Below are 144,179 nucleotides of genomic sequence, written 5' to 3'. Positions count from 1 at the left end.
TAAGTGCAGCTGGGCCAACTGGAATAGTGCCGAAACAGGCTGGTCAGACTTTTTGTGTATCTCGGGAATCGAAAGATGAATAGGGAAGGGGCATTTGTTGTGTTCCTTCGGAGTTGTCAGTGAGGTAGTATCTTCTTAACTGCCAGCAACGGCAATGAACGATGCCTCCATTTACCCACGCGGGAGAGCGCTCGCTAATCAGTCGGTTAATAAGTGCTTGTCCATCTGACGCTCGGTGGAGACGCTGTGCGTTATATAACGCTCCCTTGTCTGCTTGCAGCTTCAGGGGCAGCCTCCGGGGCAGCTGGTGTGTTTCAGTGAGTAATGGAACAGAGCGCGCCTCACGAGATAACCCAAGAATGACTCGGAGGGCAACACGATGGTTCCGTTCCATTTGAGACATCAAAGTAGGCGGCGCGTTCAACACTGGCAAGGCATACATCCTGCCAGAAAGTACAGATGATTGATATACATGTAGTGCTGTCATCTGGTCACAGCGGCCGCCCCTAACAGTCAAGACGGCCACATATTTGAGTAGCGATTGCGATTTGCACCATTATAGGCGATCGTCGATTATTGGGCCCAGGTAGCTGTGTTGCTCTACCCAATCTATCGATGTATCTCCGAGGTACAGCTGGCTCATGGTTCATCGAGCGCGTCGTTTAGCATGATACGCAATTGCAGCTGACTTAGCGGCTGACTTAGCGGGTGAAATCTGCAGACCAACTTCATCAAGGTACTCTGATGTGACATTTAGAGCTCTTTGCAAGATTCCACGAAGACGTGGACCGTGGTGTGAAGGACCGCTGATCTATAGTGCGGGGTCATAAACATAGATTGTTATACCTGTTGGAAAGTCACATTCTTGAGACAATCGGCTTGCAAGTCCAGCAAGTACGCTGTTGAAGAAAAGCCGCGATAATACGCTGCCTGGCTGGACACCACACTATACAGGGCGAGATTCACTCGTTGCTCCTCCAACGCGCACTATCATTTTACGCTCCGATAGAGAATGGCACACAAAACATATTGAAAGGCAGGAGCAGATACCGCAGCAGAAAGCACAAGGTGCTATTCCGCCTTGTGGAACAGCGTGACCAACGTCGTCTTTAGTTGGCTTTGCTTGCGGCGTGCTCTCGAGTGTGTCGCCGAGGCGCTCCGACATACAGTGCGGTTTGGCTCCCTGGTCTTCTGGTGGACGCTCGCATGGTGTTAAGATAATTGCGAGGGTGTATATACCACGTGTAGTGCTTCAATGCACCTTTCTCTAAAACTAAGGAAGCTTCACTTGCAGACATAACGGATGTATTGTGCCTGAATTTTTGTTGTATTTCTGGCTGAAACGAAGTTTTTCATATACCTAGAAAATGGAAGTGTAGTGCCTGTGTGCATTAAAAAAAAATTTTTTTCTTTATTGGGAACTTACTTTTGATATTTGTGACCAAGTTTTTTAAACCGTAAGTACTAATTCAGGAATGAATAATTGATAGAATGACACAACGCATTCATTTCGAAGCTCCGTATTCTTCAGTGTGGTGAAAACAACGATTGATAACGTGATTGATAGACAGCCAGCCTTTACTAATTTATTTAGTTACCTGACATTACGGAGAGGAGTTGAAGTAATAGGTGAGCGCTCCTTTTAATTCAATGGCGTCTGAGGTGGCAGCGCTGGCATTGAACAGGTAGCTCTAGTCCTTAGCAGTCCCTGGAGTCGAAGATTTCAAACAGATATTGGCATGGCTTAACGGGATACGAACTTTGTATTAGTGATCGGTGTGGGATGACGCATAGGATGGACAATGAAATATTTGGTGTCTAAGGAGGGGGTTAGTGTAATATGCTTCGTCGAAAAGTCACAGTTTTAGGTTGAGACGAGAAGCCAATTCTTATAGGCCAGAGCTTCTTTCATTCTTCATGCACTAGAGTGGTGAGAGCAATTAGAAAACAAACTGAAGCGGGTTGTTCCGTTCTGCATATACTGAACGGTATCTGCAACAGTTGCCAGGCTTCCGTCCTAAATTGAGCACGGATCAATCGAAAGCTGTGACCCATGCAATAAGGAAATGAATAAAACGCCCACGAGGTTGCCGTTTCTCTAGGTCCTTTGGTTTAGTGTGCTATGAGCCCTTTTGTCTAATGTCCCGAAACTGTACAGTAAATTATAATGGACACCGTTCGCCAAAGGCATCAATCGCCGCCTATAAAATAGTACACGAATGTATTTGCATTCCGGCTCCAGATAAATGTGGCAGCCAAAGCTGGGAAGCCAGCCAGCAACCTCGTGTTGAGTTATTTGGAGCTCGTTACGTCTAAATGCGGGGCTCACATTTTCGCTTGCACATTGCTCCGCAACTATCTTTTTCATCAAGAAGCATCAGAGCCCTGGGCGGAGGTGTGCGCCAGCCAAATATATGACCACACACGTGGCCGTCCACTTGTTCACCTGCATGCGCAGTATGTCGCATTTTCGGGTCGTATTTCGCATTTGATCGCTCCTTTCCCCCTTCATTTCCTTTTTTCGCGCAGCCGTTCATTGAAAAGCAAAGGACATCGAACGGAAATTTTCACTCGTCCACAGAACCTGCTTGGCGACAGACACGCATTGGGCGCCGGACTAGTGACCGACCGCAAGGTAAGCTGGCCCCTCGCATCACCTGAGCAGGGGCGTCTCCGCTAGGCTAGGACAAACGACCTAAGTGCCACTCAATGCAATGCATTTCCAGCTAGAATAAGTATGTGCTTGTGACGTATGAAGTAGAGCGTGGCTCAGTATGACCCTCAGTGATCAAGAGGGACATCGGTCAGGGCTCATCTGTTATGCTTCTACGCGTGATGCTAAAGTGTAGACGAAATTAGTTCATGCATTGTGGTTACGGAAATTGGCTTCATTTCAGTTACTGTAGGTGACTACTGTCGCGTCCTATGCCTGGTACTACGATAGCGGGAGCGGGTAACGCTGGCTGAACCAAGTGGCTGCGTTTTCAGCACGCGTTAGTAATCGTAAATAATTCTGTGAATGTAAAATTCTACCTTGGGCTTTCAGGACTGGGTTGCTTGCAATGCCCCTGGTCTATAATTATTGGCGGTTATCAGTGCCATCTTCGCACCCAGCGTCCTACGGTACTAAGGCGTCCGGAAGCTGGGTGGCCACGCGACAGTCGCGTTTTGATTCAAGCGACACATCGATAACCATGAATTGCGGTGATTTTAATTAAATAGGATGTGCGGTGCATTGAGGTCATGGTGGCCGCCATGTACCGGTGCTAGCGGTCCTACGCTTACGATCTCTACTTTACCAGACCGGCAATTTTCTGTTTCCCATGATCTTCCTCGCTTCCTGAACGATCTTTCCGTTCATGCATCGCTTGTTTCTTGTGTTCTGCCACTTACTTTTCTTTTGAGCTGCATGCTCAGTACTTGACGCTCCTCTTACGCTTTTTTGCAGAACTGCCATGGCGGACCAGCCCTCAAGCAGCCGACGGCTCAGCGCATCCCCCTCCACCATAGTTAAGTTCCGCAAATTGCGGACCTCGAGTTCCCAGTCCTCCGAGCATTCGCGGTGCATGTCTGTCAATGCTTCCGCGGAAGGGGACGACGAAGTAGTTCTGCTCAGCGCCCAGGGGACCGCCGAACGCGAACCTGGAACCGAAGGTGCCTCCGGCAGTACGACTGAACAACCCCGACGAGGCGGCCCGTCTCCCGATCGTCCCCAGCACTCGTCTGGCGCCAGCCCGCGCAAAGTGGTCGAGGCGGCGGCTCTGAGCCGCTCGCGCCAGAAGGTTCACAGTGGGCCCGAGACCCAAGGCGCCGGGCACAGTGAGTGCGAGCCCGACGATGATACTGAGCTAGGACCCGGAACTGGCGTAACGCCAGGTGACCAGCCTCTTAAACGCACTCCCTCCCAGTCATCCGATAGCTCGGACTTGTTCCGTAACTATGTGCCCAGGTATCGCAGGTGGTTGGAAAGACCTGAATTTCGCATTTGTTTGGTGGCGATCATATGCCTTGTCTTCGTGACTGCCATCATTGCCATTGTTATCACTGTCATCCACAGCCTGAAGCCTACGCCGGCCACCCCAGTACCGCTACCTCCGTGGCTTCCGTGGCGCAATCGCACGGATGACAACGGGCTCCCGCGCCTACTGCTGTGGGAGCCACGTGTGTCGCGAAATAATTCACTCTCTCTGAGCGTAGATAGCGACGCTGGGCCCTGGAGCGAGACTATTCAGTGCGAGCTCGATGGACGCGATGTCGAAGTATGCGAGATGACGAACGACCGGAGCCGCCTGATGCGGAGTGATGCAGTCGTCTTTTATGCTGAGTACTTGGACCAGTACGACATCCCTGCCCAACGTGCGGCTCCTCAGATGTGGGTATTCTGGGCGCGGGCCGATCCGCCGCCCATGGGAACGGGAGGACGCTTAGTAAATTCATCCCTGCCTCTTCCACTGGTGGCGAACTTGTTCAACTGGACTATGGGCCGCCGTGACGACGCAGACGTTGTGATCCCGTACAAGACGTGGCGTTGCGACGCGTCCGCCGACGAGACAGTCTCGGCTTACCAGTCTCGCCTTACCGAGCAGCCGCGAAGAGACACCGCGTGGTTAGTGGATGACTGTGAGGAAAACCGGTTCGAAAGCGAAGTGCCCCACAGCACCGTCTATGGTGAGGGCACCGTCTACATCCGCCTCTTTCCAGCTTGCGGAGCGTCCGAGTGCGGCTCCCCGTCGGAGTGCATCGGCTACATCGCCCAGCGGTATCACTTCCTAGTGATCTCCCTGGAGCCCGTGTGCTTCCAGAGCGCGTACGAGCTCATCTATGAGGCGTTCAAGTACGACGTCGTTCCCGTCATCCTGACGCCTCCCGGTGCAACACTGGAAGTGCCCGAGCATTCAGTTGTGAGCTCGGCAGAGCTGCATGGTAAGGGGCAACTGGCCAAGTACCTGCGAACCTTGCTTGACGACCCTGAAAAATACAACAGCTACTTCGCATGGAAGCGCAACTGCTTTGTTGTAACTACGGTCAACTTGCTTTGTCCCCTGTGTCACGCACTTTGGGAGACGCCCATGCGACAGCCGCCGCATCCGAACGTCCTGGAATGGTGGACGCGCCGCAACAAGTGCCGGGACGAGCCGCTCTTCGGCCTGGACTCCGAGTTCATACAGGAGCTGTGAAACCGGGAATTCGCATTGTGCTCGAGACTAACCTGTGCCTTTTCTCGCTCTTGTTTTTGTTCTCCTGGACAGTTTTTATTGTGCTGTGGTAATTTATATGCGCTAGCCGTTGTACTTTTCCTGCAGTCGGGGCTATTTACGGCCCTCTGTTCATTCGCAATACTTTTACACTTATTTCTGTGCAGAATAAACTTTTTAGCCCGCAACCCCTCTCCGACTTTTCTTGGCGTGCTGTTACAAACGCAACGCCGGTCATAGTTTGCCCGCAGCGCTATCATCATATAAGCATGCGAAACCAACAGTGACGTAATACAACTGATAGCGAATGTAGGACAACGACGCGCTGTGATCGACACAGTTTACCATGCTGCTTGAATGCGAACATCGCCTTCGGTTGACTGGTAGTGGCTGCAGCATTGTGCTCAACAGAGGCAGTTCGCGTGTGTGTTCTCTCGCCTATTCGTCGCTGTTCGCAGCCGGTGTTGACCAACCAGGCCGTCGCTGCACCAACGATATAGCATAGAGAAAGAAAATGTGTAAGAAGGGACACTGGACGAAAACTGGCAACATATATTCACGCGACAAGCGTGACTATTTCAGTGTGAAATAGGGTTAACAGATGTTGCTTCAATTTTTTTATTCTTTCCAGGCAAAAACAAAAATATCCGCGTATAAATTAAATTTTGCGGCCCACTTCAGTTGCCTAGCGACAGGCGAATCGGGCGATTGATGGGCCATGCGTCATTCGCAAGACGCACCGCCGAAGCAACCGAGATCGGCTGCGCATCTGAGCGTTGGCCTTTTCGCCGAACCGTCTGCCTGTTGTTCTATTTTTTTATTTAGCGTGGTTTGGTGGGCTCCCGCCGCTTTCTTGCGTTCCTTCCGAACTTCGACACGGCACCACTGCACTATTGGACTACAGCAAGGTGAGAAGTTTCGTTCGACAGTCTGCGACGCACTTCAAATAATTAGGCTTACGGAACGGCACCTATAGCTAGACTTGTGACGCAGTTAACTAAAAACAGCGTGGCCGTCGTGACGCAGTTAATTTAAATTAATGACTCGTACTAGGAGATGTTTGCGATGCTTTCTGTGAGCCCCAATATTATTTTATTTCGCCAGTTTTTGGGCACGCTATTCGCTCAGGACGCTGTGACGCAGTTTCGCGTGTACTGGACCTTACTGCGACAAGTATTGGCGCTTTCTCTGGGCCCCAACATTATTGGAACTAATTTCGTTACTTCTCAGGGTACTTTTCAAGCCTAGCGCTGTGGTGCGGTTAGCGAAAAACAGCTCGGCCGTGGTGCGCAGTTAGGTTTCGCGCTTTAATGCACTGACAAGTTCATGGCGCTTTCTCTGATGCCGAACGTTGTTGAAAATTACTTTCGGTACGTTTTCTGTTTCTTATGAGGCACGCTCGCCGCGCCTGTCGTGACGCAGCGAGAAGCAGCTCGGCCGTGGTGACACTTAGTTTGACGCGTACTGAATCTTACCTGAATCTTACTGAATCTTACTGAATCTTACCGCGACATGTTTGTGAAAATTTTTATGGCCCCGCAGCAATTTGTATTCTTTCTGTACTCGCGCTTGTGGAAAATGCGACGAGCAATTGCCAAGAGTGATAGGACGGGAGTGTGCTGCATGCGCCAGCAGAGCGCGCAAAAGATAACGCCAAGGAGCTCAAACGCCAGGAACTTGTAACTCGAAAATTCTGTCTTCTCAACGACTGAAGACAGGCTTAACTTTGCACCCGCGCATTTGTCTTGAGTGCGAGTAGAAGGAATTCTGCGAGCGTTCAGCATGGTCTGTGTAGATATTTTGTAGCGATGCCTTTTCCGATTCTATGCTTTTTCAGGCTTTTCGCGCTTGGGCAGTGGTCAGAGCGACGGTCTGCCCACATTACCAACGGGATCAGGCGGCTGTGTGTGGTGGATGATAAGAACAGCATAAGAAGGCCCGGGAAGAGGGGAGTGCTTGTAAATAGGATGTTTTCGAGGTGTGTACGGTATTGTTTGAGATTATTCGGGTATCTTGTACGCCGTGTGCGTAAAAGCAAACTGCTTTTGTTTGTACTGCCGTCCATTCACCACTTTCGCACGCGTCGCCTGTACACGCATTATTCTTGCATGTTAATACCAAAATGACACTTGCTTGTAATTTAATTTTGTTGAGCTCAAGTCGTCTGGTGGAGCTTCCTACGGGAACTACTGCTGCTTACCTGGTGCGACAACGTTGGATGAATGCACAAAAAGCCCGCAACGAGCATTTAAAAAGAATAAAATAAACATTTCCTCATCTCACAAGGCGTCTTGCGTCTTTATGAAATCGCAAGTGGCACATAATCGATGGAGGCTTGTGAAGATCGTCTGCAATCAATTTTAATAAACGGTTTCACACGAAGACCGCGAGTGATTGAGCTGTTGAAACAAACAAGCAAACGAAAGCGCAGCCGACGTGACCCGTACCAGCTAGCGTTAAAAATGCGTGCGCCCAAAACCGAAACCGGAAGCGTGGTTCAGGTATTAACGCCGACGGCTTGGTGCGCTGCAGTCAATTCGACCGCTGGGCTCTATGGCAGTGTCCGCTCTTGTATAATTTCTTTACCTATGGATTTAGGCTGGCGACCATTGTAACAATGCAGTTTTTCATTCTGGTTCTTAGCCGTGACGGAGAGCGCGAACCAGATGACAATGTTCGCTGGCGTGTTGCCTTAAGAGCGCAAATAAAAGGAGCTAGGTTAGAAATGTCAAGCAGTAATTACAAAAATGTACAAGAAAAACTAATCAACGGTCGTGCGCCACCAAAGCATTAACTGTTACCCCGCAGCGCCGTGAGATAAAGGCAAAGAAGCGTGCAACAGCTCATGCGCGTGCAAAGCGCGTTCCGTTCTTTCTCCTATTTGGCTTAATATTCTAACGAGTTCAAGTCTAGTGTGTGATGACGTACAAGTGTATCTTTACGCAGAAGACGTTGAATTTTTTGTGTTTGGGAATGGCGTTCCCTCATTGCATACAATGCTGCAATCATATTTTTACTTGAAGATTAGCCTGAGGATCTTCGTATGTCACTAAATGTTACTAAGAGTGCCTCACTTGTATTTTCCTTAAGTATACCTGTTAATGAATCTCTCCGATGCCGTCAAGAAATAATCCCTCAAAATAACTTTATTAAATATCTAGGTGTTATATATGACCTGAAACGTAGCTCGCGCAAACACATTGAACATGTTACGCCTAAAGCAGCTCGCGCTGTCGACATGGTTCGCAAACTCGCTCACTGCCACTGTGGGCTACGCAGGGACATTCTTGCTATAGTTGATCGTATCTTATACGACGCTTATTGGAATGTGGGTGCATTTTATTCTCTGGTGGGCCAGCATACAACAGTAACCCCCTCGCTCTTCTAGAGCGAGACGCTCGGTGGATTTGCTTTGGTTTGCCAAAATGTTCCACTAATGTATTTATCAAGAAACGCAATAGCCCAGACTTGTTCGCACATTTCACAGTCTGAAAGTTAAAAAAAATATCACCGACGATTATGATACTCCATAATGCAAAATCTGAGGCAGCTCTTTACGTGAAAGAAATATACCCAGGGATTAGGGCCATTTCGTTCAGTTTTCTTTTTTCGCCACCACGAGGCGTATCGACCATTAAAATTTCGAAAATCGCGCCATTACGTATGCCATGACGCACGGCTAATGATCACACAATAAACAGAAGCACGCCCTGAGACTGTCGTTTTTCTTCGGTACAGGGAAACGAGTGTGCTTATGTACCAGCGTTATCTCGAAGACGGCCAGCTACTTGCTCTACCAGGAATGAATCGACACCTGGGGCGGAATCTTATAACGGTTCGGAAAACGAACCGTTCACTCCGCCGCTTGCGTCACTAAATGGGCCACTCCCAAGCCGGATGTGGAGGAAGGGGAGGATACGACCAATAGACGAGAAGGTACCGCCTCTGAAGTGTGCGTCATCCTATATGACGAGTTAATCAAGGAACTGCAGAATTTTTCTGCTTGCTAATTAAATATAAAATACAAATTAAATATTTTACGGCAAGTTCTAAAGTATAAACATGCGGTGCCGAACATTTACGTAATGCTTGAAGTAAGTTATCAATGTCATTTTTTTTTCATTCTCAGCCGGCTGGCGGTATCGCAAGTGTAAATGAGTTGGCAGAGAGCAGCGCTATGTCGTCTGCCACCAGGAGCTCGCACGATGCACGCAACAGGAATGCACTTCAGCATTTCCTATGTAGCGAGTGCGACAAAACCGTGAACTGGTTCTTAGGGCCACCTTTATTAGCCGACTACATCAATTTTCCTTCTTTTTTCGCCCTTCGTCATCGGCTCGGACATGACTCGCTCGCCGCCGCGCTGCCGCTATCGCTGAGATCTGCCTCACGGCGCGTCGCGTGATAGAAGCAATGGAACTTGAAATCGTAACATTACGATATACGGGCCCTGCATGGCCTGCGCGATGTAAAATCGAAGAGGGTGGTGCCAACGGAGCATGCTGTGCCGTTAAATTGAAGACAAAAGTGCGGCACTCTCGAACTAGAGAAAAAAGAGCACCGAATAAGAGATTACCACAATAACTTTCCGTCCTGACTGCATAGTTTTATCAGCTGAATCAAGAAAGCGCCGAACCAGCCTAGGTTGAACCCATTTGACTGCTGAATTGCGATCGGCGAGGCATTCACGCTGCTGATAGCACTGGCAATTCGGTCTCGCCATGCTAAGATCTCGATCCTTGGCATTAATACTTGAAGAAGAGAGTGCTATACGAAGACGGGCGGACTAAAAGAGGAACATGTACGACGGACAAGGTGCTACTTCCAACTAAATGTTTTTTGAAGAAACAGGATTTAAAATAGATACGACCTAGAATGGCCCATCGTGACATCACGACCTCCCTATCTCATTAGAAAAGCTATCTCTTTTTCGGTAAGCGTCACGTGCGTTAGCTGCCCTTGAGTGACGCTTACCAAAAAAGTGATAGCTTTTCTAATGAGATAGGGAGGTCGTGATGTCATGATGGGCCATTCTAGGTTGTATTTAAAGTCCTGTTTCTTCAAAAAAAAACATTTAGTTGGAAGTAGCGCCTTGTCCGTCGTACATGTTCCTCTTTTAGTCCGCGTCTTCATAGCGCTCTTTTCTTCAGTTATGCAAAACCAACTCGCCCACATCAAGCTTCTGCTGCTTGGCATTAACGTTTTAGTTGGGGTCACGGGAAAGCTGACTCAGCCCTTCTACCGGCCAACACATTAATTGCTCAGAGATCTGGGCCATTCCGATGAATGCTTCGCTTCCGACCGACCTCTGGGAGCTTGTAGGCCGGTGGAGGTGAACCGCAGTGCGCAATTCCTTCCTCTGCGTGGAAGGACCACTGCTACGCTTGCATCCGCGTCTGCTCCAGTTCGTAGCGTAGCCTGCAAAAGGTCTACTTCGAAAGCCGACAGGGTCGGGGCAAATAATCGTCCGTCATCTCTTCGAACGCGTATCGCACTTCCAGCCGTGGTCGACACCGAAAGAGCAACTCCGAAGCAGACGACGAGGGCACGTGATAGACCCCTGCGGCTTCGTGCGCTCGTGTAGCAGGGTCGGACTCACGCCACCAACGTTTCTCTTCAGTTTTACGTTGCATACCCCCTGCAGGTGATTGAAACCGATGTTGTTCTGTGTATTGTAAGGGAGATTTCAATGAATGTACGCATTGTTCGTTTCACTATGCGGAGCGCTTGTAGCCACAGCCTTAGGGGGAGGTTGCGATGAACCATTGCATTTTGTTCTGGCTTACGGGGACATGAGCCACTGAGAAAGTCATGTGGTTTTTTTTTTTTGTACCACTTGGCTAGACGTCGCGTTTCTGTACGTTATACGCATCATTTTAACAACTGCATGCACTTTACGCTTCCCTTTGATGAGTGATTGTAGCCTCAGCATTACGATAGGGTTGAACTGTTGCATTTTTTTTTTGCTTGCTCGATCAGGGGGGTATTATCCATTGCTGATAATGATAGTTTTTGTACCATTGTAATGAATGACGCGTTTGTCTCTCACGGTCGCCTGACGTGCAGCAGTCAATGATGTGCCGGCCTGTACTGCCTGTGCATGATCGCTTTAATGGAAAAACAAAAATAAAATGAATTTTCAACAAATTCTTAGAGCACCTAAGTAAATCGGCAGCAAATAAATTATGTTAGGTTAATTTACAACTTTTTTTGCGCCTTAGGCATAGAGCAACTCACTACTGGTTTCTATTATTTTTCTTGATTATGTTTCAAGCGAGTTGAATACTATGTCGCAGTTTATCACTCAATTAGTCCAAATAATTCAATTTAGACTTTAAAGTATCCCTTGTTTTTGGATAAGTACTTTATGCCTACCCGCATGCTGCAAAATTTCTGAACATTCGTAAGAGGACGTGAAAAAGAAAACAGAACACAGAAAATTTATTGTCTCAGTGATTCTTTTTTTTAATGCTATTTTCACACGTTAAGGGGCTCAGCCCTCTAGTTTGTAGCCTTTATATGTTTTTTCTAGCACTGGGTCAGTTCCCTGCGAATTTGCATGAACGAACAAGCAGATCATATTCCAATCTGACGGGAAGAAAAACGACGACCATGGCCTACATTGTGCAGGAAGTGGGCTGAAACAAATGTAGGCAGAGTTCACATTTGCAACTATTTCGAAAGAATGATGCCTAAATTGTCGACTGAAACACTGACACCTTTATTATGAAGCGGAATAAAGCAATAAAAACGGCATGTTCCCCGTAAAAATGTGATTGCACATGAGCGTTAGCCTTCCGGATCAACAATTTCTGTTTAACGAAGAAAGCTTCTAGTGGCCGTGTATTATGGCATTCCTAAAAGCCAATAGACCAGCGTATTTAAATTTACATTCGCGCCAACTTTATTGCCTGGAATTCAATCACAGTATATCCCAATAATTATGTCAAAAAAAACAGGTGGCATGGCTGGCGGTGTGTGCAGTAGAGTTCACCTATGCTTTCGCTATAGCGTATTGCCACAAAACTATTAAATATACGGCAGTTTTTGTCACACTTTAAGGCACAAGCATGGTGATCAACAGATGTGCGTTTCTATATCTTTCTCCCTGCATGTAAGCAGGTGTTGTGTCACTCCAGATTGCTGTTGCCAGCCTGATCCCTCCCTACTTTCTTAGCTGTCCGTTGTGTATGTGGGTTTTCATACCAAATATTTGCATAATAATCTGTCCCTGTTCACCTACTAATGAAACGAAATGAAATGTTTTTTTCCACGCTGTGGGGTTCTCCTCCCGTGCTCTTGGGACAAAGGAACGACAACACAGTAGTGCAAACAGTCACAAGGGCATTTATTGCACCTTTCATAGATCAATGCCTGCTAGCCGAGTTGCTATCCACAAAACATGCCGATGGGCGCGCGACAAATCTAGAAGTCCGACTCACCGCGACCGGAAGCGAGCGAATATGTTCGCCCCATGCTGGATCCCAACGCCTGGTCGTTCGCGTATATAGTCACGCGAATCGTGGTGCGTTCGAAGGCGGCCACGCGAGACGGTCTCGCCGAAGCATCGGTCGGCGCGCGGCACGGCACGTCCGTCCCGCTTGCTTCTTGAACCCAAAGAGAGCAAGCGCCTTCCTTTCGGCGCCCAGGTAACCTCGCCTGTCGGCGGCGTTAGCAGCGCAACACTCGCGCCATCTCTCGCACTGCGCTTCAACCACATCGACCGCGCGGGCATCACGCAGGCCACGCGGCGAAGCGGGAGTACAGGAGACGCGCTATGCGGGAAAACATCAGGGGAGGCGCGAGGGTCGCGCATCCCCACAACGCATGGCTAAAATATCCAGCAAGAGGGGATGCAGGGCAAAAAGCTGCTTTGATGCAGCTTGAAGATCGCCCGCCACCCCTTGATCACATGACAGTATCTTCACAGGAACCGAGAACTCGACCTTCCTTCGTATAGGCCCATACATACTCGTGGGTGATTTTAATGGCCACAACACGATGTGGGGTGACTCGCGAAGTGACGCGAGGGGTCGATTCATTGAAAATATTTTTCTCACGTATAGTGCCTGCCTGTTTAGTAAGGAGCCGACCTATTAGAGCATCCAATAAAACAGTCATTCATCGACAGATCCATCAATTGGCTCTTCTTCTCTTATGCCTCACATGGAATGGAACGGCATCAATAAACTTCACGGAAGTGACCACATTGCTCTAACTTGAAATCTGATAACTCTGCACGGAAACCCTCCTCATATTCATCGATGTAAATTAGCATCGGCGGACTGGGCGCATTTTAAAGAATCAGCTTATCTATCACGAGATTTTATTAACGACTTCAGTATAAACGATGGTGTTCCATATTTTACCGTTTTTATTATTAATACAGCTGAAAAGTTTGTCCCACAAAGGAATTGTGGTTCACTTACAAGACGTGTTCCCTGGTGGAGCGAGGACTGTAGAGGGGCGCGAAAGATGCAGAATAGGGCATGGGGCGTATTGCACAGATCGCGAAATGCAGAAAATCGAATTCAATTAAATAAATTAAATCACAGGCAAGGCGCACACGGTTTGAGGAAAAGAGAGAAACCTGGGTGAGGCTCCTCTCGAGTATTAATTCATACGCGCCGGTGGTGAAAGTGTGGAATGGCTTAAGAAAGCTAAAAGGCCAACAAATCCATCCGTTGCCTCTGGTGAACGACCAAGGGAAGCACTTTGAGTGTGTGTCAAGCTCAACGAATTATTCGTAATCCTTTCTCAAATATAAATAAATATAAGAATATGAGCCAGTCACACGTAAATGCAGACAGAACGAACAGTATACGCGGCCTTTCAGTAATACCGAGTTCATAGCTGCCTTGATCGCATGCAAGAGCTCTGCACCGATACCTGACAGAGTCATGTATGACATGATCAAAAACTTACCAACTGGCACACAAGCTACACTGCTTGCACTTTTCGACACTATTTGGGTTGCCGGATACCTTCCAACCACATGGCCATTGTGGTCCCTGTTTTGAAACAGGGCAAAGACCCTTCCTTTGTGGCAACTTACCGCCCGACAGCTCTCACAAGTTGCATTTGCAAGCTATTTAAAAAAATGATTTATCAGCGACTCTTCCATTTCCTTGAACTCAACGATATGCTTGATCCCTATCAGTGTCGCTTCAGAGAATGGTGGTCCGCAACCGATCATCTAGTACGTATTGGAGAAAATATCCGTAACGCATATGTACACAACCAGTTTTTCTTATCCATATTCCTCGATATGGAGAAGGCGTACGACACAACGTGGCACTACGAAATCTTGAGAGACTTGTGCGAAATGAGCATCCAGGCAATATGCTAAACATACTAGAACGCTATTTATCCAATCGTACTTTCCTCAAAAAACATCGGCAATGTATTGTGCCATCCATTTATACAGGAAACTGGTGTAGCCCAGGGAGGCGTGCTCAGCTGCACAATCTTTATCCTTAAGATGACCAGACTCCGTGCTTCATTACCACCGGTTAATTTTTTATTCCATCTACGTAGACGACATTCAAATAGGTTCAAATCCTGTAACCTCGCAGTGTGCGAAAGACAGGTACAGCATGGCTTGAACAAGATATCCAAGTGGGCAGACAAAAACGAATTTAAAATCAACCCTCACAAAAGCACTTGTATTCTTTTTACAAGAAAGAGCGGCCTGGTTCCAGATCCTTGTGTAGAATTGTGTGGATAACAAATAGCTGTCAACAAATAGCATAAATTCCTAGGCAATATACTTGACTCCAGGCTTCCTTTCGTTCGCACATCAAATATCTTAAAGCAAAATGTCTAATACCAATGCACTTACTGAAAATTATGTCTCACACAACATGGAGTAATGACAGGAATGTTTTGATGAATCTATATAAGGGCCTAGTTCGGTCACGATTGGACTATGGTGTCGTCGTTTATAACTCTGCGCTCCGAGCGCGCTAAAGATGCTAGATCCCGTCCACCATCTAGGTATCCGCTTATTCACTGGCCCTTTTAGAACACGCCCTCTTGAAAGCTTATGCGTCGAATCAAATGAGTGGTCACTCCATTTGCAGAGTACATCAGCCTCACATATTTTTTTTTCAAAATACACTCTAATCATGTATATCCATGTTTTAATACCGTTCACGATATGACGTGTGCTACTTTTTCGTAATCGTCTATCTGTAAGACATACTTTGTCGCTGCGTATGAGGGAGCTTAGCGATGAAATGCATATCCCTCAAACATCAGTTAATGCATCCAAACAAGCTGTTACCTCCTCGGGAGTGGCAGGTGCTGGAATGTGACATAACGTTTCTAGAAGTTACAAAGCACGCTTCAGAGCTCTAAGTCTGAATGTACTTCCGAGAACTCCAGTGCCGGCACTTCTGCACAGAGTTCTACACAGAGGCTTCGAAGTCACATGCCGGGGCGTCCTATGCAGGCGTCGGTCCATCCTTCTTGGAATCCGATGTACTTATCTTTAGGCTGAGGCCTATGCACTATTGTTGGCTGTGAAGCATATAAGAAATTCAAAACTCCAAAAAGCAGTTATATATACAGACTCCCCAAGCGTTGTGAAGGCCCTGATGTCACTTTGTAAGCACAAAAATCCAGTACTTATTGCGCTCTATTCCGACCTATGTAAAGCGTATCTATCTAACCAGCACGTCGTTATATGCTGGGTGCCTGGCCATAGGGGCATCGAGCGTAACGTTCTGGAGGACGAGATGGCCATGTAAATTGCATCGCATGCTGTTAATCCTACCACTGCCGTCCCTCTCCCAAATATGAAGCCTTACTTAGGAAAGAAAATGCGAATCCACTGGCAACGCATGAGGGATGCAGAAACAAATAATAAGCTGCACGTGATCGAGCCACAGTTCGGTTTTTGGCCCTTCGCAACAGAATCACGCCAAGCAGATGTTCTATTCTCTCGTCTCAGAATAGGACACACATTTGGCACCCATAATTTTCTACTTACTGGAAATGACCCTCCAACCTGTGCTAACGGTGGTAAGCTGACCGTCTTCCACGCTCTCCTGGAGTGTCGGGAAGCAGAAGCTCAGAGAAAGAAACATTTTATTCCTGCATACCACTATTGTGTCTATTTCAGCCGGCTATGTTTCTTGGTAAAGAACCGCTTTTAACACCTAAGCAGTACTCTGTTTCTTGAATGATGCTGTCCTGCACGTTATAAGTCCATTAAATTCGTAGCGCATCCTCTTCCTAGACGATGCCGCTGTGAAAGTTGTGTATAGCACATGCCTCCACGCCCTTATGTTTCAAGGGCTCTAATGGGGCAGTAGTGCTCTAACCAACTTTAGCATCTGTCATATTTTGTACATTGTATCATTATTTCGCAATGCATTTTAATGCTCGTAGTACACGTCATTAGTCATTGCCATTATCTCATTCAACGGACATTTTACGCACTTTACAGATACTATTTTCAGGCCCTGTAGCGAAGAGTAATACCCGGCGCTGCAGCCACATCACCACTCGTCCGGGAGGCGCGAGCTCGAGATTGCCTGAGCTGCTCTGGTTGAGACACGCTGCTTGCTGCTCTCTTGTACTGTATTCATATTAGATTCTGGTGGAGGTGTTGCGCTTCTCCCCCAACCTGGAATCACACACCCGAACTCTGCCTTCCGTCATGGCTGACGACCCCAGCCCGACTTCCCCACCGGTTACTCCAGCCATCGCATGTGCCAGTGCCCAGCGTCAGCGGGATCGTGATATCTTCAGCGGCACCTATGAGAAAGACGTTGAAGTTTGGCTGGAATCGTATGAACGCGCCAGGAACACCAAGAAATGGGAAGATCCCCTCAAGCTCGGCAACGCGATATTCTATTTATCGGGCGTCACCAAGCTGTGGTTCAAAAATCACGAAGCTGATCTCCACACGTGGGCTAGCTTCAAAACCAGCATCGCAGAAGTTTTTGGCCGCCCTGGCGGCCGCACACTTCGCACTGAACAACGCATATGAAGCCGATCCCAGCAAACTGGTGAAACGTTCACCAGCTACATTGAGGAGATCGTCGACCTCTGCCTGCGTGTCAACCCGACGATGGCGCAGGCGGACAAGGTACGTCACATCATGAAGGGCATTTCCGACGATGTCTTCCAAGAGCTGCGTCATCTACTGACTTCGCCGCCTATACTGCGTCACTTCGACCCGACAGCTCCTACCGAAGTACATACCGACGCCAGCGGTGTTGGACTTGGCGCTGTGCTCATGCAGCGCAAATCTGGATTCGACGAGTACGTCGTTGCATACGCAAGCCGCACCCTCACCAAAGCCGACAAGAAATATTCCGTTACGGAGAAGGAATGTTTGGCCATAATCTGGGTCTTGGTAAATATCGACCCTACCTCTAAGGCCACCGCTTCGACGTAATTACAGACCACCATGCACTTTGTTGGCTGTCCACGTTGAAGGACCCCTCAGGTCGATTAGCTCACTGGGCTTTGCAGTAGCAAGATTTCAACGTGTTGTCTACAGGTCTGGCCGCCACCACGCCAATACAAACGCGCTTTTCCGTTCGCCCGTGTCAACCGAAAGAGATGCCTGCCTTTCTGCCGTTGACCAAGTAATTTGGTTCCCAGCAGGCTGCGACATGGCTTCGGAGCAACGCAAGGATGCCTGGATTAGTGCTCTTATCCGCTTCTTTTCAAACCCGTCGACTTATCCTTCATCTTCTAGAGCTTTGCGCCATGAAGCATCTCACTTCGAAATTCGGTATGGACTTCTCTATCGCCGGAATTGCGTCTCTGACGTCCGCAAGTGGTTGCTTGTCATACCTCGACATCTTCGTGGTGAAATATGTTCTGTCTTCCATACTGACCCGCAGTGTGCACATGCGGGTATCTTCAAGACGTACACCCGGCTTTGCACCAATTTATATTGGCGTGGCATGTACACCTTTGTGTGCAAGTATTCGGTCATGCCCTCAGTACCAACGCCGCAAGGTTCCTGCTCAGCATGCCTCTGGTCCACTCCAGCCAATCCCGTGTCCTGCCAGGCCCTTCGATCGCATTGGCATTGACCTGTATGGACCCCTTCCGAGCACGGCTTCCGCAAACCACTGCATAGTCGTCGCCATCAACCATTTGACGTCATACACAGAAACAGCCGCTCTGCTGCTGCCACCGCTCAGGATATAGCATCCTTCCTGCTGAAAAGCTTTATTCTCCGTCCCGGTGCACCTCGCGAACTTTTGAGTGATAGAGGACGTGTCTTCCTCTCCGAAGTCGTAAACGTGCTCCTTGCTGAATGTCGCATCGTTCATCGCACCACCACCGCCTAGCATCCTCGAACTAATGGACTGACGGAAAGATTTAACCGCACCCTTGGCGACATGCTCTCCAAATATGTCACGTCTGATCACACTGATTGGGACCTCATTTTGCCATTCATCACATTCGCCTACAACACTGCACCACAGGCGACCACCAAATTCTCCCCATTCTTCCTCTTGTATGGCCGCGAACCTTCAACTACCCTCGACACCATTCTTCCGTACAGACCCGACTCATCCGAGTGTACGCCCATCTCTGAAGCTGCCCGCCGCACAGAGGAATGCCGTCAGCTCACCCGTTCTTTTACAGCCGTCGACCAATGTCAACAAAAATCTCGACTTGACGATGATCACCCGCATTGTAACTTTCGTATGGACTCCCTTGTGTGGCTTTGGGTTCCTGCCGTTCCTGCTGAACTCTCATCCAAGCTTGTCTCCAAATATCAAGGACCCTACCGTGTTGAAGCGCAGACATCACCTGTGAACTATATTGTCGAGCCATTCACGCCACCTACGGACCAACACTGTCGTGGTCGTGAAACCATCCACGTACAATGTCTGAAGCCGTATTACGGCCCCACGATTCTATGTTCACCATGAGTCGCCAGGATGGCTCCTTTTCCTATGGGGGGCGATTGTAGTGAAGAGGAATGCCCGGCGCTGCAGCCACATCGCCAGACGTACGGGAAGCGCGAGCTCTAGATTGCCTGAGCTGCTCTGGTTGAGACACGCTGCCTGCTGCTCTCTTTTACTGCATTCATATTAGAGCCCTTTTACAGCCACGTCACATCACTTTCATAGAACTCATGACTCCACTGCCAACTCATTAACACTGGCATGGTGCTCTTTGGCCATACCTGGCCCTTGCGCCACTAAAGAAGCACACATTCCTTAGGCTCAATGGCTAGTGGCGAATTGAACCGGGCCGGGCCGGGTCGAGCCGGGCCGCAATCTTTCGGGCCCGGGTCTAGTGCGGGCCAAGTTTAAAGACAGCGGGCCAGGCCCAGGCGGGCCAACGCATAGTACTTTATGTCTCGGACCGGGTCCGGGGCTGAAAAACCGGCTCGTGCAGTGCTCTACTTTGGATAGACTGATCACCAGATTCTCATATAATTATGAAAGATTGAGTAAAACAGCCTTAAGGCATAACCGGCATTTTTGTTCAAACAAAAGAATCCAGTCAAGTTCTTTTTACAGCGAAGCTGTATATGGCTAGCCGATTCGTCCATCCGTCCGTCCGTCCGTCCGTCCGTCCATTTGTCGCCTGTACGCCGAAAACTCCTCCGGCGCCACCCCATGCGCATGCGCAAAAAAAAAATATTTTGCCGTGGTCGCTCTGAATGTTATCAATTTCCGTCTATGTATAACGTGCATTACCATATTCGCGTGATGTTGTCAGTAGCAGCGGTCGCTCTGAATGTTATCTTATCGACCATGTTATGACGCATGACAGTCATGGCCATGTAAAACACGTGAGATGGGGGCGCTCCTTCGCTCCCACTGCAACATAGAAAAGCATAATGAAACGCATTAGTGTACTCACCAATCGTAGACTTCGACGTCGACCTAGCACACCCCATGGCAATTGCACTGTATCCTTCCTGTTGGAACGGTTTAGCATTGAGTGCTAAACCGACGTTAATGTGCCGACCACGCGTTACCGGTCATGCATAGATTTAACCTTTGGCACGAACTTGTCTAGCCCAACGGTACAACTGCTCGCGGTGTACCACAGCGACCACAAAGCTGTGGTCACTGTGGTAACGAATGAGACAAAAGAAAGACGATAAAAACCACTAAGTTGCGTGCATGCGTCTTTTTTCAACCGATATAGCAATCCTATAGCAATCAATATAAATCAATATAGTTGTCAATATAGTCATCCCATTACAGCTTCGCTGGTTATCCTTGTGGAAGGGCAATAATTTTTTCCATGCTCTTAAACTTAGAAAGTGATTGTACGTCCCCAGGACGAACCTCGACTCAGCGGAGTGGATTTTTTTAGTGCAATATTACGCACATCAGAAAATCGATCCCACACAGGGTAAGTCTACTCCAATATTGCTAAAACTTGTTTATACGGTACTTGTTTTACGATAACGCTTACGTGTTTTAAACGTTGTTGCAAGAAGCCAAGGTCATGCCCTGCCCTTCTACCTATGGTATTAACATAGTGTGACACGGTATTAACATATTGTGACCAAGGACCACCTCTGACAGCATAACACCTTATGTGGACTGATGAATTTTATTTATTTTTTATTTTTCGACTACTTAACAAACACTTATATCTGATTTTGGTATATTTTTGTAGTAAAGCTAACGTGCACACATTTATTAATGTTCAGGGACATGCTATTAGCTGCACACCATTTTTATGCGCGCTTCAGATCGGGCGCTAATGAACAACAATGTCTCAGTGGGTGCCCTTTCACGCAGGGCACAATCTTCCGCAAAAATTGTGTCTCTGCTTCGATAGCATCACAAATATTATTAATAAAAACAAGAAAGAGAATCCGCCTCAACACGAGGCCCTGCGGCACACCAGACGCAGCGGCAACGTCATCTGAGCAACTTTCATTCAAAACAGCTCTTCGACGTACTTACTTAGTCATACTTCATTAAAGCCTGTATATTCGTAAAAGTATGTACGCGTTCATATTACCGCTAGCCTTACTTTGTCAACATATATCGACATTGGTAACAGTGCAAAAAATAAATACAAAAAGGAATCGAACTTTGGGTTATTTGTACCGGTACGTTTATAATACCACCATCCTATCTCAAGTTAGTACTACAGAAAACACCAATACTAACAAAATTAGGGCATGCACCTGCCTTATGGTATTCCATTAACTTTATTAGCCCATTAGAACTTCTCAAAATTGCTCAACTCGTTTTCTTATTCAAGTTATGATTGAATAGCTACTCTGACCACAAATTAAACTAACCTTGAATTTCCAACTCTTAACTGGTATCTCCATCACAACTTATATCGAATCCTATTGATTAGCTGTATGAAGCAGATATCAAATCTAGTCGCATTATCTTTCTTAAGCTCTTTTCGGTGTTTAATGGATTCGCCTCCACCAAAGAAATCCTGAAGAGTACTAATAGACGCAAGTTTCGTGCAACATGAACTAGTGTACCTTGTGTAATTTCAATTTGTTAATTACTAATATTGTTACCTCATAATTCTTTGCATTGTCAGGTAATATAGCATAACTGTAAAGCTGCCTTCCTGGTGCACACCAATACATTTTTTTGTCATTTACCATCAGCTCAAATTGTACGTTACAAAGTAAGAAAGTGTTATTCTAGAATGTAAGGTTTTGATCATTGAAACATTCCTTTATCCTTCTCTACCCACTCCTTTCTGTAATGCCTTCGAGCGCTGATGGCGTAAATGAATGAATTATGAAACTGTAAAAAATATTTTCTTTTATTATGAAGGGGCAGTCACCTTCTATGTTCTAGTATAATCATCGTCATCAGTAGCAGCAGCAGCAGCAGCAGCAGCAGCAGCAGAAGCCAAGTAATCAGTTGTCGCCCCTAGACTCTTATTTTGTCTGTGCATGAGAGTTTTAGTCTTCATTACTGAAATAACCGCCTAAGCAACGAGTTCTTCAAGCTTGTATCACATTTGTGCATTATGTCCGAGAACAAGCCGCTTATGTACTACTGGACTCACGCGCTAAAATAAGAAAATGTGCCATCTTTCATAAATGCAGTGGATGAAATTTGCTGAGAACGTGCAATACATTTGAGATTTTCATTTCATGCGTGCCTATAGCCAGGCAGTTTATGCGAGCGAACGATTATGCATTCTGACATTTTCAAGCGCCTACAGTATTTTCCCTACATGGGGGGAAGCCAGCTTAACTTTGAATTGATTCACAATTCGAATTAGTGATGTTTCCGCCACATATATGATGGAGAAATGTGTGCATGACCAATGGGAACACATGGCGAAGAACAAATTTCTTATGGATTTTCGCAAAGTTTAACTGAGTTTAACATCCGAACAGCCCATTTTTACCCTCGAACAGATAAGAAATTCAAATGAATCGCATGCATCTAAATTTGCCTTGCGAGTATTTTGAAGCACGCTTTCACTGTTATTTTTACTAATTTGTGATATATGACACTTTATGTGGCTCTGATTTCAATTTCCTGTTTTACGTATAGGGTACTGACACAGTACAAACTGCATTTTTGTAATAATACACTGAGGCGTAATTTGTCTGTATGTTTCTCGCCATGGGTAATATAGGAGTCCCATTCTCGTAAATGTGCTTCTTAGATCAGAACGTGTGTGTTAAAAGCGGATCTGCGCTTTCTGTGAAGCCTCCGAAGCGATTGCGGTCATCCGGTACCTCAAAGGTCTTAAGCATCATGGAAAAGTTGGAATTGACCTTCTACGGGTTAGTCAAGTCCTTGAGAAAAGAAACCGGGGAGTGACAAGTCACTTTTGAACGACCTGCTGCCACTCTTATCGTTATCGCAGATGACAACTCACGTCAACGTACCGGGCTTTGTCGTGAAGCTGTGATGGTTCATTATTTACCAAACCTATTTATTATTGTTCCCCGACATGACTTGCGTCATCGAGGCAGATTTAAAAATATAAAGACCATAAGTGAGGCGGTGGTACCCAGGCGAAATGAAGCATACCTGAGAAAAGTGGACTTATATACAGTCATAGTGAAAAGATTTAGCGCCAAAAAACAACACACACAAGAAAGACGACGACACCACGAGCGCTTGGTCAGTCACGTTCTTTTGAACGCGATGACAACGTTGCAATTTAACACACAACAGAACTTAGTACACTGTGCTTTTTTGAAATAGCCTAACAGAAGGCTTATAAGTACTCATATTATTAAACTTATACATTTTTATCGGAACCACTCTCAGATGACTTTATTACATATAATAAGAGGCTCTGTAATTTCAACCATGACTTAACGCAGGTACCTTGACATACTTCATGTTATAATCCGAGTCAGCCTACTCACACATGCAGCACTACTAATCACATCTACCATAGCCTCGGCTACATGCCTAGAAGCAGCCGCCTACGTCGGTGGGCATAAGACAGGTAGGTGTAAGGCAGGCCGAAATTTGAACAGGAATGCCCAGTACCGATTAGTATGGAATCTTCAGCGACAAAATCTATGCAGTACATGCGAGTATGTACAGTATCGGACGGTAAGATACATTTACTCTGACTCTTCATTCATCGGTGCCACTAAACAAAAAGCAAGCTGAGCTTTTATGGCTAGATTTGCGTCGTGAAGTCGCCTGACCATTTTCCATAAGTTCTACCATTTTACCCTCCAATATTCAATCACCAGGAGCTGGGCGCTTGTCATCACGCGTAAGACAAAAAGAAGCTCGCCTTCCGAACGTGTAGTCAGCGTCAAGAGAGAGAGAGACAAAAGGGGAGGAAAGACAAGGAGGTTAGCCGCGTGTAAGTACCGGCTGGCTACCCTGTGCTGGGGAAAGGAGTAAAGATAATAAAAGGAGAAAGAAAAAGACAAAAAGAGAAAAATTCACACAATAACGCTATGCTAGGCCAAGAAAAGTGCTCGTGACCGCGCTTGAGAAACTGGACAATCGCCCCTTCATAGAAAAAAAAGTTCTAGGACACTGGTCCAGATGGGGTTCGGCACTCAAGGCCTTAAGGACTTTGCTGAAGTTTGTAAGGACATGCGAGTTGTGCGACCATCTTTAAATGTCAGCGTCAAAAGCTTACGGAGCGCGCAATGTGAAAAAAAAACGGTCTATATTTATGCTTTCTAGGCACCCAGCCTGGTATTCAGGTTTTCAGCATGCACTGGTTTAGAGTAACCAACGGTTCTGCACAATTTTGCTCGCTGCGGGCCTAGCTGCGTCGAAAACGAACTTATTCGCAGGACCTCGCCGCGTAAGCTTTTCACGGCGATTTTCTTTACTCTTTATACATTTTTTTAATGAATGGCCTTCCAGGCAACGTCATGCAATGCTTCTACCTAACTTTCAGGAAAGTGATCGCAAACAGGATGTATTGAGCAAAACAACTCAACTCGCATGTATTACATCAATATGAGCACAAATGAGGTATAATAAATAAGTAAACATTTAAAGAATAATGAAATTTCCTATGAAATTTTGCTCAAATGATAGGACTAAAAAACTTCGCCAGCTCGTCTCGTGTTTCTCTAAGCTTTCCGGGAAACTGAAAGGGCGCAATTCGAGGACGAAATCGACATGTCTTGTGGCACCATGGCAGAAGAGGGAATGTGTGGCTCAGTGAGACCCTATGAAAGGCTCAACTGTCATTGTGCTACTAACGCACAACTACTGGCAATCTTGTATTTTATTTACAGGTAGTGGAGAAAATTACAAATGGTACTCAGTGGGCGCTGGCGTGATCATAGCAAAAGCACCCTGCCGATGTATGTCGCAAATGATTCTAATAAGAGAACATTTATAACAAACCCTCAATGCCCTTTCTCACGTTTCTTAAATTCTTCATACACGTCAAATTTAGTGTAGAAGAATATTCTCACAAAATGACGGAAGAATTACACCAGTAATTATATCGCTGAGCGTTGACCTGACTCAGCAATAGAGTGGTTAAGAACTGAACAGCAGAATGCTATAGTATCAGTGGTGATTGTAGCCGAGGACAAGGTCTTCTTTGCGGGCGTAACTCAAAAAGGGTCTGCAGTTGGAATAGTTATCTCTTTTTACACGACAGGCTACACTAACACGTCCCTGTGTGTTCTCGCAAAAAAATTCTAATGCTTCTCTCCGTGCGTCGTAGCAAAAGATATGAAGACCTTTAGTATTTCTGAAATTTTGTGAAGCTATATAGGAATGGTTCAAGTGATTATACACGTGTGCTACATATCGAGGATATAATTTTCTAGGTTTCGAGGTACCAGTTTTTACTAGGCAAACAAACATGTGCAGTAATTTGGACAGCCTTCAGTTGCACCCAAGACTAGGTACGCAAAATACCTGCCGTGATACGCGTCTAATACGAATGTACTACGTCAAATATATTCAACTATATTCGTTTGTAGGAATAATGCGTCTGCAGCTCCTGGCGATTTTGATAACTTTGTGTCTTATTTCCGCACACTGGACGCTAATTCTTTTTTTGCTGGTACATTTCAAGCAGCACAAGACTCGCACAAACATGCCTTTCCCATGACACAGCTGTAGAGGCAAAACTATGTCTTAGTAATACCTTCATAAATATTCGCCTTAAGAAAAAAAATGAACTTTCAAAATACGTTAACGGGATTTATTGTCAAAAATACGGTGCATCTAAATTGCAAAGGAAGTTGAGAAGCCAGTTCGCATGTTCGCGAAAGCAGCCAGCTATTTTTTGTACAAAAATGTTGGTGGGGATAGGAAGAAACAAAAGAACTGTAAGTAAATGACCAGCATTTTGTAATTTGCCATCCGGCAGAAAACTCCCAGACTAGCAGTCACAAAGCAATAACAAAGAAAGGGAGGAGCAGTTGGCTTCAAAGGGTAAAGCTTAGCCGACGATGCCTACAGCTTTTGAGAGATATTTGCCTAGAAAAACGCGTTTGCGTTGAATGGGAATGGATGACGAGCGAGGAGAAAGTTGATATCGAAAATGAACTGACGCAGGGGTGCCTTTATCCCCACTGCTGGTAATGATGTACATGGTAAGTATGGAGAGGGCGCTAGAAGAAAGTAACATCGGGTTTAATCTCTCATACAAACAGGCAGGTACAGTAATAGAGCAGCAGCTTCCAGGTTTATATTATGGGGGCGACATTGTGTTGCCAGCTAACAGGCAAAGTGATTTTCAACTTCTGGCTTATATCTGTGGACAGGAAGGCAACGATTTAGGTTTGCAATTTAGTGTTAGAAAATCAGGTGTTATGGTATTCAATGAAAACAGTGAATAGACAGTGACAATACGGTGTCATGAAATACCTCGGGTAAAAGAATATAAATACCTTGGTATATGGATAAACGAAGGCAATAGATATATTCAAACACATGGAAAAACAATAACAGTAAAGGGGAAGAGAAATGCAGGCATAATGAAGCACAGAGCGCTATAGGGATACAATAGGTACAAGGTGCTCCGTGGTATGCGGAAATGTGTAATGATGCTAGGACTTACTTTTGGAAATGTCGTTGTTTGCTTGAAATCAGGGGTACAATCAGGACTCGTTGCCAACCAAAGGTCAGTGCGACGCCTCGCACTGGGCGTTCACAGCAAGACTACAAATGAAGCTGTGCAGGGTAATATGCGCTGGACTTGTTTGGAAGCGAGGGAAGGTCACAGTAAGATTGATTATGAAGAACCACTGAGGATTATGGAAGAAAGTAAATGGGCTGGGAGAATGTTGAGGTATTTTTACAGGCAAAACATTGATTCAGAGTGGGGGAAAAGAACTCGAAAGCTTATCAGCAAGTATGTGGCCTGTAGGGTGAACAACATAGCAACAAAGAACGTCAAGCGGGAAGTCAGAGAGGCTGAAATAATCTCATGGGTGGCGGTAATGGAAAAGAAACTTTCCATGAGTAACTACTTAAGAGGGGGAAAACGAAAACAAGAAAAAACTATGATAACTCAAAGGGAAGCTCATACTTTTCGAAGCGAGATCAGGATGCCTTAGAACCAGGGGCGTAGCCAGGGGGGGGGGCTTATGGGGCTTCAGCCCCCCCCGAAATTTTTTCGTGCTGTCCATGCACCGCCGACCAAAGCGACCACCGGCGCTGGAAATCACTCTGGATTTTGTCTAGAATGTCTTTTTGACGCTCGAAAAGACATTTAACCGCGAAGATTGCAAACTCGGGCTGGATTTCGTGGCAACGCCCATACACCGGGAGTCACATAACGCCAAGCAGGCCCATCCGAGCACAAAGTTTCAAGGGCGCTTTGATGGTGAGCGGGCTCGCCGCGGCATCTCACTGAGGCCACGGAATCTATGAAGCGCATGGATATCAATTGCGAAAATTTATGGGTGTATATCTCATAAGCTCTTGATGTGAAAGGTGCATTGACATTTCCAAAGTTGTGCTTTAGATTTTCAATTGCGGAACTTTGTGGGTTTATTGTTGTTATAAACATTTGACGCCAAAGGTCTATTGACTTTTCCAAAGTCTTACATCGGAACATACAACGAGACAAGCCAAATCAACACACTAGCAGACGAGTTGACAAAGCAGGCAGCGAGGTCCAATGAGACAAAGCGTTGGGGTGGTTCATTTGTGCCGTCATGTCACATAAAAAAATATCAACATTTTTTTTAACCTACGCCAAAACATCCATGTCAAGACACTAAAGCCAGCCAAAGTAAATACGTTCTTATGTATTTTTTCTACTTTGACTTTTATTCGCGAGGACACATTGAGCCTCTTCAATTTTTTTTTTTGTTCTCGCTACCCTACCCGCGGGCTGCCAGAGCCAACCAGAGCGCATACGTTTTTCTCGTATGGCCCCGACCACCGTGCGGTACACTTCGGTGCGCGTTCGGTTTGCTCTGGCCGAGTGTATTTTCACCGGACAGAGTTTTGGACGCTTTCTGGCTAGCAGACGAGAAAAAAAAAAACAATGGTCGCTCGCCGCCATCACTGTGGGGACTCGAAGGATTGCACCGCATTCCTTGAGCGGAACCTTTCCGGAAAGTCTTCTTTCGCCGCTGTAGGGTACTGAGCAGTATGCGTATGGTTCTCAGTGGACCAAGCGTCTCATGTTTTCTTCGGTATTCCTTCCGTAGCCCCATTAGGTGCCCGAAGTAGGCATTAGATTCTGGCCAAGATACTTTCCTATGCGTTTTTTTTTTTTCATTTCGGTGCCTCCACCTCACAGAAAAAAAATACATTGTTGCGGCGCAGCGAATTGTCGCATGGTGAAAGTTCGATTTTGATACTTCTTTTGCGGAAAGTGACGGGCGACGGGACGCTTCAGTTGCCGGATACGTTTATTATATTATTGCGAAAGCAATTATATGGACACTCCAGGCGCATTCCTGCCATCGCCCTCATGTTTCGTATAAAGTCCAAGGGTGATAACATCGTGACCACGCGCTGCATGCTGTATGTCCGAGTGAAAGCGTAGGAGGGGAGGTGGAATGGGTGAGCCGACGATGGTGGCTCAGTCTTGTGTGCGCAAAGGAGAAAAGCGGGGAGCAAGCGCGCCGCCTTCCGTCCCGCGCAATACATCGGGGGGAGTGGATGGAATGGGGGCGGAATCTAGGATTCTGTGAATCTATGATTGTGCAACATGTTTATTTGCCTTGTTTGACGCATTATATACAGTTACTTCTTTATTTTACAGTATTATATACGCATTATACAGTTATACAGTTATACATTGCATATATACAAGAATGTAAGCACGGGTCTTGAATGACAATGTTTCATTAAGATATTTGTGCTCAACTTGTTCAGTTCATTGCCTTTTAATTTTTCATATTAGCGGCATGCACTGCTTTCCTGGTTTCGAACTGATTTAGTTCTAAAGTTCGTGTGATATTTTCTTTACTTAATAAATAGACAAAAAACATGGAAGCATTGACGTCAGTTATGTTGGGCACAATTTTTGGCACATACGAGTATAATATTTTATGAAAAAAATACATATTTTACTTGCGTTTACAGAGCGTAGCTTTCAAGAATTCGTTTGCAGCATCTATGGCAATGACAATGCAGTTATTATTCATGTATTTGATCTCTCGATAAATTGTTTAAGAGGAAGCTTTAGCTCGGGCCCAATCCGACGCGGCCTATTCAAATACTTGTAAAACGCAGAAACGCTTTTCTGAGATAATCCTGCTGATCACTTTTATTGAAATTGGTTGCATTTGAAAGATAAAGTTAAGTCCTAGTGTCTGTTGGAAACAGAACTTCGATTTAGGGCCTGAATTTTGATTAATATATTTTGAAAAATTCGAAAGTTTGAAAAAATAGAAGCACGGCGTTTACAAACTAATAGCTATGCATGAAGAACAGATATTGTGGTTCTGTAAACGGCATTTATTATAACAGTCAAAGCGGAGAAGCTTGCTGTGTCAATTTGTATCTTACGTGAATTGGTTACGTTGTGTACAAGGGTTCTGCAAAAGCCATATTTCTACAATACTAAATTTTTTTGAGATTCATGTGTAACATATCTATTTTGTCCGCTGTAGATGTATTATTATATGCAATTCACAGAATTGTGATATCATTTTTCATTGTTGAGTCACAGAGTTTTAAACTTGATAGTTTCGTTTCCTGCAAATTTTCAATTTCGGCCAATTTTTAATAAATAATTGACCTCCTAAATGAAAAATTTGAAGCCAGTAGTCACTAGAATTAAACTTTTTCTTTTAAATGCCACAAACCTCCTCAAATTTGGTGAAGTGGCTCCAGGGAAAAACGAATTCCCCTTCTACATGTACTTAAATAGGAGCACCCGAGCTAAAGCTTCCTCTTAAGGAGGAGGCTGAGCTGCAACGTGCAGCTACGCATATATATATATATATATATATATATATATATATATATATATATATATATATATATATATATATATATATATATATATATATATATTGGGCCAGTGGTGTAGCCCCCCCCGAACAAAATTTCTGGCTACGCCACTGCTTAGAACACACAACTACAAATCGAGATTAAGAAGGAAGAAGAAGGACATGCTTGGCTGCGACAAAGCTAGGGAAACGATGGAGCATGTATTATTAGAATGTGAAGATATCTAGCCAGCGGTCCATCTAGGCACCACTGGCCTCCTTAAAAACCTTGGGTGCAGCCAGAGCAGAGGGAAAGTAAACATGTCAGCAATAGAGATTAGTAAGAGGCGATTGGAAGATTGGTGGAACAAAAGTAGGGAAACGACAAAAACGGAGTCGTACAAAAACAAAGTTTATAGTAAGGGGTCAGAAAATTGTATTATGGAAATTCATCGTATATAATTCTTTTTCATTTTATTTTTTTTATTTTTTAACCTAGATGCGACATTACGCAGTATAACAGGAAGAGCTTGGTGGCACAAGCCACCGCCCCGTTTCAAAGGGTACGCTCATAACTTCCATCAATCCGTCCATCCGTCCTAATTCCTGCTCATGTATAAGCTTTGTGCTTCAGCATTGCTTTTTGCGCTATAAAGCAGTAATATCCAAACGAAATTGTATCTTCGGTCAGTAGCACAGATGACAAGTTAGCGCTTGATACGCCGGTGTTTATCCAGCCGCTGGCGAACACATACGAAAAAACAAGAGAAAGGCAGCTAGTTTATATAGCTGCAAATATGCCTGTCATATGACGTAATCAACATGTTTTGATAGCAACGAGAACATTCCTTCCTCTATACAGTTTTTCGTTTGTTGTTACTATGGCCAGTAGTGGCCTGGGACCACCGTTATACGAATGCTGCGGTAGAGCAGCGGTTGAGGACAACGTTGCGGTGGAGGATGAGAGCCCGGCTGGGCAAGGCCGGGGAAAGGCGTCTGGTTTGGTGCTGAAGTGTTGCATTCGTTTGTTGCGCCCGTGTCGTCCGAGCTGCGAAGTCCAGTGTGCTCGGGTGGAGTCATATGAAGCTAGCTGCTCGGATCATACACGTCATGTATGGTAAGGGTGCTCAGGTGTCGCCGTCTCCTGAAATGTAAGAACCATACGAACAAAGTACGTACCGGCGCTCGTCCACCTGAATGTCAATACTATCCATTTTTCATCGAAAGTCCGAAGGCCCATTACCAGCTAAGACGCCGGAACCTCCGAATCCTCTCCAGAATCCACGGGTTCGGTTTGCCGACGGCTTTGTACGATCCTGTTTGCTTCTCATTCTTTGCTTCAAGTCAGGGTGGAGCAGGCCAAGTCGCGTCCGAGGTGTCCACGACAGGAGCCGCTGCGCTGGTGTTTCCTCTGTGGTCCCCGTTGGAGTGTTCCTGTACCTAAACAAGAACTGGTCAATGCGGCGCTGCATGAGCATTGTCTTCCCTTTCCGGTGCTTTCGTCCAGGATCTGCTTGAACAGGTATTTTTACCGTCTGTACGCAGCGCTACGCACTGCCATTCGAAGCAGGATGGTAAGGAGGGAATTTCTTGTGCCGAACACCGCGCCTGCTCCACAACGTCTCAAAATGTACAGAAGCGAACTGCGGGCCATTGTCAGTAACTACCTCTTCTGGTAATAAGTACGTGGCAAACACACCATGCAGTTTGTTCCCAGTCTTTTCACTAGTCGTCGAGTTCATCACAAATACTTCCACCAACTTAGAATGCGCGTCCACAAGCAACCATTGTTGATAACGGTACGCAAAACCAAGATGCACTCGCTCCCACCTACGCGTGGGCCAGCCCCAGGATAATAAGGAAACACTCGATGCCGCGTTCTGCGACAACTGGCACGTGGCATACTCTTTCACCGCTTGTTCTATGTCCTGAGTTAATCTCGGCTACCACACTTGGCTTCTCGATAACATATTCATTCGGGTCACTGCCAGATGGCCTCCGTGTAACATCGACAAAACTTGAACGTATGGACACTGGCACTGCTGCGCGGTTTCCCCAGGTTACAAAACCATGGTCGACAGAAAGTTCGTGACGTCTTACAAAATACGGTGCAAGCAGATCATCCGTGATGGTCGAAGTGCAACCAGTTTGTGTATATAAAAGCATCTTTGATAGCACCTTGTCCCTGCGCCTTTCCAATTTTATTTCTTTAGAGAAGTACTACAATCATGGAAAAATATTGGTACCCTTCCACTCTGACAAAAAAAAGTTATAGGATTTTACGGGCCAACACAACGATCCGATTATGAGACACGCCGTAGTGGGGGACTCCGGAAATTTGTACCATATGGGCTTCTTTAACGCGCACCTAAGTATAAGCAGAGGGTTTTCTCGCATTTAGGCCCCATCGAAATGCGGCTGCCGTGTCGGGATTCGATCCTTCGACCTCGTGCTTAGCAGTCCAACTCCATAGCCACTAAGCAACTGTGGCGGGTCCCTTCCATTCTGAAGAAGGGTGACCAGCGAAGCTGTGCATTTGGGCGCCTTGATGGGGAACTGCACCTCCGCCGCTGGTCGGCCCCGTATTGCACTATTTTCGAGATCGGCCCACCTATGGGGAGTGCTTAACACCTGCTTCCCCTCCACCGCGCACTATCTTGCATTGCACTATCTTCGGGATGGGCCCACTTAAGGGGCGTGGTTCACACCTGCTTCCCGACCGCCGCGGATCAGCCCGACATTGCCCTATTTTCGGGATCGGCCCACGTATGGGGTGTGCTTAACGCCTCCTTAGCGCGTCGGCGTTTTGGTGCTTGCTTTCGGGGCGCTACACGAGGTGGTAGCCATAGGCCTACATCTTAAAGCGCCATCAGTTCATACGGGGTGACAGCGTCTGCGGAATCTGCTTCTCCGGCCCCTGGATGCCCAAAAGCGGCCTGTGATCAGCTAAAATGGTCACACGTCTGTCCGCGATATACTGATGAAAATGGCTGGCACCATAGACGATGGTCACTCCTTCACAATCGAACTGAGAATAATTGCACTCTGCAGATGATAGCATGCGGGAAGCGAAGGCGATCGTCGCTTCTCCGCCATGATCGTCTCTTTGTGAGAGAACTGCACTCACGCCATAGGGCGACGCGTCACACGCCAAGAGTAAGGGCAACGTCTCGTCGTAGTGCCTGAGTACTACACTGTCATGGAGCAGCTCATTCAAGGCTTTAAATGCCTTCTCATGGCGTGGCGACCAATTCCAGGGAACGTCGCATTTTAGCAGGTTGTAAACGTCATTGGCCACCATTGCTCGGTGTTCCAGGTACCAGTCATTGAACGTTAGGAGCCCAAGAAAGGATTGAAACTCCTGCTTGTTGGTTGGAGTGCGTGCCTCCGTTATGGCCCGCGCCTTGTCGCTGGGTGGGTGAATGCCTTTGGCATCGATCGGATGACCTAGAAATTTCACTTTTGGCACAGCGAAGCAACATGTATTCATGCTCAAGCGGAGGTTCGCGCAAGCCTTTCCAGAACAATGTCCAGGCGAGCAGCATGTTCCTCACTGGTTGTGCCACTATGATTACACCGTCGAAGTAGACGCACACGCCAGGGATTCCTTGAAGCTGGGATTCCATGTACTTTTGGAACACTGCTGGAGCTGCCGCTACTGCAAATGGTAGTCGCTTAACCCTGTACGGTGCTCTAGTGGTGTTAAGAGTGAGAACTGAAGTTTTCTAGCTCACCTTCAGCTGCTGATACGCTTGGGTTAGGCCCAGGGTGATCCACGTAGTGTACTGAAGACTTTCTGCGGTGTTGGCAGCGGGTACGAGGACGATTATGTCGCCAAGTTTACAGTTAACCGACAGTCCTAACATAGACGTAGGCTGCTTACATTTTTATTCCTCACTGGGACCAGTGGTGTGGCCCAGGCTGAATGCTGCGTAGGCTCAATGATGATACCCTGTTGTTCCAGTTTGTCGAGCTCCCTCTCGTAGGCAGGTTGCAGGGCAAACGGTATAGGTCTGGCTTTCTGAAACTTCCGACTAGCGTCCGAGTGAAGCTCGAGGTCCACGGGGGACCCGTTATGTCCAGGAATTTCCCCAGAAAAGGCCGCCTCGTACTTCTTCTGCATCTGCTCGACCAGCTTTTCCTGCTCGATCGAACTTTCCTCTGCTGCCTGGTTCATGCCGCAGATTGCGATCTTGAGAGCTTCGAACCAGTTTCTGCCCAAGAGACTGTATCCAGTGCTCTTCACAATCACGAAAGGCAGTTTTGCAGTAGTGCCGTTCTACGCAACTTCTAAGTTGACACTACCAAGAAGTGGATGGTTTTGTCCTGACCATGTTCTCAGGTGTGTGTTGTCATCCAAACCTGTTGGTGCGTTCCATGGCCATGCGCTGCGGTACGTATTCTCGCTGATGAGCATGCACGCTGCTCCCGAATCAACTTCAAATTGTATGGGTTGGTGATGGACAGTAAGGCTGACCATTATCTTCGGTCGCGCGCCGATGTTGACGACGTTATGTAAGTCGAACAGCGCTGATGATGCTAGTGGACTGTGCTGCGTTTCAAATTGCGTTATCGTATTTGTGGCATTTACGTTCTTATGTCGCTGTGGTGGCCCCTTCGCCTGTTTTTTTCTTCGATAAGCAGGCCTTCTAAATGTGGCCGCGCTTGTGACAGAAATTGCGCGTAGCAGCTTGGTACGACTCTGCATGGCTGGGGTCTGTGTTGCCCGTCACAACGCCCGCAGTGTTGTGGTTTAGAAGATCGGTCTGCACTTGCCTAATCGCGACAAACTTGGTGAGTCACCTGGTGAACCGGCTCGATGTTTTTTCGGGTGCCTCGTTGCTGGTGGCCAGCGCTTTCTGCTCGAACGGCAATGTCATAGGCCTTTGTGAATGTCAGCTATAGGTCACCCTCAGCAAACAGTCTCTGTTGCAGGACATCATCCCGTAGTCCGCACACGAATCGGTCACGCAACATAATGACCAGGGGAAGCATTGTTGAGTTGGCAGGTGATTTTGTTGACGCCGTTTGCTCTCCAATAGCTGCTGGTGAACTAACCATTGTGCGTAAAGTCCCGAAGTTCCAGTCAGCGGCAAGGGTCTTCAGCGCCGCGGTGTAGGCGCTTACCGTCTCTCCCTCCAACTGGTCACGTCGTTGGAGGCGAGCTCAGCTGAAGACCTCGGATGGTCTCGGGTAGTAGTGTTACAAAGAAGGTGCAACAATGTTGTCGCAGGCCACTTCAGCTGGGCTGCTTGGCTGCACCAAGGCGCAGACGGTGTCGTACGTCTGCTCATCGCACAGCGTCAGCAGGTGTGCCCTCTTCTTGTTGGCGCCCGTGATGTTGTTAGCCTCGAAGTAAAACTGGAGGTGTCCAAGCCACGATGTCCACCATGCGCCATTAAACTCCGGTAGTCGACGCGGTGCGCGCGTTGCCATTGCGTAGCACGACTACAGGTCAACGTGAGCTTGAAATCCATTGCCTCGTCGCCACTGTTATGTGCGCGGTAGTCGTAATAAAAGGCGTTCGGAACATGGAACGGAGTTCATTAACGGGACAGCGTTAAGGAGCTCGTGTCGCAGAAAACCCGGTGTCATCGGCGTCCGCGGCGTTGGCCGTGAGCGATAAGTCCCAGAAGGCACTTCATAAATAAAAAACATCTTGCAAGATGGGCTGGTGGGAATCGAACCAGGGTCTCCGGAGTGTGAGACGGAGACGCTACCACTCAGCCACGAATTCGTTCCTTCAAAATGGGACAAAATCGCCTCTAGTGAATGCGATGTTGCCTTAGAAACGTGCAGTAGAAAGTTATACTGTGGTGTATATCGGTAATTCATCATCATCATCATCAGCCTGGTTACGCCCACTGCAGGGCAAAGGCCTCTCCCATATTTCTCCAACAACCCCGGTCATGTACTAATTGTGGCCATGCTGTCCCTGCAAACTTCTTAATCTCATCCGCCCACCTAACTTTCTGCCGCCCCCTGCTACGCTTCCCTTCCCTTGGGATCCAGTCCGTAACCCTTAATGACCATCGGTTATCTTCCCTCCTCATTACATGTCCTGCCCATGCCCATTTCTTTTTCTTGATTTCAACTAAGATGTCATTAACTCGCGTTTGTTCCCTCACCCAATCTGCTCTTTTCTTATCCCTTAACGTTACACCTATCATTCTTCTTTCCATAGCTCGTTGCGTTGTCCTCAATTTGAGTAGAACTCTTTTCGTAAGCCTCCAGGTTTCTGCCCCGTAGGTGAGTACTGGTAAGACACAGCTATTGTATACTTTTCTCTTGAGCAATAATGGCAACCTGCTGTTCATGATCTGAGAATGCCTGCCTAACGCACCCCAGCCCATTCTTCTGATTATTTCTGTCTCATGATCCGGATCCGCCGTCAGTACCTGCCCCAAGTAGGTGTATTCCCTTACGACTTCCAGTGCCTCGCTACCTATTGTAAATTGCTGTTCTCTTCCGAGACTGTTAAACATTACTTTAGTTTTCTGCAGATTAATTTTTAGACCCGCACTTCTGGTTTGCCTCTCCAGGTCAGTGAGCATGCATTGCAATTGGTCCCCTGAGTTACTAAGCAAGGCAATATCATCAGCGAATCGCAAGTTACTAAGGTATTCTCCATTAACTTTTATCCCCAATTCTTCCCAATCCAGGTCTCTGAATACCTCCTGTAAACATGCTGTGAATAGCATTGGAGAGATTGTATCTCCCTGCCTGACGCCTTTCTTTATTGGGATTTTGTTGCTTGCTTTATGAAGGACTACGGTGGCTGTGGAGCCGCTGTAGATATCTTTCAGTATTTTTACATACAGCTCGTCTACACCCTGATTCCGTAATGCATCCATGACTGCTGAGGTTTCGACAGAATCAAACGCTTTTTCGTAATCAATGAAAGCTATATATAAGGGTTGGTTATATTCCGCACATTTCTCTATCACCTGATTGATAGTGTGAATATGATCTATTGTTGAGTAGCCTTTACGAAATCCTGCCTGGTCCTTTGCTTGACAGAAGTCTAAGGTGTTCCTGATTCTATTTCCGATTACCTTAGTAAATAGTTTGTAGGCAACGGACAGTAAGCTGATTGGTCTATAATTTTTCAAGTCTTTGGCGTCTCCTTTCTTATGAATTAGGATTATGTTAGCGTTCTTCCAAGATTCCGGTACGCTCGAGGTCATGAGGCATTGCGTATACAGAGTGGCCCGTTTCTCTAGAACAATCTGTCCACCATCCTTCAACAAATCTGCTGTTACCTGATCCTCCCCAGCTGCCTTCCCCCTTTGCATATCTCCCAAGGCTTTCTTTACTTCTTCCGGCATTACCTTTGGGATTTCGAATTCCTCTAGGCTATTTTCCCTTCCATTATCGTCGTGGGTGTCACTGGTACTGTATAAATCTCTATAGAACTCCTCAGCCACTTGAACTATCTCATCCATGTTAGTAATGATATTACCGGCTTTGTCTCTTAATGCATACATCTGATTCTTGCCGATTCCTAGTTTCTTCTTAACTGTTTTTAGGCTTCCTCCGTTCCTGAGAGCATGTTCAATTCCATCCATATTATACTTCCTTATGTCAGCTGTCTTACGCTTGTTGATTAACTTCGAAAGTTCTGCCAGTTCTATTCCAGCTGTAGGGTTAGAGGCTTTCATACATTGGCGTTTCTTGATCAGATCTTTCGTCTCCTGCGATAGCTTGCTGGTATCCTGCCTAATGGAGTTACCACCGACTTCCATTGCACACTCCTTAATGATGCCCACAGGATTGTCGTTGATTGTTTCAACACTAAGGTCCTCTTCCTGACTTAAAGCCGAATACCTGTTCTGTAGCTTGATCTGGAATTCTATTTTCCCTCTTACCGCTAACTCATTAATCGGCTTCTTATGTACCAGTTTCTTCCGTTCCCTTCTCAGGTATAGGCTAATTCAAGTTCTTACCATCCTGTGGTCACTGCAGCGCACTTTGCCGAGCACGTCCACATCTTGAATGATGCCAGGGTTAGCGCAGAGTATGAAGTCTATTTCATTTCTAGTCTCGCCGTTCGGGGTCCTCCACGTCCACTTTCGGCTATCCCGCTTGCGGAAGAAGGTATTCATTATCCTCATATTATTCTGTTCCGCAAACTCTACTAATAATTCTCCCCTGCTATTCCTAGCGCCTATGCCATATTCCCCCACTGCCTTGTCTCCAGCCTGCTTCTTGCCTACCTTGGCATTAAAGTCGCCCATTAGTATAGTGTATTTGGTTTTCCGTCTACCCATCGCCGATTCCACGTCTTCATAGAAGCTTTCGACTTCCTGGTCATCATGACTTGATGTAGGGGCGTAGACTTGTACAATCTTCATTTTGTACCTCTTATTAAGTTTTACAACAAGACCTGCCACCCTCTCGTTAACGCTATAGAATTCCTGTATGTTACCAGCTATATTCTTATTAATCAGGAATCCGACGCCTAGTTCTCTTCTCTCCGCTAAGCCCCTGTAGCACAGGACATGCCCGCTTTTTAGCACTGTATATGCTTCTTTTGGCCTCCTAACTTCACTGAGCCCTATTATATCCCATTTACTGCCCTCTAATTCCTCCAATAGCACTGCTAGACTCGCCTCACTAGATAACGTTCTAGCGTTAAACGTTGCCAGGTTCATATTCCATTGGCGGCCTGTCCGGAGCCAGTGATTCTTAGCACCCTCTGCTGCGATGCAGGTCTGACCGCCGCCGTGGTCAGTTGCTTCGCAGCTGCTGGGGACTGAGGGGCCGGGGTTTGATTGCTGTGTTCATATAGAAGGTTGTGGCCAAGTACTGCACCAGGGTGGTCAATCCTGCTCTGGTGAGGGAGTGCGTTACCGGTTCTGGTCACCGGGATCAGGCCATACTCCAGGCCTGTTTGTGCAATTTTATCAACACGCGGATTTTTTTTTAATTCCGGTGGAAAATTGCCGGCCCCGGGATTCGAACCACAGACCTCTTGCACGCGAGGCGGTTGTTCTACCTCTACGCCACCGCTGCACCTATCGGTAATTATGACCAGGTAACTTACAGAAGTCGCAGTTTCACGAGTAGCGAAGTACGTTTCCGCTAAATTTCTTCTGCGCTCTGCGCACACGCAGAGCCATCTTGCGGCAAAAACAGAAGACCCCCTCCTCGCAATGTACGGCGCTGCCCCGACTCGTGGCGCGTCGGGGCCCGGCTATCTGTGCCGATCGTGACGTTTGGCTGGCGTAGCGCGTTTGAGTAGGCGGTGCGAATGGGGCGTGATAACGCTATCGCGTTCCACTCTTGAAGGCGAAGCTTAAGCGTCCTCCAATTTTTTCATAGGGGCTTGCGCGCAGCGCGGTCCAAAGTCATCTGCGGTTGCTTTCTGTCTGACTCTTGCTCTTTGTGTCTCTCCGGTAGCAGCCGACGGGGAGAGAGTGCGTCAGTGGTGGATGGTGGGAGCAGAAGAAGGGGATCTCGTAGACATAGCAGAATGCCAATTGAATTAAGAAAACACGCCGAGGTCCTTGGAACACTTAATTATTCGAGATGTTTTAGAAGCCGTTCCACTTGACTTGATCAATAAGAGTGAGGTAATAATCCTTAGAATGGATTTCACGCAAAGCCTCTCAGAACTGAAATGTATCTGTTCGATACGCCAAAGAGCACAGAAAGCTCACCGAAACAAAAGGACATATTAATGTACAAGATAACCATTCCGCTGTCTCCTCCTCATGTGACCATACCTAGAATTCATATCTCCGGCCTGCTGTTGAAGCGACCTTGCATTAAAGCAGATTCCAATGCTGCACCTTGTTCTTTTATTCGTTTCTTTTCTTCTGCAAAACTGCTTTCCTCCGCAGATGCATCCATTGATTTCCATGTTATCTTTCACCATCCATAGTGGCTTGACCAGGAAAGAAGAGGCAATACAGTGCAGCTTCATACGGGCGTCAAATTATTGTCTCACATCCCAGACACGTGAGCATACCAAAGCGACCATGATGGAACAAACCAACAGACGAGATATTGTCCCTTTTGCCATCTGGATGATGAGCCGGTGGACACAGTAATGTTTCAGACTTGCCTAGTAGTTCCCATTACTCGGTGTCGTCACGCCACCCAAGTGGGAATCGGCACTCCGGATGAAAGCGGCCTTCAAAAATGCCTGATTGGCCTATCAGTGCCTGAATCAGTGTCTGTGCTTTCTGCTGCTGCCCTCAGACCGGGTCTTTGTGGGAATAAAGGGAAGCTGAATAGTCTGTCGAATTCAATAAGACGCTCATATACGGATGCGGGAACCTTATAAACCATGAAGGTAAAATTTTGGGGGGGATTTTTCACTTAGGAGCGACGCAATCGTCGGTTAAAATTGCGCTGTAGCTCCGCCCCCCGTCGAGCGCCGCGCGCTGCTGCTGACGATGCGAGCGGAGACCGGAAACCGCGGCTTAGTGACGTCAACACTGGTGTTCCGCTCCTTCACAGTCTCCGCGACCGTGCCTGACCGGGCTTATTTCTGCGTGTGTGCCGTCCTAATCTGCTTTGCTCGACGCTACATTCGTTTATTTGAGTGTATATAGGAGTGGTAGTTGACGTGCGCAGCATCAATTGAACTTGTAGGCCGATCATGCCGGCGTTCTGTGCAGCCTACGCTTGCACGAACACCAGCGGCCGCGACGACGTTCCGATGTTCCATTAGTTCCTCCAAGACAAGAAGCTTTCAGCTAAGTGGGAGGCTGCTGTGAAGCGAAACAACTTCAAGCGCTCAAGAACAACAGTGTTGTGCTCTAACCACTTCCGTGACGATTAATACCGGAGTTTATCAATAATGCGTGCTTTGGTTTCTCCTTCGTGTTAGCACGCTGAACGGAAGGTACATGTTTATCGCCCACCCTTGACGCAGGTTTCATCGCCAAGCGCCGCGAATTTTCTATTCGCACGTGTGTTGTGAAACAGCCTGCATGCAGCTACCACAACGCAGTGCAAGCGTAAAGTTTGCATGTGTTGGAAAGCCTGCTCACGCCAAGACGCTGCGCTCCCCCTTCTCTCGCACACATAAGAAACCGACCATCTCACGTAGCCGACGAAATTCGCCGGTTACGAGTAGCGTGCGGATGGCGCGCTGATGAAGGTTCTATACTACACGTGCTACAACAGCCGGTAAACTTTTCCCGCGTTTAAACCGTCTGTGTAGATTGCCGACAGCTTTGGGGCAGCGCACAAATGCTGAAGATCGCATCACCGCTTACGTTCTACCAGGAGGCATGCAGGAACATAACACTACAGTTATTTGCCCGGAAACGTACTCATTGGAACCCTGAATGCAGCTTAGCAAAAAACATACTCGCTAAAGAACATTTCAAACACAAGGAGATGCTAACACTTCGCTTTCGTTCGCGTGGAAAGCAGTGCTTGCACCAGCATTTTTTTCTTGGAGAGGCCGGCTCTTCGCAATCGGCTCGTACATGTAGTATGTACAAGTATGTACGTACGTGTAGTATGTACAAGTATACACCCCTTACAAGTGATCTTGCACGCGACAGCGACAGCGCTACAAGCGAGGCGATGGCTGTCGCGTTCACTCGTCGTCTGCAAGCCGAACGCCACGCGAGCGACGGCTTTGAGCGACGACTTCCCGGTATGAGGGCAGCAATATGCGCGCTGAAACTAGCGTGACGCATGCTTTATCAATTTAAGTTGATGTATTTTACTGAAGGAGCACAAAATATTTCGGAAGGTCTTGCACTAGGTTCTTATTCTTGCACGTGTAAAATGCAGTAGTTTGCTCGTTCCGTGCGACAAACAGTAGTATTTGAGTTACGTACATCCAGTTTCGGCTTCGCACAATTGGCTAGTCGCTCATAGCATTTCCGGGCGACGAGCGACGAGTTCTAGATTTCTGGAAACAAGCGAAAGCCATCGAGCGACAACACCGAGCGATTTGTTCAAGCGATGGCCCGTTTTGTCGCTCGAAGCCGTCGCCCGTCACCGTCACGCGCAAAATCGCTCTCGTAGAGTTTGGACTTAACGCCGAACTCCTCAGAGAAACGCAAGCTCTCGAAAATTTCCATGACCGTCTCAGCAAAACACCACCAAACTACTTTGCACCGTGCTTCGTGTGTAGCGGCAGCAGTCAGTCCGGACAAACACCATTGTTGACGTCACGAGGCGCCCGACCAATCACCGGCGTAAACGAGGCGCGCGAGCTGGGCGTGTCTGCTGCTGCACTTTTCGTCGAAATAAAATAGTTTTGCGCTTTCTTTCTCTCAATTTCGATGCGATATACGAATTCAGAGGGGTGAAAACCACGGCGTACTGCTCTTCACTCTTTTTTTCTGAAAAAGCTTTCAGCTTCCGTCAAGTTGCTGCGAGCAACTTTTTCCTTATATCCCCCACAAATGATGTTTATGGAAATAAAGGCATATGGTATTGTATCATAATGCACATTGCTCTTCTACATCCAGGACGTTTACTTAAACTCACCGATATGTTCTGATAAGTGTGATACTTTCCCTAATGCCTTTTAATGCCTTGATGTCATCCATGCACAGACAACTTTTAGCACCACAGTAACACGGGGACGTGCAATCAGTACATATCTGTCACCTTGGTATTAACCAACGGAATAAAATTGATTTTCAAAAGAAAGAAGAAAGCCAAGCATTCCTTATACGTATAACTAAAACATCATAAGTGGCATAAAACAAGTTTGCCAGCAGTTTCATAATGACGATGTTTGGATCTACACCATAGCAGGCACTGGTGACTATAAAATATCTGATAATTGAACAAACTGTCTCACAATCATTGGAAAGAAACTGATTTGGGAAAGGAAGACCTGTTAAGAAACAGGTTTCTACGCCTCTCACAGTTACTAGTTCTTCCAAAGACAAGGGAATACCCCTGGGAGGAACCACCGGTAACATAGCATTCAAGGAGTCATTGTTTGATATATCAAGAAACAAACAAGCATATCTCTTAATTTAGCGAAAGAGACAATGGGTCAAAGATTTGAAAACTGAAGTGTCCTCATGTAAAACTTTCTACAATAATGCTTAGAACACCTATTATGGATATATCATGTCCGTGTGGCTTCCTGCCACCTGTAGTTGCACCAGTGGTTGACATTCCAACAAACAGAAATGTTTCTATTAAATTATGTCCGCTGTAATAGATTTTTCGAAAAAAAAAACAACACCAGAGCACTTAAAAGAAAGTGCATACACATTTGCAACACAAAACTTTTATGTCAAAAAGCAACTTTGCAGTCAAGGATAGTCAACAAAGAAATTTGTTTAAATGTTCATAAAGAATGTGCACATACAAGCTCAACAGAAAATCAACTCTCTAGCCAGAGAGTTAATTCTCTCGAGCCAGAGAGTGACTGATTCTTTCCGATTCAATTACTCCAAACATCAATTACCACTTTTAGCAGACTTATATGACTGCAAAAAGACAAGCAATCCTGTGTTACCGTCGCATCAAAGAGGATGATATAAGCCAAATACACATTACCCTTTGAATCTTATTTCATTAAGGTCACGTGCGACTCACATGATACGTCCTTATGAGTACCACTGACTGCAATCCCCTGTCTATGATGCACATAGGCATCCAGACTTTCAAGCGATTTGCGATGTTTATGTTTGAACATATGTGGATTCAGATTAAGTTCTCATTTTCAGTCTGGAGCCTTTAATCAGCTATTAACATAGGCAAGTTTAGGCTAACTCCCCTCTTTTTAATGGTGCTTTAGTGGCCTTCAAAGACCTCCAATTTCTTGTGTCTCCCCCAAATTGCATCACAAATTTAAATTCTAACCATAACTTTTTTGCCACGACTCCTTGAACTCTTGCAAACTTTATTCATCTAGTTTTTGCACGATCGCTGTGCTGTGGACCAAGTCATGCTTTTCTGATCATTGATATCGACTCCATTAATTTCTTCACATCTTCATGACTTGTCCAGTGTATTCCGTGTGCCCACTCTGCCCTTTAAAAGTTTAACTCTGGGAATATTGGTATTCCTACAACATATTTAAAACTCAAGAGTTTGACAGTTTTTATTATTTATTAGAACTTGCAGAAATACCTGCCTTTATCAGTCTGGCTGTTCATCATACACTATACACTAGTACTTCTGCAGTTTCATTGCAATTTTTTTTCTAGCACTTCGTGCATATGGTGGATCACTAAAGCATCATATTTAATGATGAGCCAATTCTTAGGTAATTAACTGCATCTACTGCCACAGGGAGTGCAACTGAGGGATGACAGGGTTGTAGTTGGCAGGATGAGTTATGGTACAATTCAACTAAAGTGTTTCTAAACTTCACAAATACACTCCAAACACAGTTATTGTGCATTGCTTTATATCATAGATTAAATTTTTGAAATGTTGTGGAAGTATACTTGATTTCTCCTTTAGAGTGAGAGAGTGTCAATAAACTGGATTAAATTATTACATTTTTGTAATTTGGTGTACAAATTTCTTTCCTTATGCCTGATTAGATTAATGACAGGGCCTCCAGCATAAAGAAATGTCTGCTTATTGCCCGACTATTTTGGACCTCACCTTCAATATGTCTAAACAATGCTGAAATAAGTTATATATGGTGCTGGTCAAAGCAAGACCATTCGGAGATTATTACTCATACTACATTTTGTTGCAAGAGCTGTGTGCCATTTAGGCACCAAAGTCAAAAGAAAACTGCGAACTGAGTAAGGCTGGTATGTATCTATCATGGTATATATTTAACATGGTACGTATTTATCAGAAACCACATAAGCAAATGTATTTCGTGCATGCATTATTCTGTGATGATGCTCGATCTGATTTAATGTATCGAAGCAACACAGAGCAGGCTTGCAAGTTCTGAATAGCTGAGGTTCAAACAACACAAAAGCACATGTTCAAAGGTTCTTGCATTGCTCTTCCATCGCAATATCTCCGCCACACCTGGGTATCTGTGTTCCCCAAAACGCCTGTGCCACTGCAGTTGGTATTGGGTTTTGAAATGTAGCATGGCTTTCCTCTTATGCATATAATGCCACGTAGTCACCATATCACAAGCCCGCATATGCTCTATCGTGAAAGCTGAAATTTTTAGTGCACTGCAAGCAAAAGGCCATACTCTTAAAGTTTTCCCCATCTATAAAATAGTATAAAACAGTATAAAACACGACCCCTCACCTAAGGAACATGCATTGCTGCATTGCCATAAAAGAAATGAGATGCAAGAATAGCACTAACAAGAGATCTTGCTTTTCCTTCCTCAAATACACTTTCACTGACTTAGCCATTCAGTGTGCAGTGGTACTCCTCTAAGGCGACAGATCGGGAATCTGGTCCCAAGTTTATATTGTGCAGCTCGAACTGGCAATTATAGTTGTGAAAGAAAAAAGAAATGTATGACAAGTTGTAACAGGCTGCACAAAAAATTCTCTGCTGTTCTTTTCAGCGTAAGAAAGCCAACCCACATCCTATGCATACGCTTTTTGTCTGCACAAATGTCCACGACAGCATGTTGGCAATTAAAGCCGCCTCAAAAATGTTGCCAGGCTGCAAAAATTGGCAATATTACGATCACTGAATGCATTGTTCGTTGCAGACAAAACAAAACAAGAATAAATTTGCTCGGGGAGTGAGTAAGAAGTTGTAGACTTTATTTCAGCATAGAAAAAAGAAGGCACATACAGCATTTGGACGAAAGAGCAGCTTTGCATGAGCAACGGCCAGCCAGACAATTGAAAAAGTCACTCTTTCACACTGGACGCCAGGAGGCTTAACTCAGGGCCGCATACAGACTAAGGAAGCATGCTGTGCTGCTAAGCGAAGGCACCTTTTAGCCCATTTTCCAAAGTTTGAAGCCAGTACACAAAATTTACTGACAATATGCGAGGCCTGACATAAGCATATGAGGAGAATCAGTTAATTTTGATAAGACCACAAGTAAGTGGCAGTTATCACGAGTAGCACAATGCTATGAATGCCTGATAAAAGTTTGTGCAGGTAAAAGTTCTCTGCAGTGCAGTTCATCCGAAATAGTTCTTTCAAAAAGTGACAAGGAACTTTTAAAGGCCCCTCGCCAGACCTTAGTGGAACGTCAGCGTATGCACTGGAACATGTAAACAACCTTCCAGGGAGCATCTTTACTGCAAGAATTTTTCAACTGATTTCTTATTGCAGGAGATGGGAGAAACTGAAATGTAGTGTTGCCGTGCTATCAGGAGGTGCGAGCTTCACCACCAACACGGGCACTTCCATTTGCCTTGCCTAGCATTTGCAAGTGACATTCCCTCCATACTTTCACCCATACCAGAGCCAGGGGACCTTGTCACATTTAAGTCATAAACCCCGCCTCTCTTCTGTTTTGGCGACGTTGCCGGCAGCATCTTACATAGAAGCGCTTACGCCTGCGACCCTCATTTCTAGGCAGATTCCTTTGATTGGAAAGGCACAAAGGCTTTCGTGTTAACATTTATGCTGCTCACATGCAGTGCAGTGGCTTGATACTTTGGACACACAATTGTCATTTACGATCTTTGCACCCCGCTCGTCTGTTTCAAATGCTCAAATCTGGTGAGCAGCCCTTTCACAGTAGTAGATGAAGCATAGTTTATAAACTCATCCAAATGCTTTCAGAATATTCTGGAATTAAGTGCACCATTCTATCTCAACCTTTCGATGCAAGGAGCATAATCGATTGGCACCATTTGCACTGGCTGCGCATAAGACAGGCCAGCCATTTCATTGAAGCTTAGCCTTGCTGCTTCTGGACCCTGCATATTGTACATGCAAGAGCGCAACCTTCTCAATACTTGCGTCTTTACATACTTGCCTACAGCCTACAGAGGCCTCGATTCATTAGAAAAAAAAATATGCAACCCCTCACATCAGATGTATGGGTTCTGTGTGGTGCCTGCCCGACACAGTCTATGGAATGTTGAGAGAATCTGATCCTCTGCAGAAGAGAATCCACAACGTGCCACCAAACGGTGTGCGCAAGGTTCGAGGCCAAAAAACCTCTGCCGCTCATAAGCACACCAAGACAAGTTAAACTTGTGAGAGAAATTGGTCCCTAAGGACAACATAAAGCTTTCCAGGTTGCTGCTGTCAGGAGGCGCATGATTCAATATGAGCTAATACGTCATAACAAAGCAGGCCCACCGATGTCAAACTGCAACAAAATTACAACCAAGCTTGGAGTCAACAGCATTGTAAATAATACATTAGCTTTCTTCCATCCAAAATCAAAACTAAGCGCGGTGACACACTGAAGTCATGGAAATGGTACAAACATAATGCACAGCAGATTACAAAAAAGAAAAATTATTTACAATATACACACGTCTTGATAGAACAACAAATCAAAGAGGGCGTTCTGACAGCAGACCCTGCTCTCTAGCTAGATTTTGAGACACGTAGCATACTAAGTGTTCTCAGCCGATTGCTACATTCTTATCTTCAAACACATTCACAACCACTTAAGGACCATGATGTGAAAAAGCACGGCTTGTCAATATTCTCCACCTATCTCCACCCACTGCAGATTAGAAGGCTCCATAACAGCTTGAAGCATAAGGCCTCAGGCACACGTGGTCACAAAAGCCAACATGCAACTTGCAGCAGTAATTGTCACATTTCGCACATCACGTCGAAAATGCAAAATGAACAGCTGTCTATGTGCATGGGAAAATATGCTGCTATACACAAAATTTCAGCAGAACGTCAAATATGTTTATCAATTCTGAAGCGTAGTAATATCTACTCATGCCATTTGCACTAAAATTCCCTTACATCTTAAATTGCAGAATAGCAGTAGCACGATTGCCCAAATTGCAAGAAAATGAAAACCGTAAAGCAATGCCAACAAGTATGGCGAGCCTAAAGGACAAATGGATGAACTCATTCATGAGAGCGCCTATGAAAATCAATCCAATTGATGGACAGTTTTTCGATGCATTGTTAAACATCACTGTTGGAATTTTATGAGCAACATCATGCACCACGTGAAATTGTGAGCGAATTTTGACTATTTGTCAGATTTTACAATTTTCGGCACAATGGGGAATCTAAAAATCAAACTTCAACTGGAAGTATCTTTGAAATTAGCCACCAGTACTCGTAGCACTTCCATAAAGAAAGACTCAAAATTTGTGCTTTGGTCTACTCAGCAACGTACTTTCTAAATGACAGAAGCAATGAATACGTAGGAGCTTCTCGCGGGTTGTCAATTTTCTGATTCGATGTATAGGCTGTTTTAACAATGCCTCAAACAACAGTACATGCTCATGAGTGAGTTTTGATAATTGTGTTAGACTACTATTAAGTCCAACTATTTTTCCCACTCTGGGTTGCTTTTATGCATCGCACTTTGACAGTGTATGTACAAGTTATTTAGAGAAACCTCCCCATCATGTGGGGTTTTCAGTCACACAAGAGCAAACAGTCGATTCAGACTAGCCTTTGACCACTGAAACGAGCGTTGCTAAGCAACAAATACATGTGAAGGACAATCACTGCCACTTGTTGAGACTGCTGCAGTAGACTTCCTTCACAGGCTGCTGTTATGTAGTTTTCAATAGCATAGTAACCTTTTTTTCCCCTCTGTGTTTCAATGCTAGTTGTACAAGTGAGCACTGATTTAGTTATTTTTACTACATAAATTGATAAGCTAAACAAGTCTTTTTACTGTGATTTTGCTTCAGCATAGCATACCTCAGCTCAGCTGTATGCAAGGTCTCATCTTTATGCAGGGTAGGTTCCCATAGAGTAAATATGACCAGTATGTGTACTGCAACTTCAAAGCTAAAAAAAGAAGCTCAGTATACTAAAGTTAAGCAATATTAAGTGATGAGAAAAGTATTTCGAGCCTTTCACAGTTTGTCGAGTCATTTCTTACCCCCATACATCTGTCTGCCTTTGTTAGCTTTTAGGTGTCTTTATGCGTGGCAAACTTCAGCAAAGCATCGCTTCTCAGCCACTGATGGCACGCGACTCATTTTCACTGAAAGGTTGAAAGGTTAAAGCCAGCGTCACCAGGACCATATGCTTATAAGTACAGTGAGCCTCTCTCTCTCTCTTGTGAACTTTGCCTTTCAGAGTGGATATATTGAGCCACAATATCGTGCAACGATGACAGCGGCTAGAACACTGATGCGAGAAACAAAGGCCATGCAAGGCCTGAATGATGCTGCTGTCGGAGCACAGCACACTGATGTACAATACGTCAACAGGCTAAGCACAACTTCTACTGCTTCTGCTGCTGTTCCTGTTCCTGCTGCTGCTTCTGCCCTGGCACGTAGTCCCTGGCCATGAGGCAGGCGAACACAGTCATGACCATCTTGTGCTTGCCCTCGGCAATGTCCTCCGGTAGCGCGTAGATGCGGGCACCTTGTTTGCGTGCCATCGAAATGGCATACTTGGCATTTGCAAGGCGCTCCTCCTACAGGCAAAGGAAACATTTGTTTCAAATAGATTTATGTATGGCCGCTCAACATGGGTCGTCAAAGTGAAGTTCAGATGTAACTCTGACTGCCTTCTGCTCAGAAAGACTTCCTTGCCATTTAAAATATGACATTAGACATTGACATTTCAAAAATGGCATTGGGAATGAAGGCACAGCTAATAAGCTGTCACTAACAATATTCAGAGAGGCACAAGGTGTCACCTAGAAACTTTTGTGCATTTGCAGGTGAGAAGAAATGCCTTCTTTTTAATGAAGGAAGCATGCTTTTGGCTATGACAGAAAATCGACATTTAAATGCCATAAAACGTACCAGTCATATGCACTAGGCACTGCTAAGCCAGTTTAATGAAATGAATAATGCCAGTGATGTTCCGTATTGAGAGATAGCTTTGGGAAAACTTCACAGATTAGAACAAGAGTCTCCGTACTACGACTTGCAAGCTTGATCCAGCTCTCAGAGGCCTCCCAGCAGGCCCATGGCCGCCCCACCAATGACATGTTTTTCCCGCAGAGCCACCATTGCACCATCACCCACGGTCAAGGCTCCTCTACAAAACCTTGCACTATACGACTTCTTAATGGGAGTTGCCTTCACTGCATTTACAAGCTCACACCATGACGCCACCCTGTCTGAGGCAGTGTCTACGAATCAGAAGCCTTAAAGGGCCCCTGAAACGGTTCAGACAAATTTTGTAGACGCGTAGGGTACAGCTTAAGTAGAACATTCGCACCACAATTTCAGTGAAGCATTGCGTATTAATGGAGCTACAAGCTATTACAAGTTACCCTCCTCCCTAGCCATGCTTTTCCTCCTGAACTTGTTCGCCAAGTGATCGGGGGTACGCTCCGCCTTCACTGGTTCTGTGTCACGAGGCGACGTCACATTGTCCACTTCTGGTTGTGTTGGAGCCCGCCCCGGCCCGCGCGGAACGTCTCCGCTAGCGGCTTGGACGCACACTGCTTGGCCGAAGCAGCGTGCGTTGTGAGCATTCTGTCGTAGCGCCGAACGTCTCTGGTATTCCGGTAATCACACACTAGCAGAACGTTTCAACAGAATGGTGAAGGCATAAACTCAAGCTGATGAAGGAACTTTAGCGTAGACATTGGTCTCAACGGTCCAACCACCCGTTGGCGCAGAGCTTAACCAGCCAAAGAAAGAGCTAATATTGCTTTAACCAAGTGTAGAACATTAGAACACTTAAAAAAAGACATGTTAATGATTACACTCTTGCAAGAAATTTACACCAGCAGCAAAGAAGAATACATTTGGTTATTGCTACAGTGTGTGGTTGAGCTCTATGCCACCAGGTGGCTGCACCGTGCAGACCATTCACATTTGCGCTTCTGTTCATCCCCTGAAACGACACGCAAGGGGACACGGCCAGGCCCTGTCCCCTTGTACTTGCGTTTACCCTAATACCAGACTCTTGAAACGCTACTGCGTTAGTAATCTTCCGGTGTAAAATGACGGCCGCAATCGTGCAAATCCTCGCGCCCATCGGATAGCGGCTGTCCAATGCGCTGCAGCCAGTCCGCTCGTCTACTGGCTTGCAGAAGGACATGATGTTGCAGCTTGACTTATTGCCAGTCACTATGTTTGCAGTCCAAAATGCAAAAAAGTCGAAGCATAGCGCTCACAAAAAGACAGGCCGACACTGACTGCAGAGCTCTCGTCAAAGACTGAGCGCGTAACAAGCAGACGATGATAGCTGTGTGCCGGAAGTGCTTAAGTGTACTGAAAAATTGTTCTTGTGCATTCTCATTACATTACTTTCTTTTTATAAAAACAAATTAATACCATTCCAACTATTACAGACATCATTTGTTTACCATAAAGTTGGAAAAATTATTGATCACGCGCCCTGGTCAGCCAATCGGATAGCCCGCCCCACTGACGTCATATGGGCGATTTCCGTCATATGGGTAAGGGCGGCTTAAAATTCCGCCAAGCAGTGTGCTACGATCAGCAGCAATGTGCATTTCTAAAACCTTATAATAAATTGCATGCTTCACACGGAGCACTTAGATGTGTCAATTGATGATCAGAAGGACCTACTCTAACGACTCAGTACGTTTGTAGAAAATCGCCAAATCGTTTCAGGGTCCCTTTAAGCGATAAATGCGGGAGGAGCAAGTGATGGTCCCATCCACCACATGAAAAAGAAGCGTCAAAGGTTTCCCTATTTTGACCAGACACGGTGGGCCCAGAGAGCTCTCTCCAGCATCGAAACTAGAGCATGTAAATGGCTGTGTAAAGCATAAAGCTCCTTTCTTCTGTCCACAGCAAGCATGGTATGCCAATAGAGGGGAGATAAGCCTGTGATTGTGTTCGGCGTGTAGTAGGGCAAACTGAAAACTGTCACAATCAATGGTGAAAGAGCATGTCCCGAGTTAAAAAAAAAGGACGCGTACAGCAAATAATTAAAGGTGCTGAAGTTGTCGGATTATCAAAGCCATTATCTCTGTACTGCACAATTCACCAGCAGGTCCTCTGCAGAAAGTACCTGGACATGTTCTTTGTTCGGAAACCTGCTGCTTCAGCTGTTAATGTTATCAGGTCTCGCAGGCTCAATCCCCATCAGTCCCATCAATTTCTGAAGGTTACGGATCTAAGTAGCAGTGAGCGTGCATTTCTTCCTCGAGCCAGGCCACGCACCTTCCACGCTCTATCTATCAGGTATTCTCGGGCGGGGCAAAAACTGGGAAAGCTGAGATAGCTGGTTTACGCATGCGTGCTGCCTTCAAGCGCACCTAGCGCTAGAAGGCAGCATAATCTCACATTTCAGGTACACATTGACGAGAGAGAATTCCTACACCAAGAGGTATCACTCTCATTATGCCAGCATAGCGACAGTGAGAGTTGCAGTCATTGAGTTAGATCCGTTCATGTTTACCTGTGTACCTGTGTGTGCGTGGCACCATGTTTACTAATTAAATTAGTAAGCAAATGTTTACTATAATTTAGATGGATGATAAATCTACAAACCTTACTTCACGTAGCTGTTGAATGTATTACTATCGTTTCAATGTTACACCTTTAGAGTGAAACTGAATTTGATTTCTTTAAATTTAGGTGCGATATTGAAAGTGGGAGCATGGTTCGCTGCTGCTCAAGGATTAATGTGGAGTTTAATACAGCATTTCATTTCTCATTCCATGACAAGAACCCTCTGCAACAGGCACACACGATTTTTGTGAGCGATCTTCTGGGGTTCATGCCAGGAATGAGGAATTAAAATTGTTCACAAATCCATTTAGCTGCGATGGGGATGTGCTGCGAAGTTCCGTTGAATTATGCGTAATTTAACTGCAGTGAAGTATACCACAAAGGACAACGAAATTGAGCCTATTTCTATAACTTGCTAGGCTATGCACTTAAATTAAACGGGCCCTGAACCACTTTTTATCCAGGTGAAGAAATCCATGAGAAGCTAAACTAGACTATTAGAAGCACTTCGCCGTAAGAAGTACTTCAATGTGTTGAGTAGAACCGGATTTACTGTCGGTCAAAGGTCGCGCGTGATCCTCGTTGCGATGCTTCCTCTCATTTTTGAATGCCTTGCACTGCAAAGGCTACGTCAGAGCGCGGTGTTACTACGCTCCACCTACTGATCGTCACCATGGTATGCAGTTCGAATCTGATTTTGGATGTTTACATAGATGCCACTACCGATTTTGGCTCCTACAATGCGCTGAACTTTAGCCAAGCAAGGTTGTCCTCAGCGAGCTGCAGTGTGCTCAGCTAGCAGACTCATCACAGCACCCCACGGCTTCTGCAGTATCTACGCTACGTAGCAGACAGCAGCTACATGCAACTGAAATGGGTATGCACAGCGTTTGCTTTCTGCATGAAAGGGCTTGAGTGCGTGCTCACACTCATATGCTGTAGTCTGGCCGAGCTACATGGTGCAGACCGGCTTTGTCCTGCACCAACTTGACCATCATACAGTAGCCACATTCAACTTGCGCATCTTGAAGCGCAATGAAGCTCAATAGGAAGCGAAGTCTGCCCAGGCGTCATACCAGGAGTGGCCAGGGCTGAGCACACGCTGGCAAGAGTGGGTGGTGTGGCAGGTTTCGTGTGGTTCGAGGCTAGTCAAAGTTAGCCAGACTTGACGACTACGCCATCGATTAGCAGGATAATCAAAGTTTAATTCCTACGCGGGCGACCACGGCTGAGCATGAGCAGGCAATAGTTGGCTTCTTCCGGAATTATGTAATTTTTATCAAAATACAAAAGCAGATTTTCGCTTACTGCAGCCTGTTTATTAAAATACCCACATCAATTAATATACGGAGTACCTGTGGGAAAAAGCACACTGATCCAAACATCCTTCTTTATTGATGGCAGCTATGTGCCAATAGCACGTATGTATGGGAATCTGCTAAATTATGAAATAAAGCAGCTCGAAAAGAATGAGGAGCAGGCTTCTGTTGAAAAGAAAGCGTTTGAGGAAAATGTGACTTTGCATTCTGTTTGCAAGCTCCAATAGTCACACCCAAGTGCAAAATTTGGCTGGGATGTTTAAAGCAGCGTACACAATCCCCAGACTGTGTTCTTTCACCAAGCCCGAGAGGTTGTTTAGGACCTCATTAATGTAACCTGACAGCAGGTACATGTTAATGTTTGGCCCTACCTACATCTGTAAGCAATCTTCATCAAGAATGAGAAGTGCAATGTCGAGATATGGGGGTGTCAAGAATGGCGAGCTGCGAAACAAGATTGCCACACAGTTACGACAGGGCGACACGACGCGCACCTCTCCCTCTCCGTCGCTGCAGCTGGGAGGCGTTCAAAGAAGCGGCCTTTGCGCTGGAATCCGCCGCCTTCCACCCGCCCCATCGACATTGTGACGGAACTAGCTCGGCGTGTGTGAACAATGATTCCGGAGTTCCCCAACGCGGAGCTGATTTGACACGCATGGACAAGCTGCCGTGGGGACGACGTATTTTGGTGCGTCTCACGCTTCGGCGTGGCACGGAACAACGAGCGACCCTCGATCGGCACCGATAGTTCCCGGAACGGCACCCCGCCAACGCCGTCGTCGGGCCTCAGAGCGCGGTTGCCTTTGAGTACATAAACTGATCTGCAGAGCAGCGGCGAGTTGGTGATGAGTAAACGAACAGTCGCCGCGTCGTATGACCGGCGGATCGAGTGTATAAAAACTGTGGTTGTGCGAATGCTGAGGACACTTCTCTTGAGCAGTCATGTTAGACTGAGTCACTTCTCTCATGCAGTCATGTTGGACTGATACCCTTTTTCTCAAGCAGTCATGTTAGACTGATTTAATTTCTGTAAATAAACCCTTTTCCTCGTTCTCGATGAGAAACAGTTCTTCACTTCATCAACAATCTCAGCGTAAATAAGTTGGACGACGGCATGGGCCAGCTACCTTCGAATTCATGCCGTACTCCAATCTTGGCAAAGGACCACGGACGATGGGATTGAGCCCCCAATCCTGACAGGGGCTAATTAATCTGACAAAGTGGCTCACGAGGCTTGCCGCCACCTTCCACCTTTACATATGTTTGTATTTCCATACCCCTTCTTGTGTAATGCCTTCGCCCCCTCCCCCCCCCGCCCATTCAAGGTGACAGTAAGTAAATGAAATGTGTTTGTGGAAGAAATAATTATTGAGCCACAGCAGAGTACATAACATGAATGCAAAAAAATTGTCACCCAAGAGTAGCACTAAGCTAGGAATAAAAATCCATGCTTGTTTCTCGGACTACAAGTGCCATAGATGAAAAATTGTCCTGGCCCGGGGTCTAAACACACAACCAATACCATTGTGAGGCAGTCGCTCTGCTATCTCAGCCAAACGAGAGCTTAGCAGATCAGAGCGAAGCCAAATTAATTGACAACTCAAAATTCAGGGACACCGAACATGGCAAATCAGTTGCGCGAAAATTTGCAGGTAGTGGAAGTTTTACGAATGGCTAAAATCATTAGTAGACGAAAGGTTTTGTTTCCTTTCATGACACTTTCTCCACCTTGTGGATTTCTGCGGAACTAATTAGTCAACTGCACTCCAACTACAAAAAGATTATGAAGATGTCAGCTAAATATAAATGAAATAATAAAGGTTACCAAAATAATGATACTACAGGTAGCTCTTACGCATGCAAGCTTACAACAAACAATAGAGTTGCAAAAATCTTACAATGGTAAAAAAGAGTGAAAAGTGCCCTCTGGAGAGTATGATAAGGAGGTACAAGCCTGGTATTGCAAAAATGAATGACCTACTGATGGATTCAATAAGTACATAAAAACAGATCATAAAAATTTTTGAAGTGGGGTAGAAAGGCACACACTATTTTATGCAGTAGTAACATTGTGTAGACATACCCTCTGAGCTTTGGTTTATATTGAAGAAGTAACGTACTACGCAAGATGGATGTCCCATCTCTGTGGTTTCTTGTGGCATTTCACAAAGCACATTTGCTTTGTATGTTTACTAAGACAAGAAACTATTTCTTCAATAGTCAGGTTCTTCATGGAGTAAACAGTATTCTTCTTGCACCGCCAATACTAGTACTGCAAGTGACAATCTGGTAGCTTTAACAATGAGATTCAGTTTTGTCGTGTACACTACTGCTCCTGAAACTGCAACTTTTTCATTAGTTTGCTCCCACATTCCACATAAGGATGCATACCATATGGTGCTGTAAAGTTAGTCTACATTTCACTTTGAGGGTTAATTTTATAGCAAGAGGCCAACAAACAGTTTTTGCGTTCTATAAAGGCAAAGTGACCATGGCCAGGGGAACAACCATGATCTCGTGACTCAGTTGCACAGCATCACGCTGAGAGAGTTCAGTCTAATTTTTTTACCTGAACCGCTATCCTACAGCTCTATACCAAAATGGCACAACTATTGAGCATCAGTGTTGTTACACACAGCATGCCCATCTTGCTCATCATTCCACATATCTGATGCTACATAATTAAAGCTTCTGGTGTGCAAATTTAATTAAATTGTGTGACAAGTCATTCCTTTCATTTGCACCACACTGTCATACTCTGCAACAATCAAGCTTGCTTCCTGTCATGGAATTTTTGTGGGAGCTAATTTTTGTGGGGGATAAATTCATGCAATTCATGCAATGTCATGCAATTTTTGTGGGGAATAAAGCTGCTCCCACTACTATGAATAGGATCCTTGGGAGCAGGTCATAATGTTATTTTATTATGTGTTGCAAATCACAACACCTGAATTTTTCACTGCATTAGTAATTTTAAAGAAGTCTTAGTACATGTTTTTCAATAATTAATTTTGTGTTTTTATATAGAATTGCATTGGTTTACTTTTACTTTAATTATTCTTAAGGCCATTTTTATTAGACTATACACATGTTTTTCGGAGAACATTATTTGCTGTGGAAACTATTACTGTTTGACTTAATTAGTAGCATGGTATTATCAGCAGTAACACCACACGCAAGTGCACCATTGCAAAACAGTAATTCCAGTTTCGGACTCTTGGTCCTTCCAAAAACAGCCATCAACAGCACTACAAGACACTTACTCAAAAAAAGCTGTGTCAACCAAAGTCGATGTGAAAGAAGACAAGGTCAACACACATGGTACATGTATCTATATGTAGTGAAATCGGGACATTAATCATAGTGCAATGTTGCATAATTCCCTGATATTTTTTATTTTCTTCATTCCATTGTCAGTCCTATCAGTTTTTCCAGAACCTCTATATCTTTTATGCATGCCGAGTTCATTCATTTGCTGTTTTTTTTTTTTGCGCATGTATACCGACATTGTTTTCTTTCATGTCAACTTTGGTTGGCACGCTTTTTCTTTTTTTTTACGTAGACACCAGGTGGGCCAATCCAGGAGATTGTGCAGTGTATGGTGCAGTGTGGTTAACTTTGGACTATACTGGCACTAATTATGCCCCTACAGTTATTGTTACCTACTCTGCGACTAACTCTTACTTCTTGTATCACTGAGACCTACATTTTGATAGCTTCTTCAGCTTTTTAAGATGCCCAAAGACGCGAAAGGTCCACTTTGGACCACGAGACCAGATTCTATGTAGGCCAAACCCAGGTGAAGTCGCCAAAGAGAACCTTGTCTTCAATTCCGGTGTTGTTGATTGATGTCAAACCATGAGGGAACATTACATGACTATGCGTGAAAATGCGTATATCACAGTGTTCTTACTTATTGCAACTACTAAAAAGAAGTATATTTGAGTTTTAAAAGAAACATGTCGCAAATATTTTAGAAATATGGAATTATTAATATGTACTGGTTTCCCTTTTTGCCATAGTTGCATAACTGATGCCGCAGCTGATGAAAAACTGCACAGCTTAAAACTTAGTGAACTAGTGCTGCATTTTGAGGACACAGTTCAGAATTATCGATTAGTTTTAACTCCTTAGCCCTGAATATAAGCTACAGCTAGGTGGTCACATTGGAAAATTATGGGAACCTCCATGGCCAAGGTAAAGTTTAAACACAGTTCAAATGCCTTTGAGCGTTTCGAAATATAAGTAAATGGCTACATGACTTAATCAAAATGTGAAATCTTGTCACAATGACTTTGACTTCTGTACGAGCTCAATAACCGGTCAGGTTATGCATGCTTTACTATTGTGCCTTCAACTTCACAATAAGACATCTAAATATTGTGCAATGTTCTGGTGAGTAGCCTTAATAAAATTCACTATTATCATGAGCACTTTATGCTATCAGTAAAATTTAGCAGCACAAACCTGGTTAGTTGCATTCAGGACTTGAGCATAGTTGATGCATCCAGGGTTGATGGCATCCACCAGGTCGATGATAGGACGTGCATCACAAATGCATGGATCTTGGAAGCTCCGGATTTGAGAAGTCTTCCCAGCGGACTTCAGCTGCATGAGGAAATAAAAGAGCATTACTAGGTGCTCCAATATATGGCAAGTGGGGTGAATGTATGAATGCACAATATATAGGCACAATCACTGTGCTTTAAAAGTTAGTGATGGTCTGCAGCAAGCAACAACATCCAGATAGCAAAATTCATTTCATCTTCCAGAGAACAGCAGGAATCTTCATAAACCAGAAGTCAAAATCATTAAAAAAAAAGATGCATAGGGCAGAAATTATTGCAATGTTTTGTAGGCTAAAGAACAATGCAGGACAGACAGTGTTGCCTTAGAAAAAGGCCACTACATTTCATTGCCATTACTGAGACCTAAAAAAAGTGCAGTGAATACTGCCCTCTAATTTCAGTACTCTGGAATGAGCTACAATGGCCCAACACCCGTAGAAATCCAGGAACTGTGTAACACTTCCTCGGAATACCGTAGGACTGAAAGTTGATCACTAGACAAAAGATTAAACGCAGCGTTTTAATGAACACCTCAGTAAATTTATGCTCATGTTTTATGCTGTGGGCTGCGCCGCATAATTAAGGACTGCACAATGACAACATATCTAAGGGCCCTGACCTACATAACAGAAATAAAGGTGACATGACTCACTCCATTGACATGTGAGTGAAGGGATACACAGTAAACCCTCATTAACTAGAAAAATATCTCGAAATATGGGCTAAGTCCAATTTATTTCTGGGGCCGTGGCATCATCCTACGCGTTTTTCGCCGCTTATCTCGAGAAGTTTCAAAGCCGAAGTCCAGACATTTCGAAATCTCGACTTCCAAGACAAGCGATAAGGAAACCCGGCAGCGCCGCTCGCACACGCTTTTCAGCCGGCGGCAACTCGCTATCCGAGTCGGACGCCAAGCCGTGCCGCGCCTCCCTGCTTATCATCCCCTCCCTCCCTCCCTTTCTTTATGCCCATTACCCATCGCGCGCACTTGCTCGGTTGGTTCACTGCCACTTTGTTGAGGTCTCGTGCAGCAGCGGTGAGCGGGCGCGATCACGCATCGTTCGGAGCGCGCGTTCGGTAGCGCCGCGCGCGATTGGCCTAGGCCGCGCTGACGTCACCAGCCACGCGACGTCGGCGGGACCTAGGCCAATTGCGCGCTGCGCAACCGAACGCGCGCTCCAAACGATCCCCTCTTGGCTACGAGCTCAATAAACAAACACAGAGATATAAAAATACAGCAAAATATTATTATAAAAGAAACTGGGCACATAGTAAACTTGGTAATCAAACAATGCCATGATCATTATTGATTTGTCGCATACAGTAACTCCCCGTCAAATCAAAACTGGAAAAACCAGGGAAAATTTCGAGATAAGCGGAGTTCCGAGATAAACGAAACAGAAGCCCGCTGGCCGCACATACGCCACATGAAGCATTTCCAAAATGTCTCACGTAATATTCTCGGTGACTTTCGCGTGCATCGACATGGGACACGTCGGCGTGGTCTTACTCGGGAACAGCGCTACTGGCACTGTGCTAAGTCAGCCTGCTTGGCACACGGTTACTTACCCCTCACATTCGCGCAAGCATGAAGCGAGCGTCGTTATCAAGTCGCGATCGTGTTGAAATACGGTGGCCTTGTAGCTTCTTTTGGGCTCAGCGCGCGGGCTTATCGCGCCTGCTCAAAAGTTCCTATCAGTTTGCTCGAGATAACGATAAATGCGCATTGACTACGTTTACGCATCACTGATGGCGTCGTAAATGAGGTGTAAAAAACTGACTCCAAGCTGCCAGTATGGCATGTATTGATCAGTGACGCCGTGTAAAACTGAACGTGCACTTTTCACTACCTTTTCTGATGCACACTTCAGAAAGCGCAGTGTGCAGGGGCTCGCAAGGCAGCATGCACCGCATCCGCCGATATATCACATGCATAATATCGGCTCTCTATTTGCATTATGAACAACACTTAATGAGAGCAGCGTTCCGGACAAGTTGTTAATCCATTACTCAAGTATTATTGCACAAAAAAAAGAACGGACGTAAGAGAAGAACACACACAAGAAGAATACATTCGTTCAAGGGAAGACATGTAACTAGAGTCGAGCAGGACGTTGCATCTTTACGCGACTCAAGCTCAAGTACCAGCTTTTTATACATGCAAGATGGACTGCTGCGCTAGAAGACTGTTTCAAAACCAATCATCTGACACAAATCATTATTGACATAGCAATTGTATGGACATTCCAGGAGCATTTTTGTCGTCGCCGAGCTGTCCCTAATGAAGTACAATTAAGTGCAAGAAGAAAAAGCGGCTTGTTTACAGTACAGTGCCACGCGATACGGTGCGAGGGAAGCATGCGAGAGCGAGCCGATAAAAAAAAATTAAGGAATTTAATTCTGAGGCTTTTCATGCCAAATCCACGATGCCATTATGAGGCACGCCGCATGCGTAAGTGAGGCCGCCGCGGCTGGGATTGAAGCCGCGACCTGAATCCAAATGTTGGATCAAATGGGCCAAATGTTGGATCATCACGTGATCGAGTCCACGCTGCCATAGTTCCCCGTCCGGGCTCGTGGACGAGAGCGCGCCTCTTGAAACTTCATCTAACCCGTGTGTATCGCAGCCCGCGCGCTGTATGTGGGAAGACATCTGCAGCCATGCATGGAGGAAGGAAATAAAAAGAAAGCCGAAGCGTCGATTGCGATAGCAAATCAGTGGACGAATACGAAGATAGCAATTTTATCAGGGGTACGAACTTGTAAACATAAGCATACTAGCTAAATTAACAAGCGTGATGTCACGCGCGCACAAGCCAACATGAACACATCTCGCTCGATGACCGCGGGAACTCGCTGCCGGAACGCTGCAGTGAAGAAACGCGGCAGCAGCAGTGAGCGAAATGGCCTTCGTGCAGCTGCTCGCATCAACGCGAACTATACGCCACGAAAAAACAGCGCAGCGCGGTCTCTATACCCGTCGCAGATGGCTTTCCAGATACAGCGGCCCGGCCAGACACGCGCGACCGCCCGGGCCACCGGGTGTACAACGCGCCCCCCTCTCTACGTTCCCCGCGAAGCCTTGCGCGCGACGGAAGGCGGCGCGCTTCCTCCCTGCTTTCTGCCGTTGCGCGCACGAAATTGAGTCGCGACCTCCCTCGCAAGCTTTCACTCGCACATGCAGCATACGGCGGGCGGCGACGATTTTATCGCCGTTAGACTTGATACGGAAAACAACTGCGACACCGACGACAACGGCAGAAACGAGCCCGCAGTGTCTATGTAATTGCTATCGCAATAAAGCTTTCCTTCTTTCGTGGCTGCGGGTGCCAGGATGAAAGGCGAGCACAGATGGCTGGTGGCATCATCCCCACTGCCTCCCAGCGCCTGTGCAGTGTTGAAGAGCACACACTGTGGGGGATGGAGACTCAGCACAGTTAAACGGGAGCACGCAACGTATGCCTGAGGCATTCATGCGCGCTTCCGTTGGCGGTGATCCTCAGCGAGCCTACAGCGAGTGCTCGCCATCATCGTGCGAGCTGTTCACGTGCGTACGTGCGTGACACCATGCTTGTTTGATAGCAAGCGAACGCTTACTGATATTTCATACGGCCTTTAATAAAAACTACAAACCCTAACGTGAGTAATTGTCTAATACTTCGCTACCGGAAGCAATGCTTTTGCCTTTACGGCGAGTGCGCAACTTTTTTGGTTAGCAACAGCTCGTCTAGGCCTATGGCTGCGCACAATGCTGCCTCGCAACCGTTCTCCCTCTCCCACGCGACATCGCACGCCTCCTGTCTCGCCTTAACTACGCTGCCCCGTACCCTACTGCGAAAAGGCAGGGAGATAGGAAAATAAAGTTTTGTATAACAGTGAAGTGTTGCTTCTAGCATCACCGCCATGAAAACTGCTCTACACCCGCCAGATCTCTGACTGCCTCGGAAAATTTTTGGTCTTTGTTCCACAATATTTTCTTTCTTTATTGATTTATTTAAGACAATACACATATTGTCTTAGGGAACACGGCTAAAGGCAAACATTTACCATTTCAATCCACTCTTAGGAGACACTTTCCTTCGGCAACTTTTTTTTTTTCGGTTCATCACGCACGGATTATCAAATCGAAATGGCGCGCCTTGCAGCCGCACTACATTGTATGCTGATCTTATCCCCAGAACAAGTTCAGAATGATTACCACTGCCATCAACGCTTTCATGACAGCCATTTCTCATGAATATTTGTAACACTCCAGAGCATGATTATTTTATTCGTATTATTGTTGGTTGGCATAAGCTAGCCACTCATCTGTAATAATTCGGCGGTAAGAGATCTTGATTAATTAACCAACGCACCGAGTGCCATGCATGCCCATCTGGAACGCAGACTAACCTTTCCATTTGTCCACTGGACGATCTCCTGTTCCACGATGGGGTGGCCCGTGTCCGCGAGTTGGGTGAGCACCGATAGCGTGTAGGCGCGCATCAGCTGCCAGACGAGCGCCAGCGTGAGCGTGGCGTTGCCCTCGAAGAGGTCCTGGCCGGCCACGCCCACCAGCGAGAAGCCCTGCTTGCGGCCCAGCTCGACAGCGTAGTTGCAGTTCTCCAGCCGCTCCATGAAGCCCTTGAGCCGGCTGAAGCTGCGGTGCACGCGCGTCCAGTTCACCAGTCCGGGCCGGATCACGTCGAACAGCTGGAAGATGACGAGCCCGTCGGCCAGGTCGCTGTACAGCCAGTTCACGTACGGATTCACGCCCATCGAGTTGATCCAGTTGCGGTACGTCTTCTCCTCGCGCGTCTCCTCCAGTCCCTCGAGGCCTTCCAGGGCATTGCCGTCCTCCGGCACGTCCAGCGCTGGGTGGTTGTTGAACAGGTTGGCCACGAAGGCCACGTTCAGCTTGTACACGCCGTCGACCACGTCCTGCGGGCTCAGGAAGGAGCGGCAGTTGATCTTGTCCGCCTGCTGCAGCATGACCTCGGCCCGCGCCAGGAGGTCGGCCTCGCGCATCGCCTCGGTCGTGACGCCCGATCCGACCGGGGCGATCTGGCGCAGCAGGATGGTGTAGATCTCAGAGTCGCGCACGTCCGAGGTGAAGTTATTCAGCCGGCGGTTGGTGCCAGCCCGCTCGAGGTGGTAGTTGCACCAGCGCAGCAGAATGGCCTCGGGCGCGAGGTGCAGCAAGTGCGCCATGTCCTCTCCCGGCTGCACGAGCTGCACGAGACCCGGGCAGTGCTGCAGCGTGATCTGGTTGAAGAGGCCGATCTTGATTATCTGCCAGAGCAGGCCCAGCACAAGGTGCGGCTTGCCGCGCGCCAAGTCGTGCGCGTCGATGTTGACGATGCTGCAGCCGATGGACTGCGCCGAGCTCAGGGCGAGCGTCAGGTTCTCGTGCTTCGTGTACACGGTGAGGCCCTTCTTGTTGATGGCCCGTTCGTCGATCGTCTCCGGGCAGGAGTGGTTGATCATCTTGCAGAGCAGGATGCCGTCCTTGACGCGATCGTACAGGACCTCGCCGGGCATGGGGATAGGAAGCAGATGCGCCAGGTCGGGGTCTGAGCTGAGGTTCCGGTTTATCCAATCGGAGAAGGCGGCTCGTTCCTCGTGCCGAACGGAATGTGTCGTGCCTTCGCTGGAAGCTTCGGACATGCCTCCCAGCGTCTGTACGTTGTCCTAGAGTGGAGAAATGAACGTGTCGAGTTATTAATAACGAGTGATGGGTTTAATTCCGAAAAACTCAACGCTAGACGAGCCGCCGTACGTAACGGAGAGCTCTGTCCCGTTAACATGCGCTAGTCTCATTTTTCGTGACCAATAACTTAAATATAACCCCTCCAGTGTTTCCGCATTCCGACCCCATCGGAATGCTCCCAACGGGGCGGGGCGGTGCATCTAGCCCGCGACCTCGTGGTCAGCCGTAGAACGTCACACTAAGCTTTTGAGCCTCGAGGAGGCAACGGGTACTAGAGCACCGAATTGGGTGCATCAACACAGGCCGAGTTACAGCCCATGGCAAATAGCCTATAATAGTTGGTTCAACAGAGAAGTACATGCATACATGTCAGACGCAGACAAAGCAGATATAATGTATCAAGATACATATGATTTACTTGGCAAAACAATGGCAAACTCAATGCAGGCTGCATAAAGCCAATACAGCAATGGAGATAACATATTTGCCAAACATAAAAAAAATAACTAGGTATTGCAGCGTCTCTTGAGTTGAAATTTCGGCTGGCATCATCCGAAGCACTACGTGGACGATCATTCGTCAATACCCCTGGCGTATACAGGCCAATAAAAGAACAGTAACAGATGAAGTAGCTATATATTGGCATAAGGAACCGTTCAGCTTTACTAGAACTTCTTGGACTAGTTGGTGGAGCGTTTCTTTTTTCTTTTTACAATAGCTTTAGCGAAAAGCAACGACCACCCCTGAAAGAGGAGGGAAGGGTGCTGACAACTGTTTGACAGTTTTTGCCAACTGGAAACTTATCAGCTCGCGCTCGTCTTGTCTCTTTTTGTATGTGTAGTCATTTGCTTCGCGCTAAACGTATTGGAGAAGTACCCTTTAGCGTTCTTTCGGCTCACCTCCGGGAATAGTATTTCTGTCGTTCAGCCAAGCGAACGCCGACTGTTTGAAAACAATCTCTCAGACAACGAACACATTTAAGGACGGTTAGAAACGTCAGAAGCTCCGAGTTTCCAGCGGCAAACACGAACGAGCGCGCCTGCGCGCATCAGCATCTGCGTGATCGTTCGTGCCTCAATGCGCAAAGCCTTCTCCGTTTGTAGCTACGTGTTCCAGAGCGAGAGACGTTCGGCGCAGGACGGCGCCAGCCTGTCAGCGAAAGCACTGCACGTTTCGGGTAATGGTTCCCGTTCCCTCTTGTCTCCCGAGCGAGCCGCTTCACACCTCGCCAGCGGGACAGCCTTCACCCTTTCATTCACGAGCAGCTTGTCGATCTGACCGTTCTTTACAAAATAATGTAATTAACCGTCTTGTTTCTCGTTTACGTGGCTGTCTCTGTCCAGGCCTTCTACGCTGATCGACCTGGTTAAGCAGGCCTGGAGCTTCAGCAGGTCGATGAAACCCCATTGAAACACTCTTGTAGATATCATCCGCGCACCTTTTTGGACAGCGTGGCTTTGAAACCCGCCGTTTCGCTGATCGACCTGGTCAAGCTACAGGCCTCTCGGACCCAAAGGCCGAGTGGCTTGGAGCTTGACCAGGTCGATAAAACTCCCAATGAAACAGACTTGTAGACATCGGCCGCGCACCTTTTTGGACAGCATGGCCTTGAAACCCGCCGAGACCTCCTGGCCGCGCAGCTCGGCGTAGATCTGCTCGAACTCGGCCATCGACAGGCGTCCCGGTTCGGCCAGGGCGCCTCGACGCCTCTCCATGTCCTCGATCATCTGACGGACCTTCCACTGGGGAAGCTTGAAGCCCACCGTGGCCAGGGCATCGCGTAGATTCGACAGCTCCACGAAGCCCTTGCTCAACTGCAAAAGATGACACACTTAATTCAACACTTTTGCTAAGGTCCAATTGCACGTCATGGGCACGAGGCGGCAGGAAAACGAAAAATAAAGGGAAGGGCGTTCAGTACTTTTCTTAGCAATACTGTAGTAGTGATAAATCGTAACTTTTGTCCGAGAGAAGGTGATGCGAAGTACCAGCCAATGCAGTTCCTGGCGAAACAACGTTACGCCATTCCAGAAATCTCCGGAAGGCCACTAGAGCTCGCCTATGTAATATATCTGTTGGCCATGCTCCTACAGGCTGAAGGGCCTGTGGTATGTCATTAGACTGCTGATCAAATGGCGTCTTTCAGCATCATGTCGGGGGAAGTCTACGTTTGCGCACACATCAGCAGTGTGCGATGTTTCCATCGTTCCATGAAAGCTGCCAATCAAAGCTCTCGTCGCCCAACAAGAGCTGGCGAACGTGCTGTCATTTTCATTCTAACATCTTATGGCGTTGACCCGTGCTCCCTCAAGGGATGCAGAAGACAGTGCCAACCTTTCCCTTCTTAATAAAGAACAACATCTAATTCTAGCATCTTAGATACTCCCCTCAGTACTTACATAAGAGGTGGGGTTACTTCATGTAACACACTGGTAACGTGTCAGTACGTTTCAGCACAATAAAAACATGAATACGCGAATTTTCTATTCCCTGAGAAAAAAGAAAAGGTAGTCAAGAGATCGGTGCACCCCAATACAACATAACCACGCTAAATACGATGGCAGTATCTTTTGAAAATTCATTTTCCATTCTTTTCGTCACATTGGCTCGAACGCCGCATCGCCGTCGTCATCATAAGATCGAAGAACTCGGCGGGATGCACGATAGGCATGGAAAATGAAATGTGACGTTGCAAAGTGCCGATTCAAATCTTGAAGCTGAAATATGCAGCCAATTAGATCGGTACATCAAGTAGAATGCAAGCACGTTAACATAAAATATGAGCGCAAATGCGGAAGTAGAAAAGTTTTCAAGATAGGAAAAATGAGTGATGACGGCATTTACATATGCGGCTCAGAACGAGTGAGTGATGGCGCAGATATGGTGGGAAAAGCTGTTCTAGTCGGTGGCTGCCGCAGAAAAAAAAATTAAGCTACAAAACGTTGTCTTACGAGTAGCGCAGCGGACGGACTACCTGAAGGGGATGATGAACAACCAAGATATGAGTGAATGTGCTATGAATATATAAGGCGCGCAGTGCAAAGACGAACAAAAACGAAGAGAACAATTGTGAATTAATGATGGTGTATCAGCGCGACGACTCAAGAGAAAGGAACGATAGGCCCGACTATGCTCTCGGGGATATAACGCCGACGTCGCACGAAGAAAGAAAATCAACAATTACAGGGGGCTTAGGGTCCCAAAAGCCACACAGCGAAAACGTAGCGGCTGGAAGGCTCCAAGTTAAATTTGACTACTTCGGATTCAATCACGTGCACGCGAACAAACAAACATACAAACAAACAAACAAAGAACGAAGCAGGCGAGCCTTTCTCAGCATTCCACTCCCATCGGAATGAGCGCCGTCAACCCTCGACGTTATGCTGAAGCAGCAGAAGGCCACGGCTGCCGAGTCACCGCGGCGAGTTATCGTACGACATAACGGATGGATGAGACCCATACAGAGCGATTCTGAACAGATTGATTGGTATTTCAACCAAGTAGAATAGGTGAGCTGCAAATCAACGCCTCATAGGGTGGCGCCCTCTGGATTTAAAATGCGGATATCGAACGCTACGCTATTGCTGGCTGAATGCGGCGGAAGCGATTCTTGGGAGCCGAAAACACGTCACAGACGTCGGATTTTTTTATGTCCTTTACTGCTGCCCCTCACATAAGGCGGATGTATGTTGAAGTTGATGTCTTGCTAGATATTTCGAATAACCGCCGCACGGAAAACGGGCCAACAGAAGACGATGGCGGTCCACCGAACTTATTTCGACCACTTGCTTCACACTAATTCATCGACGCGGTTGAACGCTAGCTTACGAGCTATGGAGAAAGGCTGCGCTGGAACGCTAATTAGACAGCCTGCTGTCCTCTAACCACCGCCGGAAGTACGCTGGAAATCGAACCGGCGACTTCGCGCACAGCAGCGCTAAGGAGTCACTGAGCCACCGAGGCAAATTTATTTATTCAGAACTGTCAGAGCAGGAGTGTTGAGCCTTCCCCTCGCGACAACAACGGCCATCCGTGCAGACATACATCACGCGCATTATGTGGCCTCCAAGATTTCTGACGTGGCCCTGGGCGGCGTCAACCATATCCAAGGCCACGAGCAACCGTCGACGGATGCAGACGACACCGATCTAGGCCGAATGCCGTATTCATCAGTTTATAATCCATGCTCTGCGTATATAGTCATCAAGGCCGAAGTTTAGCCGGAAATGTTGCCTCGGCGTCAATCAGTATTCGTTGGGTCCTTTTTTTTTTGAGAGAGAGAGATACGAGAATCGTAAGCGCGCTCACGCCTGCACTTTTTTTTTACAACGCGCTACGCCTCTCCAAGTGATAATTATCTTGATAAATCTAGAGAGGAATTAAACAGATACTATATTCCGCACTCAAAGATCTTCCGCACATCCCAAAGTCGCGATTATTTAAGCACGACTACCCCGGAGATTACATCCCGGTAAATACGGTATTACTTCAGCGATGCCGCGGTCGTGACAAGTCTTCTCGGCAATGTCAACAACATCTCGGAGCACGCGCGGGTTTCCTTGTGACAGGCCGCTTGATAAGCGGGGCGTGAGCTTCAAAGGGAACGTTATCTGTAGCCTGTAGAGTTAGTTACCTATGCAGTGCGTCCCTGATAAGCAGCGCGTACTTTGACGTCTCCAATTCCTAGTGCTTTAACTCGTAGGTGAAGGCGTGGACAAGTCAAAGTTGCCGCGCTCGCGTAGCTCGGTCCATACCGCACTGTCTAGTACGAAAGCGGAGTACCTTATTCGTGCAAAGTATCCTTCGTGCCAGGCCCCCTTTGTAAGGGACCTTTGAGCGATTACTAATAAATAAACGACTTCTTGCAAGGATATAGCTATTAAATAGCGCATCGTACCGAAGAAAAACATACGACACACTGATAAAGTGATCGATTAATTGATTTATTGAGATAAAGCGCCCAAAGAGAGAAAGCCAGGAGAGGAAAGGCAGGGAGGTCAAGGCTATAGGGTTTTGGGGAGGTAACCAGACAAGCGTCCGGTTTGCTACCCTACGCTTGGGGTAGGGGAAAGGACAATAGAAAGAAGAGAAGAGGGAGTAAGCATGTGTGCACGCGTTGCAATGCCTGCAGCAAAGCCCCTTGAAACCATAGTCCCCCCCGCCCAAGGAAGTGCCCCGCCAATACATTGGGTTCCCGTCATACTGCGCCCCAAAGCTCACGTGGGGATTTATATATATATATATATATATATATATATATATATATATATATATATATATATATATATATATATACATAATATACATATACATATCTACAATATACATATATAAGTTTTGGTCGCATTCAAGCATCACCACGGCGGATGGGAGTCGAACGCCCGACCTCGAGCTCAGCAGCAGAAGGCCATAAGCCGCTGTGGCGGGCGCTTTGTTCGAATTCACTGTACCTTTGCTGCCGTCTCGTAAATTACAAAATTTACACGGTGCAAGGTGTAAAATTGCTACAGCGTATACACCGCCCGACGACAGACGGGACTCCGTCGAACTTGTGACGATGTGTTGAGCGCTCCTGACAGCTGACCGGTATATACAGACAGCGTGAGTAAAGTAAAAATGCAAAGATTCCTTTCGGTCGATTGCCTTCTTATCGTCCACCGATTGTAAGTGGTCTACTCTACTGAGAACGAAGGCGGGGAGCAGCTCAGACCGATGATGAAGGTCGAAAAGAAAAAATTATGTAGTTTTATGTGTCAAAACCACTTTCTGATAATGAAGCACGCCGTAGTGGAGGACTTCGGAAATTTTGACCGCCTGGGGGTTCTTTAACGTGCACCTAAATGAAGGGCGAAAAGGAACGGCGCTGGGAACGTTACGTTGACGCGGCCTATGTTTTGCAATGCGGAGGCTATAAACTTCGTTCAATCCACTTGCCCCGGAGAAGACACGACGCGAAACGGAAATTTCGATTACACAATAGCGGTGGCCAGGAAACAAACAAATAAACAAAAAAGAAAAAAACAAACTGGGGTGAATATAAACACACCGGCCAAACGTGATCAATGCTTTCGCACGTAAGCAAGCAAGCAAGCAAGCGCCTCGTTAGCGCTTCTTCACCACGACGCTGCTCAGCTGACTTCGAATAAGACGCTAAGCGACGCGATTGCTAACCAATCCTTTCCGGGAACACATCATACAGCTGTTTCGGCAATACGGAAGGAAGACAACACATTGCTTAACTGCCATGGATGGATGGATGGATGGATGGATGGATGCAAAACTTTAATAAGGTCTTGAGGTACGCGACTCAGCGCGCTGCGGGCCGCTCCCACGTTGGGACAGTCAGGCCTTGCCCGACCGCCGCATCGTGGGCCCTCTGGACAGCCCATAGTTGCGCCCCGGCATCGGGGCTCTTGATAGCGGAGAGCCACTTGTCCTCATCGATTTCTTCTGTGCCTCGTAACGAGGGGCAACGCCAGAGCATATGGTCACTACCAGCTGTTTTACTATATTTTATTGAGCTTTTGTCAAAATGAGTGTCTGCTGAATTCCCGGAAAGTATGTATGCGCCAACTAGCTCAGCTGGGAACTATGTTAAGCCAGTTTTAATGAGTACAAAACAAGGGCAATAATAGTAGCCGCCAATAATGAAGCACAACACGAAGTGTATCTCCAGAAAGTGCTTATGATGCTCCGACACTCGAGAAAGGGAGCGATGGGAAAGCATGTAGCGGAGAAGAAAGTAATGACAGCACCCGAAGGCACCACCCAGACATGAGGAACGCCTCGGTTTTTGCTGCCACTTCGAGGGGCTTCCATGACACGCACCTAATCGAAACTTTCGGCCACACCAGAATGCATCCGCTGGGATTCGGTCAACGAGCATTCGACTTTATGGATCCACTTCCTGTGGGGCGGAAGCCTTTTGCGGTTACTTGTATAAACGCTTTAAAGGGACACTAAAGGCACATATTAAGCCAAGCTATAAACAGATGAATGCTGGAGGACGCCTATAAGGCATCAATATTATCGCGAACAACGTTTTAGTAATTGATAAATTGAGGTAAGTGCAGGTCACGATTTCCGACTCACCAGGGACATTCAAAGTACCAGCCCGATGACGAAGGCACCCCTCATTTTATTTATGTCCCCAGAACTCAACTTTTCGTTATAAAAAGACAATTGCAATATTCCATTATGTGACGGAAGAAAATGCTACTCGTGCAGTGCTATTCGAAGCTGAGAAAAAAAAATGGCTGTGGCTTAGGTAAGGTTAAGCCCAGGATGCGAAGCATACTAGCCTTTATTTTAGTTGTTGAACCACTGTTTAGCCTGGTGAACTGCTGTTGCTTGGCTATATTTGGTTCGGCTAGACGAAGAAACAACTCATGCGTTACTCTGCTTCGCCTTGGACGCCCCGCATTGGACGCGGTGAGCGTCGAGCAACGCAGCGTTCGGCGCGGCAACGAAATGTGCGCCTGAGCAAGCGACGCACGCCTGAGCCTTAGAAACAGCTCGTTTCTAAGGCAACACCGCATTCACTAGAGGCGCTTTTGTACCGCTTTGAAGCATCGTACTCGTGGCTCAGTGGTAGCGTCTCCGTCTCACACTCCGGAGACCCTGGTTCGATTCCCACCCAGCCCATCTTGCAAGAGTTGAGCCAAAGCCACTTCTCCTCTGTCGTGACGTCACGGTGTCACGTGGTATTCAAGGCGACACCGCCGCGCCTGAGGAGCTGGGTTGAGCTCTCGTAATATGCTTCGCATAAAAAAAACTCATTGACGTAACCCTTCACAACGAAGCGGGCGGTCGTCGAAAGGCTTCGTTATCGCTCGACTCTGCAACGGCCGCGCCTTCGCGTTTCAGTAGTTTCGTTATCGGGCACCGCAACGCCGCTTTTGCTGACTCGCGAAACTACAACAAAAATGCAAGTAGCTGAGACTTCCGCGTCCGTGTGATGTCGCGGGAACTGTCCACGCCACTCGAGCAAAAGCAGCTGTAACTCCGGCTCGGTTTCTCCATGGCCGCGCGTTTGAGTGTCGCGCAAAAAAAAAAAAAAAAATAATGTACGCGCGTTTGTGTTTTGCACAAACAAAAAATGTAGCGCCGTCTGTCGGGCATCGTTTTACACGCAGACGGCTATAAGGGCGGAGATAGCGTATGCAACGTCACCACTCCCCCGCTCGGGGGCGGGTAATTTGAATTGCCGCCCTAAAGTTATCCGCACCCTTCAGACGCGATTTTCTCTTAAACGAAATCTTTTCTCGGCACGAAACAAGCACTGCGAGGTTTCTGGAATGGTATTTGAACAGCCCACGTTGACTTCGTATTTGCCTTTAGCGACTCTTTAACAACACAATGCAGTGACCCAGAGTCACTGAGTATTTCAGACTTGCCAAGTCGCAGATACTATACGGAAAAACAGCGTGCATAGCGGGAAGAGTGCCGGAACCACAGTTTTATTCAGCTCTCTTAAAATCGAAGCTCTCTTTGTTTCTTCCCTCCTCTTTGCGCGAACGACCTGTCCGGCTGGAAAAAAAAAAGAAAAAACTGGGCAAGCTACGGAAACAGTTAAATCAAGGGTGATGACTCGGTACTCCGGTTTTGACACCAGTGCACGACATGTGTTACGGCAAGGATATTAACATGGTTGGCAACTCGGCTCGAGCTTGGAGGCAATGCAACGCCAAAACGTCTACACGCCTCATTGCATTATTGACTAACAAAGCTAACCAATCGGTACCACAAGCCACGTATCTCAGCAGGTCGAAATGGAAGCTATATGCCACTTGACAGGCAGCCTCCGATGGTGTCTGTCCAGTTGCATGTATTTCCTTGAGGTAATCAGGACAACCTCGTTAAGGTAAAATATTGGTTGATTTCTTAATTGTAACCAAGCATGTTTTTTTACGTTTAATTATGGGGTTTTAAGTGCCAAAACCACGATCTGATTATCAGGCACGCCATAGCGGTGGGCTCCGGAAATTTGGACCACCTGGCATTCTTTAGCGTGAACCTAAATCTGTACGGGTGCTTTCACATTTCGCCCCCATCGAAATGCGGCCGCCGTGGCCGGGATTCGAGCCCGCGACCTCGTGCTTAGCAGCCCGGACTGTAGCCAAACACCTAACAAATGCAATAAATCGATCCAGACGGTTCGTGGGGAATACGCCAGCTCGGAAGGGGTAGACCACTGGACGACACAAGCGAGAAATGCCGTGTCTACGACGCGCAGCCAAAACGGTTTGACGGGGAAGGCCGGCGGTTCTGGTAGACGCGTCTACCCGGCTTCGTATCCCAAGTGGATCAACTCAAGCGGAAACAATAACAGCTGCACCCGCAGAGGAACAGCTGTTCACCGAAAACAGGACGCACAAAAGAAAACAAAATATACATGCGGACGTAGCACCAGTCAGTGCTCTTCGATACGGTGCAAAACCTTAAACACATTTGAGGTGCAACGGCTGCGATCACGCGTAGCTTGCATAAGCGTATATGCAAACGAGGCAGCCAGAACGTACGTTTTTGCGCGCTCTGTTTGTGACATTTGCATAAACGCCAACGGGTCACATACGCTCCACAGATATCATTAAGGTTAAGCGGTTTACTTGTGAAGCATATACAATACGTCTAGCAGATGTGAAATAAACACCTGTATCGCGCGGCCTAGTGAAAATGTGCCGCTATACGAAGACGAAGTATCGTGGTGAGAGGAATGCTAACGTCCCGTACTCAAATTATTGGATATTTGGTTTGCCGGCTCCAACATGGCCTCGAATAGTGTGCGAATCACTCAAAACAACGCTTAATGTAACAGCTATGTGCTAGCCGCTGATGTGCTTTTTCTCATGTATCGAATTATTGCTCCTACCGGCGTTATTTTGTTACTTTATTGGTGCCATGATAGTTGCTCTAGATACAGCCTTACGCAGTGACTATGGGTCTGTAAAGACGTTTGAAATAAGCAAGCAGATATACTCGGTGCGGTTGTTGCTTATATCACGCTCTAAACTGGGCTAAAGAATAAACAACAACGTCAACACGCGGACCACACCCGTAATTGTGGGCATTTGAATCCGACGCTCAAGGAACAGCTGCGAGACGCAACTATTTCACAGGCATGACTAATGTTTCTTTTTTTTTTCGCGATGACGTATCGTTTTCAGTAAAAAGGACGTGGAACCGACGATGCAAGCTCGTGTTGCAGAACCAAGAAATAAACGTCGACACCCTAAGAATAAGAAAAGGTAAATTCACACAGGCGCTTGTTCGCTCGCGATCGAATTGCGCAATAAAAAAAAAATCACGCTTTATAGCGTACTCCATAATATCGTTGCACGCGCTTTAAAAAAACAGGCGCCGCCGCGACCGCACTGACAGCTGGAGATTCGGCGCCGGACCGCGAAATCCCGAGACAAAAGAAAAACCAGCATGGGGATAACATCGCTCGGGTCACGTGTCCTCTTTTTCAGGCCTCCCCCGCCTACTTCCTCAGAGTTCACAACGCGCCGCCAAGGTACCTTGAACAATGGGGACCCATAGCTTTTTTTTTTTTTCCCGCTTCAGATTGAGACCGAGCATTAAAGTCCCGGAAGTATATGCGTATAGGCCAACAATGGCCAGCGTTTCTGTTGCAGACGGCATGCGCTAACAACCTCGTGACATCGGTGACGACGTGGTCGGGTGCGCGTGAAGACGCCCACTCGTTCGCCGGCTTTTGTTTTTCTCCGCTACTCCCGCGGGCCGATGCGCGATAGCCTCCCGCTGGCATCGCTTTTCCTTTTTTGACAAGAGAGCAGTTTCTTTCCCTCTCACCCAAAATCGGTTGGAGCCTGAAACAGAGCGTCCGACGCCGCAGAAGTCGCAGTTACGTCGTAATGATCAGCCCGGCATTGTTCTGAACACGGCATTTTGACATACGCCGTCGAGGACAGAAACGTAACGGATACAAGCATTGTCTTTTTTCTTTCTTTTTTTTTTAAGTAGGCGTCTGATAAGACAGTCGTGCCAGCCTTCTGGAAATAACACGAGAGGAAGCTAATACCACCCACGTCCCTGACATCTGCGTCTATTGTCGGCTAGCTGACGACAGTATGCAAAATAACTTCTGTGGCAGAGTGGCTCCAGAAAGGCGTATGCCACGGAAGTTGCAAACGCGTAGTGCATAGCTATAGCTATTCCAGGAGTGACGCCTGCTTGAACCAGCTGCGCTATATATGTATAGCTGGAGAAAGGTGTGTGGTTGGTCTTGCCGAATTGGTGCAAATTATTGGTCTACACAGAAGCTCACGTGAAGCTAGTCGGGCCGAGAGGTTTTACCGGATTCGTGAACGCATTCTCACACATCGAAGGGCTATATTCCAAGTCAACCGGCTCGACTCGGGCAAGCTAGCGGGAGGAAAGAGTCATATCGGTGACACACGCCCAGGCTAGCGCTGACAAGAGCACGGACGTTTAATTTGATCCGAGCAAAATCGTCTAGACTTTGTATAGTAAACACAGGGTCAGAACACGCCCGGTGTGGTGGAACGATAACCAGGACCGCGACACTTATGAGACCGGAAGTGTTCTTTCTAAAAACTCTGAGGTCCTCTGAACCGCACCACCATGTAGCACACATTGCTGACAAGGCGACATACCCCCTCTAGCGAAACGAAAGTGAACAACCAAGTTGCTTTCCAGAAGCCGGAGAGACTTAACACATCTCCCGCACATTAGTGCCGAATATAATGTTAATCGCTCATTCCGGAAGCTACAACTGCTTCATAACACGGCGTGTTCCGACCCAACGCACACGTCACTCACGATTGCGAACGCGTGGCACAGATGCCCTCCAAGATTGGAGTCACGCGAGACTGAGGCAACGGTAAAAGCGAGATAAACAAGCGCCTGTTGCTATACAAACAGCAGGCACTGACCAGCGTGTGACGCAACCTGGCCGCGGCGACGTTCCCGGGCGGCCATAGCTGCTCGCAGCCAAGTCCCTCGGCCGGCTGTCCCTCCCACGCGGGCGGTGACGTCATTGCGGCGGCGGCGGCGGGGGGGAATGGTCGAGCAGTTCTTTGCCCCGCATCACCACTGGCGGCCCCAATTCAACACACGCCGGTTTGGTTTGGTTTGGAGCCTGTAGATATAGCACAACCCACTACGGGGGATTGGCCATGAATCGGGCGGCAGTGGGTTGAAAAAGAATAAACACCTAAATAGGATTTTTTTTTACTGAAAATGTGATATTAAATTATATTCGAATCGTTAATAACAATTTTCATGCTATAGTTTCTTAAAATTAGAAGTTAATATTTTTGGTGTCTTGTTTTGGAAAATAAAACAGTAAAATTAGCATGGAAGTCTCCTTCTTTCCATTACAAAATTATATATGGCATCACATACGTTCCTATTACAGTGTCCTAGTGCCGACGCCCCCAGAGACAGAATGATAGGTAGCGTGATGGCTAATCCAAGTTGGCGGAAGGGACCTTCTAGAAGTCGTTTTACCCAGCGAGCTGCTAACTTCTTCGTCGGCGAAACATACTTTAATGTCGGGATCACGGAACGATTATGTTACAATGGCGGTTCTTTTCGCGCTTTGGTCAGTGCCCCGCATGGCGCTGTGCCCACCATATCACCAGGACCGGGTGGTCGCGAACGGTGGATGATAAGAATGGAATAGATACGACCAAAAAGGAATCCTCACATTCGACGCAACGGCCCAGTTTATTCTTCCTGCTCTTGCCACTGTGCACACGGCATCGCACTGTTAGAAGAGTCTGACAAAAACGTACGGGCCATCTGACAGACCGAGATGTGGGTGAAAACAACGGGGGTTTAACGTCCCAGAGCGGCCCGTGGGGCTACGAGAAACGCAGTAGTGGGGGTGCACCAACTTAATTTTCACCACCTAGGGTCAAGGCCATAGAGTTTCTCACTACATTAGATATAGTGACATTTAGTAAAGCAATGAAGGGGGCTAGTTGGTGAACGTTCATGGTTATATTGCGCTCAGTTTTACACAGGCGATATTAAGGAAGGACAGGACGTGGACGGACGTAGCGCAAACTACTAACTATTTATTACTGTTAAATAACGCGCTTATATACAAGGAGATATGGCGGGGGGGTATAAAAGATATGACAACTTCACGGAATGTGATCATAGTTCGGGTCAGGCATACGTCGTTCACTGGCACCCGTTCACCCTGGCAAACTCGACCTAGAGAACTAGAGACCTAGAGACGACTCGACCTAGGCAAACCGACCTATAGTGAGACACTCTATGGTCAAGGCACCCAAGGCACGGTACCCCCAGGAGCGGTTTTGGCTTTCTCCGCCATCGCGAAGTGCGGTCTCAGCAATTGGAAATCAACCCCGCGATTCCGTGTGCAGCAGCAGAACGCCCTACCCGTTGAGCGACCGCTGCGGGTAGTTCGTTACTCAGGATGCGAGAGGGTCAACCGAGCTAGAGCGAGACGAAGGAAAAACATATGAGGGAGTGAATTACACGTCCGGTTAGCTGCACTGCGGGGAAAATGAAATTTTGCAAAGAAAGATAAAAAATAAAAGAATTTGAAGGCGATTCCACCTCTATTCGAAGTCGATGAAAGACAGAGCGAGTCAGGGGGCGAGAATGGGGCGTATGAACCATATAAATTATTGTGAGGGCTGCACAGGAACGACAACCCTTCATCAACGTCAACTAAAAGTTGAAACAGGTTCCAACTTTTTGTCATCAATTATCAGTATCGTCATAACCATCATCAGCGTCATCGTCATCTTCAGCTTTGTCTTAGATCTTCAGGATCAGCCCGCGAAAACGGCTAGAAGCAGACGTTAGAATTATACATACCCGATACAAAAAGCGTCGGTAACTCACTAAGGAAGACATTGTTTAAACAAAAAGGAAGAGAACAAGAAACAAACAGTTGCCGAATAGCATAAGCGGCGAGTTGAAGGTTAACGTGAAAGGTGTACAGTGTTATGGTGGGAGCGCAAGACTCGTGAAGATTATTTCCTCGTACTTTTTTTTCCCCTTTGTTCAGCGTGTATCTAAGTGCCGTAACTTTCAGAATTGCAGATTGTCAAAATCGCCAGCAAATTTAGTTCTTAGGCTGTGCACTGCATATCGCCTCGCGCTGCGAGCACTTCAGTCATCATCATCCTTTAATCCAGTGCGTGTTCGGATTCCTATACGTAGGCGGCCAGTGCTTCTCAACATGTTACGCCCAGTGCGACCACTGAGGTGGGCTTCTGCCTCGTGGCTCGGCGTCCGACTGTGCAGCGTGGTTTCCACAATCAACTACACAGAAGGGGCGCAACGGCAGCATTAGCCTTCAACCTTTTAGAACCACAACGGTGTTAGCGGAATTCTACAAGAATAGCGCGCGAAACGATGTATGGGAAAAGCAAGGTGATTTTAACCAGAGGTAGTTCTGATTGGCTGCTACTTTGCAGGGAGGAAGTGGACAAGAGTATAAAAGAAAAGAAAGAGCGTAAGGGGAAAGAGAGAGAGAGAGCAGCACAGAGTAAACTGCGTAGACTTACAAAGCGGTAACAGCTGGCATTCCCAAAGTCATGTGTAGGCTGTTAGGATCGGCCTGCAGCTATTTCAGCCCGCTGCAGGTGCGTCGATCGATCTGGGGTGGTGGCGCCCTTCAGAGAACCAGCGAGGACAGCGCTAACCAACCATGAACTGCGGACAACCGGCAGCTACGCGGCAAGGGTCAGCTCAGGGGAGTTCTCGAGGGGAGGTAATTGGCGGAACCTCCACATGCGCTTTTCGAGACACCAGACAATGAACTGCGGACTACGTCCGCTCTGGAATTTAGAGGCGCCGGCTGGGGTCGGGCGTGACCACCTGACTACGGGGACGCGGGACAATGGATACCACGACGACTGCGCTGCAAAAATCGTAGGCCCTCGAAGAGAGCATTGAAACCTCTGCTGCATGTGTGTGTAAAATCCCTACCCCCTTCTCACAAAGGCGACCACGAGGACTTTCTACGGTGACGTCGAACGATGACGTCGAACGGAGTGGTTATAAGCAGCGGTTGCCGGCTGCTAGAGTGTGCTCGTTGTCGTGCTCGAAATGTACTCGTGAGCTGTGTGCTCGTTTGCTGTATGCTCGTCTTGCGTGCTCCATTTGGGATCTACGCATAGACTGTGTAAATGTATCTCTTGTTTAACATGTAAATTCTATAAATAAACCCTGTTCACCTAGTTTCTCCCGAGTTCCTCTCTACGACCTCCAATTCTTACTAATGGTGGCAGCGGCGAGATCGTCCGACAAATCCTACAACTGGTAACAGCGGTGGGATCATTCGACGAATCTAATAAGGCCGACAGACCTCAGGAACTTGAACAAACCAGATATGGTCATCTGTTTGCACGTTCCTACGGAGCCCTTCTTGCTCTGATAGCGGACAGCTGTCAAGTATGAAGCACTGGGCACAGCCCTTGCCTCTCGGCACTGTAGAACGGGCAGACACCGATAAGTTATGCGAGTGCCTCGCGTCACCGCCGCGAGTGTTGCGCGTGCTGCTACCGCCCATTCCAAGTAGGAAGACACTGGAGTTGGCAAATGCGAAGCCGAGCCACGCAAGGTAATACACGGCCGGTTCCCGTCGTGGTAGCCCCACGATAAGGAATCTGCCTGGAATAACGGCCCCCTAAAGTTCGTGATTGACTCGATGCGAAAATTCAATGTGCGCGAAACTGCGCTCTCTCTATCTGCACTCTCTCTCGCTTCATCCACATACCCCCTTCCGCAAGTGTAGGGTAGCAAACCGGACGTGCGTCTGCTTAACCTCCGTGCCTTTCCTGTCTTCTCTCTCTCTCTCTCTCTCTCAAATTCGTGAAACAGTCCGAATACAGGACCAGTCACATAGTTCCAGGAATTGATCGCTACGCTGTGTCGCTGTCGCGTTATATTCAGTCCTCGTCTCCGCTTGAGCGAATTAGCAGCCGTTTCGTTTTTGTTAGTTTTGTTTGTTTTTTTCTTTTTCAAGAATTAGGTTCGTAAGCCGGACCAGGCCTACCGAACTCCGCCTCTTCTGTAGTGCTTTGGCTGTTCACAACTTCCTTTATTCTTCGCGCCTTTTGCTTCCGACACGTTTGAAACCGGAATGCGAAAAGCCAAATAAGGAAAAATTTTAATTATGGGGTTTTTACGTGCCAAAACCACTTTCTGATTATGAGGCACGCCGTAGTGGAGGACTCCGGAAATTTCGACCACCTGGGGTTCTTTAACGTGCACCTAAATCTAAGCACACGGGTGTTTTCGCATTTTGCCCCCATCGAAATGCGGCCGCCGTGGCCGGGATTCGAATCCCGCGACCTCATGCTCAGCAGCCCAACACCATCGCCACTGAGCAACCACGGCGGGTCCAAATAAGGTAATGCGTTGCCTAAACCAAGACGACAAATTCATGGGCTGCCCAAGGGCTAGGCTTTCTTGAAAGACTGGATGTTACTGAACATATATTGGCTGCGCCAAGCGTTCGCCAATGAACTGGTGCGTCGATACAGTGTCCTCAGCATTCCTGCATGCCAGTCATTCGGAACGGTCTCCTGCCTGCCTCGATTTTTTTTTTCTGTAGAGTTCTAAAAATTGTTCTTATCGCTTACACTGAAGCAAGCGAACATTCGACAATTTCGAATAGCGAGTTCTCCACTCGAATACGGATCGAACAGCAGACACTATTCCATTGGTAACCGAGATGCCGAATATTCGTGCGCTCACATCTCAGAAATAGGATGAGTATAAGGTATATCAATCAATTAGTCAATTAAATCTATCAATGTTTTATTAACACAAGCTAAAAAAACGGGACCATAAAAAAGAAAAGCCAATGATACCTCAGCTTGAAAAAACACCGGTATCCCAGACAACACTGCGACGGCTGTTTCACTGCAGCAGAGATAGTGTAAACAAAGCGTTTACATTAGGGCCGTACCACACAAGTATACATTAACCTTTTGTATGACAATGGGACATATACGTCCACTGTGATGGCCGCGGAAACACTTCTCAGCAGATAATGGATGCACTCATCTTACTTGTTTGGTGCTTCCTTCTATCTAAACGTATCAACACTTCATGAGAGAGTAGTTTTGGGAATGGGTTCCAAGTGGAGACATGAGCGCAAAAGGTACAAAAATATTGTTCTCGTTGGAGTCGTTTGCTGGATTTGGCCCACATTTGCTCGCGAGAAAGAAGTTATCACGATGTCAGAAAGTTATTCCTCTTTCCTGCATTTAGATTTACTCCACTCGCCCTTAATGAGCGCCTACTTGTGTGTCTTGAGGCGATAGATAGTCCACAAGACTCGCCCTGTTAATGCACGAAATGTGCACGTGCAAAAAGGCACTGATACCGTTGGTGTTAGACGCTCTGCCAGAAAAGTGCGCACAATATTTTTTTTTTTTTTGAAGTGTCCGCCGTGCTTCGAACTGTTTTAGGACGAATGTGGTTACATACAACATTTCATCGAGACCCTCGTAAGGCGAGTCGGACAAATGGGTACCACTTTTCGAAAAAGTCTATGTATAGTGTCAGACGGAAAAATGCGTCCTACTTTTTAAAAGTAAACGGCTTGTTGTGCAGAAGCGAAATTAGTTGCATACTTCTAGGCACTACATTTCCTTACAGCTTACCAAAAAAAGTTCAAGAGTTTAAATATGTGTATATATATATATATATATATATATATATATATATATATATATATATATGCGCGCCGTGCTACAAAGGGTTAACGTATTTCATGCTTCGAAATAAACGAAAGGCAATAACAGAACAAAGGTGACGCTTATATGTGCGCAAAAATAAAATGCCTCATGAACCAAATATGCCTCATGATACAAAATGCGAGCGTAGGAGACACGTATTTGACAGCCTTCGCTTTCTCTTTCTTTGCAACAGCTGAAGACCGCCGGCATAAAGGTCAAGTCAAAGAAGAAGAGGAGGAGGAGGAGGAGAAGGAAGAGGAGGGGGGGGGTGTTCGCATGGAAACATCCATCACACACGTGACACCCGTCGGAATGTCAGCGTGCCGCGGCGCTCGAGCCTTAAAAGGCGCGTGTCAGGCGCGCATCGCCATCATCTGTGCACTGCTGCGAGAAAAGAAAATATTCCAACCGAGTCTGACACACATTCGCAAGGTTCGTTGAATTTCTCTTCCCCCAGCCAAGGACTGAGACACCGACCGATCGCTGAAGCCCCTGCATTCGTGAAAAATTGATATCGCAAAAAAAATAGTCGCGACAAGACTATTCTCGTGCATTACTGGCCTGACTTGAAATGTCAACTCGAAAAAAGACGACAACCCATCCGCCGTTCATTTGTGGAACAGTTTACGACGCATGCGATTTAACGGCCCCAGAACCACCAGCGTTCTTTTCTTTCTTTCTTTCTTTTTTTTGCGTTTCGCACTCGCGGAAAAGCAGCCGCCGCCACGCGCGGAATTCGAACCCGCGACCTCGTGATCGGCAGCAGAACGTCTACAGCCACGCACGGGGCCATCGCAGCGAGGGGGGGGGGGGGGGGGGTCTTTCTGCGTGCCACACACTTTCGTGCTACACAAACGCAAACACACGCACGGATTGCGCTTCACCGCGCCGGTGACCCCCGCGCGCATTCCTTTCGAAACGATCGAAAAGGCAGCCCCTTGCTTCGGAGGTCCTCGGTCTCCGTATTGGTTGCGAAAACATTCCGCAAACGCCATTGGGACCAGGGGACCCTTGCCCGCGGTCGAAGAAACGATAAAAAGCCCTTTTGGTTGTTTTTGATCGGATGGAGTGGATCGACGCTAAAGTCGATAGGGGGCGGCGGGAAGAGCACGCCGTGCGCGCGCTATCAGTGGCACGACCCCGCACTCGGAACTCGGGAGGACCGCAGATGCCGCGAGGCCCCGATACGGGCATCTGTAGAGAGCCGTACATGCTGCGACCCCCCTCCGGGGCAAACAGGGCGGCGGCCTGCTGCGTGTCGAACGTTGCGAGGCGCTGCACCCCGCGAGATGCGCCCACGTATACGTGCAAGCCTTCCGTGGGTGGCCCCGAAACGCCTTGCCTTTCGGCGGCGTCTGTACGTAAACACGCACCATGCACCTTACGGTACGCACCCGCGACCATGAACTACTTGGGCACGCCGCGTACCATTGGGGCGGAATAATCCCGAGTGTCCGTGAGACTGCGGTATTGCGCGAACTCTCGCGCATTCTGATTGACGGGGTCGTGGGGCCAGGAACACATCGACCTGCGTATCGAATAAGTATTACACGCGCAAAGCATGTGCCTCCACGTTACATGCTGACGTAAGTTCACGCTTATGTATAGATGTTCAGTTTGTTTGCCCCTGTATATGTTATTCACCTATTTGGGCACTGTCTTTCCATGCTGCCACGCATCTCACTGCTTGATCAAACTGATATTTACGTAATGCATCCAACTAACCAATTCACTCGGGATCCAGATGCGCAAGAGACAATTTCGTATGTTAGACGCAAATTATTAGATATGATGACGACGAACGATGCTTGCACGCTCGGCGAGGGCTGGACATGTACCGAGTGTTCCACGTAACTCGCGCCAAATTTTACAAATATGCAAGTGCCACGTAGCTGAACGGAACCGAGGTAACGTTTGGCCTGCACCGCGGACACGTGGGATACATCGCTGTCCAGCTCAGCGCGAAGTTGCGGCACCGTGGTATAAACCTCAACCCATGGCGACGTTCTTCAGTTGCCTGTATACCTTCTGCCGAGTGTGAACTATACGTGGGTACTGCGTATACGCGCATTTACCAGTGGGTGCTATACCGCGACCCTTTGACGACTGAAGCAAACAGCTCCCGCGGCTCAGCGATGAACAGAAAAGGGAAGGAACGCCACGCGTGCATATGCACACATCGCGCCGAGCCACTTGGCCGCCCCATGAAACGTGCCAGCTGGAACCCGCGCAGCCGCTCGAGCGAGACGCTAAATCACCGCCTAAGCGCGTCTGGCTCCAAGTGGATCCCATTCAGCGACGCCAGGCCCGGAGAGAGAGGGGGGGTCGTCAATTAACCCGGAAGGCGGACGATGAAAAGAGGACCAGCGCGTCTTGGAACACGGCGCGGGAAGAAAAAAACAGTTCGGCCTTCCGGCGAGCGTATGCCGCAAGCGGCGCACAGTGCTTACGCGGAGCGGTTATTAATTAATTCAACTAAATGGGGGAGGGGGGCGGGGGAATGGAGTGCCGCTAAAACGAACGTGAACGAAACGTTGAAATCAGTGCGTCGTGTGACAAGTTGGTCTTATAAGATGAAGCTTTAGCTCGGCCCCCCTTTGACGCCGCGGCGTATTCAAATTCGTGTGAAAGGCGGAAGAGCTTTTCGGCGATAACCCCTGGGCTGATTTGGATGCAATTTGGTACATTTGGGAGAAAACGTTGCATTCTAGTGTCTCCCGAAGTGAATTTTGGCCTTAACTTTCTTACACTGCCAAAAGTTGGTAAGTTTGAAGAAAAAAAAATAGCACGATGTTTACGAATTTGTAACTCTGTCTAACTTTGTCGAAATGCGGCTGGAGTGGCCGGGATTTGATCCCGCAACCTCATGCTTAGCAGCGCAACACCAAAGCCACTAAGCAACCACGGCGAGTCTTAACTATGAACCTAGGCAGACTGCAAAAATTGGTGTCCTTTTCCGGTTTTTCGATTGCGAGCGTGGCTGGATGGTGGAAATATGGTGAAATACATGGTTTTTAAACACATAGCTTATTTATTTAAATTGTCGAAAATCTTCGGTGGGCACTAACTCGGAAAGTTATGAAAAACTGCTTTATTTCTTTGTTCCGCTTTGAGTATCAGTGTCATAGGCTGCCAGGGAATTGAATAAGAAATTCCCAGAAAACCTGAAGAAAAAAAAAAGCAATTTGAAGTGCGACTGGCGGTGATACGTTGGGTACACGGCAGGGGATCACAAGAAGAGACCCAGTTCAAGACCGAGGCTACATTCGCGGCCAGCTTTCTGTGGCACTGAAGAGAAAGGAAAGGTTTAATTTCTGAGCAGATTGTGACAGCGGCCACTAAAACTGTACGACGATGCGTCGTTCGGATACATTGCATGTTGAAGAAAGAAAGCGGGAAGGAAGAAAGAAAGGGAAGTTATTCACACTTTGTCCAGTTTGCTACCCTAACACGTGGGGAGAGGTATACGGGGAAGTGAAAGAGAGGGAGAGCGACGGCTAGAGTAAATTGTACGCCTGCACTGGACGATACCCAGCACCTCTATAACCAGCTAGAGTTGCTGTATATGCTACCGTAGGTATGTGCTACCTGCGGTAGCACATACAGTAACTCTATAACCAGCGACTCGAGCCTGCCACCTATTCGCAATACTACAGACGGACAGACGGTTTCACTCGGGCGATAAGAGCAGCGACAGCGCAGCCCCAAGAAGCTTTCGGTCACGGGCCTTATCAGTCTACTGCGCCGGAACACAAAGCCCGTTTTTAAGTTTCATTGTGCGGAAAGCCTATTTTTAAGTTTCGAGATAAAATACATGCGCGATATGTCTCCAGACTAATACGCACAATTGTCGAATAGCATAGGGCAACGCGTTCACTAGTAAAATTGTCGTTATGCACAGAGGAAAAGTGTTGAAAATGTGCGAGCTTTGATTTTAATGCACTCCTGCTACTCAATTCCGGAGTCAATGCGTTTAATGCTCGCTAAATTTAGCGGGATACGTCAATGAGCAAAATCGAAAGACGCGTCCGGGGCCTATGTCTGTAAACAGTGAAATAATCGTCTATAGTTCGTTATTAAACTGTGGAAATGTCCAGCTTTTTTTTCTTCTTCTCAAATCAAGAGGTCTGTAAACTATCGCGGTTGCCCGCACAGTTTTCGCAGCGACCGGTCTTGAACGCACCGGAAAGAGACCACCGCGGAACTGTATATTCAGATGGTCGGTCACGTGAGCTCGCGCGCTTCTACCTCCGCGTAGCCTTTTTCCCTTCAGCGGTGTTCGCAGAAAGTTGACCGCAACGACAAACGCGACACACGGCGCAGCCCGTAAGTAAAGCCGCGCTAACAACGTCGGCGTAAACAGCGCGAGCCGGAGGGGTGTGGGCGACGTCGCCCAGTGGTCTTCCTCCGGCTGCCCCTTGAACCCCTCCGGTCGCGCCAAACACGCGCCTCCGGAAACGGCCGCTGCCGCCGATTAGAGGGCGCCACTCCCTCCCCCCTCCACCCCCTCTCCACTTTCCTCTATACTGAGGCCACCACACGGAGAAAGGGCACGCGCGTCGCAGTTCCGCCGCTACTGTACACAGGCGGCACATTACATTCATCTATGTTTATACATACAATAGTTTCCAGCAAGTACGGACGCGAGCACAAGAAGTAGAAACAGACGGGACAACGCAGGACAACGACCAGCGTTGTGCTGTCTGTTTCTACTTCTGTGCTCGCGTCCGTACTTGCTGGAAACCATTATACGTTCACCATGCACGAACTGGCCCAGCAAACTACTATACTAAAATGTTTATTCGTGATAAGCTCGAAGGTCCTCGACTGAGCCTATTACGTACATAAGGAAGGGGGGAGGGGGGCAATAACGAAAGAATCTTCGTTACCAACTTGTTTACGCTCCGTCTATGCTTAAAGGGAGCCTAAAGAGAAACGCTGAATCAGTTTGCGCTCGATAAAGTATTCTTTCAAAACTATTCTCGCAATTTCGCGGCAATAAATTGATTATCTTAAAGACAAAAACGCGGTCAACGCTTTTTTTTTTTAAGTTTCCAGATTGAACAGCTTCGCTACGTCAGAGTGGCGTGACAGATAGGAAAGTAGTTTCGTACATGCATGGCGAAACAACGCAGACGACGGGACGGGAGAAACAGACGACACAATGCGCTGCTTTGTCTGTCCAACGTCGCCTACGCTGTTGAGGCCTGTTGAATGCAGTATCTTATTTGACCCCATAAGTATAAATTACCATTGTGTGTGTGGGAGTGGGGGGGTAGGGGTGGGGGCGCTCTCGAGGCATCTCCCTCTAGCACTAGGCCTGAAAAGTTCAGTGTTACATTAATCAATTAAATTCGAGTTTAGGTGCTGTGGTCCTGCCAAATGTCGGCTTTCTCGCGAATCCCGTGTTCTGTAAGCTGTTGTGGCGAATACCCGGGCTACTGACAGGTAAAACTGTTCAATCAAAATCACTTTCGATGTCGAAAACACTTAGTCACTCACGCTAATATAGCAAGTCTATGTTAGCCTAGACTGGCGAAGTATTCACATGTTCCTAAATACGGTTCATCATTGAGAAGGGGAATGAAACGCAATGAGAGGAGTCGCACATTTCAACGTACTTTCCCGTATACATATTTGAGTAGTTTTGACGCAGTAAAATCTACTTGATGGGGGCTAGTTTAATATTCGGTCTACTAAATACGCAGTGTAGTCATTGCTTCTTAGTGCTAAGGATGTAACCACAGACCCGAGTAGAAGCTGAAAATTTGTGACGTCATAACCATCGGATACCCGAACTTCATGGCGGCGTGACCACACGTCTTTCGTTATAGCGCATTCCGGCTTACTAAGCCTCCTTGCACAAGCAAGATTGAGTGTCCGTGTTGCTACTGCGAAAGGGTAATTCACAAATACGGCATAATTATTTTAAACCCCTCTGTGGTGACTCCTTGAAAGTTTGTTGCTTTGCAGGTATACGTATAAGCTCTGCCGACCGTGCCTGACGCAGCAGCAGGTGGTAACGGACACTGCGGATGACGACGGCCACCAAGAATTCTGCCCTACCAAGTTCCAGTTACCTCCAACTTCGCCTTAACAGCGAAATTTGCTCCCAAGTATACTCACGCGCGCCGCCAAGGTATGCAAGCTGAGATCAGCCCAGCGGGTGAAAAAAAGAAAAAAAAAATTGGCATTACTCATCAAAGCTTCCCCGGTTGATTCACGCCCCGCTCGCACGCATACGCTTCCCACGTGCACACCATATACGATGTCATTGCGCTGCGCCTGAAATAGAAGGTGCGGACGTAACAGGCCAATAGTGCTCGCGCAGCTTACAGTCGAGCAACCCGCGAAGCCTCACCAGACGACTTCCGTGCAGACGGCACACCGCTGCAGCTTCGCCAATCTATATAGTTTCGATCGCCCGCCCGGCCTGTCTTCGCTTCAACTGTTCACGCGGTTATATTTTAAAATCTATTTCGACAGACTTCGCAACTCGGCTATTCCATGAAGATGGCAAACATAATTCTTGCAGGACAAAATGCTGCAGCCCGCAATTGCGCAATTAAGGAATTGGCTATTTATTTCGCAAGTATACTGTGGGTGTCCAGCACGTACAATTGGTTCGAGTCAGTATTCGAGGCATGCGCATCCGCCAGGAGCATGTAATGCAGAAAGCTGGCCGGGCCATATTTACGAATTAGACGTCCGAGACATTTCTAGTGCCTTGGGGTCAAGAATAAACGCGTTATAGAAGAACGCAGCACCGTCGAAAAACGGAAAGGACGCATACCGAAGGGCGAAACAGCAAGAAAAATACCCATGTACTCATGTACTAAAAAGAACAATGCTCAATGCTCTTAAGGCTTAAATTTGGACAACACAGGCATCTACAAACCTGCTTCCTGTCCCGTCTTTCCTGTGTTCTATTAAGGCGTTTCCTTTTTTTTTTTCTCCTAGCGCCCGAAATATTTTAGACGGCTAGGAATACTAATACCGTTGTCATTTTTACAATATCTGTTTCTCACACGAACACCGACGTACATCACGGCGTCAGTTTCGCCCTAATGCTCACCGCGCCACAATGTAGAGGGAAACAAACACTTGCTCCCCTACTTGCCTTTTCGTCCTTTGACCACTGTTGCACTGTGCACATCACAGATTACCAACTAGCCCCGTCTCACACGCTGTTGTATCGGTTTTGTAGCACGTGAAATAGCAAAGGCTTCGGGAACATAAAACAGGAATAAGGAACGTACTGTGCCATAATTTCGACGACGCTAATGCATGGAATATCAGAAATGACTTTGCCACCGCTTTTATATTACAACGGCCTCCGAAACCTAGCGGCGAGCGGCAAGCCCACACGCCGCCCGATCTCGGGGGCTACGATTTCACCCCGTTACTGCAACACTGTCTACAACTTCATGATGCACCGTGATGTACGTCCCTTCAAGCAATCCACTTGAGTACGCAGATTGTGCTTTCGGGCAAAAATTTTCGAGAGTGAGTGAGTGAGTGAAACAACTTTATTTGGTCCACAATAGACGCGAGTAAACTCAACGTCACCATTGCTAAACCCACTCGGGGACCATCAGGTGAAACATGATGGCCGTCTCGCGAGCCCTCTGGACTGCCAGGATTTAAGAGGTCTGGTCCAGGGATGAAACAAATTGTTGAAACAAGGAACAGCAGCGGCTTCCTTAGTTTTTACAAATTCTTCACCGCGCCGCCCCGGCTAAGCGAATGAGAACATTAAGCGTAAGGCGTTGACTACCAGTGTTAATTCTAAGCGTATTCCACAAGTACTCAACGTTAAGCGACCAACCACGTGTTTAAGGCGGTTGAAGAAAAGTTTGCTGCCGCAGAAAACCTTTGAACAACGTCCACTATGTTCGCAAAGTCATCGCCACCCCGTTCCTCCGATTTAAGCCAAGTGTGGGACGAAGCATCTTCACAGAGATCTCAAGCTACGCCTGTCCAGCGTCAACCGAGCCCGTCCTACGCCTGACGTTTATTCTGTTACATAGACGGTTACCTCTACTATGCATTACATCATTTGTCTAACTTTGCTGCTGGCTCTAATCTGAAGTAGATAAACGAACAGTTTACTAAACAAAAATAACTACAAATGAACCTAGCGGACCTTCAGGTGGGTGTGCCTAGGTTACGGTAAAGTCTATTATTCTATTCATTCGCATGCATGCCAGTAACTTGACAAAGCTTTCTTCCCATGGGCATTGGTCACTCTTGGAAAGATCCAGTCTTTTTAACCTAACATCTGAGTTATATAGAAGAGGTACCCACATTGTTCTCTAATCTATGTTGCCGTTTTCCCGTCACTTAGCGTTAACCTTCGTCGCTGCTTCCTTCCGATATCTGACGATACCGGACGTCTGGGAGAGTTCGTTCAATGCAGATGCACTATGGCATCAGAAAATGAGCAACTATAGACGCAGAACAAAAGAAAAGAGACGTAATGGTTGTAATTCATAACTTTACTTAACCTGAAACATAACCATGTATGCGTATACCACTCATTACGTGCGCTAAAAACCCACACAGGAAAAAAAAAAGACGAAACGCACTGAGACACCAACGTACTGCTGGCCACACGGGCGAATAGCATTAAAACGAATGGACCTAAAAAAAGAATACTACTTTTTCAATTAAAGCGATTGACGCATGGCTGGCGCATGTTTCTATGTTCTTTCGCTAGGCCTTTGTCCGCCAATATCGATCCGCGGACTAGTGCTTTCGGCTACCCTATCCACCGACCCAGCTACTTTGTCAGTGCCGTGTCATTTGCGTTATCAGGCTTCGCTGAGCAGCTCAACGCATGGTCACGCTTTCAGTCGTCATCGAACTCACAGTTCGCAGTGGTCATTGGTCAAGAATGCCTGAATCATAGGGACAGCATATTAGACCCACAAACGTCCATTTCCTCTCTTTGGCGGCCACACATGTATATCGCTGTCGCCCACCAATGAGTTCCGATAAACTGACGCTTCCAATTGTAGTGCACCTACGCGCTACTTACCCGTCAAAATTCCTGCGAGTTGTGTACAAAGTGTGTTGATACGCAATTATCCATTGTACCGTGCTCGTAACGCCCGCGGGTCGCTACGGCGTTGAAACAATGGCGGGCGGCGGACGTGAGTTGTCACAGGCGACATGACTTCGTCGGTCGTTTACTAAAGCCCGTGCAATGACAGGAACGACAGATGTCGAGTGGAAGCGACTTTGAAATCCCTTTTCACACACGAAACGCCAACGCAGGTGCTGCTTTTATAAGGTCACAGCGAGTATCCCGCGCTGCAGATTCGCAGGTTCTACAAAGCATGGCGTCCGAGATCCGGCGGCGCGCTCACCGCCCATCTCGAAGGCCATGTGCGAAGCGTACCGTTTTTTACAGAACTTACTAGAGTGAACTCTGGCGCTATAGTGTCTACAGGAACTGCAACTATGGCGGTTAAGCCCAAATTTCTTGCCCAACGTGTGTGCAGTGTGTTTTTTGCACATAAATAATCAGTTCGTTACTTTGCCGGTAACGCGGGAAATGCCGCGGAAACACTGGCAAATCGTCGGCAAAACGACGGTCGCGTCTTCGTCGATGAGTTGATTGCATGGTTGTCCGACGAGCTATCGCTGTTATGGGTGGCACGTAAACCGTATTTTTTTATGCGATTAGCATTTCTTGAAAACTGCTTACACTTTTCGGTATGTCCGTGCGTATCTAACCTCTTTCACAGCAACTTAAGCCACAGCGTACGTTCACAAATAGATAACTTGGGTCGCCAGGTATGTGCAGCTCAGCGTATGATAGTAGGCATGTCGACATTCTCGGGCAAATCCTCCAGAATCGGTATGTGGAACCAGGTGCCCCGGACGGGCGAGCAGAACACGAGACAAGAAGCGAAGTCGGCAAACGAACGTTGAACTAAGTCGCAGAGAAGTGAAAGTCAGTATCAAAGCAGCCGAATGTGGAGAACGAAGTGAGAAAAAAAAATGTTATCACAGTGCGCATTCTGGGAGCAGGATTGGGCTACAGAGAAGTGAAGACTATGTCGGCTACCCAGAAGGCATCAGGCATCTCAGACGCCCCAGGCATCTCAATGTTCTTTTTTTTTTCTTCGATGTAGCGATCGGTAGCGGTATATACTAAATGGAAACACCAAAGTTTACACGCACAAAGCATTCTTTTACAGCTCTGTATTGGTCATTTTGCGCTAGTATTTTCATTATGAGAAAAGAAAATGAAGGCCCAAGTTCCACCTGTTGAGAATCGCGGCCAAAATCCAAGCACGCTTACGTCCGTCTGCCGTAACGAATTTGAAAGGATCTTTTCGCATTTGGGCCGTTGTGGCTTGATCAAAGTTACCAAAATCTGCAAAGATTAACCTCTGGTTGTTCTTGTAAAAGAGCGTGGTCTATCTTTACCAGAAAAAGAAGTTAACTAGGCCCCAGCAGACGCCGTTGAAATCTATGTTGTCACTGCTATAGAAGTGGTGGAACTTGAAAGATGGCGTCACTAGCAGTATATATGTCGTTCTTGCGTGTTTTTCCGGCGTCACAAGACCTCCTATGGCTGTTTCTATAGTAGAAGCGCAATTTACCAAAGCAGCTTTACTTCTTTTTCTATTTTAGTGTCCATATATTGTTTCCTACAGTGCACACTGTTTACCCCATGCGCAGGCATCACTTACGCCTGGCCAGTGCATTCACCAATGAGTACTTATTCTGCCTTGGAATGGACAATAGCGCCGATTGTAATGCCTTTGGTGTCGAGGGAGGCCATGGAACGTCTCCTGTGCTACTGCCCGTCCTCTGGAAAGGGCTTGGTCTCCGCAGCGCTCTAAACGAGATGAACGGAAGCCCCTTCTCGTACGATAAGACCTTGGCGACCGTGGCCTCCCATATCACAGCTACGGAAGGCCACGAAAGCGGTGCTGCTATTTCTGAAGGCAGCCGGACAGAACGGCCGTCTGCGATACACAGTGCCGATAATTTTCACTACGTCGGCGACGTACGACAATGGGCTGTTTCTCCTCTTAATCGTCTGCACCCCTTTCCCTTTCCCCCAGTGCCGGGTTGCAAACCGGGTTCAGTCCTGGCTAACCCCCCGTCTCACATTTATATTTGTCCATTATTCTCTGTAACTAAGGGAACCAATTGCAATGCATGCTCACAGACCTGGAGAGGCAAAGCAGAAGAGTGGGTCTAAGAGTTAATCTGCAGAAAACTAAGTAATGTTTAAAAGCCTCGGAAGAGAACAGCAATTTACAATAGGTAGCGAGGCACCGGAAGTGGTAAGGGAATACATCTACTTAGGGCAGGTAGTGACGGCGGATCCGGATCATGAGACGGAAATAATCAGAAGAATAAGAATGGGCTGGGGTGCGTTTGGCAGGCATTCTCAGATCATGAACAACAGGTTGCCATTATTCCTCAAGAGAAAAGTGTATGATAGCTGTGTCTTACCAGTACTCACCTACGGGGCAGAAACCTGGAGGCTTACGAAAATGGTTCTACTTAAATTGAGGACGACACAACGAGCTATGGAAAGAAGAATGACGGGTGTAACGTTAAGGGATAAGAAAAGAGCAGATTGGGTGAGGGAACAAACGCGAGTTAATGACATCTTAGTTGAAATCAAGAAAAAGAAATGGGTATGAGCAGGACACGTAATGAGGAGGGAAGATAACCGATGGTAATTAAGGGTTACGGACTGGATTCTAAGAGAAGAAAAGCGTAGCAGGGGGCGGCGGAAAGTTAGGTGGGCGGATGACATTAAGAAGTTTGCAGGGACGACATGGCCACAATTAGTACATGACCGGGGTTGTTGGAGAAGTATGGGAGAGGCCTTTGCCCTGCAGTGGGCGTAACCAGGCTGATGATGATGATGATGGTGATGATGACTACTCTCTCTTTCAATTTGTCTCATAAGTACGCTGCCGCCATGGTCCGGTGCCCAATCGAGGACCTCGCGCGTTCCAGCGGCGCGTCGGCATCCCTACAATACGTCACCCCGGTTAAGGGCACACAGCTGCGCGAGGCTATGCGAAAGCGTTCCGCCGTGACGATAGCTTCGGACTCTTCCGAGACCTCGATGCGCGCTGGTAAGTCCGGGAGCAGCACGCGCCACAGTTCACGACCAAGTAAGTTCATCGTGCAAGCGCGTGAAACCCGCGTCTCCCGGCTCGTTCAGTGAACCGCGGATGAAAGCGCGCGCGGTTCACTGCACCTCCCGCCTGTTGCAGTGCGCCAAAGAAATCGTTAATAATGCACGGACGCGCCTGGGTGCCCGCGTCGCCACTGCTCGATTCTCTATGCACCGGTACACCGGGAGCATAAAGGAGGGGGGTCACTTCGATATGATCCGAGTGACTGATCGATTATCATTGCGATAACAAACACGTACTTCACATGGCGAATCACTTTTGCGGAACACCGCAAGGTGGAGGAAGGTTCGTTAAAGGGAAAAGCTGTCATCCACCCCTTAAAGAACGCCGCCAGAGTTAGCTATTCCGCCTAACACGAACAAACAACAATCATTAGAGGAGCAGTGGGTGGTACACCTCGCCGGCTCGGACCTGGGGGTGCAGAGGACACTCCTCCAGCAAGTCCAGCGCGCGGCCACGGCCAGTGGAGCCCTGGACTAAGAGAGCCACCTATCGCTCTTTGACCCCTTTTCCCCCATTCCCTTTCTTAATAAAGTTTTTACGACTGCTAACTGTCCTCCAGCTGAGCGTAGCTCGAGGCTTTATTTTCAGCGAAGCTACATGTATAGCCGAATGTAGCAAGAAACTACGCAGCACTAAGGTATACCTTGCAGCTTCGTGCTGCATGCTCGACGTTCGTGATGCTTTTACCTCGACACAGGCCAGTGTCCTTTCGCGTTACGTAACACAGCTCGCAAACGACACGCAGTTGTTCGCTGCAGTTCGCAATCGCTTCGATTGCAACATGCTGTTTATTGCAGTGTACGCGGTCTGGCTTGAAGCGAAGTGGTGTCACTGTTTCATTGCAACGAAATGCAACTAGTCGCGCATTGCCTGTGTCATGTTGTTTTTTCTATGTTTCCCCTGCTATCATTTCAGTATTTCACAAGGTTGTATTTCTCTGTATCTTTTTTATTTCTCTCTGTCACTCTTTCGAGAATAACAGCGAAGGCCTTGTGCGAATTCCAGTGGGATTTGCGAGCTGTCAGTTCCCTTTGAACGCGAATTGCGTTGGAACTAGTTGCAATACTCTCTGAATGATCTTTGCTTCTACAGAGTTCATCCGGAAACATAACGGCTTCTGCGAATCGTCATGCAAGCCAAGCCTGCAACGTTACAGGGCGTGGGACAATGAAAACGTGCAAATTTGTTGAAATTACGGGGCTTTACATGGCGAAACTAGACGGCAACGTATGAGCAACTCTGCATACCGGGGAGTTCCTGCTTAGGTTTAGATTAGACACTTCGTTCTAAAGCAACTAAACAATGAACCTGGCAAGTTTCGAAAGCATTTCCTGCAGGAAATCAGCGCAAATACGGGAAAATACTTAGAAATCAGTGACTTCGTGCTAACTGCCGGTACGACACTCAAGAACGGCGTACTTTTTTTTTTTCGGTAGTTATCAGCCTTGTTCAGGTAGACAAACAAAAAATCTATATTTAATGGTATGCTTTACCACTCTGAATTATTTAATATAAGTATTTAGTGTCGATTTATCGTATATTTTCTTGTACAGTTCCTGACATTTCTTTCCAGGCGATTTTTAGCGAAATCGCAGTAAGCGAGCCAATCCAGCAGCTTTGGAATGCCATACAGCGAAGACTGAATAAAGAACAAAAAAGGAACTGTACGTTTGCTTTGTCTGTCGCTATGTGCGATTTTGAACTACGGCGACAGGATGCTGACGCATTGCCAGTGCAAAATAGAGTGACGGTTTCCCCCCTACACCGCGGGGTCAGGTTCCGGCCGTGCCTCTGCGGTGTATCCGTTACTCGGGCCATCCGGCCCGCTCGGGTCTCCGCTATCCGGCACACTGCGCGAATGCCATTTTTTTAAACAGAAAACGTAAACAGGGCGCTCATTTTGCAAGTGCAGGGGTAAAGGTAGCGCATGCTTAAAAAAATGCACGCGCAGAGCCACTGAGCAACCACGGCGGGTGTTTGCGGTACTGCGAAGCCACTACTCGCTATTACCAGAATTAAACAAAAATCTAAAGCACCTAACTTCGCTTATGCGCATCGAAACAAAGTTAATAATTTGCTTTATCGCATTTATCGTGTAGTAAGTATAATTTTAACGTCAATATGCGTTGAAGTTCTGCGTTTATGTAAATTTCCATTGATTTATTTAGGCTCCTTCTTGGATGCAATAGTTCACGTTTTTATTCATTTTTATTCTCTTTGTTTTCGCATTTAGGTTTACTATCCTATATTATCGACTTCTGCGTTTCTACGTATTGTATATGTACTAGTTCGTCGTTCTCTAACTGCTGCCAATAGTTATGTTGAACACTTTAGGGTTTGCTATGCAGAGGAAGTCCTATTTCAGTCTACGACTCTGGGACCTTGTTCTGCACTTTATAATCTGTATTGAAATATCAGAATAACAAGTTCGCAGTTTTGCACGAAAGGCGAATCATCGACAGGGATAGGAAATTATTAGACAACTACACGCCAAGTTTGCGTGCGTCGTTGCGTGCGTGTAGGCGGGTGTGCCGAATTGCGCTCTAATTATTTTATCCAGAAGACTTACCAACTGGCCCAACAGCAAGTTCATCTGACGTTAAGCAAGCTTCGTGGTATCACTAATTGTAGTAAAAAATTGGCTCACTAATGAATTGACAGGCACGGCGTAAGGCGCGCACAAGAAAACAAATGCACATTTCACTCAACGAGTACGAAAATTTGCTTTCACAATGCTGGCGTGACGAAGAACGCCTACCTAGGGGCAATGAACCTTACAGGTTGCTTCTCGCTTCATACGCCTGTTCGACACCTGAGATTACGCGGCCTTGATACCTTGGCCAGCCTCTTGGTTTAAATCGGCATTCTATCCGCGTGACCGCAAGTTTTACTGACCACATGGCACGTTCGACTAAACAGCCAGAAATAAAATGAAGCAAGCGTGCAGCAAGATCAACACTCAACAGCAGCGCGATAATAGGTGTTGGTCTGAGTGTACGAGGTGATGTTACGAGCAGAGAAAACTAGCAAAGGCGATTACTCAAAGAATACGTTTCAGTGCTTAACTGCCGTATTAATATGGATGTACCGCAAGTGTCTCATACTTGTATAGAAAGGGACGAGCAAGAATGCTCGCCTGCCTACGAATATTTTTTTCGGAGGAGGGGAACCACGACAAATGGAGTGGGGGCTTTCCCCAACCCCCGAAAAATATTGTCTGGTTAGGTCAATGGTCACACTAGACAAACCACTGAGCAGCTGTTAAAACACAGCGTGTGTGTGTTCCATTCAGGTGAAGCGATATCAAAGAGCAAGGAATAAAAAACAAACAGAAAAAGACAGGGTTTGCCATAATTCAAAAGGCAGTGCACTGCACATTTCGAAGTCAGATAAGGATGTCCGAGAACAAGATGTTACGGGAGGAAACTTGCGGAAGACTGCATATTTGCGTAACTTGCGGAAATAGCGCTCAAACTATACAAGCGATTTCGTAAACTTGTCGCAACGTTATTATATCAAAACCTTTTTAGAATATGTCGCAGCATTTGCTTTGAGGTAAATTATTTTACTTACGCTGTCCGAGACCTCGCGTTCTAAGAACAAAGGAAATATTGTTGAATCTGCCGTAGAGAATAGCAAAATATGGCTGGAGTACTCACTACGCAAAGGCAGGAAACGCGCAGGACGACTCGACATTAGCGTTCAGGGCAACACATTTCTTCTAGGCTGAATGGAATTGGCGTGTTTAACACGGACTACGAATCACAGGGGCTTATAACATAGATACAGGAATTAAAGAAACCGGTGGCATCAGCTGTCACTCTAAAGACTTGTCGTATTAGCTACTATACCTAGTGAGACACCATTATAGTTACCTTAGTATAACTGCAGTTAGCAACGATATAGTAACATAACTTAAAAAAGAGGTAGTCACTGTTATTAATGTGTCTCAGCTACCAATTCCGGACGCGGTTGGCACCACCTAATACGTACAAAGATTCTCACTTCTGCTGCATATATCGGACCAGCAGTAGCGGATTCCACAGTGGTACGAGGCGTGTGCTATACAACAGAAACTTTGAATTCGGTTGCGCTGACTCCGTTCGGAATTCGTAGCTGCAGACCCATTAGTAACAGTGACTACCTTGTTTAGTCGGTTGTTAGCAACTCTGTCGTTAGCAACTGCAGGTATACTCTGGTAGCAAACGGTGTGACGCGAAGTATAGCTACTAGAGTACCGCCCCGTTTCAAAGAGATTGCTCATTACATCCACTCATCATGATCATCAGCAGCAGCACAAGCCTGGCTACGCCCACTGCAGGGCAGATGCCTCTCCCATACTTTTCCAACTACCCCGGTCATGTGCTCATTGCGGCCATGTTGTCCCTGCAAACTTCCCAATCTGATCCGCCCACCTAACTTTCTGACGCCCCCTGCTACGCTTCCCTTCTCTTGGAATCCAGTCCGTAACCCTCAAGAGGAAGCTTTAGCTCTGGCCCAACTCCGACGCGGCCTATTCAAATGCACGTAAAACGCAAAAACGTTATTCTGAGATAACCTCTGGACCGATTTTAATGAGAAAGTTAAAAATAAAGCGGAATTTCGATTTAGAGCCTGAATTTTGTTAAAAAGATTTTCAAGTAATCGGCCGTTTGAAAAAAAATAGAAGCACAAAGTTTACAAATTCATAGCTCTGCATCAAGAACAGATATTGCGGTTCTGTAGACGGCATCCATTAGATCATTCAAAGTGGACAAATTCCATATGTCATTTTACATCTTATGTGAATTTGTTACTTTGGTTACAATAGTTCTGCAAAAGCTGTATTTACCTATTACCAAATTTTTTTTATATTCATGTGTGGCATATCAATTTTGTCCGCTTTGGATGTACTATTAGATGCAATTCACATAATTGTATTATTATTTTTGTTGTTGAGTTAGAGTTGTAAACTTGATAGTTTCGTTTGCTGAAAATTTTTGATTTTTCCCAATTTTTAATAAAAAATTCGAAACCAAGTTAGAAACCAACAGTCCCTTGATTCTGAGTTTTTCTTTTAAATGCACTAAACCTCGTCAAACTTGGTGCACCGGTTGCCGAGAAAAACGGATTCTCCTTTTACATGTATTTAGATAGGAGCACCCGAGCTAAAGCTTCCTCTTAATGACCACCGGTTATCTTCCCTCCTCATTACATGCCCTGCCCATTTTTTTTCCTTGATTTCGACTAAGATGTCATAAACTCGCTTTTGTTCCCTCACTCCAATCTGCTCTCTTATCCCCTCCCATCACCCATCCACCCATCACCCATCCACTTATCCACCCATCATTCTTCTTTCCATTACATCCACTCATCAATCGATAGATAGTCTGTTGTGTCGAGGGCGAGCTTGGAGTCAACGTCCGCCAGCAAATACCTGGGCGAGACGAGCTCTTCAACGGGGCTGCGAAACAATAGCGCACACTTTTCACGGTGTCAGGCACGCATGCAATTGGCAGATGTAGCGGTTCGACACCGATGGCTGGCAAACGCACGAGATAACGTGAGACGAGGAACTTCTTCGGGGCGAAAGACACGAGAAGTGTTCCACGTGATATAGGTGTGCCGACAGGGAACTTGAGACGCGACGAGCGGGCTGTTGGTTCCGCCATCGTCCCTCGGCACGGGATAATACCGTATACATTCGAATAAGAGCCGCTCTCTTTCTTTCGCTACCGTGTTCCACGCGATATAGGTGTGCAGACAAGGAACTTGAAACGCGACGAGCGGGCTATTGGTTCCGCCATCGTCCCTCGGCACGGGATAATGCCGTATACATTCGAATAAGGACCGCTCTCTTTCTTTCGCTATCTTGACAAGGTGCGGCCCGTACACGGGACCACGTCATTACAGTACAATGTCTCTGCCGACCGAACTTAATCACCGCAATCTATTTGTACCAAATTAGCGAGCGAGCACTATTGTTTTCGTAATGCGTTTATTCATTCCCGCATGTACGCCACGCAACAAGATCTAGTCATCGCCGCTATCTCGGCCGCTCAGGCTCGGTTGGCCGGAACACTCGTCGATACAATCGCAGTAATACAAATTCATAGAAATACAAATTCACGTGCCAAAACCACGATCTGAATATGAGGCACGCTGTAGTGGGGGTCTCCGGAAACGTTGACCACATGGGGCTCTTTAACGTGCACCTAAGTCTAAGCACACGGGTGTTTACGCATATCGCCGCCATCGAAATGCGGTCGCCGCGGCCGCGATTCGATCCCGCGATCTCGTCGGCACAGTCATCGTCTGGGATGACAAGCGTTAGACATATGCCCATAATTTTAAGGCCTTTCACAACAATGTACCTCGGATAGCGGCGCGCTCTTTTCTGTGTCTTCTTTCTTGGGGGAGGGCAGGGGCGAGGGGGCACCGCGCTTGCACCAGTGCGGCCCGTACTCGAGTGTATACGGTACTTGGAATCCGAGCAGTGTAAAAAAAAGCGTGTCGCGCCGCATCATTTGAAGTGAATGGTCGATAGGTTCAAGTGGTGCTTTAGGCCGAGTTCCTTCGTGTACGACTGGGCGTTCGAGGGAATGCGAAGTGGGAGACATTGCGCTGCAACTTCTTTCATTGCACCAGTAGGGTGAAATTGCCGGGCCACAGGGAACAAACGACGCAAGGTGTGTTTTCGATGACCGGACTGATAACGAACGGCAAGACGGAAGATTGGCGGTCGAGGCGTGCGCGGGAACGAAGCAATAAAATGCACCCCGATAGACGTTCCAAGTCACAGCACTTCTGTTTTTTCGATCATTGGCGAAAAGAAAGCCCCTAGGTAAAGTTTTTATTCGATTAAAAAAAACATTTTCAGAACATAATTACTATAGAGAAACCCGGCGATTGCAGTAGTTACGTAACTGCGGATATCAAGCGTAGCAAATAAATTGTTCTATGGCTCGTTTCTATGGTACGAAAAAAAAAAAAGCACTCCAGCTGCAGTTATTGCACATTTCGCCTAAATTACCTGCGTTGCGTATCCATGCGTGAACGTTTTCTTGTCGCAGTTCTGTTTTGCTTTCACGGTTACCGTGTTTCATTATGCGATGTCCAGCCCACAAATGATCCTATCGAGTAGGTCTGCGGTAACCTCGAATGGGTCACCTACGAAATAATTTTTGTTTGCGACGTTCTCAAACCCACCGAAGAGCATAGGAATTAGAGGCGAAATGAAAGTTCTAATTATATAACAATGTCGACTAAAAACAACTTCGAAGAAGCTTTTTACAAAAATAGGCCAAGGACAATTCTTAGACAAATCTATCGACAGGTCAACATTCACGTTTTTACAAGGTATATAGGTGTGGCCGCACGCAGATGTCCCACCATTATTCTTGCTGAAGTATTCATCAGCACCAAATTTCCTTCCAGTATTGTTACTATAAAACTAACTTAGAGCATCCAAGAACCGCAAACACTCACGCTCTTAAGCCCTGAGTTACACTACAAAACCGTGATCACTCTTGCATTCAACACCCTTTTAGTACCTGCTTCGCCTCCAGAGGTATTACAGCTCGGGGCCATACATCCTATAATACTAATGAATATTCAACGGCAGAACACACAAAGCTCGGCAAAATCACAATGCGCACAGAGAAACTAACAGGAAGAAGAACATTCCAGTCTCTTACGGCCAGAGGTAAGAACGAGCAACGCGACTTCTAAACAAAGTTTATAAAGATCCAAATTAAGACCTCTTCCTCGCCATATACGTGACAGTGGTCTAATAGCTTCCTGTATACCTGTTTTACAATAGTAAACGCTGTGGAAACACTTTAAAGGGAACCAACGGGGTGAGGCAGAGGCTGTTACGTGACTCGGCGACGGAACTGCAGGCGTGACCGCGTACGGCCGATTCACGTAACCGTGCCCACAACACTTGGCAGCCGTTCAAGGTGAAACAACAGCGAGCGGAGGCGACCGCAGACGCCGCGCTATAAAAAATAAAAAAATGCTAGTTTTCGACGGGGTATGAACTATAGCCCGCATCGTTTACAGCTGCTCCGGCTAGGCAACCAAACGGATATCCCTCGGCGAAAAAGCAGATGCGGAAAATATACCGAAAATAGAGTAACAGACAATCGTGCCATTTGTTCGTGGCGTATCATTCCGTAGTTGTCGAGACAAACACAGGTTTCCCAGTCTTTTCTGAAATAGGACTTAAGTATATGTTCCACAGCACAGTGCTGATGACATCTGGAATCACTGTCTTAATTTGACGTACGTAATACGTAGCTTTCCTATTGGCCAAGTGTGTTTAGACATTACCGCCTCTTGGAAACTAGTACGTAGCTTGTTGCTTCATTTTCATCTATGTTTTATTATCAAAAATGCTAGCGGGAGTACGTAGATTTCGAAGCTCGCACCAGGAGGACTGCCGAGCGTAAACCTGTCCGACATTCAACATTACCCAGGCATGCAGACTAGGCCCACAAGAAAGCATAATGCTGCATGTCGTATGCAGAAAGCAAAGCCCGAGACAAAATATACGGACGGTAGTTGTCTGGCTCTGACAGTATAAACGGGTCGCGGCGCGATTGTACAGAGACAACGCGCTCGTCACATGCTTCCCCCCCCCCCCCCGCCTACTTCTCGACCACTCTGCGTGCCGTACCGCAACCCTTTTAAGTAGGGCTCATGAAATGTGCAGCAGTGCCTTCACCCCGCCCAGCTCTCTTGCCAGCCGGCGACGTGCTGCAGCTGTCAAAAGCGTCAAGCGGAGCCTGACTCTCAAAACAGCCCTACTCGGTAGGCAGCACGCAGTACATATACACTGCCCCGAAACATATACCGGTGTCACGCGGGACACTTTCGATCGCGATCGAGCCTAATCGTGATCGAACTTCTACGTCGCGATCGGTTCGTTTGCGCCGGTTGAGGAAGGGAGCCTATCGTATGAGCGAAAGTCGAACCGGGTCGGGCCCAATCGCGATCGAAAGAGTCCCATGTGACACCGGTATTAACTTAGACCACAGCGGCAAACAAAGTCAAACAAAAGAAAGCTCAAAGGGCCTCCTCTGTACGCAGGAGCTATACTGCTTTAGTGGACGACATTTTAGAGAAGTTTCCTTGCGCTGTCCCGCACTCGCACTGAAACGTAAGTTGCCTTTTGCATGAAGTTGCTCGAAAATATCTGCGTATGCCGCCTATATAGCGAAGTTTGTCGAAGCTTAAACACGGGCCCACGGGCCAGGCATACCGCTAGCTAACAGTAATTCGAACGTTTATCGCAGCCTTCTCCAGTACCCGTAATCGCAAAGCTTTTGGTGTACGAAATTCGAGAGAGAAATAAGTTATTCGCACCTACGACGATTCTATGCCGAACTTTTGAAAGTTCAGTGGTCGCAGATCCCCGAATGAGCGGCGATGTCGCCGATTTGTCATTTCAGTACTCCGGAATGTCATGAGGCGGCGGCTGTTGATTTTTTTCAATGAGGCAGCAGGTCCCCGAGGAATCGCAGTACGCTCGCGTGGAACAATCATTACCCACATCGTGCGCATAAACAGTGTTGCTGAGAAGCGCGCACCCTAGACAAGCTACGGACCAGCAACCACAGCGCGAAGTGTGCCAACGCGTGTTCCCACACTTGGCGGCAGCAAGGCACAGACGAATCAAACCGCGATCTGTAGATACTCGCGCGACAAAACCACGGACGGCGAGCCGACAGGTGATGCGAGTGCCCAAAGCGTCCAGCAGTCACACATTCTTCTTTTTCCACAGCGAGAAGCTTGAAAGAGAATTCGCGCACTGCCTGCGACGCTCGCCCGCACGTATACCGGAAAGTGTACATACACGCCCGTGCGCAAAGACAAAAAAAAAAGCGGCGACACTCTGCCAGCACGCAGAGGAAACAGCGGCAGGCGGCAGCGCCTTCGACCGGCAGTGAGACGGAAAGCAAAACAAAAGAAAGAAAGAAAGCCCCGCAAAATGTGCCGGGCGTCCGGCGAAGCCGCCTTTTTCCGGTGGGCAGCAGACGATAGGGTCGCCAGACAACGTACGCACACAATACACCGCCGCCCCGGCACGGCACGGCTTGACCGGCGCAGAATTCCCGGGTGGCGCCGACGATACCGAGGCGAAGATGGGAGCCTGCGAGGGGTGGCCGAGGGTCGCCCGCCGCGTGGCCCCAGCGACGAAAGAATGCGGCCCCTCGCGAGAAGCCCCCCAGGAACCTCCTCGTCTTTTTCCTCGCGAAGGGGGCCCCCCCGAGCAAGCAATCGCGCGCGCCGAGGATCCGAGGCGGCGCAGGAGCGACGACCACCTGTTTGGGCGGGCGGCGTCAACGGGCGCGCACACCTTTCCACTCACCGTTTCGAACTGTCCGCTGAGCTCCTCGCGTTGTTCGTCCGACAGCAGAAGAGAATGCCGCGTTCCCGCCATGATCTCGGTTCGCGTGCGCAACAGATTCCTTCGTTTGACAAGCGGGGGCACACGCCTCCCCTACGACGCCGCTTCACCGAAGCACACGCACGCACGCACTCGCAAGCCAACGCCGGCGGAGAAAGCCGCCGCTCAACGGCAACCGTCGCCGTCGCCGCCACTAGCGACCGCGGCGCCACCTCGCGAGCGTGAATCACGCCTATGACGTAACCTTCGCCGGCCTCGTGACGTGCCATCAGGGGTGACGTCATGGCGCTCGCTCGCACGCTGCGCGCGATGTCCATGGCGCTGGTACGCCTTCACTCGCGCGCGCGCCGAAATGAGGGCGCGAGATTATAAAATGTTTTCCAAGGCGCACGTTCGTGAACCGTGACCCCTTTCGCGGGCGAAGATGGCTGCGGGCCAACTAACTCGACGAAGTGAGCAGCGATTCCCGCCGATGGCGCGGGCTCAGCAAACAAAAATTTTAAAAGGAGGCGCGCGTTCGTGCGTGAGTCAACGCGCTGCTTTGATTAAAGCAGTATAAACACATGCTTCACAGGTGACTCAACGCCCTTTGGTTGTCGTCGGAAGGCCGGATCCTTTGCGGTGCGACAACCGCGACTGTCATTGTTTCTTTATCGGGAAATGGAACGCGTAACAGCTTTGCTCGCTTCATTCAATTGCACGATACCGTCCGTCCGTGCCGACATGGTTACGTCGAACTTTCGCCCTTCTTTACACTCCTGAATTAGCCTGTGTTATATGATTCAATCTATATTAAACACATCGGCGAAATTTAGACATTCGCAATGCTACGACAACATAAACGTGGCTTTATCGGATGGAAATTGTTGGAGCTACCCATGACTCGAACGTTTACGCGGGGCAAATTAGATAATGCTCGGAGAATCAGATGAATTCTGAATCATCGGTGAAATTGCTTAACGATTTCTATTTGCTGAGTTCATAGTACGAAGTGGAATGAGCTAAATGTGTCGTTTACGTTCGAGGAGCCCACCTCCTATCGAACTGTCATGTGCAGTAATTGTATTTCTCTTGCAGATAGCACTGGAGGAAACGGCAACGGAAACCGCAACCTAAGCGCATTTTTTTTCTTCCCATCGATATTCTGAAAATGATGTGCCGCTTAAACTGATATCGGAAGCAGCGTATTCGTCGTAGTTGGGAATTAATTGTGTCACAGCTTCCAAATACTTATATAACATTATTATGAACATAATTATACAGAATTACTTATAAGAACTTTTATTAATATAAAGCACAAATTGATCGCAAAAATTAATCGTTAACCTTGCAGTGACAGGCAGCATTTTTCTTGGCATTCTTTCCAATACTATATTTCGATAGTAGCTCCTATTCCTTTTTAATTATCCTGATGGTTCGACATTGTATTTATTAAATTTATCCATGTGGCCGTTACCGCGATAAATATGGGTAGTATGACTACCGCGACTTCAGAAACAATTACAAGCAAATGTTGATTACTTTCGCTAACAAATCCGTCGAATTCTATAATATTGCTGGGAGCACTTCACTAAGTAATTTGTTGCTAAACATACCTTAGACTGCGCTGTTTCTCAGCGTTTCCTGTACTATTATTGTGTACTTTCCTTCGTCCTGGAGCTCCCAAGTATACTTGGCCGCTTGTTTCCGTTAACCTAACGATAAAACGAAACTAAAACGACTTTGAATATAAAAAAGGTTGATTAAAAACACAAATTTATTGATTTTTCACGTTATTTCCATGGTGTAAACATACGAAAAATTGAAACAAATTGGCAAAGCAAATATTATCTTGGCAAATAAGGCCTTATCAATCGCCCGCAACGAAATTTGAATGCAATGTAGAAAGAAAATCCGGCAGAACCCATCTGACGCTGAATATCGACGTTAATGCGATTAGCATTAGATCAATGAGCGACACACCGCATTATCAAGGTCAAAATGTGTTTGCAGCTGGGCTCGCTATTCTTACTGCACACGTTGCCCATTCTAGCGGTGCCACCGTAAAGTCAGCGCGGTGCGGATTTGATTCCGCCGAGCACCTGATAAACTTGAGCGATCTTTTTTGTCGTCGCACACCTGATTGCACAAGCTGGCGTCATAGAGATTCAATGAAGAGACGCACACAACTACTGACACGTACATATCCAATTACCCAAGTTGGTATCAAAGAGCCTAATTCATTGAAGAGCATGCACACATCGGGTGGCACACACCCAAGGCGTCATAGTCGGCGTCAGAGTAGTTCTCTTAAGAGGAAGCTTTAGCTCGAGTGCTCCTATCTAAATACATGTAAAAGGAGAATTCGTTTTTCTCGGCAACCACTGCACCAAATTTGACGAGGTTTGTTGCATTTAAAAGAAAAACTTAAAATCTAGTGACTGTTGGTTTCGAATTTTTGAGTTAAATCGTAAAGTTTTTGTTAAAAATTGGCAAAATCGAAAATTTTCAAAAAACGAAACTATGAAGTTTACAACTCTGTAACTCAACCACTAAAAATGATAATACAAGTCTGTGAATTGCATCTAGTAGTACATCCAAAGAGGACAAAATTGATATGTTACACATGAATATAAAAAAAAATTTAATTATAGGGAAATACAACTTTTGCAAAACCGTTGTAACCAACGTAACAAATTCATGTAAGATGTAAAATGACATATTGAATTTGTCCGCTTTGAATGATCTAATGGATGCCGTTTACAGAACCGCGATATCAGATCTTGATGCAGAGCTATGAATTTGTAAACTTTGTGCTTCTATTTTTTTCGAACGGTCAAATATTTGAAAATCGATTTAAGAAAATTCAAGCCCTAAATCGAAATTCCGCTTCCAACAGTCACTAGAATTTAACTTTCTCTTTCAAATGCAACAAATTTCATCAATATCGGTGCAGGGGTTATCTCATAAAAACGTTTTTGCATTTTACATGTATTTGAATAGGCCGCGTCGGAGTTGGGCCCGAGCTAAAGCTTCCTCTTAAGAGCGGTACATAACCCAGTACCTCACATCCGGTGCTTTATCTCCAGTGATCCGTGTCGGTTTCAAAGAGGTTCGTTGAAGAGCGGCACATAGGCACACACTGGGAGGTACCCAGAGAGCCAAGTTCGTGCCACGGTTGGTTTCGAGCCCTGCACCTCAGAACAGCAAGATGATGCGAATATGAACTACCCAGGGATCCAGGTTGGCTGGAACAAAAATGAAAAAAAATGAAAAAAATGAAAAAAAAGACAGACAGACAGACAGACAGACAGACAGACAGACAGACAGACAGAAAGGGCGTGAAGTACCCTAAGAATTATCTTAATCGCATTGAAATATATATATATATAATTTGCAGTTTTTTTACCCAAGCGATTTCACCACGGCTGCGAAAGCAAAATGGCTATGGCGGCAATAGATAGCGGGTGCTAAGCATAGCACTCGTCACCGGTGGCACATGCAGACCAGGATGGCCGAAGCAAAGGTCAGGACCATATGGCGGCCGGATATTGAACATATTATTTTTTTTGGGGGGGGGGGAGGGGGGGGGTATGCTAGGGAGGCGCTTGTCAATATAACGAGGTCAAACAAACCAGATTTTTCTTCTTTTAGAAGAGAATGCGAAGATTGTCTGACTCAATACCTGATGCATTTGGCGTGGAGAGACCCTATTGCGATATCCATTAGACAAACTGTCGAGGTACCTTCTCTCCGCCATCGGGCTGTCCAGCTCTCGGCAGTCCGTGCACATCTCGCGCGAGGACGCTTAGATAGTCCCCAGAAGTACGAGTGCATCTGGTTGCCAAAAACGACAAAGCGACGTGGACGCCACGTGCAGGCGACGACAACGCTATACGCTCAGTCACCTCGGGGCGGAGCCCAAGCAGCGCTCTGCCGTTGGAGGCTGGCATAAGCGTGGCGCGAACCCGCGCCATAGAAAAACACAAGCATTCCTGCTAAGCTGCTGGAAGTACGCACTGGTCTGAGTAGAACGGCAGACCAGAGTATCGCCAACTAGAGCATCGGCCATCCTCGTTTGCTCTCTGATCCACAACGCTCTCTTCCTGTCTCTTAACGTTATGCCTAACATTCTTCGCTCCATCGCTCTTCGCACGGTCCTTAATTTGTTCTCGAGCTTCTTTTTCAGTCTCCAAGTCTCTGGCCCATATGTCAGCACCGGTAGAAAGCAATGATCGCACACTTTTCTTTTCAATGACAGTGGTAAGCTCCCAGTCAGGATTTGGCAATAGATATCGTATATGCACTCCAACCCATTTTTATTCTTCCTAAGTTTCCTTCTCACGATCAGGGTCCCATCTGAGTAACTGACCTAAGTAAACGTACTCCTTCACAGACTCTATGGAGGTTGATTGGCGATCCTGAACTCTTGTGCCCTTGCGAGGCTATTTATCATTATCTATATTCCTACACTTTCTCGGTTAAGGTCGTCAATCATTTCTCGCAATGCATTTTCGTGTTGCTGAACCGGACAACGCCGTCTGCAAACCGGAAGTTGCTGAGATATTAGCCATTTAGCCTCACATCTAAGGCTGTCTTATCACTGACCATTAGAGACATAATTAACATTTCCGCGTCCGTAAGAGTACACAGTTCAGACCTCAGAATGGTCATCGCCGATGCAGTTTATGTGCTCCTGAATATGTGAAGTGACTTTGAACGCGTGGGCTGAACATCGCTATCTTTTGTTTGTTAAGGGCGCTGTAATCAGGTGTTTTGAAGGATCACTCATTCCAGATGAAGCCGTGATGGCACATTTCGCTGTCTTGTCGTCGAGAAGTTTCACTATTCGAACAAGTGCCCGCGCATATTCAGATTCCTCATAAAATTGAACGCTCTGCATCGCAGCCGTTACTGCTGATAAATATGGTCAACACGCCGACGCGCCGTCAGTCCATGATAACAAATCGGTGGGCACTACCATAGAGTTTCTCACCATAACACCTAGATGGAAATCTGGCGCCACCGTCTATGTTCGAGTTTCTTAAGGGGGCACCGAGCCGTCATGGGAATGACGGTATATGTGTCTGCGAGGCTCGTGTTGGCTGGTGTTGTACGAGGCTTCGTCTAAAACTTGGATATGGCTACACAAATAACGCGTTCTCAAAGTAAAATCCTCATAAAATGTTTCCATTCACGCATATTACATCGTTACTCACCTACAATGCATGACCAAGCGAAGGAAAGCAAGAACAGACAACAAACTGTTTCAAAGCGAGAGCGAACCTTGTCGTCTGTCCTCCAACTTTAGCGGCCCGCTGATGCTTCTTACGTAAGATATATACGTACACGCAATAACAAGTTCTCATAGTTAAAGAAAACATGTTTTTGCGTGATAATAAAACCAAAACAGCTTTTCACGTGCTGTTTTAGTAGAAAATGAATCGTTGTGACAGACGGAACGGTACTTGCCAAGCGCGTCTTCAAGGTGTCCTGTCTCCCCCTGTCTCTACGAGAACGATGCCAATCCGAATCCACAATATACCGGCATTCCCATGCATACCACAGTGCAGCAGTGCCAGATTTCCCTCTAGGTAATGTAGTGAGAAACTGTATGGGCACTACCCCTCCACCATGTGGGTGCCACCGTTTTATCGCACTGCTGCCGCTCACTGTTCAACCCCGCTGCGGTGCCTCGAATGGAGATATGGGTAGCGCGGGTAGCATAATCTTCGAAGTGGGTACACGACGACATCGTGACCTGTTTGCTTCGTCACGTATCAAATAGCAGTTGTGTCTATATTCTGTACATATACGCATTGTAGAGTAGAATGCGGGGGAAAAAAAAGGCTCCGAAGAGTATTATACTGAAATGGGAACTTCCATCATTAAATGCATGAAACGCGTGAGTATTATTAGGATATCTAACCAGTTCTAGGTACCATACATAATGTTCATAACGAATTCAAGTAAAAAATAGGCACACCGAAAAAAACTACAGATAAGGGATTCGAGTGAAGATAACACCAATATTTAATTATAACGAAAACATTTGTAAAAAAAATAAAGAAAATGATAGCACGCATATATTATGCATAGAGATAACGTTCCCCAACGTAAACCGGTCAACTCGAGAGTCGGTTGACCATAACTGCTATGAGTTTTAGGTAGGAACATATAATAAAAAAAACCATGTATTAGTTGGGTTGAATGGGTTATTCCGAGCAATAATAAATTATAGACTATGTTTAGATTATTCTTCGAAAGAGTCGTACTGGCGCCGAAGTCAATTTCAGCAGATGCGATATCGCGGTGTCTCATACTTACCTCTAAGTCGTAATTGAAATTCTTGAGCTTTGCGAATTGGATTCACGCGGTGGACACCAACAATGATGACCGACACGGATTTAGGGGAAGATGTCAGCAGTGTGTCTATAAGGCGATGGGGGCAATGGCAAAAGAAAGAACAATGACTGATATTGCAAGAACTGAAAATATGTCATTTGGACCCTTATCTGGTTCTCAGCGGTTATCACGGGTTTAGAAAGGCGGTAGAACGCCTCGAAGGATTCAGGAGAAGGCTGTAGTGGGGTAGGGTTTTTTTTTTCAGACGAGGTGGCATTCTGGCGCCGAACAAGGAGGCCTTTCCCTAACCTTCCTTATTTTTATATGAAACGTGGAAGGAGTGATGCAACCTTGAGAGAAGAAGACTTTTGTTCAAACTCAGCGTAGCGTTTGTAGGAAACTGTGGTTGAGCCTGTAAATCTCGCTATATATGCACTTTTTCTCATACCGCATAAATCTTTGTTCCCTCTTTATTTATGTGTCTTCCTCATCTGAAATAACTTTTTTGTTGAAAATATTGGTAGCAATAACTCTTTGTTAAAAAAGGAAAAATGCATTCATCCATCCAATGGCGGCGGAGTGGAAAGTGCTCGTGTTTCCAAGTTTACGTAGTAATAGTAGTAACAATTAGCAGTATTAGTATTAGTAGTAGTAATAATAATGGTAGTAATGGGTTTTTTGTTTTTTGTACATATCGCCGTTGTAGAGTTGCATCTATCTATCTATCTATCTATCTATCTATCTATCTATCTATCTATCTATCTATCTATCTATCTATCTATCTATCTATCTATCTATCTATCTATCTATCTATCTGTCTGTCTGTCTGTCTGTCTGTCTGTCTGTCTGTCTGTCTGTCTGTCTGTCTGTCTGTCTGTCTGTCTGTCTGTCTGTCTGTCTGTCTGTCTGTCTGTCTGTCTGTCTGTCTGTCTGTCTGTCTGTCTGTCTGTCTATCTATCTATCTATCTATCTATCTATCTATCTATCTATCTATCTATCTATCTATCTATCTATCTATCTATCTATCTATCTATCTATCTATGAGACATCTTATTATTAAATACATTAAATGTGCGAATATTGGGAGCATACGGTCACTTGCAGCAGCAATAGCGTCTACAGTAAAAAATTCAATGCCATTCCACTTTGTGAAGAAGGATGACCAGCGAAGCTGTGAAAGTGGGCCCCTTAAGGGCGCATTGTGACCGCCGTGGTTGCTTAGTGCCTACGGTGTTGGGCTGCTAAACACGAGGTAGCGAGATCGAATCCCAGCCATGGCGGCCGCACTTCGATGGGGGCGAAATGCGAAAACACCTGTGTACTTAGATTTAGGTGCACCTTGAAGAAACCTATGTGGTCAAAATTATTCAAGAGTCCCCCCCACTACGGCGTGCCTCATAATAAGATCCTGGTGTGGGTACGTGAAACCTCGGAGTTTTATAAAGGTTTATAGTTCAGAACCTCGCTCCATTCTGGCTTACCGCTATAGCTTCGGCATGACCGCTGTAGGTACCAATTTCACTGGTTCAGTGCGACCGCAAACGGATGGAAGAACTAAGAAAAAGAAAGCTTCAATTTAAATGCGTAACCACCGTGGTGTCGCTCGTTGCAGTATGCGCAGCTCGCTTTCAACGTTCTTCGTTGGCCTCGAAGAGTTGACTGTTGGGCTAGTTGGACATCCATATTTGAAGTAGTAGTTTAGCGCGAATAAAACCACGGACACAAGGAAGACAGACTAGGACAAGCGCTACTCACAACTTTTTAATGGAAGGAAGGATAGTGCATATATATATATCCTCTTGTCACGCATGCGCCTACCAAGCGCTTGTCCTGGTCTGTCTTCCTTGTGTCCGTGGTTTTATTCGCGCTAAACTACTACTTCGTTGGCCTCAGTGCGTATCGGCCCCGTGTTGGTGTTTGTTCCTTCAGAACGCAATGAGAACATTGCCGCGCGTCGGAATGTCACACAGCTCTCTGACCGCAACCATGCGGTGGCCTTTCCAGACGCTACTTGAAAAATAACTTTCTTTAGTATTGCCACGCGTGCATTGCTTTGCTCTACGCCGGTGAGGGTGTCTAGCTGGATCATCATTATATTATTCAGTTATCGCTCGGCGCAGGATCGTTCCTATGTACAGTATCCGAAATTGTTTTACGTTGTCCCGAATTAAGTTAATTTAATTATATAGCCAGTGACCCTCCGAAACAGCCCAGTGGCACGTAACGTAGCACTTCTGAACTGGAGGTCATGGGTTTTAACCCCGCGAAGGCAGCCGCGTTCCGATCTCAACGGATTACAAAAGCACTCGTACAGTGCGTATTGTGTGCACTTTAAAGAAGCCTAGGCGGTCAAAATTATTCTTCATCCCCGCACTACGGCCTGCCTCTTAACCAGATCGTGGTTACGGAACGCCAAAACGCAATAATTAAATATAACTTTTACAGCAAATGACTCGAACTGGCGTGTCTCATCAGATTGTGCGCGCGTCGCGAATAGTGTAGTACAAATTCTCGAAGACAAACGAGCACTCTCGATTTCTCTGCAATAGAGGATGAGTCACGTATGTATATATAGCTGACAGACTAGATAGCCGCTATTGTTGTCACCCGAGCATTCTCGGTATTTCACGGCGCAAATTCGCCGAATGAAGAGTTTAGATTCACGACTCCCACTTTCGCTTAGTGCTTGCTTATTCACCGTGACCGCAACGTGAGAAAGTAGCGGTTGCCTTCTAACGTTGACTCGAGTGACGCAGGAGTTTTCGACGGATGCAGCTCAGTCCATTCGTATTCGGCTGCACAGACTTTTTTTTTTGCTCTTCACTAGCTGTCTAGCCGTACGATAATTAACCGGGGTGACTGCACTAGCTAGCGACGTCTAACTAATTGAGGTCGCCAATCAAGCTGCGTCATATTGTGCCACCACGACTTACGTATGATATGTGGGGATCAATGGGTTCTACTCTACGGTGGGATGCCGCCGCGGAATATTCATCATATAGGAACAGTGAAGACGCCTTTCTTCTTTTTATAGTCGGCGGAACCTAAGAATGTATTAGCATACGCTTCGCTGCCTAAGTCTAAAATAACTTGTAATTGGCGTCAGCAATTACGCCCAGTGATTTTCGTCACGTGGAGTGCTTTCCATTGTCTCGCGAATTTAAGACGTCTAATCTAACCGTACAGATAATCTCTCCGTCCCTGGTTTTAGGATGCAACCAGAGAATTTCGACAAGTTTCATGGGAGGTGATATCAAAACCAAGTCGAATGTAATGTTCTATAGCTATACAAATAACAAGATTTTATTTCCCAGCTACCCTATAGCATTTGCATTAGGAGAGCAATAGCGCTTAAGATATGACTGGAACTAGGCTGCCTCTCTTTCAGATGTGAAGCAGGGGCAAGCGCTGGCTTCAGCTTGTTGGGCCCTAGGTTGCGAAGAGCGGTGGCACAGAGAGAGAGAGAGAGACAGAGAGAGAAAAAACTTTGTGCGCATTGTAGGGTTAAAATGGTAGGGCCCTTAGTCAAAGGCTCAAATGGCCATGGCGATGTCGTGGGCCCGCTCGATCAGAGGCTGCTGAACCGGCGGGCTTCCGTTTCTTAGCACAGCCTCCCAGCTATAGACTGTTGAGATAGGGTTGTTGTAAGGCCTGTGTTCAGGCGGTGCGGGCTGGCATTCCAGTGTTGCGTGAAATAAGGTTGGGGTGACTTCGCCGCCCGAACATCGGGGCAGTGAGATTTGGGGTGAAGGACATGTAAGAAGGGAACGTTGGGGAGGATGTGCAATTGCCTTACAGTCGCGGCGTCCTCTTATGAGATATAGGGACGGATGTGGGGGTGGATTTCTTAGCCGATCCTGCCTATAGAAGTCCATCGATATTAGAGAGGTATACGAATGGTGTGCGCGCCTCGTATGGGTTGGACGGCACTTCCTCCGGCGCCCGGTGAGTTAGATCTCTGGCAGCTGCACGAGTGCAGTAATTTCCGGGAAGAGAGGCGTGCCCAGAGGTGCAGACCAGACGGAAGGTGCGCTGGGTGGGTGTGAGTGACCTTAGGACTAGGTGCGCGCTTCGTGGTATGATGCCCCGCGAGAGCGTTCGGCGAATTCGTCTCGTGAGTCAGTGACAGGGAAGCGATTACGCTGGTGTGGGGAAGTATTTGGGTGGCATGAATGACGGAGAGTGCTATGGCACACCCCTCACATACTCGGACGTGGTTGGTTGGGATGACGGCGAATGAACGGGGTTCGTGGGTTCCGTCGACTACGACTGCGGGCATGCGCCGTCTGTGCTAAGGTCCCTTTAGTCTGTGCGAATGCTGTGCGGTATTTGTGCAGAGGAGTTGAGTTGAGTTGTTGTAGGCTACTGGTGGGATTAGCCTTGCAGTTGCTGCCGGCAATTGCTCCACCGTAGCGACACTTAAAATAATTAAATCACGTAATCCGACACAGACCTCCCAATTACAAATGTTCACTCCTCAGTTCACCATGTTGAAGCCAAATCCGTGTCCTGTAGGTAATTTAACAGAAGGCGAGAGACCTCCTTCCTACACAACCGGTTCCCGCGCGGGAAAACTATGTCCTGAAGCGAACTGTGAGGAAGTCCTGTGTTCTTGAGAGACCCGAATAACACCCTCCTTTCCGCGTTATACACAGTACAGCACATTAGGTAATGTTCAATGTCACCACACACACCACACGTTGAACATAATGGTGATAACGCCAGGCCAGTCTTAAACATCCACGCAGGGGTACGAGCAGAGCCCGTGCGAATGCGTAGCAGTAAGGTTGCTTGGTTTCTTTGGAGACCCTTGATCACACATGGCTTGTGAGGTGAGCTCCACAAAGAACTGAAGTGGCACGACACCGCTTCTCTGAAGAGTCTCCCGTCTTCTTGAGGCACTTTTCTCGAAGGATTCCCAGACAGCGCTCTATGGGCGAGGCTGTCCGCCATCTCGTTGCCTATGATACCTATGTGTGATGGCACCCATTGGAATCGTATGGAGAAGCCTTTGACACTGAGATTTTGCACCGAACGTAGGGAGCTTAGAGATAAGGCATCAGTAGGGAATCCGTGCTCTAACCTTTGAAGGGCGGATTTCGAATCTGTAAGAATGACCACAGGTTGAGGCGTACAAAACCGTAGCTTTTTGAGAGCTGCCTCAATGGCAACGCTTTCGGCCGTTGTGGAGGACACGACTGCAGTGAAGCGAACGGACCAATCAAAGTTCAAAGAGGGAATGTGAAAAGCAGCTGCACTAGATCCTCTGACCTTGTCCACAGAGCCATCAGTAAAAATTTGAAGGTGACGTGCATATTCCGTTTCAAGATGTTCCAGTACGAGCGAACGCGTTGCTGCCAAAGGAGAACTCCGCTTAGCACGAACGTGAGGAACTGCCAACGAACTATCGAGGCTCGCGAAAGACCAAGGTGGTTTCGACCTCTTAATTCGACCTCTAGCGTCAAGACCCAGGTAACCAAGAGTATTAAGGGCCAAGTACGCTCGGGACTCGGATCTCTTTCGAAGGCGCTGTAGAAGGGCTCGGCCAGCTGCCGTCTGTTTGAGGCGGCCAATTTGCATCAATAACCTTTGTGAAGCGACTAAGCTAAGAGGTCTCGATAGAGATTCATAAAGTACTGCATTGTTAGGAGCAGTCTGCGGAACGCCAAGAGCCCTTCTTAGGCCCTTTCTGTGCAGAACCTCAAGTCGTTCCAGCTGTGATATCGATGGGGAAATTAAAGGGAGCTGATACATTATTCGACTCGTCACTAGTGCATCGTGCAACCTGATCATTGAAGAAGGGTGATTTCCCCATTGCTCACTTGCAACTCTACGGATTACATTGAGACGCGAAGATATCGATGTCACAACCGAGTCCACAGCTCGTCGCCACTGTAGGCGGTAGTCGATAATGACGCCCAAAAAGCGCTTGTGTTTAAATTGTCGAAGACAAGATTGATTAAGGTCTATCTTCAGCCGCGCATACCTTCTTCCTCTACCTGGAAACATTATGAAGCCAGATTTTTCCACCGAGAGAGTCAACCCCACACCTTGAAGGTAATTTTGAACTGAAAGTAATGCCTGTCGAGCTATCAGAGCTAAACGCTTGTGTTGATATCCGGTTAACCAAAGGCAGATGTCGTCCGCGTATATCGACATATGGACATGCCTGCAATGTTTTTGCACTTCAGCGGGAAGACCAGCCATTGCAACGTTAAAGAGCGTTGGGGAAAGAACACTTCCTTGAGGTACACCTCGCGATACCACCCTTTCGGTGCTTGTGGTACTTCCTAACTGCACTTGAATTTTCCGATCACTGATAAATGAGTGAATGAAGCGCAGAAGATAACCCTGTACGCCCATGGCCTGCAAACTATTTAGTATTGAGCTCTGAAGGATGGTATCATAAGCCTTTGATACGTCTAGGAAAATAACTAGTGTTGAAAGGCCGAAAGCTCTATGATGTTCAATATGGCTTATCAAGTCCAAGACGCTGTCTTGCGCGCTTAAACCTGTTCGGAATCCAGTCATGCATGTTGGCAGAGCCCTTCTATCTTCGAGCCACCAAGATAAACGCTTACTTGCCAGCTTCTCCATAAGCTTAGCCACGCACGACGTCAGTGATACAGGACGATACGAGGCCAAGTCTATCATTTCTTTGCCGGGCTTCAGCACTGGGACAACGCGAGCCACTTTCCATGAAGGAGGAACGTCGCCAGTCTCCCACACTCGATTGAGATAGCTTAGAAGCATCTTTCGGTGTTCCAGAGGTAGGTTCTGCATCATCTGGTTGGTGATGCCGTCAGGACCTGGTGCACATCGACGCCGCAGGCCGCTGAGTGCTGTCTGTAGCTCTCGAAGTGTAAACGGGGCGTCCATCACAGACGTAGATGTTGCAGGTGGAGTGCAGGGAGGAATTCCTGAACTTGCACTTACAAATGCATCTGCAAATTCCTCTGCCAAGCACACGAGAGGTTTCTGCTTGCGCAGTGCAAGCGCTTCAAAAGGTCTACTAGGTCGAGAATCACCAGCAAGACTGCCAATGACTCGCCAAATCCTCGTCATCGGTGAGAAAACCGTCAAGCTAGCGCAGAAGGACGCCCACTGCGACCTACAGAGCTTGTTCGTATGGCGTCGAATGGCAGAGTTAAGCCTATTGAAGGTCGTCTTCAAGGATCTGTCATCCTTCTTCCGCATCAGTTGTCGCTCCGCCCTTCTGCGCGCGGCGCAAAGGTTCCTGAGTTTTAAATCCGGAGTCGGAAAATGAGTAGGCAACTTGACCGCTGTGGTAGCAGCCATCTTACCAGAAATCATTTTGTCAATCACATCACCAGAAACACAGGCAAGTTGCTCCCTGTATTTGTCCCAATTAATAACATGGCTAATTTTAGACTCGCGCAAATGGAAGTCGGCAGTAAACACAAAAATTGGATAGTGATCACTTCCCATGCGGTCAGGTGCAGTTGACCACTTCACGCGGACGTCAGATGAATGCAAGGTTAGGTCTATTGATGTGGCTGAGGCTGGAGGCCGGAAGAAAGTGGGACTTCCGTCATTGGCCACGCACAAGTCCAAACTATCGATAACTTCTACAAGTTTGCGTCCGCGGGAATCTGTGTTCCTGTCACCCCAGAGAGAGTGATGGGCGTTGAAGTCCCCGCAGATAATTTGGGGCGCTGGGCAACGGTCACAAAGCTGCTGCAGAAACAAGTCCATTGCTACCTTCTTCCGCGGAGACACGTATACGGATGCAATAGAAAGAGTTCGGAAGCCAAGACGTATCCTCACAGCCGCTACCTCAATACTATCGGTGCAAAGATCGGTGACGTTCAAAGCCACATGAGGAATCTCTCTTCGTATGTAAAGGGCAGCGCTTCCCGCGGGAAATGACTTTATGCTGCAATTCTTATGGGCGACATATCCAGTTAAAGATCTCCCGCTTGGTAGGCCAGCCTCCGAGAGGGCTAAAACTGGAACGCACGTATCTTTCAGAAATAATTTAAGTTCTGCTAATCGACTTATAATCCCAGCGCAGTTCCATTGCATAATAAATGGCACTTTTCGGTGATTTTTTGTTGCACGAGGTTGAAGAAGACTAGCCATATTATAAGGTGAAGGTCGCTGCGAAGGTGGTAATCATGGGCTCAAAGGAAAGAACGAGCTGTAGAAAGTTCTTCAGGGTGCCAGTCTGCATCACTTGAACATATGAACGCAGGACTTCAAACAAAACTCGCAGAAGGTCGGACAGTTCCTGATTTTTGAGCTCCTTATTTTGCTGTACGCACTTCCTCACAACTTCAACAAAGGTTGCGGACTTGGACCCACTCTTGGCCACTTCAGCTGGTGTCTTCATCTCTTTTGAGGCGAGGGAATGTCCTCCATGTTGTCGAGTCTGGCTGTGAAACTTGTCCGGCTGTCTGGCTGTCAAGTCTGGTCGCTGAGAAACTTGGACACTTTTTGCTGCAGCAGATCGAACAACCGACTCACCCACAGAGGACTTTGCCGTCTTGCTAGGCTCAGGTCGCTCTCTGACGTTGCTGGCTACCACGCTACGAACGTCCAACTCTAACGCAGGGAACTCAACTTCCGAATCTAACGCCGGGAACTCGTCACTTCCAGGTATCCGCTTCTCAGTAGGTTGTGGTTTGGGACCACTAATGAAGGACACTCGGCGGTGTAAGGCGCTTACACGGAAGGGGCAGCCACCAAAACTCGCTGGATGGTCGCCACCACAATTAGCGCAAGCAAAATCTGCCTTGCAGGCTTTGTAATCGTGGGCGCCACCGCATCGTTTGCAACGTAGATCTTTGATGCAAACTTTAGCTACATGCCCAAAGCGTTGGCACCTAAAGCATCGGGGAGGAGGTTCAACGAATTCTTTGACTGCATGCTTGGTAAAACCGAGGTCAATTTTTTCGGGGCGCTCGGTGTTAGGAGCAAACGTTATCACAACAGAGTTAGTAGGTTTCGCTGCCCATTCTTTTTCTTGAGTCTCCACCCGGCGCATGAGACGTTTCACGTGCAGAACCCCTTGCGGTTTCAAGTAGTCAAGAAGGTCGCTTTCCGAATACCACACTGGTACTCCCCTAATAACACATGTGTTAGTCATGTAGGAGTGGGGCAGCCGGGCATTAACTTTTATGTCCCCAATCTGAGAGCACCGGAGCAGAATGTCAACTTGCTCTTCCGTTGCGATATCTAAATAAAGCGCGCCTTGCGATGTGAAGCGGCTGCGAATCGGGGCAGATCCCAGCAGTACCTTAATGGCTTCAAAGAGCCTGATAGGGTTCCGCTCTCTCAAATCAACACCTTTCTCTGTTGGCAAAACTACCACTGGGATTCCGACCGTTCTTTGCTTCCGATGACTCACCACCTTGAAGCCGTCGCTGTCCACTTCCGCCATATCAGCCACTTGCTCGTCAGGGTCGACGATAGTTGTGTCGTCCCCACTGACCGATGATGACGCACTGGACTGCTTATCGTCCCTGACGTCTGGCAGCTCCACACCTTGCGAGGCCATGGCCGCCTCCGCCACGCTGGCTTCCTTCGGATGGCGCTGTCCCTTTAAAGATGCCGGCGCCGGAGCAGCCGTACCCTTCCCATAGGGACAGTACCTCCTTAAAGATGCGGCCGTCTTCCAAGGATAAAAATAACTCACTTAATGAATAGCAAAACCTATGCAAAAATTACAGAGCTGAGGTGACAACAGAGCGAACAGCGTCGTCTTCCTCTTCCTTGTGCAGAGGACGGCGTGCTCCGGGGCTTCTATATTTACCTGGCGAGGACTCTGGCGCTTGCATGTTTGCGCCCTGTAAGGTCACCGCGGTGTACTACATAAAAGTGTTTTTTTCTGAGTGTGAAAGAAGCCCGCGAATACATGCGAAGTGCCTCGAGCGGACAGTCGCGCGGCAAATTTGCGTATATTCGCCGGCTTATTTCACGCCCTGTAAAACGCTATTATGTAGCACGAACGGAGCAACAGAAAGCCGTATCGGGAGTATTTCATGTGGTTATACATTCTTCTCATTGACACTTTTCGTCCAATCAAAATATTTTAGGGGTTTCCCAATTAATTGAGACTTATTAGCTAATTAGGTGGAGTGCAAAAAATAATCTGAGTATCTCCAAGTGATGGCAAGCACCATTGCCTTGGTTCTGTCCAGCTACGTGGCATTTGCATTTTTTTTAAATCTTGGTGCATGATAGTTGGGTTGGGACATTATGTGTGCGTGTATGTATGTATGTATGTATGTATGTATGTATGTATGTATGTATGTATGTATGTATGTATGTATGTATGTATGTATGTATGTATGTATGTATGTATGTATGTATGTATGTATGTATGTAGTTCAACCACCCTTATTAGTTGTACTTCGCTCCTGGAAGAGTCCGGGCGTGTGTCGATTGCGCTCCTAGCGACGCCTTGGTATGCGGTGAAAGCAGTTTAAATCACGGATCCGAGACGCCACAGGGGTGCGGCGGAATGCTAACGGACTTCTCTCGCATTTACCTCTAAATCACCACTACATTTCCCCCCTTTCTCTTAGTGCATGCGTGTCACTAAATAAATGGTGTTTGTGGTCCAATAGTGAATTTGCCTCGTTCATTTAAATTAATCATTTTTATCGCGATATCAACTATACAAACGCTCGAGGCGCATTGCCCCCGTCGGCACTGCCATTGTCGTCTTGCTGTTCCGGCTAAGTGGTCTCCACAGACGCATTTGGGTGCAAAAGAGTGACCAATCAAAGTGGACGCACCGTCAACGCTCTGCTCAACAGGCTCGGTGGGGGAACCAAGGTGTATAGCGTTCCCCCTTCCGTCGCTGCCATGAGCGTTGCCCACACGAATTTTACAAGAGCAACAGTGTACCTGCTGAGTTGGTGTGTGTAGGCACTGGACCGAGCGGAACGCACAGCGTGCATCGGTCAAGCTACGTCATACATTGTTTCACCGGGTAGCTCACTAACGCCGACAGTTTCCGGTCAGTATAATCACGTGTCTGATCAAAGTTCCACGCCTGCGTCGGCAGTGGCGGCGCTCATGATCACGTGCCTCATCATCGTGAGACGCCTGGTAGTTGCCAGGGTGTAGTATAGCCTACAGCAAGCTGCGTCGCGCCGCCATGTCGCACCGGCGTATAGTTATCACACACCGTCCGAGCAGTCCAAGCCCAACGCTGAATCTTGCTATCGCCGTGAACAATTCGCTCTTCGGGTGAAACGTCCAAATTTTATGGAAGACAATTTGACATTGCTACCTGTCAAGTAAAGGCAGAATTCATTACCGTCTAATTGGGCTCATTAAAAAAGCACAAAGCTTGGTTCTAGTACGTTAAATATCGATAAGTGGAATCTGCAGCGCACCCTGGGAGAAAATTATGCGACGCTGAAGGATTTTATCAACAGCCACTGCATAATACCTTCCGATTAAAGAAGACGTAATTATACGTATACAGTGTGTCAACATGGCGTTTTGTTTGCGATAACGATGATTTGAGTATATTTACACCACATATGGTGTATCTTATAGAAGTTGCGACAGTTCAGCTGCTTATATACTGAAGCTTCCCGTCGTAGTTTTATTTATTACCTGTTGCTAGAACTGCTATTTCTATTTGTCGCTGATCAGTACTTTTACTAGCGTGGCTTAAAGATTACAGATGTGTCATGCTGAGCAATCAATGTAATCTTCCTTCGCACGCGACGTCTTGCATCCCCCCCTCCACACTTTAAATTTCGGTATGGATCCCTTACAAACACCAACTATAGAATACCCCCCAAATCAAATCAGGCACCAAATGTTTTGTAGTATCCGGCGTGGCCTGTGTCAAATCGCAGAATATTAATACCACCGGCTTGTTTGTCCGCCTATAAAATCGCATTCTTTGGAAGGTGCGATCGCGGTTATCACGACGAAGAATTTGCTTGTCACGTAGCCCGCAGACAGCTGTGCGTATGGAAGCAACAAGTTCAATAAATAGCCGTTTGATTTTCACGGAACTTCCTCTTTACAAAAACAACGGCAGAACAATGGTATGGCGACTTCAGGTCGCAAGCGTTTTTATCGGCAGTTTATAGAAACAATGCGAGGCAAGAATCAACGCACAACCAAGTTGTTCCATGCTTCTATCTCCGAAGCCAACACGGAACTAGCACAACTGGCGCAATGCGGACGAAAACTGTTTACGTCTTCGCTTTAAACGATAAGGATTCCAGGTAAAGCTCTTCAATTCGTGCAGTCACCTGATGCAAGAGGACGATCGTTCGATTGCAATCACTGTGGAAATAAAGCCGCTTGCATCTCGGGGCCCGCATTAGCCATGCGCAGCCACCGCCAGACTTAACACGAACACAGACGATCAAGATTTAATGGATGAATTCGGACCAAGGAGCAAACATAAGACATTTTGGAAAGAATGCGCACGATGCTAGGAAAGTCAAGGCAACCCATCCGGAAATCACTGGCAATCCTCACAGAATCTAATAAAAGAAAGGCACTGAAGGCGCGTTCGATCTAAGTCTTTGTTCGACATTTAAAGGGAACACTCAATTTTTTTTTCTTTGCTGCTACTGAAATATAGGAAGTGCAAGCTGAAGCTTCATTAATGCAGAGCCCAGTGGTGTAGAAAAATGCCAAAAACACCAACCACAAGTCATATGCTGCAAATCACGAAGAAAACACGCTGGCCCGAATAAAAAAAAACAATTGCGACTGAACCCATTCTACTATATCGACGGTAATGCGTCAGCATTGAATAAACATAGCTAAACAACGCATTTTCATCATCGAAATTAATTACGTATGATGTGTGTATTGCAACGGGGCTCCTCTTTAGAACCTAGAACCCTAGAACACTCGGTGCCATCTGGCGTCGCCGCCGCGAAGCTTGCGCGTCGCGCACCATCGCGTGCAGACACTGAGAAACGCGTCATGCGACAACCGGGTTCCTCTCTCGCGCTTCTTTCTGGACACGCTGCACCATCTAGTGGCCGTGCCTAAAAGTGCGGGCGTGGCCTCCGAGACAAGCGCGGCGTACCGCTGCCTGCGAAGCTGAGAATCGTTCCTTCGCTTGCCGCACGCTCTGTGGCACACACTCAGAGACCCAAGTTGGCGAGAGGTGCATTGAAGACTGGCACAGTGGCACGTACCCAGGGCTTTCATGGCGCAGCTCGCTAAAGCGTTGGAATGAAGAAAGTCCATTGACGGTGAGACATACCCAGTGCATTTGTAGCGAAGCCTGCTAATGCGTCGGGCTGCTGTCCTTGAGGAACGATTGTGACGTGGACTCGATTCCACTCAGCATTGTAGAAAATTAAGGAATATTTTCGTCATTGTAGAGTGGTACATTCCCAGTGGCACATACCTAGTTAGCCAAGTTGGCGTCAAACACATTCATTGAAGAGGGGCACATGGGTACACATTGGCGCATACCGAGTCACCCAAGTTTGTCCGATGGTTGGCTTCAAACCCTGTTACCTCAGTACAGCAGCCCGATGTGTTAACCATTCTACCACTGACTACCGATTGACGCAAGTAGACGGAGAAAATAGCTATATACATGGATGCGAACACAGATAGGTACATTGCCCCCGGAAAGTGCGTGAAGTACCCGAAGAATGCTAACGCATTAAAAAATCCGGCGGAATCCATCTCGCGAAGAATGTCAACGTCAATGCGATTAGCATTGAAGCACTGTATTGCCAAACCCTCTGAGCCATAAGGCGTCATGTGTGTGGCATGCAGGCAGCCGGGCTCCTCCCTAGGCCTTCCCTCTGCACAGGCTGCGCCATCTACTACCATCAGCACAGCGACGTCCCCATGGGCAGGTGCGTGCATATATATTCAGACGAAATTGCCCGAACTACTATGAAGCGGATCCGACTCCGTCCAGCAGCGGATAAATTTAAACAATTTTAGAGCGCAGCTCTTTGGCGTCCGTTCCTGGGTTTCGCGTGGTCATCGGCGTTGTCGTCGGCCTCGTAACCAGCTCCGCCCCCCTTTCATCTCCCCAGCGCTAGCAGCGACCGACTGATACCGCTGGATGCCGCTGACGCCGCTAGAGAGTCAAGATAACGTGACTGCATAGAACACCGTCGCCGCCATGCAGAAAGAGGAGAAAAGGGTCCCCCCCCCCCCCTGTTCTTGTGTGGCGGATAGGGTGCTCTTCAGTTGCCGACGCGCCGGTTATTTCACGTAGGCCCCGGCACGTCGACGAATACGTGACCACCTTCCCACGGCTAGACCTGGTTCTTAGCGCTGCGGAAGCGAGGGTATCATATTGTTTGTGTCGGCATCGGCGGCGTTGTCCCTGAAACCAACTCCGCAGCTGGGGTTGACTCACTATCGGCGTCAGCGGCATCAGTCAGTCGCTGCTATCTCTTCCCTCCTCCCTTTATCGTGTTGTCCGCTTGCTGCGCGCGCTTCTGCCCCCATCGTTTGCCGCTGGGTGTACACGCCGCCCCCCTCCCCCCTCTTCCTGCGAGTCTCCGGTTGTCAAAGCGCCGGCTCGAACTTAATTCCCTTCTTCGCTCCTCCTCCAATGCAACCCCTGTGCGGTGGCAATCAGAGAGCCAGATCGGTGGCGGCGGATCTGTATATGTGCACCGCCCGAGCCGAAATTGCCGCTGCCGTTCGCCCTGTGCGGTGGCAATCAGAGAGCCAGATCGGTGGCGGCGGATCTGTATATGTGCACCGCCCGAGCCGAAATTGCCGCTGCCGTTCGCCACTGCGAAATTATCTGCCAGTTCTTTCTGAGCCATGAGCGAGACGACCGATGGAAGTCCTCCGTCTGCTGCTGCTGCTGCTGCTGCTAAACGAGCTGCCAGAGCAGAGGCCCAGCGCCGTCGCCGTCAGAATCCACAGGTGCGTGCCGCCGAAGCAGAAGCTTACCGTCGCCGCCGTCGAGATGATCCAGGAGTACGCGTCGCCGAAGCAGAGGCTAAGCGCCGCCGCCGAGAAGACCCTGCAGTTCGCGCCGCCGAAGCGGAGGCTCATCGTCGCCGTCGAGAGCAACCAGCAGTAAGCGAGGCTGAAGCAGAAGCTCATCGCCGTCGCAGAGAAGACTCTACCGTTCGCGCGGCCGAGGCCGAGGCCAAACGCAAACAAAGGCTCGCATTTGCTGCGCTCAAATTTCGCATTAGGAAGTAACGTAATCGTCGGTAATTTTTTTTGTCATTGAAGCGGGGCACACACCTAGTGACCCAAGTTGAGCCTATGACTGGTTTTGAACCCGGTAGGCTAACCACAGCAGTTCAATCCTCTAGTCATTTGACCAGGTGCCACCACTGACTCAAGTTTGTGGGAAAACGATTGCAGACAGGCGGAAAGACGGGCGGATCCCGAAAATGCCTGAAACACCATAAGGATGATAATTACATAAAAAATTTATTTTAATAGTTGACCACTGTGAGCATAATTGTGATACCTCTTCCGTTATATAACTACTTTTGCGTTGAATATCGCTGGTGACACAGAACGGTGTATTGCTTTATTGTGAATACTTCCGCAACAAACCTGCATTACGCAAACTGTATAGCTTGAGCTAAGTTATCATAAATGAAATGGGCACAGACACTACTGGTGCTGCGCAGTCAGAGAGCATAAAAAATAGAAATAAAACAGATTCCACGCTTATGTGTGAATCTGTGATAAGTAAAGCTTTGTTTGATGATGTTGCTATTGCCTCAAAACATGACTCGTAGAAACTATGAGGGATTACCCACACAGGAATAGCTGGAAATTACACCGAACAAAATACCAAAAGGTGTAAAATGCAGACATTCAAAACAAAACATTAGGCGTACTTGAATGTCTTCAGCTCTACTCCTTTTCCACTTCTATATAACACAACGCTCCTCGCTCAATGAAAGTTCTTATCACATTTCGTTCACTTCACTACTTTCCCCACTTGGCTGCTTCTGTGGCCGGCTTCTTCTTCACTCCTCCGTGGCCGACTTATTCAATTTTTCTTTGGCCAACTTCTTGCCTGCTCTGCTTGTCTCATCTGGGTGCCTAACCAGTGGCACGTATCTATTCCGGCGGATTGGCCGATAATGTTTACGCACCCAGTGTCCCAAGTTGTCCATTCGGGCATATATACGGAGCACCACATAGGCCATTGTCACGTACCCAGTGAGCCAAATCGCTTGTTATGAGGTCGACGAATGCATCAGTCAACAGTCAGAAACTGCAACGTGGCGAAAGTAGAAAAAGAAGCTTCGCTGAAAAAAAAAATTCGGAAGCGAGGTATATCAGGAAAGCATTGAACGATTAAAACAAACAACTGATCTATAGTGTGGCAGAATTATTGAATTACTCTTCCTCCTCGCTTCCACTCTGTCCGAGGTGTTCTCGTGGGTTAGCCAGCGCCTCTCACGGTCAACGCGGTGGACGCATTAACGACGCCTTAAAGGTAGGGACGTCAACCAGACGAGCACCCGCTTTCCTACCCTACACTGGGGGGTGGGGGGGTGGGGAGGGGGAATGTAGCAGGCAACGGGGCAATAAACCCTCCTTTGCTGCCTCATGTCATCAACACTGCGAAATACGAGTTGCTTGCTATGCAACGAGCGATGCGAAAAATTTGTGGATTGGAGAGGCTCGATTTTTTGTTAGACATAACCGTACGAAGTAAGAGCGGCGCTGACTAAAACTCCAAGGGCTAATCGTGCAAACACGCACGAACAGCCAAGAAAGCGAGCGGGAGATTCCCTCGGCGTTCGCTTAAGTGGCAAAGCCCCGTACACGCAAACAATAATATGCTGGTTCACTTTATTAGGTTTAAATACGCTTATATGCTCCCGAAAAAGAGAAAAAGAAAGACATGCGACAGGCATTCGCAACTAAAGCCAATTGATATTGTTGTGTCTTCAAGTATGTAGCAGCCTATTTGCAAGAACACATGTTTATTGCCACTTGCAATACAACGGAAAATAACCACAAGGCAATTATGTGGCCGTCTTATATAGCTATACAGTGCCACTAATCATTGACATCACAGACACACACACACAAGCACGTGCGCTCTATCTAAGATACACAATTCAAGACTTCAGTGACGTCAGAGTGCCACTACAGGTTCTGTCTAGGAGGTGATGACGGAACTGATCTGACGGAACTGAACTGATATGGCGCACAACACTTATATAAGGACGCAAAGAGGGACGTGCAAGTCGCACCAGATTATCCTGTGGCTTGTCTAAGTTACACTCTCATTCTATGGGCCCCACGCACCGTCGTGACAATAAACGTGTAAATCAACAATATCACAGTAAAACATTCGACTTCATTTGCAAAGAATCTCTATGCCCGTATTCGGTGCCTGTTCTGTGTTCTTTAATTATTTTCGTATTCGTTCTGAGTGTGCACTTACATATACCTGCGAATCTCCGTAATAGTGTAAAACAACCCAGCGCTTAAAACAGTCTACCGGCAAAGGAAAAAAGCGGCGTTTATATGCTGTCTTCGAGTTTAGTGAGCCTCCAAAGCCAGCGGAGTTGCATACGGAGTGCTCAAAAGCGACAAGTCGCGCAGGCTCGTCCCCGGCGCTTGTGCCATGCACTTCCAGCGAGGAACCTCGTCAGCCGCGCATACTTGATCGCGTCGACTACCAAACGTTGCTGGCACAATTCCATCTTCAAGTCGGCAGCGCTTGCCCGAGGTGGCCTCGTCAACTATACGCACGACGAACGGCGACTCCAAAAGAACGCGTCGGCAAATCAGCGATATAGCAGCTGCGCGGTTACGTGAGACGTAACCCGTATACTGACTCACCTAGCATCCGACTGTCGTCGCGAAGAACACTCAGAGAGGATAGAGTGATAGGATTGCCCAATTCATGATGACTCAGGACGGAATATATGGGTTTTTTTCCCTCGTCGTCGCGTTGAGAGATAAAAGGAAACGTTAGCTAATGTCTTCGCTGATGTGTATACACAGCGATTAGTTTTTGGGTGAACGATGGTATAACGTGAACTCGTTGCATTACTCATTGTTGCATTACTAATCGTTGGGTACCCTAACGTGCCCAACAGTGTGAAACGCCAGGTTAGAGGAGGTTTTATATTAAAGAGGTCCTGAACTATCCCTCGGCCTTGGCAAAAGAAACACAACACACGGATAGTGTATACGTTGCTGCGAGCATCTCAGTCAAATTTTGCAGTCGTACGCGGCGCGTGGAGCTCGCAAAGCGGAGCGCAAAGTCAGGTTTTTTTCACAAACGCTCTCTTTCTTAATCGTGTGTTGTTAGATTTATTTCAAAACCGTGTAATACAATGCGCTTTCTGTTTATGTTTCGCGATAAATCATTTTATTGTGGCCGATTTTGTTTCGAACGCTAGCGCCACGCTTTCCGTATAGCGCGTCCAGAAGGAAACGCTAAAAAGAGATCGTCGGTGCCGTGTGTCTGCTGCACAACACCTCTTATATAAAGATGTCTTTCAACTTGGTAAAAGACCGCTCGCGTAAAAGGCGTTTTTGCATGCTCGGTTGACAGAGTGTACTACAATAGTTAAGCAATAAAATAAAACTATTAAAGTGTAGCATTCTTAGCATCATACCGATCCTTTGGTGCCCGTTCATTCTAAACGATCTCGGCTATACGCAGGCGCGCACTGACGTCCAAACACTGCGCTCTCACATAACTGGTAGAACTCGTGCCACCAAATACATTTACATACCGAGAAAATACGTTCCCTATGTTTAGTTTCTAGCCCGGTTACCCCATCGCCGAAGCCCAATGTGCGGTGTAAACCCTATAGAAAAGGAGAGATAGAAGAAAATAACGAAAAGGCAGTCGTCATTCGCAGTCACTCGTTGAAGAACGTCCACTGCCACAAGCGCTCGTACAGTCCAGCAGCCAGCGCATCTGTAGTGGTAGTATAGGTGGCTCTGCAACTATTTAGACATGAACGTATGCCCGAAGAGGTGGAATAAAACACCGCTCCGGATAACCGCCGCGCCGACCAGCGCTTTGACACGGTCGGCGTCTCAGAGCCACTTCGCGCATCATCATTATGCATGTGTGAATGAGCGCGCGCATCTTTTAGCTGACGGTGAAGGTGGAAGCTACGGGAGGTGTTAGCCGGGGAAATTTGTTGCCCGATCCTCATCGAGCTCTGGCGCATTTGTACGAGATCAAGCACTACCTGTCTCGTGATTGAACGCGTTTTAAGTGCTGAATAAAACTTCAGCTGCGAGGCAGACCATGGAAGCTGGGGAATTCGCTGCGCGTCGTTCGTTGAAAAATGGCACAGTGGTGGCACAGTACACTGTAATCTGGGAATGAACAGACCTGCAAAATTGTACCGCGTGTTGTGCTTTCATGTTTCAGTACAGTGCTCTGCAAAACTAAGAAAGCTTATCTTACATCGCCAGACATCAGGCATTTGCTCTGCAGTATTCTTTTTTTATTCGTACTCGCTGGAAAGCGGACGTTAATAACAATAATAAACCTTTTCTACGACGAAATCCACTGTCTGTACGCGTGTCCGACGTCATATCCACTAAGTACACTTTTATGCGGTTGGCGTTACAATCTAGAGAGCCTTACTTTGAGTCAATCCACACTTAAAGGTTGTGTTGTAAGCACTCCGCCTTTTTTTCTTTATTAATGGTACTTTCGTGGAGAACTCACTTCAGCCACCACCTAAAGTTATCGTTGTTCTAATTACCTTCTTATATTTTAGCGTAATAATTTATGTCTGAGTGTGTAGTTGTACAGATGAACACCCCGTGCAACACTGCTTTCCATCGAACAACCATCTTCCAAAGAAAAAAAAAAGATAAGCATACATTGATGAGGTAAAAAAGACATCACGCAATATTAATTAAAGAGCGTATAGGCGAGTAAGTGTTAATGAGGTTCTGATTACCTGGATATACTGGGAGCTGGGCAGGTAGTGTACTACGTCGAACGGATATCACCGCAGGGTATTAGAGTAGCGGAATGGTTGCCAGTTGAAAGGAAGATTTCACTTGAACACCACGTTTATCAATGAGCATTTGACTCTCGAACGAGAGCCGTGGCAGACATCTGTGACCCAACTACAAGTTTGTGATAGGGTTCAGCGCCAAGTCACCGCTCGTATCTTTTAAAATTTTTTCTACGACAATCCTGGCTTAAACAACAAGTATCCGCTCGCGGCCAAGGCCTGAGTATTCTTACTTGCAGGTGTGCCGACAAATCTTATTCAATGTATTTCTGTGAAACTGAACGCCGAGAATCTTTTCGACGTATACGACAAGAATTTAAGCTTCTGCTAGTTAGCTTAATATTGTGGCAGGTATATATATATATATATTGTGAGTGTATGCCTGTCCGTGTGCCTTTCTCTACGTGTTTCTCGGGCAACGCATGTGAACAAATAGAGGCGCATTTTAAGAGAGAATTTTTTTTCTTCTTTTTCCTACCTTTGTCTCCATTGCACGCTCGCCGAAATGCGACAGCTATATGGCCGGCAAAATGACCCACAAGATCGCGCTCAGCACCAGAACACCATAGCCGCTGAATCACCACTGCGTCGGGCAACCATGAAGAGCGACTACGGCGAGAGATTCCTTCACGTGACTTCAACGGCTCAGCGAGAGCGTGCTTTTCCAACTATACCGTAGCAACAATAAAAAAAATAGGTGTGTAAACATTACGGGGTTGGAGTAGGAGGGGATTGGATGATGCTGTCGACTTTTCATGTAGCGCGACCTGCTTTTTGGGAAATCTCTTTTGTACTTCTGGCCCACGTGAGTAATTGTTTCACGCTTAAACACCCTCCTGTCCCTACATGTGTGTGTTGTTTATTTTCCCCAGCTCGCCTCCTCGCTATGTTACATGTTTTTCATTACCTCGTTTTCTTTTCTTTCTTTTATTGCGTGATTAGGAACACTCGGCCTTGCCCGACGAGTTCCGTTTTAGTTTCAGCATATTCGCGCCCATTACCGAACCCTACGAAAAAAAAAAGAAGAGAACCTTCTTCAGCGAACTCACATATAGGCCTCGAAGAGGCCGCATATTAAAAAAAAAGAAAGAAATCCCCTCACTTCAGTGGGTTTTTTAGGCCCCATGCCTAGCACTTATACTGGATACGTTGAGAGACATTTGTAAGTGATCCTGACAACGACGTGTCGGTGCAGTCTTCGTTGTAGTTATCGGTGTCGTGCCTCTAAGTGCATTGCCAAAGCCTTTTTATTTTTCAATACAATGTCTTTCTTGGCGAGCAACAGCCACTTTCACCATTCGGGTGTGTTTGCAGCGTCTTTCGTGGGGCGATCCCGGAGATAGAGCACTTTCCCAGATAAGAAGTTCACTAGAAAAAGCATCTACTTGTTTCAGTTACTTTTTTACTAATATAGCCTCCATATTACAGGCCATTAAAGGGCATGTGTACAAAAATGAGTGTCTGTCACAGGCGTAATAAATCGTCAAACATGAAACAGCACACATATCACAATGTCTAAAAAGGATGGAACTGTATCAGTTTACAAGAAACAACAGAGCCTAATACCCATGCAGTCGACTATAACGATGCGCCACATGTAAGAAATAGGTATGGGGGCGTCTTTTTTTTAAATCGTAAAACATTATTAAAAATCGCCTGTGGCATATAGCGTATTTGCACTCTTTGAGCTGGAATACACGAAGCGGGAGACAATACGCGCACGAGAGATGGAAATGCATAACCAACTAAATAGGAAAACATTAATAATTTACTGTATTTTCTTTTTTACCGCACATATTGCAATTTGCGAATCTAAGTATCCCACGGGTTTCAAAACATGCGCCCTTTAAACTTGGGGTTAGCATGCGCCATCGTCCCACTTAGTTTTTTTTTTTTTTATCAAGCCGCAGTTTTACGCATTCAGACACGAAGGTCACTGGAACACCCATGAATTTCGTCGCACACTTCGGCAATAAGTATCTCGAAACTGACTTCGTCATGAAACTTTGCTCCAAGTGGATACGCCTTGCCAACACCTGCAGGGACTGGAATTCGTGAATTGCAGTATAGGTGGCGTGAAGTAATTAATCGAAGCCTCATTACTGATTTTCGGTAATTATCCAATTACGCATTTCGATTTCTCGTGAATGAAATGTCCGCCCCTCGGGTACGTAATCCAGTTCAACGACTAGAATTATGCTATCTGCCACAGGCGTGCTTCAAGAAATTCTGTATTGTCTGAAAGAACGCAACCGATATAGAGGAGTAGCCACCAACAAATTAATTCTGTGAGTGCACAAGCAGGTATCTACGCTAATGGGCTAAATAATTAGTGCCGTATGAAGCAATAGTTTTGGATCACTCCTCTTCTTTCATTTTTCTTTCGCAAACGTTATTTTCATTGTCGTGTTTGCGGAGCACTGTGTCCTCGATTCCGCGATAAGCCTCCCATTTTTCTCCACCCGCCTTCCCTTCCTCCATCTTTAGCCTTTAAATAATCATTTAGGCTTTCTTGAATTCTTCAAAAAAATTTTTATTTAAACCTTTGTTTTACCATCTTTTCCCATGCCAAATCACACCACCCCATCTGCTACCGTTTGTCCATGATGCCAACTCAAATATGGCATAGTTCAGCGTCACGTTAAGTGTAATTTATTACGTATTTTACACGTTCGACTCTCTTGACTTGAAATCTTAACTTGGAATTTTTACCGTTTGGCGCATGTCAATTTTAGGCTTTCGCAAAGTGAGCATGAAGTTACGTTACATTGCGTACATGACTTGAAGAGCATCTCCAATTTCTAGCAGTTAACTACTTACACCAGTAAAACAAACTAACGAAAGCGACCCCAAAGAAAGGAAAAAAAAACTAGCAGCATTGGCCGACAAAGGTGAGAGCAAGAAATGAGCTTTGTTGAGGGCGCATATAAAAAAGAAAAAGAAAGATAAGGGCTTCACCCTCAGAAGAAGAAAAATCACCACCTCTATGTATCATATAGGTTTGTGGAAATGTGGAGACACTATATAATAATAGTATTAGGTGTATCTGCAGTATACTGTCCTCTATATTTGCAGTTGGCGCTTAATTAAAAGTGAGGAAGGCTTTTGACACATGAACGCACAGAACAAAAGAAGTCCGTGAGTGAGTTTTTAGCAGGGTTCAGTTCGGGTTCGGGTTCAACGCACTTCGAGTTCGTTACGGTGCTGTTCTGGTTCGGAGAAATAAAAATGCTTAATGGTTCCTGAACTGGTTCGGCTCAGTACATTGTATCCTGCTCCATGGCGATATGACGCATAGTACTATCGACTTGTCCGGATGGCGCATGCGCAAGTTTCAGCAAGAGGGGGCACAAATTTTCGAACGTATTACACAGGTACGGGGAAAATTTCGTGTAAATAATGAAGGCAGAGGTAAATATAATCTCTGCGTCAGCGTAAGGCCTGCGTATGCCTTCCACACTCGTTACTTTCACAACAGTCGAGTCAGTCAATTTTCGTTTTGTCGCATGTGTTTACTAGAGGACTGGTGGTGAGCGAACTGGGGCATGTAATCTACGGTGTCGAACACAGCCCCAATTAACATTGTATTGCATAAATTACAACTTCAAGCTTTAATTTAGAAAAAAAAGAAGCGAGCATTTGACATTTTACTCAATGTCCTGCTTTTTTATTTTTATTTCTTGAAGCAGGTGGGGATACTGATGCTTCTGAACGATGAACAAGAACGGTTTGTGCTGAACCACACGTCGATCATTCTTGTCTATCGATACGTTGCGCGTAATGTTGCGCTGGCTAACGGCGGACAAAAAAAGTGAAAAGCGCACACATTATGGCCTACGAATAATTTCCACAACTCGAAGATCGTTGTTCTCCGCTTGGCTATAATCACGAAACGCGCGTTGAACCATGGCATGTAACAAAAGAAGATTTCGCCGGCCCTTCACAAAAGTGGTTATCGCTCACTGGGAAAGTTACAGCGTTCATTAGCGACCACAACGTCATAGTGACAGCAAGTCATGCAGCTGTACTCCTTTATATCCCTCCTCGATGGCATCGCCTTTCCCGCTTTCCGTGTTTATCTAATTTATCTAAATTTGGTAACAAGTTTACCAAAGGGCCGAGTATGTGGTGTTTGATTTGCTTCATTGCATCCTCCGTGGAATGTACAGACCTAAACATTAAGCAACATTAAGGGCAACATTAAGGACCTTGACCATACCATATATGCTGATAATCTCCTATATGATGCACTGGTGGCAGTGAAGGACACATACAGGACGGGCTGACTGAAGCGATCAGGACGGTGGAGGAATAAGTGAGACCCACTGGATTCAGGTGCTCCTACAGAAATCCAAGTTGGTATTATATAGACGTGAAAAATGGGGCAGGCCTAAGGGCTGGAAACCTCTATTGGGAAGCGATTTGCACCTAATTACAGAATATGGTGTCAATACACCCAGAGTCAACGTGATCAGGATGCTGGGATTTTTCATTGAGGCAAAGGGTGGAAACCATACCGAGCTCAAGAAAATCATCCTTATAACGGATAACGCGTACAGGATGTTCCGACGCCTGCAGGAAGACACAAGGGTATGAAAAAGATTACCTTATAAGGTTAATTACCTCCTTTGTACTATGACATATCTCATACGCCGCTGCCATGTACAACTGGACGCAGATTCAACTCAAGAAGCTTGACGCGTCGATCAAGGTGATTGTTAAAAGTGCATTGGGGCTCCCAATTCGAACCGGCACTGAAAAATTTATCAAGTTAGGAATACACAACACGACCATGGAGATCGCGGAGGCTCAAGAAATATCACAAACAGCGAGACTATCTACAATCAGCACCGGAAGATCAATCCAAGACAAGATCATGATCCAGAGCAGTACACTAAAGTTCTTCACGGATTCGCAGACAACATATTTGTCGCACGGCTACGCAGGAATATGCACCCAATACATAACATCAGCAGTAGGGTTGCACAAGCTAGGGCGTTAATCAAGAAAATTAATAAAAAGGGCAGAGGAGCCTGCTTTGTTGATTCGGCTGCCTACAAGGATCGAGCTAAGTTCGCGGTGGCGGTAGTGAATCATCAGCCAGGGCAAATGCACCAACTGCGCCACAGTTTACACTAGCAAACCTGAAGGCGCCGAACAAGTTGACATTGCATTGGCACTAACACACGATTGATACACATAAATATATAGTGACTCGAAGGCGGCTATTATAGCTTTCAACAGGAGCAAGATTACCCCACAAGCTGCGAGGATAATAAACACAAGACAAAGAGATGTTCCACATTACATTTATTGGTTTCCGGCGCATCTTGGTTCACTTGATGACATTCCCATCAATCCAAATGAATCGGCCTAAAGCGTCCCACGCGAACTTACAGACCGGGCCGTTTCTACATATGGATTTGATTCTGCTGGATCGGTGAACCTACAGAGAGATACACTCATATGACATACAATGAAATTACAAAACATTACTAAATGGAAAGGAGGGAATTTGCACCTCCTCACTGCAGACTAAACAGAGCAAAAGTAGCTGCACTTTGGCAATTACAAACTCAGTTCTATTATTCACCTGCACAAGTGAAGGAATGGTGTAACATTGCAGACATGAATATTATATGCAAATCATGTAAACAGTAGTATGAAAAAAACTACACTTTATCGATCAGTGCAGCACAATCAACTGTTAAAAAACAAATGTGACGTGACCAGCAGCAAAGGGCTAAAGAAGTAGCATTATTCAGAATAAATATTGGGTACTCAACACTGACATGAACGTTTCCATAGAAAAAAATAGCATAGAACTCTTATCGCAAAAGAACTTTCACCGTTCTTCCCATTTTGAGCTCACGTAAACGCATAAAAAAGTAGAAGAAAAGAATACCGAAAGATAATCATCAATGTTCCATACCGTTGCTCCTGCCCTCGATCGTATCTAAAATTAAGGTTTGCCTCAGAAGTTCCTACGTGAATGTATCAGAACGGAGGCATCATTCTGCTCGGCAACCACGGCACCAATTATATTGGTCTTTGTTGCATCTAAACGTAAAATAGTTTTGCACTCCCCCAAGGTCACGTGGGCTAGCTTGAAGATTCTGTGTTGCTCTAGCAGCAGGTTTTTCAAATCTTTTTGTTTTAATTTATCACTGACGTGTTTTTAATTGACTTAGGGCCTCGCTGTGCCTCTTGAGGGCTGCCAAACACAGCGTATACACCATGAAGTTTCTTGCAAAAATTACTTGGGGGATATCTGACACTATGATAATCCGGCTACCACTGGAATGATGGATAATGTATAGATTTGATTAATATTCGTCGTTGTGTGTTGAGACGTGCCAATGGCTTTACTCCGTATGGTTTATCTGTCTAAATTCCCAAGCTGTTATACATTTTCTCTAAGCATGTGAAGGCCACACGTCTCTGTGCACATGCATACTAATAGCTGATATCTATTTGTCATATAATGAAAAATGTTGTTGAACAAAATAGCTTTAGGAAGTCCCAAAGCTCTTAGGAGCCACAAGGACGAGGTTTATAGGCAAATCCCCCCCATCATTCCCGTGCTGACTCAAGTGCCCGCATACCCCCGCAGTTCCCATGGAAACTAGCACCCCATTACCCTCCAGCAGTTTTTTTTTTTTTTTTTAGTAGGAAACTCTGCGGGTGCGTATTGCCGCGACAAGGCCGAACGGAGCCACCGCTCGTCCGCATAACGGTGTGAACGTGCACGGTGCAAGCGCGCACGCCTTAACGTGGCAGGTTCGCTTTTCGCACGTTTCTGCGAAGCAAAGCGCCTCGGCGTGGCCCTAAGAAACGTAGACCATACGGGCCGAGGCTCGCCAAAGCCGAGGCTCGTGCAGACGCGGCCGCCCGCTCGTTTGTCCGGCGGGAATCAGAGCGTCTCTTCACGAACGTGTGTGCGTGCGCGTGCGCGCGTGCTCGGCGCTATACTATATACGGACGCGAATAACTGGCGCCGCCGTAATTTAGACGTTCGCGTGCGAGCCCCAGGACGCGGTCGCGTTTCCTCGTGGAAGGCCGGTACATGAGGTTGCGCCCAAAGCGTACGCAACCCTCCCCTGCACCCCCCCCCCCCAAGCACCCCCCAGCCACCCACCGGTCATAAAACAGATACGCCGAGAAGCGGCACCAGGCAAGCTCTTTGTTTGGTTGCGTCGTCTGCTTGCTCTAAATGTAGGCTGAGGCGCACTAATTACTGGGCTCTGTTTTCCAGGCGCCGGAGTGGCAGACGTGCTAGTCGTGCTACTGCACGGCTCTCGTCGGCCACGTGACGGGTGCGATGACGCGGACACACGTGACCCATCCGCGCAACCCGTCGACCCGCGTTTAAGGAGCGTCGGATCCTTCGCGTGTCGAGGTGGGACGAATGTAGCGTGCGGCCTGGCCAATATTTCGATTGTTTCTGGTGTACTTCAGAGTTTGGCACGAAGCAAGGTCTTGAAGAGACAGCTTAGCGATAACCGTAAATAATAAAAAAAAGTGCGTGTCCACGTGACCAGGAATATCTGTAGCTTGCGAACTGTCCATGGAATATTTGTTTTGTATGTGAAGTTTTGAACTGGCGGTCAGTCCTTTTTTTCTATAGTCGTTGCTCCCATGAGTTTCATCGTTCCGGACACAATCATCATGTCGCCGAAGACGAGTGTAGCCGGCGCCGTCTACATGCACCTTCACATCCTGAAACTCCACAAATAATAATTTCATTTAGAACAAGTCATTTTTGTACATACGTGGCTTCAATGTATGGCGGCTTCGTATGATTCAGCTAATAATATGGGACCCGAAACTTCGAAGATAACAAATAAACCTGAAAAAAAAACTTAAGGAACAGCCTGACGAGCCATAGAATCGAACATGATGATCATGATTGTAGAGATAGAAAACGCGCGGTAATATATTATTGTGACAGACGTTAGTAGCCCATGTTCGAGTTGCAACCCAAGATTCAGAAGCGCGTACGTCATGTAGTGCGTAGAACAACCAGTGACCTAAGCAGCAAAACGGACACAAAAAAAAAAGGAATGCGCAGGCTAGAGCGACTCACGATTAAGTTCATTGGCGAAATTAGATAATTTCAAATTTGAAGACGTTTCAGTACTTCGCACTTCATGTTGCCATTTCTGAAAAAAAAATTATGGGTCGTTTTCTTGCTATGTGCGTACACCGTGGTAGTCCCATGGCGTTTTCTGTGTCGTATACCAAAAGAGTGACTACACGTGTACAGCGCCTTCCTCTTGCATGTGGTATGTTTTCTACATGTGGCGGTGTTGAAGTTGCTAATGCGGGTACATGTCAAACTGTCGAACTGACTTTTCTTTTTCGATCCGCTCTTCTTTTCTTCTTCTTCTTCTTCTTCTTCTTCTTCTTCTTCTTCTTCTTATTATTATTATTATTATTATTATTATTATTATTATTATTATTATTGTTATTCAAGACGGGTTCTGCTGACCCAGGACGGGTAAGCACCTCATGCATGACACATGTGTCGGGCAAGTCACGAGCAGGATCACGCGAACTCACGTGAGGGCCAGACAATGAAATCTTCCTTACCTCAGTAAGGAAGCCTTCATTGCAGTGAGGCTACCTTATGTCACTCTGAAAGGTTCCTTACTGAGGCGCCCTTGGTGAAGGCTTCCTTGGTACTTCCTCAGCATAAGAAGCCAAACAATGAAATCTTCCTTACCTCACTAAGGAAGCCTTCATTGGGGTGAGGCTACCTTATGTCACTCTGAAAGCTTCCTTACTGAGGGGCCCTCGGTGAAGGCTTCCTTGGTGCTTCCTCAGCATAAGGTAGCTCCAAAGCTACCTTCATGCGTCCTTACGCCGCTCCTGGCCCTGAACGAGCGCTTCACCTCACTGCTTAACCACGTGGCATTCGCTTGCGCATGCGCACTGTCGCCCACCTGCGGAGAAGCGCGAGCACGGTACGTCTTGCCAGGCATGTTCGTTTCAGTCACGCGTGCGGCATGCAAGCATTGCTAGGCGTTGCTAGGCGTTGCAAGACGCCGGCGTGCCAGCGTTGCTGGAGCACATCAAGTTTTGCACTGTAATGCGCAACTTTTTTTAACTTTAGTAAACGAAACTAGAAGAAAGCGTCCACGCTTCTCTATATTAGCTATTCAATTTAAAGATTGTGTGACGATACTACAATTTTTAATAGAATAATGGTGTTCGCGGAAAGATTTGAAGAGATAATCTCGAACCCAGGCACGCGGCAACCGCTCCTTGGGTGAGGACGGGTGAAGGGAGCTTTCAGAGTACGCTTGCTTCCTCCATCGGTCCTACGCTGTAAGGAGGCCTCACGTAAGGTTAGGAAGCGCTCGAAGGAAAGGAACTAGGGGTGTGCGAATATTCGGAATTTCGAATACGAATCGAATATTTTCCATATTCGAAGCGTATTCGATTCGAGAAATGCATGTTCGGAAATTCACGAATATCCGAGGACGGCCGAATAACGGTGGAAACGGCGAATATTCGGATAGACTGCGAATAATTGAGCAATTAACCAATTGTATGCTTGCTCCGCATTCTCCTAAGAACATGTTTATTAACTGAGAACTTCGCATGATCCGCTCATTATCTGTATGCTCTGTTTCAGTCTATCTGCTTCAGGCATTTGAGACATGATCAGTTTCGGTTTCTTTTTCACCAAGCTTTATAATTCCAATTATTTTTGGAATGCCCCATTGCCTTGCAGGTTGCAAAGGCAACTCAGGGTTTGCTAACAATGTTGCAAAATGTATCAAGGCTCTTTGTGCGGAGTGGAAATTTGATGAAGTGGCCAGCCTAGGCATGTTTCTTGATCCGCGCTTTATGGCCACAGTTCATCAGGCATCTGGTCAGATGATCTGGCTGAAAAACCTTGTGACAAGGGAGCTCCAGGAAGCCATCGTGGAACACCGTGGGGACACCGCCGTGCCAGCGTCGACTTCGTGTCCACTGGTGGCATCGAGTGTATGGAATGCTTTTGACGATCTAGTGATGAACAAAGAGAAGACACATTTGGCATCTGCCCCTGAGAGGGAAGTCACAGACTACGCGCAAAAGCTTCTTCTGGAAAGGGGCATGAATCCTTGTGAGTGGTGGCAGTCCATTGGCCGCTTCAGGTACCCGCTTTTAAGTGCACTCGCCCGGAAGTACTTGGCGATCCCTGCCACTTCAGTTCCTAGTGAAAGAGTCTTTTCTACCGGTAGAAATGTGACAGTGCATAGAGAGCGTTCACTTTCTGGCCATATTGAGCAGTTAATTTTCCTTCACGACAATCTGTAACAAGCGTTTTACCTGACTGAGGGCATTACCTGAGTCCATTATCTATAATTGAGTACCTCTTTAATTTCAAGCAACCTTGTAAAATGCAATGTTATTGTTAAAAGGGTAATAAAGCTATTGTTACCTCTCTTGCAATTTTTTAATACTACACATGTATTCGATATTCGATTCGATATTCGAAGAGAGTTATTCGCCTTATTCGTATTCGATTCGTAATCGAAAATTTCAATATTGGCACACCCCTAAAAGGAACGTTTTTTTGTTTGGGCCAAGCTACCTTCATGCGTCCTTACGCCGCTCCTGGCCCTGAACAAGCGCTTCGCCTCACTGCTTAAGCACGTGACGTTTGCTTGCGCGTGCGTGCTGTCGCCCACCTTCGGAGAAGCGCGAGCACGGTACGTTTTGCCAGGCACGTTCGTTTCAGTCACGCGTGCGGCATGGAAGCGTTGCTAGGCGTTGCTAGGCGTTGCACGACGCCGGCGTGCCAGCGTTGCTGGAGCACATCAAGTTTCGCACTGTAATCCACTGCTTCTTTAGATTTAGTAAACAAAACTAAAAAATAGCGTCCACGCTTCTCTATATTAGCTCATCAACTTAGAGATTGTGCGACGATACAACGTTTTTTATTGAATAGTGGTGTTCTGGTGTTCGCCTAAAGCTTTTAAGAGATAATCTCGAACCCAGGCATGGCGGCAACCGCTCCTTATGCCTGTTTCACATGCTGCGACTGGAACGACGAAAATCGGTGCTGTCGCACGCGTCGCAGAGCGATTTTTAGAGGGCCCATTTCACATGATTGCGATTTTAACAATGCGACTGGTGCGATTCCCAGGGTTGCTTACTGCCAGGTTTCATGGCACACGTTGCACAATTATTTTATTGTAATGAATAAAACGTTTAACTTATAATATTGTTGACTTTTCTTTATTAGGAGCAAATAATATGCTTGTTTTGTAATTTAAAAACGTGTTGAAGTTAACATTTGTTTCGGAGTGCGCGACGGCGGTTTCTGTAGTTCAGTGCGACATCGCGCACGTAAACAATGGTAAACAGCTGTTCGCAGGTGGTTCAGCGATTCTTTATTCTATGGTTCAGCGCTGTGTGTTATTTTATCTACCTTCTATGACCGTTTCGTTCTGCCTGCGCTACAACAATATACAAGATGACCTATCGACAAGTTCATATAGCTACCCTCACCGTATATGCAGTATTCGGAATTCGGCTGCCACGAAGTTGTCGTGTCAGCCCAACAAGATCCTCGCGCTACCCGTGCTCGGCGTCAGCTTCTGGAGAAATGATGCGTGTATATTGCCCGTCATTGCGCATATGTGGTGCCTGCTCCTAGCCATATTCTTACGCCAAACGCAACAAGAAGCACCAACCCGAACGCCCGCGTGTGCCCCTGAACGAAGCCTCAAACGATCTGTGTGATTACGACGTGGAATGAAAATTGTGTTGTGAAATTCAACCTTAGCGCTAGCCTGGTTCGTCCATCGCCGCGCTCGCGCTGCGAATGTATATATGGGAGCCTTCTCTAAATATTTCTAAAGGCGCAAAAGCCGACGCATCAAATGTTTCGAGCAGTTACCGTCACTTTTGTAAAAACCTGTACGTTGTAACATAGCATTCTAAAAGACACGCTTCTCGTCCACTTTGTTGTCCCGTGTCTCGCGCTGGTAGTATACTAGGAACTTCTAACAAGAAGACCATATCAATACGCGCTATTCATAACGCAGGATCGTAGGCCCACGGCAGGCGGACTTGCCGTAGAATTTTTCAGCTTTCTGCTCAGCCTCGCACGCCTCTCAAGGTTAGCCTGTTTTGTGGAAATAAATATTATTATTATATTATTAATGTTATTAGATATTATAGCTTCTTCACTGTAATTTATAGCAATCATCCGGATTTCTTAAGCTAGTCATGCATTTAACCTGTATTAGATCAACATTGTTACGACGTGTTTACGGGAGTCATTTAAAACTAGATTGCTCAGCCAGAGAAAGAACAAATGCAAGCCTCAGTGTTTATTCCAATTTGGTATTCCTAAACAGATTGTATTGGCAGAATTTTATGCCTGCTTGCATTTCCTGCAATTCAATGTTCAGAGCTGGAGAAACTTATTCCTTTTCTTGCTGTCGAAAGGCTGCTTCAATGTCGATAGCAAGCTATAATTATTCATTTCGAAAGTGTTAAGCAATGACTATATGTCTAAGCTTATCAATGCATTTTTGTTCTACGAACACAATTAAGTTTTCTCTCTCCCTCTCATTGACAGCCATGGAGTGAAACTGTTCACTTTCATAAGTATCCGGATGCAAACATTCTGGAGTTTGTCCTGAGCATTTATCTGCATCCTATAGTGTGCATGTATGTATCAAGTTTTTGTGTTACAATCGCAGTGATCTACACATATTGTTATATTGCAACAAACAAATTTATTTCACTTTGTTTTCAAATCTACAATGTGGCCATGCAGTAACGACTGCATTAATAAGCAAAGAAGAAAACTGCAGATTCAGTGTACGTGTTGGAATCTATGCGAAGTGAAGTTTTTGTCAAGTGGTCAATTAAATACTGTTAAAGTAACTGCGATATATACAATTTGTCTTATTTTCAACAATCCAACATGTCATCTTTTGCAAGGTTTGCTTATGCACCGCATAGGTCACAACCTTAATGTAATGTAATTTTTATGCATTACACTGTTCACAAACCATACCGAAACGCAAATGGCAGTTAATGTAGATGCACGCTGCGAGACATCAATGCAGTGACGTTTGTTGAGCAAGAAATGATGCGAGGTATATGCAGATAAATGAATGACATGTGCTTATATACATATTTATTTATATACCTCGCAGGCTGCAAGGTTGGAGTATTATGCGAGGGGGAATAGAAAAGTAGCTACAGAAGGAAGAAGGGCACAACATAAAAAAAAACATCAAAAAAAGCAGTGCCAATACATTGCACCAACTAGTCCGTGTTTTACTGGCACAACATTATACAATACTTAACAAACAATAACAGAAAAAGTTACTGCCCGTACACCCTGTACAGACAGTAAACCAGCAAAGCTGAAATGTGCAGCCCCGGTGTTTATCACTGGGTTAATTTCAATGGTTTATTCAAGTCTTTCTATATTATTGGTTATGTCTGTGTTTCTTAATGAGGTTATGCACATGTTTGGCTTGGGTTTATCACATTGTTTATTTGGAATGCCACACATTGCACTTTGCAAGATCACTATCATGGAAAGTGCAATGAGTGGTTCATTGTGGTATTCCAGCGGGTCCATCAAAGTCTTTCTGAATTATGTTACACACTTGTGTT

The 144,179-nt window shown here is 46.9% G+C and overlaps 2 protein-coding genes across 3 annotated transcripts; one reads left to right on the top strand and one right to left on the bottom strand.

Moving 5' to 3' along the window:
* Nucleotides 1-2,510: 2,510 nt before the first annotated feature.
* Nucleotides 2,511-5,383, top strand: LOC135914630 (glycoprotein 3-alpha-L-fucosyltransferase A-like). Its single transcript, XM_065447560.2, has 2 exons — nt 2,511-2,635; nt 3,449-5,383. The coding sequence occupies exon 2, from the start codon at nt 3,456-3,458 to the stop codon at nt 5,175-5,177; it is 1,722 nt and encodes a 573-aa protein (XP_065303632.2). The 5' UTR covers nt 2,511-2,635; nt 3,449-3,455; the 3' UTR covers nt 5,178-5,383.
* Nucleotides 5,384-45,630: 40,247 nt separating this feature from the next.
* On the bottom strand, nt 45,631-104,470 carry Fim (plastin-2 Fim). Of its 2 annotated transcripts, none has more exons than XM_065447546.1 (5): nt 104,239-104,470; nt 65,566-65,790; nt 62,680-63,957; nt 58,187-58,327; nt 45,631-49,429 (listed from the first exon to the last, which is right to left on the bottom strand). In XM_065447546.1, exons 1-5 carry the CDS (start codon nt 104,308-104,310, stop codon nt 49,235-49,237), a joined length of 1,911 nt encoding a protein of 636 aa, XP_065303618.1. In that variant the 5' UTR covers nt 104,311-104,470; the 3' UTR covers nt 45,631-49,234. The 2 variants fall into 2 exon arrangements, with proteins under 2 accessions (XP_065303618.1, XP_065303616.1); XM_065447544.1 differs by lacking the exon at nt 104,239-104,470 and adding an exon at nt 75,895-76,098.
* Nucleotides 104,471-144,179: the final 39,709 nt, after the last annotated feature.

Source organism: Dermacentor albipictus, chromosome 9 (genome assembly GCF_038994185.2).
Source record: "Dermacentor albipictus isolate Rhodes 1998 colony chromosome 9, USDA_Dalb.pri_finalv2, whole genome shotgun sequence".
In the NCBI taxonomy this organism is placed as follows: domain Eukaryota; kingdom Metazoa; phylum Arthropoda; class Arachnida; order Ixodida; family Ixodidae; genus Dermacentor; species Dermacentor albipictus.
This window is presented reverse-complemented; position numbering and strand designations above follow the sequence as displayed.

Coding starts and splice junctions, on each gene's coding strand:
- LOC135914630 (XM_065447560.2), top strand. CDS start 3,456: ATGGCGGACCAGCCCTCAAGCAGCCGACGGCTCAGCGCATCCCCCTCC.
- Fim (XM_065447544.1), bottom strand. CDS start 75,999: ATGACGTCACCGCCCGCGTGGGAGGGACAGCCGGCCGAGGGACTTGGC. Junction 65,791..75,894: donor CCAGGTTGCGTCACACGCTG/GTCAGTGCCTGC, acceptor CATCTTTTGCAG/TTGAGCAAGGGCTTCGTGGA. Junction 58,328..62,679: donor TCCAGTGGACAAATGGAAAG/GTTAGTCTGCGT, acceptor TTCCTCATGCAG/CTGAAGTCCGCTGGGAAGAC.